General features: G+C 71.3%; 6 protein-coding genes, 4 non-coding genes and 1 pseudogene across 12 annotated transcripts; 7 read left to right on the top strand and 4 right to left on the bottom strand.

Annotated features, from left to right (window-relative positions):
* The first annotated feature begins 16,666 nt into the window (after positions 1 to 16,666).
* On the top strand, positions 16,667 to 18,679 carry LOC142825350 (ribonuclease pseudogene; annotated as a pseudogene). Its single transcript, XR_016348084.1, has 2 exons — positions 16,667 to 16,825; positions 17,711 to 18,679. The product of XR_016348084.1 is annotated as a ribonuclease pseudogene (transcript).
* A 1,509-nt stretch (positions 18,680 to 20,188) lies between these two features.
* Positions 20,189 to 20,260, top strand: TRNAP-UGG (transfer RNA proline (anticodon UGG)). The gene has a single exon. It is a non-coding gene; the product is annotated as a tRNA-Pro (tRNA).
* A 2,776-nt stretch (positions 20,261 to 23,036) lies between these two features.
* Positions 23,037 to 23,108, top strand: TRNAP-CGG (transfer RNA proline (anticodon CGG)). The gene has a single exon. It is a non-coding gene; the product is annotated as a tRNA-Pro (tRNA).
* Positions 23,109 to 26,231: 3,123 nt separating this feature from the next.
* TRNAP-CGG (transfer RNA proline (anticodon CGG)) lies at positions 26,232 to 26,303 on the top strand. Its single transcript has one exon. It is a non-coding gene; the product is annotated as a tRNA-Pro (tRNA).
* A 6,817-nt stretch (positions 26,304 to 33,120) lies between these two features.
* TRNAP-UGG (transfer RNA proline (anticodon UGG)) lies at positions 33,121 to 33,192 on the bottom strand. Its single transcript has one exon. It is a non-coding gene; the product is annotated as a tRNA-Pro (tRNA).
* A 2,479-nt stretch (positions 33,193 to 35,671) lies between these two features.
* Positions 35,672 to 47,382, bottom strand: PNP (purine nucleoside phosphorylase). The gene is made up of 6 exons (XM_075917315.2): positions 47,242 to 47,382; positions 42,227 to 42,399; positions 40,338 to 40,441; positions 39,833 to 40,008; positions 38,532 to 38,722; positions 35,672 to 35,992 (listed from the first exon to the last, which is right to left on the bottom strand). The coding sequence occupies exons 1-6, from the start codon at positions 47,367 to 47,369 to the stop codon at positions 35,778 to 35,780; spliced, it is 987 nt and encodes a 328-aa protein (XP_075773430.2). The 5' UTR covers positions 47,370 to 47,382; the 3' UTR covers positions 35,672 to 35,777.
* Positions 47,383 to 49,292: 1,910 nt separating this feature from the next.
* PIP4P1 (phosphatidylinositol-4,5-bisphosphate 4-phosphatase 1) lies at positions 49,293 to 55,311 on the top strand. 2 transcript variants are annotated; one of them, XM_075917317.2, is made up of 7 exons: positions 49,293 to 49,632; positions 51,405 to 51,595; positions 52,012 to 52,118; positions 52,836 to 52,941; positions 53,056 to 53,108; positions 53,597 to 53,687; positions 53,872 to 55,311. In XM_075917317.2, exons 1-7 carry the CDS (start codon positions 49,506 to 49,508, stop codon positions 54,013 to 54,015), a joined length of 819 nt encoding a protein of 272 aa, XP_075773432.2. In that variant the 5' UTR covers positions 49,293 to 49,505; the 3' UTR covers positions 54,016 to 55,311. The 2 variants fall into 2 exon arrangements, with proteins under 2 accessions (XP_075773432.2, XP_075773431.1); XM_075917316.2 differs by lacking the exon at positions 49,293 to 49,632 and adding an exon at positions 49,731 to 49,960.
* Positions 55,312 to 58,835: 3,524 nt separating this feature from the next.
* Positions 58,836 to 63,604, bottom strand: APEX1 (apurinic/apyrimidinic endodeoxyribonuclease 1). The gene is made up of 5 exons (XM_075917330.2): positions 63,448 to 63,604; positions 61,981 to 62,114; positions 60,750 to 60,937; positions 60,050 to 60,242; positions 58,836 to 59,408 (listed from the first exon to the last, which is right to left on the bottom strand). The coding sequence occupies exons 2-5, from the start codon at positions 62,039 to 62,041 to the stop codon at positions 58,894 to 58,896; spliced, it is 957 nt and encodes a 318-aa protein (XP_075773445.2). The 5' UTR covers positions 62,042 to 62,114; positions 63,448 to 63,604; the 3' UTR covers positions 58,836 to 58,893.
* Positions 63,605 to 63,658: 54 nt separating this feature from the next.
* OSGEP (O-sialoglycoprotein endopeptidase) lies at positions 63,659 to 70,346 on the top strand. Its single transcript, XM_089774465.1, has 11 exons — positions 63,659 to 63,828; positions 64,930 to 65,049; positions 65,138 to 65,313; positions 66,209 to 66,304; positions 67,858 to 67,907; positions 68,492 to 68,570; positions 68,656 to 68,721; positions 69,257 to 69,347; positions 69,885 to 69,960; positions 70,081 to 70,179; positions 70,251 to 70,346. The coding sequence occupies exons 1-11, from the start codon at positions 63,708 to 63,710 to the stop codon at positions 70,288 to 70,290; spliced, it is 1,014 nt and encodes a 337-aa protein (XP_089630591.1). The 5' UTR covers positions 63,659 to 63,707; the 3' UTR covers positions 70,291 to 70,346.
* Positions 70,347 to 76,598: 6,252 nt separating this feature from the next.
* LOC149521286 (solute carrier family 12 member 3-like) lies at positions 76,599 to 100,515 on the bottom strand. Its single transcript, XM_089774463.1, has 27 exons — positions 99,623 to 100,515; positions 98,361 to 98,626; positions 96,016 to 96,141; positions 95,856 to 95,931; positions 95,558 to 95,653; positions 95,152 to 95,291; positions 92,137 to 92,247; positions 91,665 to 91,776; positions 91,452 to 91,582; positions 91,289 to 91,373; positions 91,042 to 91,202; positions 90,599 to 90,706; positions 86,237 to 86,360; positions 86,038 to 86,139; positions 83,612 to 83,767; positions 83,395 to 83,494; positions 83,140 to 83,251; positions 82,926 to 83,054; positions 82,249 to 82,355; positions 82,022 to 82,104; positions 81,780 to 81,845; positions 80,717 to 80,821; positions 80,467 to 80,578; positions 77,845 to 77,931; positions 77,478 to 77,613; positions 77,305 to 77,372; positions 76,599 to 77,089 (listed from the first exon to the last, which is right to left on the bottom strand). The coding sequence occupies exons 2-27, from the start codon at positions 98,610 to 98,612 to the stop codon at positions 76,948 to 76,950; spliced, it is 3,027 nt and encodes a 1,008-aa protein (XP_089630589.1). The 5' UTR covers positions 98,613 to 98,626; positions 99,623 to 100,515; the 3' UTR covers positions 76,599 to 76,947.
* A 132-nt stretch (positions 100,516 to 100,647) lies between these two features.
* On the top strand, positions 100,648 to 107,294 carry KLHL33 (kelch like family member 33). Its single transcript, XM_089774464.1, is given in 6 exon segments — positions 100,648 to 100,990; positions 102,694 to 103,215; positions 103,300 to 104,227; positions 104,603 to 104,773; positions 106,618 to 106,961; positions 106,964 to 107,294. Coding segments are annotated over 5 exon segments (2,202 nt in total). The 5' UTR covers positions 100,648 to 100,990; positions 102,694 to 102,704; the 3' UTR covers positions 107,212 to 107,294.
* The last annotated feature ends 18,832 nt before the right edge of the window (positions 107,295 to 126,126 follow it).

Raw genomic sequence — 126,126 nt, forward strand, 5'->3', positions numbered from 1 at the left:
CAGGTACCTAGGGCAGCACCATTGGCTTGTGGAAGCCAGCTGAGCCCATTGGGGGAGTGAGAGCCCAGCTGGCAGGTACCTAGTGCAGCACCATTGGCTTGTGGAAGCCAGCTGAGCCCATGAGGGGAGTGAGAGCCCAGCTGGCAGGTACCTAGGGCAGCACCATTGGCTTGTGGAAGCCAGCTGAGCCCATTGGGGGAGTGAGAGCCCAGCTGGCAGGTACCTAGGGCAGCACCATTGGCTTGTGGAAGCCAGCTGAGCCCATTGGGGGAGTGAGAGCCCAGCTGGCAGGTACCTAGGGCAGCACCATTGGCTTGTGGAAGCCAGCTGAGCCCATGAGGGGAGTGAGAGCCCAGCTGGCAGGTACCTAGGGCAGCACCATTGGCTTGTGGAAGCCAGCTGAGCCCATTGGGGGAGTGAGAGCCCAGCTGGCAGGTACCTAGGGCAGCACCATTGGCTTGTGGAAGCCAGCTGAGCCCATGAGGGGAGTGAGAGCCCAGCTGGCAGGTACCTAGGGCAGCACCATTGGCTTGTGGAAGCCAGCTGAGCCCATTGGGGGAGTGAGAGCCCAGCTGGCAGGTACCTAGGGCAGCACCATTGGCTTGTGGAAGCCAGCTGAGCCCATGAGGGGAGTGAGAGCCCAGCTGGCAGGTACCTAGGGCAGCACCATTGGCTTGTGGAAGCCAGCTGAGCCCATTGGGGGAGTGAGAGTCCAGCTGGCAGGTACCTAGGGCAGCACCATTGGCTTGTGGAAGCCAGCTGAGCCCATTGGGGGAGTGAGAGCCCAGCTGGCAGGTACCTAGGGCAGCACCATTGGCTTGTGGAAGCCAGCTGAGCCCATTGGGGGAGTGAGAGCCCAGCTGGCAGGTACCTAGGGCAGCACCATTGGCTTGTGGAAGCCAGCTGAGCCCATTGGGGGAGTGAGAGCCCAGCTGGCAGGTACCTAGGGCAGCACCATTGGCTTGTGGAAGCCAGCTGAGCCCATTGGGGGAGTGAGAGCCCAGCTGGCAGGTACCTAGGGCAGCACCGTTGGCTTGTGGAAGCCAGCTGAGCCCATTGGGGGAGTGAGAGCCCAGCTGGCAGGTACCTAGGGCAGCACCGTTGGCTTGTGGAAGCCAGCTGAGCCCATTGGGGGAGTGAGAGCCCAGCTGGCAGGTACCTAGGGCAGCACCGTTGGCTTGTGGAAGCCAGCTGAGCCCATTGGGGGAGTGAGAGCCCAGCTGGCAGGTACCTAGGGCAGCACCGTTGGCTTGTGGAAGCCAGCTGAGCCCATTGGGGGAGTGAGAGCCCAGCTGGCAGGTACCTAGGGCAGCACCGTTGGCTTGTGGAAGCCAGCTGAGCCCATTGGGGGAGTGAGAGCCCAGCTGGCAGGTACCTAGGGCAGCACCATTGGCTTGTGGAAGCCAGCTGAGCCCATTGGGGGAGTGAGAGCCCAGCTGGCAGGTACCTAGGGCAGCACCATTGGCTTGTGGCAGCCAGCTGAGCCCATGAGGGGAGTGAGAGCCCAGCTGGCAGGTACCTAGGGCAGCACCGTTGGCTTGTGGAAGCCAGCTGAGCCCATGAGGGGAGTGAGAGCCCAGCTGGCAGGTACCTAGGGCAGCACCGTTGGCTTGTGGAAGCCAGCTGAGCCCATTGGGGGAGTGAGAGCCCAGCTGGCAGGTACTTAGGGCAGCACCATTGGCTTGTGGAAGCCAGCTGAGCCCATTGGGGGAGTGAGAGCCCAGCTGGCAGGTACTTAGGGCAGCACCATTGGCTTGTGGAAGCCAGCTGAGCCCATTGGGGGAGTGAGAGCCCAGCTGGCAGGTACCTAGGGCAGCACCATTGGCTTGTGGAAGCCAGCTGAGCCCATTGGGGGAGTGAGAGCCCAGCTGGCAGGTACCTAGGGCAGCACCGTTGGCTTGTGGAAGCCAGCTGAGCCCATTGGGGGAGTGAGAGCCCAGCTGGCAGGTACCTAGGGCAGCACCGTTGGCTTGTGGAAGCCAGCTGAGCCCATTGGGGGAGTGAGAGCCCAGCTGGCAGGTACCTAGGGCAGCACCGTTGGCTTGTGGAAGCCAGCTGAGCCCATTGGGGGAGTGAGAGCCCAGCTGGCAGGTACCTAGGGCAGCACCGTTGGCTTGTGGAAGCCAGCTGAGCCCATTGGGGGAGTGAGAGCCCAGCTGGCAGGTACCTAGGGCAGCACCATTGGCTTGTGGAAGCCAGCTGAGCCCATTGGGGGAGTGAGAGCCCAGCTGGCAGGTACCTAGGGCAGCACTATTGGCTTGTGGAAGCCAGCTGAGCCCATTGGGGGAGTGAGAGCCCAGCTGGCAGGTACCTAGGGCAGCACCGTTGGCTTGTGGAAGCCAGCTGAGCCCATTGGGGGAGTGAGAGCCCAGCTGGCAGGTACCTAGGGCAGCACCATTGGCTTGTGGAAGCCAGCTGAGCCCATTGGGGGAGTGAGAGCCCAGCTGGCAGGTACCTAGGGCAGCACCATTGGCTTGTGGAAGCCAGCTGAGCCCATTGGGGGAGTGAGAGCCCAGCTGGCAGGTACCTAGGGCAGCACCATTGGCTTGTGGAAGCCAGCTGAGCCCATTGGGGGAGTGAGAGCCCAGCTGGCAACCACCTAGGGCAGCACCGTTGGCTTGTGGAAGCCAGCTGAGCCCATTGGCGGAGTGAGAGCCCAGCTGGCAGGTACCTAGGGCAGCACCGTTGGCTTGTGGAAGCCAGCTGAGCCCATTGGGGGAGTGAGAGCCCAGCTGGCAGGTACCTAGGGCAGCACCGTTGGCTTGTGGAAGCCAGCTGAGCCCATTGGGGGAGTGAGAGCCCAGCTGGCAGGTACCTAGGGCAGCACCGTTGGCTTGTGGAAGCCAGCTGAGCCCATGAGGGGAGTGAGAGCCCAGCTGGCAGGTACCTAGGGCAGCACCGTTGGCTTGTGGAAGCCAGCTGAGCCCATTGGGGGAGTGAGAGCCCAGCTGGCAGGTACCTAGGGCAGCACCATTGGCTTGTGGAAGCCAGCTGAGCCCATTGGGGGAGTGAGAGCCCAGCTGGCAGGTACCTAGGGCAGCACCATTGGCTTGTGGCAGCCAGCTGAGCCCATGAGGGGAGTGAGAGCCCAGCTGGCAGGTACCTAGGGCAGCACCATTGGCTTGTGGAAGCCAGCTGAGCCCATTGGGGGAGTGAGAGCCCAGCTGGCAACCACCTAGGGCAGCACCATTGGCTTGTGGAAGCCAGCTGAGCCCATTGGGGGAGTGAGAGCCCAGCTGGCAACCACCTAGGGCAGCACCGTTGGCTTGTGGAAGCCAGCTGAGCCCATTGGGGGAGTGAGAGCCCAGCTGGCAGGTACCTAGGGCAGCACCATTGGCTTGTGGAAGCCAGCTGAGCCCATTGGGGGAGTGAGAGCCCAGCTGGCAGGTACCTAGGGCAGCACCGTTGGCTTGTGGAAGCCAGCTGAGCCCATTGGGGGAGTGAGAGCCCAGCTGGCAGGTACCTAGGGCAGCACCGTTGGCTTGTGGAAGCCAGCTGAGCCCATTGGGGGAGTGAGAGCCCAGCTGGCAGGTACCTAGGGCAGCACCGTTGGCTTGTGGAAGCCAGCTGAGCCCATTGGGGGAGTGAGAGCCCAGCTGGCAGGTACCTAGGGCAGCACCGTTGGCTTGTGGAAGCCAGCTGAGCCCATTGGGGGAGTGAGAGCCCAGCTGGCAGGTACCTAGGGCAGCACCATTGGCTTGTGGAAGCCAGCTGAGCCCATTGGGGGAGTGAGAGCCCAGCTGGCAGGTACCTAGGGCAGCACCATTGGCTTGTGGAAGCCAGCTGAGCCCATTGGGGGAGTGAGAGCCCAGCTGGCAGGTACCTAGGGCAGCCCCATTGGCTTGTGGAAGCCAGCTGAGCCCATTGGGGGAGTGAGAGCCCAGCTGGCAGGTACCTAGGGCAGCACCATTGGCTTGTGGAAGCCAGCTGAGCCCATTGGGGGAGTGAGAGCCCAGCTGGCAGGTACCTAGGGCAGCACCATTGGCTTGTGGAAGCCAGCTGAGCCCATTGGGGGAGTGAGAGCCCAGCTGGCAGGTACCTAGGGCAGCACCATTGGCTTGTGGAAGCCAGCTGAGCCCATTGGGGGAGTGAGAGCCCAGCTGGCAGGTACCTAGGGCAGCACCATTGGCTTGTGGAAGCCAGCTGAGCCCATGAGGGGAGTGAGAGCCCAGCTGGCAGGTACCTAGGGCAGCACCGTTGGCTTGTGGAAGCCAGCTGAGCCCATTGGGGGAGTGAGAGCCCAGCTGGCAACCACCTAGGGCAGCACCGTTGGCTTGTGGAAGCCAGCTGAGCCCATTGGGGGAGTGAGAGCCCAGCTGGCAGGTACCTAGGGCAGCACCGTTGGCTTGTGGAAGCCAGCTGAGCCCATTGGGGGAGTGAGAGCCCAGCTGGCAGGTACCTAGGGCAGCACCGTTGGCTTGTGGAAGCCAGCTGAGCCCATTGGGGGAGTGAGAGCCCAGCTGGCAGGTACCTAGGGCAGCACCATTGGCTTGTGGCAGCCAGCTGAGCCCATGAGGGGAGTGAGAGCCCAGCTGGCAGGTACCTAGGGCAGCACCGTTGGCTTGTGGAAGCCAGCTGAGCCCATTGGGGGAGTGAGAGCCCAGCTGGCAGGTACCTAGGGCAGCACCATTGGCTTGTGGAAGCCAGCTGAGCCCATGAGGGGAGTGAGAGCCCAGCTGGCAGGTACCTAGGGCAGCACCATTGGCTTGTGGAAGCCAGCTGAGCCAATTGGGGGAGTGAGAGCCCAGCTGGCAGGTACCTAGGGCAGCACCATTGGCTTGTGGCAGCCAGCTGAGCCCATGAGGGGAGTGAGAGCCCAGCTGGCAGGTACCTAGGGCAGCACCGTTGGCTTGTGGAAGCCAGCTGAGCCCATTGGGGGAGTGAGAGCCCAGCTGGCAACCACCTAGGGCAGCACCGTTGGCTTGTGGAAGCCAGCTGAGCCCATTGGGGGAGTGAGAGCCCAGCTGGCAGGTACCTAGGGCAGCACCGTTGGCTTGTGGAAGCCAGCTGAGCCCATTGGGGGAGTGAGAGCCCAGCTGGCAGGTACCTAGGGCAGCACCGTTGGCTTGTGGAAGCCAGCTGAGCCCATTGGGGGAGTGAGAGCCCAGCTGGCAGGTACCTAGGGCAGCACCGTTGGCTTGTGGAAGCCAGCTGAGCCCATTGGGGGAGTGAGAGCCCAGCTGGCAGGTACCTAGGGCAGCACCATTGGCTTGTGGAAGCCAGCTGAGCCCATTGGGGGAGTGAGAGCCCAGCTGGCAGGTACCTAGGGCAGCACCATTGGCTTGTGGAAGCCAGCTGAGCCCATTGGGGGAGTGAGAGCCCAGCTGGCAGGTACCTAGGGCAGCACCATTGGCTTGTGGCAGCCAGCTGAGCCCATGAGGGGAGTGAGAGCCCAGCTGGCAGGTACCTAGGGCAGCACCATTGGCTTGTGGCAGCCAGCTGAGCCCATGAGGGGAGTGAGAGCCCAGCTGGCAGGTACCTAGGGCAGCACCGTTGGCTTGTGGCAGCCAGCTGAGCCCATGAGGGGAGTGAGAGTCCAGCTGGCAGGTACCTAGGGCAGCACCATTGGCTTGTGGAAGCCAGCTGAGCCCATTGGGGGACGGAGAGCCCAGCTGGCAACCACCTAGGGCAGCACCATTGGCTTGTGGAAGCCAGCTGAGCCCATTGGGGGAGTGAGAGCCCAGCTGGCAACCACCTAGGGCAGCACCGTTGGCTTGTGGAAGCCAGCTGAGCCCATTGGGGGAGTGAGAGCCCAGCTGGCAGGTACCTAGGGCAGCACCATTGGCTTGTGGAAGCCAGCTGAGCCCATTGGGGGAGTGAGAGCCCAGCTGGCAGGTACCTAGGGCAGCACCGTTGGCTTGTGGAAGCCAGCTGAGCCCATTGGGGGAGTGAGAGCCCAGCTGGCAGGTACCTAGGGCAGCACCGTTGGCTTGTGGAAGCCAGCTGAGCCCATTGGGGGAGTGAGAGCCCAGCTGGCAGGTACCTAGGGCAGCACCGTTGGCTTGTGGAAGCCAGCTGAGCCCATTGGGGGAGTGAGAGCCCAGCTGGCAGGTACCTAGGGCAGCACTATTGGCTTGTGGAAGCCAGCTGAGCCCATTGGGGGAGTGAGAGCCCAGCTGGCAACCACCTAGGGCAGCACCATTGGCTTGTGGAAGCCAGCTGAGCCCATTGGGGGAGTGAGAGCCCAGCTGGCAGGTACCTAGGGCAGCACCATTGGCTTGTGGAAGCCAGCTGAGCCCATGAGGGGAGTGAGAGCCCAGCTGGCAGGTACCTAGGGCAGCACCGTTGGCTTGTGGAAGCCAGCTGAGCCCATTGGGGGAGTGAGAGCCCAGCTGGCAGGTACCTAGGGCAGCACCGTTGGCTTGTGGAAGCCAGCTGAGCCCATTGGGGGAGTGAGAGCCCAGCTGGCAGGTACCTAGGGCAGCACCATTGGCTTGTGGAAGCCAGCTGAGCCCATTGGGGGAGTGAGAGCCCAGCTGGCAGGTACCTAGGGCAGCACCGTTGGCTTGTGGAAGCCAGCTGAGCCCATTGGGGAAGTGAGAGCCCAGCTGGCAGGTACCTAGGGCAGCACCGTTGGCTTGTGGAAGCCAGCTGAGCCCATTGGGGGAGTGAGAGCCCAGCTGGCAGGTACCTAGGGCAGCACCGTTGGCTTGTGGAAGCCAGCTGAGCCCATTGGGGGAGTGAGAGCCCAGCTGGCAGGTACCTAGGGCAGCACCGTTGGCTTGTGGAAGCCAGCTGAGCCCATTGGGGGAGTGAGAGCCCAGCTGGCAGGTACCTAGGGCAGCACTATTGGCTTGTGGAAGCCAGCTGAGCCCATTGGGGGAGTGAGAGCCCAGCTGGCAACCACCTAGGGCAGCACCATTGGCTTGTGGAAGCCAGCTGAGCCCATTGGGGGAGTGAGAGCCCAGCTGGCAGGTACCTAGGGCAGCACCATTGGCTTGTGGAAGCCAGCTGAGCCCATGAGGGGAGTGAGAGCCCAGCTGGCAGGTACCTAGGGCAGCACCGTTGGCTTGTGGAAGCCAGCTGAGCCCATTGGGGGAGTGAGAGCCCAGCTGGCAGGTACCTAGGGCAGCACCGTTGGCTTGTGGAAGCCAGCTGAGCCCATTGGGGGAGTGAGAGCCCAGCTGGCAGGTACCTAGGGCAGCACCATTGGCTTGTGGAAGCCAGCTGAGCCCATTGGGGGAGTGAGAGCCCAGCTGGCAGGTACCTAGGGCAGCACCGTTGGCTTGTGGAAGCCAGCTGAGCCCATTGGGGGAGTGAGAGCCCAGCTGGCAGGTACCTAGGGCAGCACCGTTGGCTTGTGGAAGCCAGCTGAGCCCATTGGGGGAGTGAGAGCCCAGCTGGCAGGTACCTAGGGCAGCACCATTGGCTTGTGGAAGCCAGCTGAGCCCATTGGGGGAGTGAGAGCCCAGCTGGCAGGTACCTAGGGCAGCACCGTTGGCTTGTGGAAGCCAGCTGAGCCCATGAGGGGAGTGAGAGCCCAGCTGGCAGGTACCTAGGGCAGCACCATTGGCTTGTGGAAGCCAGCTGAGCCCATTGGGGGAGTGAGAGCCCAGCTGGCAGGTACCTAGGGCAGCACCATTGGCTTGTGGAAGCCAGCTGAGCCCATTGGGGGAGTGAGAGCCCAGCTGGCAGGTACCTAGGGCAGCACCGTTGGCTTGTGGATGCCAGCTGAGCCCATTGGGGGAGTGAGAGCCCAGCTGGCAGGTACCTAGGGCAGCACCATTGGCTTGTGGAAGCCAGCTGAGCCCATGAGGGGAGTGAGAGCCCAGCTGGCAGGTACCTAGGGCAGCACCGTTGGCTTGTGGAAGCCAGCTGAGCCCATTGGGGGAGTGAGAGCCCAGCTGGCAGGTACCTAGGGCAGCACCATTGGCTTGTGGAAGCCAGCTGAGCCCATGAGGGGAGTGAGAGCCCAGCTGGCAGGTACCTAGGGCAGCACCATTGGCTTGTGGAAGCCAGCTGAGCCCATGAGGGGAGTGAGAGCCCAGCTGGCAGGTACCTAGGGCAGCACCGTTGGCTTGTGGAAGCCAGCTGAGCCCATTGGGGGAGTGAGAGCCCAGCTGGCAGGTACCTAGGGCAGCACCATTGGCTTGTGGAAGCCAGCTGAGCCCATTGGGGGAGTGAGAGCCCAGCTGGCAGGTACCTAGGGCAGCACCGTTGGCTTGTGGAAGCCAGCTGAGCCCATTGGGGGAGTGAGAGCCCAGCTGGCAGGTACCTAGGGCAGCACCATTGGCTTGTGGAAGCCAGCTGAGCCCATTGGGGGAGTGAGAGCCCAGCTGGCAGGTACCTAGGGCAGCACCATTGGCTTGTGGAAGCCAGCTGAGCCCATTGGGGGAGTGAGAGCCCAGCTGGCAGGTACCTAGGGCAGCACCGTTGGCTTGTGGAAGCCAGCTGAGCCCATTGGGGGAGTGAGAGCCCAGCTGGCAGGTACCTAGGGCAGAACCATTGGCTTGTGGAAGCCAGCTGAGCCCATTGGGGGAGTGAGAGCCCAGCTGGCAGGTACCTAGGGCAGCACCGTTGGCTTGTGGAAGCCAGCTGAGCCCATTGGGGGAGTGAGAGCCCAGCTGGCAGGTACCTAGGGGAGCACCGTTGGCTTGTGGAAGCCAGCTGAGCCCATTGGGGGAGTGAGAGCCCAGCTGGCAGGTACCTAGGGCAGCACCATTGGCTTGTGGAAGCCAGCTGAGCCCATTGGCGGAGTGAGAGCCCAGCTGGCAGGTACCTAGGGCAGCACCATTGGCTTGTGGAAGCCAGCTGAGCCCATTGGGGAGTGAGAGCCCAGCTGGCAGGTACCTAGGGCAGCACCGTTGGCTTGTGGAAGCCAGCTGAGCCCATTGGGGGAGTGAGAGCTCAGCTGGCAGGTACCTAGGGCAGCACCATTGGCTTGTGGAAGCCAGCTGAGCCCATGAGGGGAGTGAGAGCCCAGCTGGCAGGTACCTAGGGCAGCACCGTTGGCTTGTGGAAGCCAGCTGAGCCCATGAGGGGAGTGAGAGCCCAGCTGGCAGGTACCTAGGGCAGCACCGTTGGCTTGTGGAAGCCAGCTGAGCCCATGAGGGGAGTGAGAGCCCAGCTGGCAGGTACCTAGGGCAGCACCGTTGGCTTGTGGAAGCCAGCTGAGCCCATGAGGGGAGTGAGAGCCCAGCTGGCAGGTACCTAGGGCAGCACCATTGGCTTGTGGAAGCCAGCTGAGCCCATGAGGGGAGTGAGAGCCCAGCTGGCAGGTACCTAGGGCAGCACCATTGGCTTGTGGAAGCCAGCTGAGCCCATTGGGGAGTGAGAGCCCAGCTGGCAGGTACCTAGGGCAGCACCGTTGGCTTGTGGAAGCCAGCTGAGCCCATTGGGGAGTGAGAGCCCAGCTGGCAGGTACCTAGGGCAGCACCATTGGCTTGTGGAAGCCAGCTGAGCCCATGAGGGGAGTGAGAGCCCAGCTGGCAGGTACCTAGGGCAGCACCATTGGCTTGTGGAAGCCAGCTGAGCCCATGAGGGGAGTGAGAGCCCAGCTGGCAGGTACCTAGGGCAGCACCGTTGGCTTGTGGAAGCCAGCTGAGCCCATGAGGGGAGTGAGAGCCCAGCTGGCAGGTACCTAGGGCAGCACCGTTGGCTTGTGGAAGCCAGCTGAGCCCATGAGGGGAGTGAGAGCCCAGCTGGCAGGTACCTAGGGCAGCACCGTTGGCTTGTGGAAGCCAGCTGAGCCCATGAGGGGAGTGAGAGCCCAGCTGGCAGGTACCTAGGGCAGCACCATTGGCTTGTGGAAGCCAGCTGAGCCCATTGGGGAGTGAGAGCCCAGCTGGCAGGTACCTAGGGCAGCACCGTTGGCTTGTGGAAGCCAGCTGAGCCCATTGGGGAGTGAGAGCCCAGCTGGCAGGTACCTAGGGCAGCACCGTTGGCTTGTGGAAGCCAGCTGAGCCCATTGGGGGAGTGAGAGCCCAGCTGGCAGGTACCTAGGGCAGCACCGTTGGCTTGTGGAAGCCAGCTGAGCCCATGAGGTGAGTGAGAGCCCAGCTGGCAGGTACCTAGGGCAGCACCGTTGGCTTGTGGAAGCCAGCTGAGCCCATTGGGGGAGTGAGAGCCCAGCTGGCAGGTACCTAGGGCAGCACCATTGGCTTGTGGAAGCCAGCTGAGCCCATTGGGGGAGTGAGAGCCCAGCTGGCAGGTACCTAGGGCAGCACCATTGGCTTGTGGAAGCCAGCTGAGCCCATTGGGGGAGTGAGAGCCCAGCTGGCAGGTACCTAGGGCAGCACCATTGGCTTGTGGAAGCCAGCTGAGCCCATTGGGGGAGTGAGAGCCCAGCTGGCAGGTACCTAGGGCAGCACCATTGGCTTGTGGAAGCCAGCTGAGCCCATTGGGGGAGTGAGAGCCCAGCTGGCAGGTGTATAGAGGAGCACAGGTTGCTTGGAGAGGAGGCCAGTGCAGGGCTGACTGCAGAGGAAGCAGGAGCGCCTTGCAGGGAAACAAGCTGGGGAGGGCCAGCCACGACGCCCGTGGCTAGGGGCTGGGGGACAAAGCCTCTGGTTTGAGGGCCTATCATGAAGCCGACTAGGTAAGCCGAGCCATTGGGACAAATGCCCGTGATGAGCAACCCAAACAGACTGTAACTGGCCCTGCGAGGGGCTGTATGAGGACAGTCAGGGCACTGAGGCACACTGGGGGTGTGCACCCCCTGACACCCGCCCTCCGGAGAGAGCTGGGACAGCTGGCTGGGCAGACCCGGTGCCAGAGGCAGGGGGGCCTGGAAGGGTGACATTTCTGAACAGAACAAAGGAAGCACACGGGGGCCTGGCTTGGTTGCCCCAGGGAATCGCCCCAGGGACTCAGCCGAGAGCGTCAGCGCGCAAGGGGGAGCCACACGGCTTGGCACATGTGACGGACCGGGCCGTATCTGGGCACCGCTGAGGGCGTCCGCTCAGGGTGAATTGCTCAAATCCGGGGCTCCTTACAGCCCCTGACTGGTGACCTCTCCACACAGGCCACAAACCAGTCCCACAGAGCGCTTCAGCTGCCTGCCTGAAGCCTCCCGAGCAAAACCCCTCCGACACCCCAGCAATATCCATGTCCCAGATGGCCCCGGGCCTCATACACCGGTGGGGGTCCTAGCACCCAATCCCACATACCCCGAACAAGTTCTGTCCGGTTCCAAGAAACCAGCCACAGATCCCTGGTCAATTTACCCTCTGGACCTTACCCACAAATCACGCTGGGCCAATCCTTTAGAATCTATATCTAAAGGTTTATTATCACAAGAAAGAAAAGCCTGAGAGTAAGGTTATTAAAGTACAGTACGTTACATGCACCGAATCTCCCAGTCCTCGATGCAGGCTCTAACAGAGATGTTACAGCTGCAGGTTTAAAAGTTCTTGTTGCACATCCTAGCATCAGGATGGGTTCACAGGTCTTCCGGGCTCTTCAATCCCTGCAGTGCTGCCTCTGGGATGAAGTGCTGAGCTGAGAACAAAATGGCATTGACCACATGGCCTCTTTATACTCCTTCCTGGCCTCTTCTAGTATGTAGCAGGTCACCTGGTCAGAGGCCAATCTCTATATCTCCTGCTGGCTGCTCTCAGGTGACAGCCCCCATTCTTTGGGTGTGTCCTTGGCCCATCAAGTGCCATTGTCCTACAGGGCCTGGCTACTCAGCCTGTCCATAGCCATGCTCAACCACATTCAGAGAAATATTCAGCTTCCACGCAGATTACAGATTCCTACCTACACACACAGACATTATACACTCACATAAACTGTGTACACAGGATCAGAAAACAACAAGCTCCCATTCAATACCCCACATGGCCCCCTTCTATACCATTTTTGGGGCCAACACCCCCACCTAGGGGTGCAGCAGCGATCTGGCTGCTCCCCTCAAGATCCAGCACTGTGACAGCACAGCAAAGCCCAGCAAACCCCCAGCCAGAGACAATAACCGGCCGGCGTCTGACCAGCCATTCCCTGCTCCACCCACGTCTCTGCAGGGCCCGGGCGTGTCCTTCCCCCGCCAGGGATGTGGCTGGATTCCCCAGGCCTGGCTCCCCCAGGGCTCTCCCTGGCCCCACGGGCTGCTCCTTCCAGTGCCAAAGCCCACCCTCCCTTCCCATTGGCTCTCCAGGCCTCCTGCCGGCTCACTCCCTGCGGCCCTGGCGTTCCCGGGGGCGCTCGAGGCCCCGCTGTCCGTGGCCTCCCCCAGCAGGCCGGCCAATGAGGGCGGGTCCCAGGAGCTGACCACCGAGAGGGGCGTGAGTGAACTGGGTGCCCCGAAACGGGCATTTCCCCCACGGGCCCGGCCCGGGAGTGTGAGAGACGCGGGCGAGCTGGACAGGAAAGGCACCCAAGGGCCCTGGGGCGTTTCGCGGCTGCGTTCGGCAGTCCCCAAAGCAGCGTCCGCGCCACAGCGTACGGCTCAGGCACGGCCTGGGCTCACGCCAGCCCGCCCCTGCGTTCACGCTGCTAAGCCAGGACTCACGCGCCGGACCCGCAAGGCTGCAGGGGGGACCCTGCCTGGCTCTGGTCCCGGGGCGGCCACAAGCATCCCGCAGTTCCATGGGACGACTTCCTTAGCCGCCCCCCAGCGGCTCTGCGGGAACCGGACCCCCCCTCCCTGTTTGCAAACAGCCCCCGCCCAGGGCCGGTACCAGAGCCACCTGGGCCGGCAGCCAACGGGCACCCAGCAAAGCTTGGGCCGAGCCGGCTGCTTCCAGAGCGGGCAGAAAGGTTCCCTACGCCGCGCCGTCGTCCTGGGGCTGGACAAAGCGTCCCGGGGGGCTGGACACGGCTGGGGTCCGTTGGGCAGGGGTCTGGGCTCCCCCGGGCCCCGATCTCGGCCGGGTCTGGGCTCCCCCGGGCCCCGATCTCGGCCGGGTCTGGGCTCCCCCGGGCCCCGATCTCGGCCGGGTCTGGGCTCCCCCGGGCCCCGATCTCGGCCGGGTCTGGGCTCCCCCGGGCCCCGATCTCGGCCGGGTCTGGGCTCCCCCGGGCCCGATCTTGGCCAGGTCTGGGCAGCTGTGACCCCACACGTCCCTACGTGCCACCTGGCCGAGCTCCCCCTGTCTCTAGCTCCTCTGCTGCCTGCCCCCGGCTGCCCTGGCCGCGCTGCGGCGGGTTTCTCTGCGCGGGGAGGCCTGACACGGGCATGCAGGGTGCGTGCCGGGGCAGGTGCCGCACAGACGGGCCCACGTGCAGGCCCAGGCGTGCGCTGCGGTTTGCCTGACGCAGGAATGCGGCTCCACCGCTCCACCCGGGCCAGAGGCCGGGGACACCGCCCGGGTCGGGTCTGTTCTGTGCTGCATCCCCGACTAGCCACCCCCCGGGTCTCCCTGCCGATGGGAGTCACGGCCAGCCAGGGGGGCAGAGCCTGGGGGACTCCCCGCCCCTCGGGGACACCCTCCCTTCACAGCCCGTCAGGCGCTCAGCCCCGCAACCTCAGTGCCCGCCGGGCGGACGGAGACGCGGGGCCGGGGCTGACGGAGCCCCAGGGCAGAGACCCCTGCGCCCCAGCAGAGAGGGGCCCCCGGGACTCCCAGCAAGAGGCGGGGCCACGCTCCGCCGTGTGAACCCGGGTTAGCCCGGCCCCCACTCCCTGGTGAACACGTGGCTCACATGCCTCGCTGGCTGCACTCGCCCCCTCGGGCCGCCCAACCCACGCTGCCTGGCACGGCTCCACGGCGGGCGGGTCGGCACGTGGGGAGCAGGGTGTGAATCTGGAGGAGCTGGGTCACGGGCCACGAGGGCCCTGAGTCACTAGGCACGTGGCCACGCTTGTGTTCTGCTTGTGCCCATCGTCTGTCACTGCTCCTGCGGCACGTGAGGCTCCGCCCCCTTGGCCTCGGCGGGCCTGGTTTGGCTACAAGGGCCTGGCCCGTAGGCTTGCGAGGTGCCCGGTACTGACCCGGACCAGCCGGTATTCTTGCCTCCGGTCACCTGAGATGTCTGGGACTTGCGGATTTTTTCCCTGCCAGGAGGTGAAAATACCAGACACCTGGCAACCCTACGACACACTCGGCAACCGGGCCCAGCCCCCCGGCCCCCCCGGACCCACAGGGGAGCTGGCTTGTGGCTGCGGCAGAAAAACAAGAAGCCACCCGCAAAAAGCCTCTTCTCAAAGGGGCCATGCTGGGTTTTGCTTTTCGTTATTTATTTAATAATAATAGTAAATGGAGATCTGCCCTCTCCGAGCGCTGGAAGGGACCACGGGAGCCCATTGAGTCCAGTGCCAAGTCCCCTCCCTGACAGACTGGCCCAGAGCCCTAAATCCCCCCCGGCAGGCTGAACTCCCAACCCCGGGTGTCGCAAGCCAATGTCAAAGCGCTGAGCGGCGCCTCCCCCGTTTCCTTTCGTTTCGTGCTTATCACGGCGAGCGGGACCCTTCTTTCCTCCACAACTTTGGTCTCCTCCTTTTTTTTTTTTCCAACAGAATTTTTTCCTGGTGTTTTGGGGGGGGAAGGGGGGAGGTTCAGTATTTTTGGTTAAACCATCTGGCAACCCTGCTCGCCCAGCGTGGTCCCGGGATCTCCCCTCAAGGCTGACAAAGGCGAGCCGGTGACATGCTGCTCGGGAGCGCCACAGAGAGCCATGGGCCTGGGGGGGAGCATACCCAGAATGCACCACACTCACAGGCTCACACAAGCCGGGGGGGGGGGTCATACCCAGGAATAAGCCACACACGGGCTCACACGGGGCTCAGGCACAGGGGTGTGTATCCAGGAATGCACCGCACACACGGGCTCACATGGGGCTCGGGCACAGGGGTGCGTACCCAGAATGCACCGCACACACGGGCTCACACGGGGCTCAGGCACAGGGGTGTGTACCCAGCAATGCCCCGCACACACGGGCTCACACGGGGCTCGGGCACAGGGGTGCGTACCCACAATGCACCGCACACACGGGCTCACACGGGGCTCAGGCACAGGGGTGCGTACCCAGAATGCACCGCACACACGGGCTCACACGGGGCTCGGGCACAGGGCGCGTACCCACAATGCACCGCACACACAGGCTCACATGGGGCTCAGGCACAGGGCTGTGTACCCAGGAATGCGCCGCACACACGGGCTCACACGGGGCTCAGGCACAGGGGTGCGTACCCAGGAATGCGCCGCACTCACGGGCTCACATGGGGCTCGGGCACAGGGGTGCGTACCCAGGAATGCGCCGCACTCACGGGCTCACACGGGGCTCAGGCACAGGGGTGCGTACCCAGGAATGCGCCGCACACATGGGCTCACATGGGGCTCGGGCACAGGGGTGCGTACCCAGAATGCGCCGCACACACGGGCTCACACGGGGCTCAGGCACAGGGGTGCGTACCCAGGAATGCGCCGCACACACGGGCTCACACGGGGCTTGGGCACAGGGCGTGTACCCACAATGCACCGCACTCACGGGCGCACACGGGCTTCGGGCACAGGGGTGCGTACCCACAATGCACCGCACACACGGGCTCACACGGGGCTCGGGCACAGGGCGCGTACCCACAATGCACCGCACACACGGGCTCACACGGGGCTCGGGCACAGGGTGCGTACCCAGAATGCACCGCACACACGGGCTCACACGGGGCTCAGGCACAGGGGTGCGTACCCAGGAATGCGCCGCACACACAGGTGCACATGGGGCTCAGGCACAGGGGTGCGTACCCAGGAATGCACCGCACACACGGGCTCACACGGGGCTCGGGCACAGGGGTGCGTACCCAGAATGCGCCGCACACACGGGCTCACATGGGGCTCGGGCACAGGGGTGCGTACCCAGAATGCACCGCACACACGGGCTCACACGGGGCTCAGGCACAGGGGTGCGTACCCAGGAATGCGCCGCACACATGGGCTCACACGGGGCTTGGGCACAGGGCGTGTACCCAGAATGCACCGCACACACGGGCTCACACGGGGCTCAGGCACAGGGGTGCGTACCCAGGAATGCGCCGCACACACGGGCTCACACGGGGCTTGGGCACAGGGCGTGTACCCACAATGCACCGCACACATGGGCTCACATGGGGCTCGGGCACAGGGGTGCGTACCCAGAATGCACCGCACACACGGGCGCACACGGGGCTCAGGCACAGGGGTGCGTACCCAGGAATGCGCCACACACATGGGCTCACACGGGGCTTGGGCACAGGGCGTGTACCCACAATGCACCGCACACACGGGCTCACACGGGGCTCGGGCACAGGGGTGCGTACCCAGGAATGCACCGCACACACGGGCGCACACGGGGTTTGGGCACAGGGCGTGTACCCACAATGCACCGCACACACGGGCTCACACGGGGCTCAGGCACAGGGGTGCGTACCCAGGAATGCGCCGCACACACGGGCTCACACGGGGCTCAGGCACAGGGGTGCGTACCCAGGAATGCGCCACACACACGGGCTCACACGGGGCTTGGGCACAGGGCGTGTACCCAAAATGCGCCGCACTCACGGGCGCACACGGGCTTCGGGCACAGGGGTGCGTACCCAGGAATGCGCCGCACACACGGGCGCACACGGGGCTCGGGCACAGACCCGACCGGCAGGTTCAGCCTCCCACAGGAATGCGGCGTCACTCCGCTGCCCCAGGCCGGAGCCCTGGGCGGTGACGGGCGTCTGAGTCAAGGTCACGGGCCAGCTGGGAGCTGGGTGAGCAAGCCGGGAATGCACTGGCTAATGGGCGGGCAGGCAGCGGGGTGGAGACTTACCTGCCGGTGCCAGCGCAGAGTCACTCGCACTCCTCGGGGAGAAGGGCAGGGATCCCTGTGTCCAGCGCATCAGCCGAAGGCAGCCGACCGCCTCCGCAGCCCTGCCCAGCCGGTGCCCAGCCCCGTGGGAGAGAGACGCTGAGACACGCTTGGGGTGAGACAAGGAGCTTCGCCTGGATTGCCCCAGCTGAGGGCAGCTCGTCCCTCGGGAGGGGGCGCCCGCCGGCTTCCTTTGGGCTGCTCTCTGCCTCCGCTCTGTCTGCCCCGGGGCACGGCGAGCTCTGAGCCACGCTCCGGAGCAGGCCCTGCCTGTTGGCAGTGAGCCTCGGTGCTGTGGTAGCGAGGGGGGGTGAACACCCAGCAGAGCCGGGCTCCTCGGCAACACCAGCCTGGGTGATTTCTCTGGCGTCTGTGGCAAGGAAATGCGTCTGGACAGTTGGGGGCTGGGGAGCCCCCGGGGGACCTGCGAGGTACGGCCGGGGTGGGCCCCCCCAACCAGTGTGTCGGGCTGACTGGCCGATGAGGGGGACAGGCAGCAAACAGACCGTTTAGCAAATGCAAATCTCTCTTTTTGCCAAGGCAGGCGGGTTGCAGCGGGGGGCTTGCAGCTCAGGACACCCCAAGACACAACAGAGCAGCACCTGGCCCGACGGGCCCCGATCTCAGCCAGGGTCTGGGCTCCCACGGGCCCCGATCTCAGCCGGGTCTGGGCTCCCCCGGCCCCACGGGCCCCGATCTCAGCCGGGGTCTGGGCTCCCCCGGCCCCACGGGCCCCGATCTCAGCCGGGGTCTGGGCTCACCCGGCCCCACGGGCCCCGATCTCGGCCGGGGTCTGGGCTCCCCCGGCCCCACGGTCCCCGATCTCGGCCGGGGTCTAGGCTCCCCCGGCCCCACGGGCCCCGATCTCGGCCGGGGTCTGGGCTCCCCCGGCCCCACGGGCCCCGATCTCGGCCGGGGTCTGGGCAGCGCCTAGTGGGCACCGTGGACCAGGCAGATCCGGCCCCTCTGTCTCCATCCATCCCCCCTCTCCCCACGGCAGGTGGATCCAGCGCTGGACCCCACATGGCCCCGGGGGGACCCCGCCCCGCACTCCTGCTGCCCCTGGCCCTGCTGGTGGCCGGCCTAGCCCTGGCCGCGGGGGAGTCGCGCTACGAGAAGTTCCTGCGGCAGCACGTGGACGCGGCCGAGCCCAGCCCCCCGGACGCCGGGCGCTACTGCAGCCGCATGATGCAGCGCCGGGCCATGGCCACCGCCGGGCACTGCAAACACCTCAACACCTTCGTCCACGCCCGCGCCGAGCAGATCCAGCCCGTGTGCGGGGACGGGGGGCGGCCGGCCGGCGGAGACCTGCGCCTGAGCACGGAGCCCTTCCCCCTCACCGTCTGCCAGCTCCAGGGGCGCGCCCGGCCCCCCGACTGCCACTACGCCGGAGCCAGCAGCACCAGCCGGGTCGTCATCGCCTGCGCCGATGGGCAGCCCGTCCACTTCCAGACCCAAGTCGACAGCCAGGCCGGGGAGGGGGACGAGCTCTGATCCCGCCACGGGACACGGAGCCCCCTCAGTCCGGCATTCAGCACGGGTCTAAGTGGGCTCACCCTTGAATCCGCCTCGGATCCAGCCCCGAATCCGCCTCGGATCCAGCCCCGAATCCGCCTCGGATCCAGCCCCGAATCCGCCTCGGATCCAGCCCCGAATCCGCCTCGGATCCATCCCCCGAATCCGCCTCGGATCCAGCCCCGAATCCGCCTCGGATCATCCCCCGAATCCGCCTCGGATCATCCCCCGAATCCGCCTCGGATCCAGCCCCAAATCCGCCTCGGATCCATCCCCCGAATCCGCCTCGGATCCAGCCCCGAATCCGCCTCGGATCCATCCCCCGAATCCGCCTCGGATCCAGCCCCGAATCCGCCTCGGATCATCCCCCGAATCCGCCTCGGATCCAGCCCCGAATCCGCCTCGGATCCATCCCCTGAATCCACCTCGGATCCATCCCCGAATCCGCCTCGGATCCAGCCCCGAATCCGCCTCGGATCATCCTCCGAATCTGCCTCGGATCCAGCCCCGAATCCGCCTCGGATCCATCCCCCGAATCCGCCTCGGATCCAGCCTCGAATCCGCCTCGGATCATCCCCCGAATCTGCCTCGGATCCAGCCCCGAATCCGCCTCGGATCCAGCCCCGAATCCGCCTCGGATCATCCCCCGAATCCGCCTCGGATCCATCCCCCGAATCCGCCTCGGATCCAGCCCCGAATCCGCCTCGGATCCATCCCCCGAATCCGCCTCGGATCCAGCCCCGAATCCGCCTCGGATCATCCTCCGAATCCGCCTCGGATCCAACCCTCCCCCCCCCCCCCCCCAGCTCCAGTTCCTGGTCCCATCTTTGTTTCCAGACGGTGCCGTTTACATGAATAAAGTCATTCCAGGCCTCCGCGGAGCTAGCGAGCCATCGTCCCGTGGTGCTCGGCTGGGAGGGAGACCTGGGCCCTCGGGGCTCTCGGGGCGGGTCCAGTTCAGAGCCCCCTCGCCCTCTGTTCCTCCTCCCCCACACGTCTACCCCACGGCGTTATTTCCACTAGCAAGGGGAGCGTGCACACACCAAGCCCCTTGGCTCACAATTACGTCAAAGCAACGGGCGTCTCGCTCCGAGGGCTGACCCCTCCTTTCAGGAGGAACGCGCCCGTGTACACGGGGCCGGACTCACTCCTGGCTCTGAGAGGTGAAGTTTGTGGCAGGAGGCCAGACACTCGCTGCCAGTCGGTGTCATTCGGCCACGCCTAGAGCAAAGCGGGGGCCTAACGACCCAAGAACGGCGCTCCCGCCAGCCCTCCGCCCTTCGGTGCATCTGCCCTGTGGGGCCTAAGGGTTGGGTTAGTCTGGCTTGCACCCCTGCAGGCCCAGGTCCCTGCAGCAGGGGGTGCTCACAGTCAAAGGACTGTAGCGTGGGGAAAGGGCCAGGTTTGACCTGGGCGAGCCGGGGCAGGGAGGCAGACGACGTGACAGCAGGCTCTGCGGAGGAGGAACAGGGCGCGCGCTGCCGCTCGAGGTCACGGAAGGGGGACGCAATCGGCTGATCGTGCCGAAATGAGCCATTCACGCGCCGTATCAGGCCTAGCCCGGTGCCAAAGGTTGGTGCGCGATCGAATTATTAACTAGGGCTGGAGAATCGGGTCCCGCAGCCGGGCCGGGCCGCAGGGGACGTTGTTCAAACCGTCGCCTAGGGAATAATCTCGCGCAGAAGATAGGCTGGCAGGGCGCCAGAGGCAGGCCTCCTCCCCTGCCGTAGCAGAGCGGCTGCACCCCCCGACCGCGCGGACAGGACACGGGGGGGCTAGATGGGCCTCTGACAGCCTGGGGCCCCGGTGTCCTCCGGAGCAGCATCCAGTGGCCGGGAGTTCCGCCGGCTGACACCCAGCCCAGAGTCCAGGCGTGAGGCCGAGTCTGCAGGGTGGAGGCCAAAAGGCCCAAGGGCTGAGCCAACCAGCCTTTCAATGGCGGCTGGGAGGTGCTGTCTCACCTGGCTCGTTGGTCTAGGGGTATGATTCTCGCTTTGGGTGCGAGAGGTCCCGGGTTCAAATCCCGGACGAGCCCAGGACTTGTGGTTTTGCAAACGGCCTGTAAAGAAGCAGCCTGAGGTGGGGCCGGCACAGTTGGGAAGTCTGGGGAAAGATCATGTGGTGACTGGACTGGGTGCCTAACCCCCTTAGGCTCTTTCAGAAACAGCAGTGGGCACCTAGGTGCCCTGAGACTCCGTGATCTCCCCTACATACACTGGGCCCCCTGCCTTGGGGTGTGACCACCCGCTGAGGTAGCCGGCTACCCCCATCCCCTGTACCTCCGACCTGTGCGTTCTCCTCTCGCCCTGACCCTGTGGCGAGGTCGCTGTGTCCCTGTTCCCGGGGGTGCGTGTTTGTACCAGGCTGAGTGCCCCCTGGACTCTGTGTGTGTGTGTGTGTTTTCCCTGCACTTAGCGTGTGTGTGTGTGTGTGTGTGTGTTGTGCCGTGCACTTAGCGTGTGGGTGTGTTGTGCTGTGCACTTCGCAGGTGTGTGTGTGTGTGTGTGTGTGTGTGTTGTGCCGTGCCCTTCGCAGGTGTGTGTGTGTGTGTGTTGTGCCGTGCACTTCGCAGGTGTGTGTGTGTGTGTGTGTGTGTTGTGCCGTGCACTTAGCGTGTGGGTGTGTGTGTGTTGTGCCGTGCACTTCGCAGGTGTGTGTGTGTGTGTGTTGTGCCGTGCACTTAGCGTGTGGGTGTGTGTGTGTGTGTTGTGCCGTGCACTTCGCAGGTGTGTGTGTGTGTGTGTGTGTGTTGTGCCGTGCACTTAGCGTGTGGGTGTGTGTGTGTTGTGCCGTGCACTTCGCAGGTGTGTGTGTGTGTGTGTGTGTGTTGTGCCGTGCACTTAGCGTGTGGGTGTGTGTGTGTCGTGCCCTGCACTTCGCAGGTGTGTGTGTTGTGCCGTGCACTGTGTGTGTGTGTGTGTGTTGTGCCGTGCACTTCGCAGGTGTGTGTGTGTGTCGTGCCCTGCACTTCGCAGGGGTGTGTGTGGCTGCCCTGATGGCCCCGCGAGAGCCAGGCTGTGCGAGCAGGGCCGGCCCCAGCTCACCGCTCAGCCGTGCCGTAGAGCTGCAACGTTCTTGCGGCCACGTCGGCCCGGCCCCGGGACTCGGCCCAGGCCCCGCACACGAGGGCTGGAGCGCCAGGTCCCGCTACGGCGCGAACCTCCCCCGCTCATCCAGGGCGCAGCCCGGGCCCCTGGCTCCCCGCCGAAGGGCTGCGCTGGGCACCCCTCTCCCCGTCGCGGGGCGGATCCGCCGGCAGCGGGCCCAGGCCGGGGGATTCCCCGGGACACGGGACGGGCAGCTCCCCAGAGCCTCGCTCCCGCCGGAGCTTGTGCTGCGAGTCCCACACGGCTCCAGGCGCGTCGGGGTCGGGGGCTGGTCCCAGGGTGGCCTGGCGCAGGGAGACATGGCCCTGCACCCCCTGGCTGGCTTGGCCCTGCCCGGGTGTGGGCCGCTCCCCGGCCGAAGTCTGTGGGCAGCTGATCTGGGGCTGGTTCCCCAGCTGACAGCGGGCGTTAGCCACAGCCGCCCCACGCGGCCTCCTCGCCCCCCGCCCCGACGGCGGCGCTAGGCACAACCGTGGGCTCAGCCCGGGCAACTCGCACGCCGCCTCGCACGGCCTCCTCGCCCCCTGCCCCGACGGCGGCGCTAGGCACAACCGTGGGCTCAGCCCGGGCAACTCGCACGCCACCTCGCACGGCCTCCTCGCCCCCCGCCCCGACGGCGGTGCTAGGCACAACCGTGGGCTCTGCCCGGGCAACTCGCACGCCACCTCGCACGGCCTCCTCGCCCCCCGCCCCGACGGCGGCGCTAGGCACAACCGTGGGCTCAGCCCGGGCAACTCGCACGCCACCTCGCACGGCCTCCTCGCCCCCCGCCCTGACGGCGGTGCTAGGCACAACCGTGGGCTCAGCCCGGGCAACTCGCACGCCGCCTCGCACGGCCTCCTCGCCCCCCGCCCCGACTGCGGTGCTAGGCACAACCGTGGGCTCAGCCCGGGCAACTCGCACGCCGCCTCACACGGCCTCCTCGCTCCCCGCCCTGATGGCGGTGCTAGGCACAACCGTGGGCTCAGCCCGGGCAACTCGCACGCCGCCTCGCACGGCCTCCTCGCCCCCCGCCCCGACAGCGGTGCTAGGCACAACCGTGGGCTCAGCCCGGGCAACTCGCACGCCGCCTCGCACGGCCTCCTCTCCCCCCGCCCCGACGGCGGCGCTAGGCTCAACCGTGGGCTCAGCCCGGGCAACTCGCACGCCGCCTCGCACGGCCTCCTCGCCCCCCGCCCCGACGGCGGCGCTAGGCACAACCGTGGGCTCAGCCCGGGCAACTCGCACGCCGCCTCACACGGCCTCCTCGCCCCCCGCCCCGACGGCGGCGCTAGGCACAACCGTGGGCTCAGCCCGGGCAACTCGCACGCCGCCTCACACGGCTGGTCCGGCCGCTACATCCCCGTGGGGCCTGCCATGGGGATCGGGGGGTCCTGGGCACCCCAAGGGCCGAGCGTGTGCCGGGGCCTGTCGGAGAAGGGGCAGCGCGAGGGACGGGGAGGCGACAGGCTGGGGAGTGAATACGCCCCGTGGATGGCTGATGGGTCTCTCCTAATGCACCCGCCTGCCGTAGCCAAGCAGGACCTTGTGGGAATGAGCCTCAGAGATCCAGTGGCAGGGAGTTCCAGGGGCCGCTGCCAGCACTGGAGGCGCCCGTGAGAGGTGGAACTGGAAGGGCCGGGCAGGGAGCGATGGAGCCACCGGGCCAGGCTGCGGCGGGAGGTGCCTGGCTCACAGCAGGCGCTGCTCCAGGCTTTCCTGTCTGGCTTGTTGGTCTAGGGGTATGATTCTCGCTTCGGGTGCGAGAGGTCCCGGGTTCAAATCCCGGACGAGCCCAGTCTGTGGCCTTTTGCAAATGGCCTTTGGGAAGCGGCAAGATGTGGGGCAGGGAGCAGCAGGGCTGGTGGGTGACCGAGCAGGAGGGGAGGCCTGCGGGGGACCTGGCGCCCCTGCAAACAGCTCTGAATGCCGCGCTCCTGCTGTACCCTGCAAGCAAGGGGCTAATGAACTTCAACAGGCCTTTACCGAAAGTGAAACCTCTTTCCAAAGCCACTGCCCCCTGTAGCTCTCGCTCAGCCTGGCCCATCTCCTCCCCCTGCTGCCTGTTTCCTGTGCGTCCGGACTCTCCCAGCCAGCTCTCCCTGCGCCAATCCGTACGAGCAGCGTCTCAGACGCCTCTCGGAAGAAGCTCTCTCGATTCTAAAATACACGTTGTTGCTCTAGCCACAGCAACAAATATGGAACAAGCCACTAGACTGCTGGCAGAAATACGGCACTGAACCCACTGTCCCTACTACGTGACAGTCTCTAGTCCACACAGGCGGCGTCTGGGGCTGACAGACCGTCTCTCCGGCCCCACTTCCAGGGCAACGTCTTGTAGTGTGGTGCTACGGTGAAGTCATACACCGCGGGCTGGGGCTTGGCATCATCTCCCCTGGGCGCATAGGCAGGTGCAGGATAAGAAGCACTCCATACCCGCCCATCCGAAAGTCGCTAGGTGTACGGTCCTTTCTTCTCTATGATTTTAAGAGATGTGAATTTATGGTCCCCTTTGCGTAAAATTCCAGGTTTTCTCACTCTACTGAAGGAACCACACTCAAACTTCGGTTCCTTAGCCCCCCGCCCTTTGTCTGTGAAAGACTTGGACTTTTCTTGGCTCTGTTCAACTGTTTTTCTCACAGCATCCTCGTTTGGTGCATCAGGTCTGGACTTTAACATTCCAGCAATGTTCAGTCTGTTTTCCATGCAGTAACTCTGCGGGTGAGCTTTGCGTTGTGGCACGTCATGGAGCCCTGTAAGCTTGCAAGAAATCAGTAGTGCAGGTTATCCACAAGCGCCCTTCCCGTTTAGCCCTTTGCAAACTCTCTTTCCAACTTCTGTTAACCCTTTCCATTTCCCCAGTGGCTTGAGGGCAATACAGGGACGATCTTCTATGTAAAATGTTTCTCTCTCTGCTAGAAAAGTTTCAAATCCCACAGAAGTAAATTGACGACCATTATCTGAAACCAGTTCTGTGGGGTTACCTTCCCTGCTAAAAACCGTAGAGAGGAACTTAATTACTGTAGCAGAAGAAACTTGCGATGTAAACGCTACCTCAGGCCATTTACTGAAATAGTCCATTAAAGTGATGGCATAGCGACAGTCAATTGGAGCAGTATCAAAGGGTCCTACGATGTCAATCGCAGCTTTATCCCATGCAGAATCCGGAAGAGGAACAGGCTGTAATGGTGGGGTACGTCACTGCTGTCTTATCATGCATTTGGCAAGTGACACAGGATTTTATGATTGCTTCAGTGTGGGAGTCCATCCCTGGCCACCAGTACAGATCCCGTAGTCGTTGTTTGCTTCTGACAATACCTTGGTGAGTATCGTGTGCCGGGTGAATGAGTTTGGGCTGTAATTCTTCTGGCACCAGTAACCGGTGTGTACCTCGTAGCACCCAGCCATCAAGCAAAGAGAGTTCATCCCGAATTCTAAAATAAGGCAGCAAAACTGGGTCAAGGTTTTTAGGGTTACTGGGCCGTCTCTGTCAGAAATTCCTGTAGCTTTTGTTGAATTGGACATGCTGAACAAGCAGCTTGGACTTGCTCTCTTGTAACCACAGGAAGAGCACTTGTAATAAGCACAACTACTTCATCCTCATCCTCTGGGGGACCATCTGGTGAAGACAAAGGCAGGTGAGAAAGGCAATCAGCTAGCAGCCCCACGCCCTGGAGGCAGGAGAGAGAAGCTAGAACAGGATCCCCCACCACGGCAAGGGAGAAGCACCGTACAGGTCTGGCTTCACTGACAGGTGACATTTAGCAGCCCAGGACCTGCGGCCGTTCAGCAGGGGATCTGCTCAGGCTCAGGCCAGTCACGGATTCAGGTCTGGCCGGCAGGGGGCTTCCGCCACGGGGAGAGGCCGGGATTCCGGAGTGGACAAGGAACCCAGGAGCCCTGCTAGGTGCCCCCTAACCACAAACCCCCAGACGCGTCGGTGGAGGCTGTGAGGGGAGGCACCCACAGCAGCTCGGACATTCCTCTCCCTTGGGCAGCCACTATCCTGCAGCTAGGGTTGCCAGATGGTTGAACCAAAAATACCAAACACCCCCCCCCCCCCCAAAAAAAAAACACCAGGGAAAAATGTTGTTGAAGAAAATAAAAGGGGGGAGAAACCAAAGTTGTTGAGCAAAAAAAAGGGGGGGGGGCTCCAAGACTCATTAAACAAAAAACAAACAAACAAAATTCAATAATAAACCAGCACGGCCCCTTTCAGTGTCAGAAGGGAGCGGTTGAGCACTAAGACCCAGGGGAGGCATTGCTTTCCCTTGGTCTTTTTGCAGGCAGCCATTTTGGGTTCAACATGGCTTCCCTGCAGAGCCAGGTAAGCATGGGGTCTGGGGGTGCTGGGGGGAGGCAGCCTGGCAGGGTGGGGATGCCGGGTGCGGGGGTGTTGGGGGACTGGGGGAGAGAGGCCAGGTGCGGCGCTGAGTTTTTGTAGGTTGCCAGGTGTCCGGTATTTTCGCCTCCTGGCTGGGAAGAAAAATCAGAAAATACTGCGGGGACACTTGAGGGGTCCGGTATTTTCTGAATTTTTTAACCAGACAGGAGGCAAAGGAGGTCAAAACCGGACACCTGGCAACCCTACCTGCAGCCGGATGGTGGGCCGCACTCGAGCCTTCGCCACGGAGTGGCAGCCGGACAGGCCAGAAGCAGCAGCCGGCCAAGGGCTGACGGATCCCGCAGCAAGGCTGTTCAGGAGGGACCCCGCCCCGCCAAGCGACAGTCCTTGCGTAGTCCTTTGGGCGGGACCAGCAGCAAGGGGGCTGAGTGCACTGTCTCTGTGCCCTATGCAAAGTGTCCCGCCCGTGAGAGGTGGAACTGGAAGGGCCGGGCAGGGAGCGATGGAGCCACCGTGCCAGGCTGCGGCGGGAGGTGCCTGGCTCACAGCAGGCGCTGCTCCAGTCTTTCCTGTCTGGCTCGTTGGTCTAGGGGTATGATTCTCGCTTCGGGTGCGAGAGGTCCCGGGTTCAAATCCCGGACGAGCCCAGGCCTTGTGCTTTTGGAAACCATTGGAGCAGCAGGGCTGGGGGAGCAGCATGAGGATGCTGGAGAGGGGCCCAGAACTGCAGGGTGCTGGCGAGGCCACAGGGGGTTCCATAGAGGAATCCGGCCTCCCTCCCCTACTGGAGTTCTCTGCAGGGGTGGACAAGGCGGATCCAGTGGATCTAGTGCACTTAGATTTCCAGAAAGCCTTGGACAAGGTCCCTCCCCAAAGGCTCTTAAGGAAAGTAAAAATCAGGACTCTGTAGCACTTTAAAGACTAACAAGATGGTTTATTAGATGATGAGCTTTCATGGGTCAGACCCACTTCCTCAGATCAAATAGTGGAAGAAAATAGTCACAACCATATATAGCAAAGGATACAATTAAAAAAAATGAACACATGTGAAAAGGACAAATCCAATTTCAGAACAGAGGGGGAATGTGGGGGGGGGGGAAGGTAAATGTCTGTGAGCTAATGATATTAGAGGTGACAATTGGGGAAGCTATCTTTGTAATGGGGAAGATAATTAGCGTCTTTGTTAAGACCCTGGCGTAAAGTGTCGAATTGAAGCATGAATGACAGTTCAGAGGTTTCTCTTCCAAGTCTGGTGTGAAAAGGCCTTTGAAGCAGGATGCAGGTAATCAAGTCCTTGAGACAGTGTCCTTTCTGGTTGAATTGGAAGAAACTGGTTTTTCTCTGTGATCCTGTCTGATCTCTGTTGTGTGGGCATTGATCCTTTGGCGAAGGGTCTGAGGCGTTTAAAGCCAGGAACCAAAGGGTAGGAATAAATGGTCAGTTTTCTGAGTGGGGTCCCCCAGGGGTCTGTCCTGGGACCCGTCCTATTCACCGTATTTATACATGATCTAGAGAAAGGGGTAAACAGGGAGGTGGAAACTGGCAGACGATACTAAACGGCCCAAGAGAGTTCAGGCCAAGCAGACTGGGAAGAGCTTCAAAAAGATCTCCCCAAACGGAGTGATTGGGCAACACAATGGCAAATGAAATGTAATGTGGATAAGTGTCAAGTAATGGCCGCTGGGAAAGAGAACCCCACTGTACGTTGTGACGTAGTGGGGGTACCTGGCTGGTTTCTATGCTGCTGGCTCTGGGGGAACCCCCACTGGCTGTCGTGGGGACCACGACCCAGCAAAACAGGATGAGTCACTATGCAAACCAGTGGCCAGACACCCCCCATGGAGAGGAACAAAGGAAGGTGGAATGCTGCCTTGGCTGGGGGGCAGGGCTGGAAGTTAGGGAGTTGGTTGCTGGCTGTCGGAGGGCATGGAGGAGAGCCTAGGAGAAGGGGCTGGAGTTTAGGGGCCCAGTCTCCCCCATCTCAAGGGGGCCTGAGGCATCCTAGCCCAGTTCCTGTGACCAGACTACATCTGTGCTGCGCTGTGCTGGAGGAGCAATAAACCACCCTCAATTCCACTGGCTGGTGCAGTCTGTTTGTGCCATTTCGGGGTGCAGGAGACGGGGAACCCCCAACGCGCCGTCACACTGGTGTCAGAAGTGGGATGCACTGCACCCCGTGGATGGAGCTTCCAGCGGCAAGCGACAAGGCGCAGTAGAAGCAAGAGCCCTGGAGCCAGGCGTGCTGGAGACAGAGCGAAGCGGTTCCTGGGAATCGTGGGGCGCTGCAGCACTAGACTGGTGAGTCTGCACCGAGGGGCCCAGCGGGCAGATGGCCTACGCCCGACTCTTGAAGGCAGAGCTGGTGGAGCTGTGCAGAGAGAGGGGCTTGCCTGTGCAGAAAGCAACCAAGGCCCAGCTGATTACCCAGCTGGAAGAGAATGACCAGCCACAGGGCCAGGATCTTGTCCCCAGGGGAAGCAGCCAGACCCCCCCTGAGAGTGTGTCAGGCTCAGAGAGGGGGAGGAGCGCTGGAACCCAACGGAGAGATGAGACAGCGTCTCCCGGGAGGCCTGCAAGTAGCCCATCTAGGGCAGGGGCCAGCCCAGCGGAGCTGCGGCGCCTGGAGATCCAGCTGCGGATCAGGGAATTGGAAGTAGAGGACCGAGAGAAGGACCGCCAGGACCGAGAGAGGGAGCGCCAAGATCGAGAGAGGCAGCGGCAGCATGAGCTGGCCATGGCAAAGCGGAGAACCGGCGGGGCACCGGCTGCGCCAAGTGCGGATGGGCCCCAGGGTCCCAGGACTGCCAGGCGCTTGGAGAGGCTCGTGGTGGCCCAATTGAAGGACATGGGTGACATAGACGGGTTCCTCAGTGCCTTTGAGAGGGCCTGTGGACTGCAACGGGTTCCCCCAGCTGACTGGCTGCAGGAGCTCATCCCCGCACTGAGCCAGGAGGCGGCCGGAGTGCTCAGTCAGCTGGAGGACCTACAGCCAGGGGATTACAACCGAGTCAAGGAGGCCCTGCTGCACAAGTTCGGGCTGACCCCCGAGATGTACAGGAAGAAGTTCCGGGGGGTACAGAAAGGGCCACGGGAGACCTATGTGGACCTGGCCTCCCGCCTGGCGCAATACGGCCGCAAGTGGGTGTCTGGAGTCAGAGCCCAGACCGCAGAGGAGCTGCTCAAGCTGGTCATGATGGAGCAGTTCTATGAAGCGTGCCCACCCAAACTGAGGCTCTGGCTCAAGGACCGGAGACCAGAGAACCCCCAGGAGGCCGGGAGACTGGCGGATGAGTTCACGGAGAGCCGGTCCGGGTGTGAACGGGAGTCCCGGAGAGAAAGGGAACCGCGCAGAGATCGGATCTCGGCTGAGCGACGGAGGGAGTCAACTACGGGGCGAGACCAAGGAACAGGTCGTCTGCGCCCCAGAGAACCAGCCAGGGCCTGGACAGAGACAGCCCAAAGCCTAACTTGCCATCGCTGTGGGCAAAAAGGCCACAAGAGGGCTCAGTGCACCAGGTCCCAGGACCGGGGACTTTCCAGGGTTAACTGGCTGGGGCGGGAGGAAGGGCAGGCTGCCCCAGAGGCAGGGGCTGGCAGGCAAACCTCAGCTCAGAGAGAGGGGAAGGATGCTCAGTGCACCTCCCCTGGGAGGTCTGATTCTCAGGAGGCGGATTTCTCCGTGTACCGGGTGGGGGCAGGACGGCCCCTGCGGAGCGAGTGCCTCATACCCCTGGAGGTGGATGGTAGGAAGGTGACGGGCTTCTGGGACACGGGGGCGGAGGTGACTCTGGCCCGATCCGACATAGTGGCCCCGGAGCGGATACTACCCCACGCGCAGCTGACCCTGAAGGGCATAGACGGGTCCCCGTTTAAGGTGCCTGTAGCCAGGGTGCATCTGAAATGGGGGGCGAAGGAAGGCCTCAAGGAAGTGGGGGTGCACCCGCACTTGCCCACCGAGGTGCTGATGGGGCATGACCTAGAGGAGTGGCCCCATGAATCCCAGCGGGCTCTAGTCACTACCCGGAGCCAGAGCCAGCGGGGGGCTGACAACGTGGGTCCAGGGAAGGACTCCTGGCAGCGTCCTCAGGGTCCCATCCCAGTGGACACGGGGTCCAGCCAGGCTGGGACTCCGGACCTAGGCAGAGGTGGGGGACAGGTCCCGATCCCTGCCTCAGCAGCTGAATTCCAGGCTGAGGTGCAGGCAGACCCCTCCTTGCAGAGGCTGAGGGACCAGGCTGGCCTCCATGCAGCTCAGCCCCGGGGGAGAGGTGGCCAGGAGAGATTCCTGCGGGAGCGTGGGCTCCTGTTCCGTGAGTGGCTCCCCCCCAGGAAGGCGAGGGCATGGGGTGTCCAGCGGCAGCTGGTCGTCCCCCGAAAGTATCGCCTCAAGCTGCTGTATTTGGCCCACGACGTCCCCGTTGGGGGCCACCGGGGGATCCGGAGCACCCGGCTGAGGCTGCTCCAGCACTTCTATTGGCCGGGAATCTTTACAGCCGTGCAGCGGTACTGCCGGTCCTGTGACTCCTGCCAGAGGGGCGGGAAGGCCCAAGACAGGAGGAAAGCGGCTTGGGGGTCTCTACCCCAGATAGACCCTCTGGGCTGGCTGAGAGAGTTATGGGAGGGGAAGTCCTCCCTGGATGGAGCATCGGGGGTGGAAGCCGCCCTGGCTGTCCAGAGAAGGCTCACTGGGCTCATGGCCCCGGCCCGAGAGACCCTGGCCAGAGATCAAGGCCAGCGGAAGGGGGGGTGTGACCCCCGAGGACAGGCCTGCGCCAGTCGCCCTGGAGCGGGGCGGCGAGTGGACAGAGGGAAGCCAGCTCATGTGGGGCCTCGCCACGGCCGGCCTGAGTCAAGGGGAGCACCCATGTCCCCGGGGCGGGTTCCCACGCAGAGGACCCGAACTTCCCTAGGTCACGAGCGGAGTGACCCTGCTCAGTTCGCTCTCGGAGGGGGGAGAACTGTGACGTAATGGGGGTACCTGGCTGGTTTCTATGCTGCTGGCTCTGGGGGAACCCCCACTGGCTGCCGTGGGTACCACGACCCAGCAAAACAGGATGAGTCACTATGCAAACCAGTGGCCAGACACCCCCCATGGAGAGGAACAAAGGAAGGTGGAATGCTGCCTTGGCTGGGGGGCAGGGCTGGAAGTTAGGGAGTTGGTTGCTGGCTGTCGGAGGGCATGGAGGAGAGCCTAGGAGAAGGGGCTGGAGTTTAGGGGCCCAGTCTCCCCCATCTCAAGGGGGCCTGAGGCATCCTAGCCCAGTTCCTGTGACCAGACTACATCTGTGCTGCGCTGTGCTGGAGGAGCAATAAACCACCCTCAATTCCACTGGCTGGTGCAGTCTGTTTGTGCCATTTCGGGGTGCAGGAGACGGGGAACCCCCAACGCGCCGTCACTACGTACAATATGGTGGGGACTCATTTGGCTACAACTACCAAGGGAGAGACCTTGGAGTCGCTGTGGCTAGTTCTCTGAACACATCCATTCAGCGCAGTGGCCGTCAGAACAGCGAACAGCACGTTGGGGATCGTTAAAAAGGGGCTAGAGAATAGGAAGAGACCCCAGGGCGCTGGCACCCAAAGCGAGACCCCTGCCCCGAGACCGACAAAAGGCAGCCTGGAAACACTGTCGCGTCTCCCTCTCTGAGCCAGGACACCTCCCTCTGCCCCCTTCGCATCAGTAGCTGCCTCCCGCCTGCAGGCTCCGCCTCTTGTGGGCGTGTCCCGGTTCGGCATGAGCCGGTGGAACTCCCAGCCACTGGATGTTGGTCTGGCTGGCCTCAGGCTGTCCAAGGCGCGTTCTTAGTGCTAATTACGCTCGGCTGCGGCGGGATGGGGCATGACAGCCACTCCCTGCAGTGCGGGGTTCTCGGGGACCCTGGACTTGGGGGAGCGGGTGTGAGGGACACGCGGGGCCGCAGGCAGGGATTAGCTGGGAGGAGTATCCAGGCGCTCGGGGCTGGGAGAGGAGAATGTGCTGGGAGGGTGCAGAGCCATAAGGGCCCGACCAGCACAAGCTACGGCGGCTGCGAGGCTCTGGGGGAGCGGCCGGTCCTGTGTCCTGGAGAATCCCCCGGGGCCTCGGCCAGTCCTGCCGGTCCCGTGTCCCGGAGAATCCCCCGGGGCCTCGGCCAGTCCTGCCGGTCCCGTGTCCCGGAGAATCCCCCGGGGCCTTGGCCAGTCCTGCCGGTCCCGTGTCCCAGAGAATCCCCCGGGGCCTCAGCCGGTCCCGTGTCCCGGAGAATCCCCCGGGGCCTCGGCCGGTCCCATGTCCCGGAGAATCCCCCGGGGCCTCGGCTGGTCCCGTGTCCCGGAGAATCCCCCGGGGCCTCGGCTGGTCCCGTGTCCCGGAGAATCCCCCGGGGCCTCGGCTGGTCCCATGTCCCGGAGAATCCCCCGGGGCCTCGGCTGGTCCCGTGTCCCAGGGAATCCCCTGGGGCCTTGGCCAGTCCTGCCCGTCCCGTGCGATTCCGCTCAGCGCCCAAACCCTGCCCTGTTCCTCTTTGCTGTGCCAAGACCCCGCCTGCCGGGAGAACATCTCCCCGGCCTCAGAGCCCTCCCCTGCAACCGCGGGCAGCCGGCTGGTGCCGGATTCACCACATCCTCTGCAGCGCGCCCGCCCGGCCTGGCTCGGGGGCCCAGCAGCCTCTGCAGGGGGCCGTGGCTCAGGCTGCTGGAACAGAGCTCCCCAGAGCCCGCGAGGGATCTCCCAGACCCGTCGTGCAGGGGACGGATTTCCACGCAGAGTCCTAAGGGAGTTAGCCCCCCCCCGGGCTCCCAAACCCACCTTGGCCTCAGCACCCCTGTCAGCCACCTTCACAACGGCGCCCACCCAGATCTACTGTTTCTAAAAGGCGAAGGCCTGGGCTAGAACCCAGGCCCTTGCCTATCCCAAGCCAGCATCACACCCTGCGATCAGTGAGCCAGACCAGCAAAAGCTGCCTGGTGCCTTCTCCGGGCCGGGCGATTCACACTGCTCTCTGCCCACTTCCCTCCTTTAACAGCTGCCGCCTCCCTGCAGGCCCCGCCTCTTGTGGGCGTGGCCAGCTTCGGCAGCAGCCGGTGGAACTCCCTGCTGCTGGATGTGCTGATCCCTTGGCCTCGGGCTGTCAAAGGCTCATTCCCAGCTCCACGGACCAGTGTCCTGCTGCGTTTTCCTGCCTCCATCCAGAGCTGGCGTCTCCTCCCTTCTCCGTCCCAGCGGGAACGTTCCACAGCCAGCGGCGGGGTCTGTGCTCCGTTAACCCTGCTCTCACCCTGAGCGCCGGCTGCTGGCACGGTGCCGTGTGTGTGACCAGCAGCTCAGGAAGTCCCCGGCCAGCCGGGCGCTCGCTCTGCAGCCCTCCCAGCACCCGGCCCCATCCTGTCCTGAGCTTTCGGCACCCTCCCACCAGCCCTTCCCTTCCCTTCCCCCGAGGCTTGGCACAGGCTAGCACCACGGCCCTTTCCAAAAGCAGCAAGAGAGGGCTCGTCCGGGATTTGAACCCGGGACCTCTCGCACCCAAAGCGAGAATCATACCCCTAGACCAACGAGCCAGGCAGGGAAGTACTGCCCAGGAGCTGCCTCTGGCCTGCAGGCCCCACCACCCTGTGGAACTCCCCACTGCTGGACAAGCTGAGTCACAGCCCCAAGGCTCACACACGTAAACACCAGCATCTGGAGTCGATCACATCTGGATTCTCAGCCTCCATGCGGCTTCGCCAGCAGCCTGTCCCCTAAGCCCAGCCAGCTGTGCGGGGGAGGCAGGGCCTGCCCTGGGTCACACTCACGAGGGGACGGGAGCAGGCGCCACCAACAGACACGATTTCAGCTTCCTCCCCCCACGGCCCTGCTGCTCCGGGGGGAAGAGGCAGGAATGCGCGGCCGGCTGCTCCTTGTTCTCCGGATACCCCGCCCCCCCCGCAGCCAGAGGGGTCCCAGCCAGCAGGGGGCGGAGGCAACAGGGACCCAGCGGGGCAATACATCCCAGGGAGAGGGGTCCCAGAGCCAGAGCCCTGCCCCCCAAGCAGCCAGGCCCGCCGCCAGCCAGCTTCCCGGGCACGAGGTGTCGCCTGGGTCCTTTCCCAGGGCACGAGGGGTGGCGGGCGGGAGTCTGGGGGTGGGGGCAGGGCGGCTGGGCGGGGCTCTGCGCCAGGCTTGGGGTGGGGACGGGGCGGCTGGGCGGGGCTCTGCGCCAGGCTGGGGGTGGGGGCGGGGCGGCTGGGCGGGGCTCTGCGCCAGGCTGGGGGTGGGGGCGGGGCGGCTGGGCGGGGCTCTGCGCCAGGCTGGGGGTGGGGGCGGGGTGGCTGGGCGGGGCTCTGCGCCAGGCTGGGGGTGGGGGCGGGGTGGCTGGGCGGGGCTCTGCGCCAGGCTGGGGGTGGGGGCGGGGCGGCTGGGTGGGGTAGCTGGGCGGGGCTCTGCGCCAGGCTGGGGGGCGGGGACGGGGCGGCTGGGCGGGGCTCTGTGCCAGGCTGGGGGCGGGGACGGGGCGGCTGGGCGGGGCTCTGCGCCAGGCTGGGGGCGGGGACGGGGCGGCTGGGCGGGGCTCTGTGCCAGGCTGGGGGCGGGGACGGGGCGGCTGGGCGGGGCTCTGCGCCAGGCTGGGGGCGGGGGCGGGGTGGCTGGGCGGGGCTCTGCGCCAGGCTGGGGGTGGGGGCGGGGCGGCTGGGCGGGGCTCTGCGCCAGGCTGGGGGTGGGGGCGGGGTGGCTGGGCGGGGCTCTGCGCCAGGCTGGGGGTGGGGGCGGGGCGGCTGGGCGGGGCTCTGCGCCAGGCTGGGGGCGGGGGCGGGGTGGCTGGGCGGGGCTCTGCGCCAGGCTGGGGGCGGGGACGGGGCGGCTGGGCGGGGCTCTGTGCCAGGCTGGGGGTGGGGGCGGGGCGGCTGGGCGGGGCTCTGCGCCAGGCTGGGGGTGGGGGCGGGGTGGCTGGGCGGGGCTCTGCGCCAGGCTGGGGGTGGGGCGGGGTGGCTGGGCGGGGCTCTGCGCCAGGCTGGGGGGGGATGTCGGGGGCGCGGGAGCTGCTCTCGGGCGCTGGGCTCTCCCCACACGAAGGGCCGTCCCGGGACACGAGGGGCTCTGGCGTGGCCAGTGGAATCGGGTTAGAGACCCGCCCCCTCCCTGCACCGTCTCTGCCCAGGCTGGGCCCATGGTTAGCTGCCAGGCTGGGCGACGGGTGGAGCAGCCGGACAGGCACCAGGCTCCCGGCCTCTCCGTGCGCTGGAGAACGGGGCTGGATTTCTGCCCCCGGGGCCGGCTGCCTGTGGGACCCCTCAGGGCTGGGAACAGCCAGGGAGGAGCCGGAGCCCTCGTGGGGGGCAGCTTGTCCCATGTCTGCCCGGCTGGGCGCTGGCGCCAGCCCCTTTCCGACAGGGACCCGGGGCCCGATGGGTTCAAGGCCGGGGCAGGCCCGCCCTGGGCACAGGCCACTGAAGGCCACGCCCTGGGCACAGGCCACTGAAGGCCACGCCGTGGGCACAGGCCACTGAAGGCCACACCGTGGGCACAGGCCACTGAAGGCCACGCCCTGGGCACAGGCCATTGAAGGCCACGCCGTGGGCACAGGCCACTGAAGGCCACGCCCTGGGCACAGGCCACTGAAGGCCACACCGTGGGCACAGGCCACTGAAGGCCACGCCCTGGGCACAGGCCATTGAAGGCCACGCCGTGGGCACAGGCCACTGAAGGCCACGCCCTGGGCACAGGCCACTGAAGGCCACGCCGTGGGTGCCACCGCGCTGGAGAGAACTGGGCCCATATACCAAGAGGGGGACACGAGGGGCGGGGGGGGCCACAGCCATCAGGCTGGGAGGACGTCAACCCTCTACATGACTCTTCCCCCCCCCCGCACCCCCCAGCTGGGACCCCGCTACTTCCGCCCTGCCTCCCCCAGCCCTGCGCCGTCCCCCACCCCAAGCGACTCGACCAAGCACCCAACCCCTGCCCCCCACACACAAAGGGGGGAGGGGCAGAGAACTAGACCTCCCCCCCAGCAACCCACGCCCCCCCCCCAACGCCGCGGAAGCAAGGGAGCCGTGAGACGCTTGTTCTGCCCTCGTTGTATTGTTAGCCAGGCCGCGAGGGGCCGCCTGGGGGGGCCGCGTGAAGCACAGAGCCCCGGGGGGGCCGAGCCGGGGCGGGGGGCCGGCTACACCAGGCCCTTGCCCTTCATGCGCTCCACCAGCGCGGACACCAGGCGCTCCAGCTTGCGGGCGGCGTGGCGCCCGGCCTCCAGCACCTCGGCGTGGTTCGCCCGCTCCCGCGCGCCGTACTCCAGCACCGACTTGTTGGTGACCAGCGAGAAGCCGAAGACGCGCAGGCCGCAGTGCCGGGCCACGATCACCTCCGGCACCGTGCTCATCCCTGGGGGGGGGGGGGCGTCAGAGAGCCGGGACCCGTGCCCCCTCCCGCCTCCCCACGGCCACACCTCCCGCCTGCCCCACGGCCACCCCTCCTCCCCGTGCCCCTCCCACCTCCCCACGGCCACACCTCCCGCCTGCCCCACGGCCGCCCCTCCTCCCCGTGCCCCTCCCGCCTCCCCACGGCCACACCTCCCGCCTGCCCCACGGCCGCCCCTCCTCCCCGTGCCCCTCCCGCCTCCCCACGGCCACACCTCCCGCCTGCCCCACGGCCGCCCCTCCTCCCCGTGCCCCTCCCGCCTCCCCACGGCCACACCTCCCGCCTGCCCCACGGCCGCCCCTCCTCCCCGTGCCCCTCCCGCCTCCCCACAGCCACACCTCCCGCCTGCCCCACGGCCGCCCCTCCTCCCCGTGCCCCTCCCGCCTCCCCACGGCCACACCTCCTCCCCGTGCCCCTCCCGCCTGCCCCACGGCAACACCTCCTCCCCGAGCCCCTCCCGCCTGTCCCACGGCCGCCCCTCCTCCCCGAGCCCCTCCCGCCTGCCCCACGGCCGCACCTCCTCCCCGAGCCCCTCCCGCCTGCCCCACGGCCGCCCCTCCTCCCCGAGCCCCTCCCGCCTGCCCCACGGCCGCCCCTCCTCCCCAAGCCCCTCCCGCCTGCCCCACGGCCGCCCCTCCTCCCCGTGCCCCTCCCGCCTCCCCACGGCCACACCTCCTTCCCGTGCCCCTCCCGCCTGCCCCACGGCAACACCTCCTCCCCGAGCCCCTCCCGCCTGTCCCACGGCCGCCCCTCCTCCCCGAGCCCCTCCCGCCTGCCCCACGGCCGCACCTCCTCCCCGAGCCCCTCCCGCCTGCCCCACGGCCGCCCCTCCTCCCCGAGCCCCTCCCGCCTGCCCCACGGCCGCCCCTCCTCCCCAAGCCCCTCCCGCCTGCCCCACGGCCGCACCTCCCGCCTGCCCCACGGCCGCACCTCCTCCCCGAGCCCCTCCCGCCTGCCCCACGGCCGCACCTCCTCCCCGAGCCCCTCCCGCCTGTCCCACGGCCGCACCTCCTCCCCGTGCCCCTCCCGCCTGCCCCACGGCCGCCCCTCCTCCCCGAGCCCCTCCCGCCTGCCCCACGGCCGCCCCTCCTCCCCGAGCCCCTCCCGCCTGCCCCACGGCCGCCCCTCCTCCCCGAGCCCCTCCCGCCTGCCCCACGGCCGCACCTCCCGCCTGCCCCACGGCCGCACCTCCTCCCCGAGCCCCTCCCGCCTGCCCCACGGCCGCACCTCCTCCCCGAGCCCCTCCCGCCTGTCCCATGGCCGCACCTCCTCCCCGTGCCCCTCCCGCCTGTCCCACGGCCGCACCTCCTCCCTGTGCCCCTCCCGCCTGCCCCACGGCCGCCCCTCCTCCCCGAGCCCCTCCCGCCTGTCCCACGGCCGCCCCTCCCGCCTGCCCCGCGGCCGTCCCTCCCGCCTGCCCCACGGCCGTACCTCCTCCCCGTGCCCCTCCCGCCTGTCCCACGGCCGCACCTCCTCCCCGAGCCCCTCCCGCCTGCCCCACGGCCGCACCTCCTCCCCGTGCCCCTCCCGCCTGTCCCACGGCCGCACCTCCTCCCCGTGCCCCTCCCGCCTGCCCCACGGCCGCCCCTCCTCCCCGTGCCCCTCCCGCCTGCCCCACGGCCGCCCCTCCTCCCCGTGCCCCTCCCGCCTGTCCCACGGCCGCACCTCCTCCCCGTGCCCCTCCCGCCTCCCCACGGCCGCACCTCCTCCCCGAGCCCCTCCCACCTGTCCCACGGCCGCACCTCCTCCCCGAGCCCCTCCCGCCTGTCCCACGGCCGCCCCTCCTCCCCAAGCCCCTCCCGCCTGCCCCACGGCCGCCCCTCCCGCCTGCCCCGCGGCCGCCCCTCCCGCCTGCCCCACGGCCGCCCCTCCCGCCTGCCCCGCGGCCGCACCTCCTCCCCAAACTCCTCCCGCCTGCCCCATAGCCGCCCCTCCCGCCTGCCCCGCGGCCGCACCTCCTCCCCGAGCCCCTCCCGCCTGCCCCACGGCCGCCCCTCCCGCCTGCCCCGCAGCCGCCCCTCCTCCCCGAGCCCCTCCCGCCTGCCCCACGGCCGCCCCTCCTCCCCGAGCCCCTCCCACCTGCCCCACGGCCGCCACTCCCGCCTGCCCCGTGGCTGCCCCTCCTCCCCGAGTCCCTCCCGCCTGCCCCACGGCCGCCCCTCCTCCCCGAGCCCCTCCCGCCTGCCCCAAGGCCGCCCCTCCTCCCCGAGCCCCTCCCACCTGCCCCACGGCCGCCACTCCCGCCTGCCCCGCAGCCGCCCCTCCTCCCCGAGCCCCTCCCACCTGCCCCACGGCCGCCACTCCCGCCTGCCCCGTGGCTGCCCCTCCTCCCCGAGTCCCTCCCGCCTGCCCCACGGCCGCCCCTCCTCCCCGAGCCCCTCCCGCCTGCCCCAAGGCCGCCCCTCCTCCCCGAGCCCCTCCCGCCTGCCCCACGGCTGCCACTCCCGCCTGCCCCGTGGCTGCCCCTCCTCCCCGAGCCCCTCCCGCCTGCCCCCCGGCTCACCCACGGTGTCGGCCCCCAGCTTGTGCAGGAAGCGGCACTCGGCGACGGTCTCATAGTTGGGGCCCCCCAAGGTGCAGTAGGTGCCCTCGTGCAGGCTGGCGCCGAAGCCGAGCTCCTTGCCCACCGCCAGCGCCAGGCTGCGCAGCTCCTCGTCATAGGCGTCCGACATGGCGGGGAAGCGGGGCCCGAACCTGCCGGGGGGGCAGAGAAGGGAGAACCCCCGTGCTGAGCGGGGCCCGAACCTGCCAGGGGGCAGAGAAGGGAGAACCCCCCGTGCTGAGCGGGGCCCGAACCTGCCGGGGGGCAGAGAAGGGAGAACCCCCGTGCTGAGCGGGGCCCGAACCTGCCGGGGGCAGAGAAGGGAGAACCCCCGTGCTGAGCGGGGCCCGAACCTGCCGGGGGGCAGAGAAGGGAGAACCCCCCGTGCTGAGCGGGGCCCGAACCTGCCAGGGGGGCAGAGAAGGGAGAACCCCCCGTGCTGAGCGGGGCCCGAACCTGCCGGGGGGCAGAGAAGGGAGAACCCCCCGTGCTGAGCGGGGCCCGAACCTGCCGGGGGGGCAGAGAAGGGAGAACCCCCCGTGCTGAGCGGGACCCGAACCTGCCGGGGGCGGAGAAGGGAGAACCCCCCGTGCTGAGCGGGGCCCGAACCTGCCGGGGGGCAGAGAAGGGAGAACCCCCCGTGCTGAGCGGGGCCCGAACCTGCCGGGGGCGGAGAAGGGAGAACCCCCCGTGCTGAGCGGGGCCCGAACCTGCCGGGGGCAGAGAAGGGAGAACCCCCCGTGCTGAGCAGGGCCCGAACCTGCCGGGGGGCAGAGAAGGGAGAACCCCCCGTGCTGAGCAGGGCCCGAACCTGCCGGGGGGCAGAGAAGGGAGAACCCCCCGTGCTGAGCGGGGCCCGAACCTGCCGGGGGGCAGAGAAGGGAGAACCCCCCGTGCTGAGCGGGGCCCGAACCTGCCAGGGGGAGCAGAGAAGGGAGAACCCCCCGTGCTGAGCGGGGCCCGAACCTGCCGGGGGGCAGAGAAGGGAGAACCCCCCGTGCTGAGCAGGGCCCGAACCTGCCGGGGGGCAGAGAAGGGAGAACCCCCTGTGCTGAGCGGGGCCCCTGTCTCAGGGCCTGACGCCCAGGGAACGGGCACCGCGGCAGGCACCCAGCACTCCCGTCCCCGCGCAGTCACCCCTCCCCTGTCTGCCGGGGGGGGCGGGGAAGGCCACGGGGCAGACGTGCCCCCCCCCGGCAGCGCCACCGGGCAGACCCGCCCCCCCCGGGCAGACCCGCCCCCCCCCGGGCCCCCGCTCGTACCGCTCGTCGTTGGGGCCGGTCAGCGGGTTGACGCCCGCCATGCCGGGCAGGTTGATGTGGTCCCGGATCACCATGATGTCGCCCACCTGGTAGCCGGGGTTCAGCCCCCCGGCCGCGTTGGTCACGATGAGGCTCTTGGCGCCCAGCAGGCAGAAGATCCGCACCGGGAACGTCACCTGGGGGGGGCAGGCAGGGCTGGGGGGGGCTGCCACCCCACGATGGCGGGGGGGCTTGGGGGAGACCCCTGCCAGACACTCCCCAGCCTGGGTACCCCAACACAGCCCTGCCGGTGCCCCTCACCCCCAGACCCTGCACCCCAGCCCTGCCGGTGCCCCTCACCCCCGACCCCCAGCCCCTGCCCCCAGCCCTGCCGGTGCCCCTCGCTCCCACCCTGCAGCCCCTGCCCCCCACCCTGCCAGTGCCCCTCACCCCCGACCCCCAGCCCCTGCCCCCCAGCCCTCCCAGTGCCCCTCGCTCCCGCCCTGCAGCCCTGGTAGCCACTCACCTTCCACAGCGGGTAACCCTCGTACATGTGGAACCGACCGTTCATCACCAGGCAGGTCACTCCCGCCAGCGTCCCGAACACCAGCTGCCCCGCATGGCCGGCCACTGCCAGCGACAGGACAGGTGAGCCCCACGCCCCTCGCACCCGGCTGGGACCCCAACCTGCACCCGTCCGCAGCCAGACGGCCCCACGCCCCTCGCACCCGGCTGGGACCCCAACCTGCACCCGTCCGCAGCCAGACGGCCCCACGCCCCTCGCACCCGGCTGGGACCCCAGACGGGCCCCACGGCCAGTCGAACGGGGGTCACTGCTGCTCCACGTGGGCATCGGAGTGAGGGGCCGGCAGCCCCAGATCTCTTGGGGGGCTCCACAGGCCCCCGACCCCCCCGCACTCAGCTCCCTCCCTTCTCTTCTGTCTACCAGCCCAGACCGCCCCTTCCCGAACCCCCGACCCCCCAGGCAGCCCCCGTGTTCAAACCCCTTCCCTGGCCAGGGGAGACGCCGCCGGCCATGGGCGAGCGCTGGTGCTCAGGGGCACCCCCCCAGCAGCGCTACAGACACGGCCAGTAGGGGGCGCCCCCCCCGCCGGGCAGCGCTACAGACACGGCCAGTAGGGGGTGCCCCCCCCGCCGGGCAGCGCTACAGACACGGCCAGTAGGGGGCGCCCCCCCCCCGCCGGGCAGCACTACAGACACGGCCAGTAGGGGGCGCCCCCCCCCGCCGGGCAGCGCTACAGACACGGCCAGTAGGGGGCGCCCCCCCCGCCGGGCAGCGCTACAGACACGGCCAGTAGGGGGCACCCCCCCCCCGCCGGGCAGCGCTACAGACACGGCCAGTAGGGGGCGGCCCCCCCTGCCGGGCAGCACTACAGACACGGCCAGTAGGGGGCGCCCCCCCCCCGCCGGGCAGCACTACAGACACGGCCAGTAGGGGGCGCCCCCCCCCGCCGGGCAGCGCTACAGACACGGCCAGTAGGGGGCGCCCCCCCCCCCGCCGGGCAGCACTACAGACACGGCCAGTAGGGGGCGGCCCCCCCTGCCGGGCAGCGCTACAGACACGGCCAGTAGGGGGCGCCCGCCCCTGCCGGGCAGCACTACAGACACGGCCAGTAGGGGGCGGCCCCCCCTGCCGGGCAGCACTACAGACACGGCCAGTAGGGGGCGCCCCCCCCTGCCGGGCAGCGCTACAGACACGGCCAGTAGGGGGCGCCCCCCCCCCCCGCCGGGCAGCGCTACAGACACGGCCAGTAGGGGGCGGCCCCCCCTGCCGGGCAGCACTACAGACACGGCCAGTAGGGGGCGCCCGCCCCTGCCGGGCAGCACTACAGACACGGCCAGTAGGGGGCGCCCGCCCCTGCCGGGCAGCACTACAGACACGGCCAGTAGGGGGCGGCCCCCCCTGCCGGGCAGCACTACAGACACGGCCAGTAGGGGGCGCCCCCCCCCCGCCGGGCAGCGCTACAGACACGGCCAGTAGGGGGCGCCCCCCCCCCCCCCGCCGGGCAGCACTACAGACACGGCCAGTAGGGGGCGGCCCCCCCTGCCGGGCAGCACTACAGACACGGCCAGTAGGGGGCGCCCGCCCCTGCCGGGCAGCACTACAGACACGGCCAGTAGGGGGCGCCCCCCCCTGCCGGGCAGCGCTACAGACACGGCCAGTAGGGGGCAGCCCCTCCCAGCGTGCAGCCCCCCCGCCTCCGGTTCCCCTCCCAGTGTGCAGCCCCCCCGCCTCCGGTTCCCCTCCCAGTGTGCAGTTGCCCCGCCTCTGGTTCCCCTCCCAGTGTGCAGCCCCCCCCCCCCCCCCGCCCCTGGGGCCCGGCACCCCTCCCAGCGTGCAGCCCCCCCTCCCCTCTCCTCCCCTCCCCTATGGCCCCCCCGCCTGGCCGGTACCGGTGCTCTGGGGGAAGTTGGGGATGTCCTTGTAGTTAAACGTCACCGGGTCCTTCAGCAGGTCGGCCAGGCCCCCCAGGCCGGAGCCGCAGATGATGGCCAGGCTGGGCCGGTGGTGGGTGTGGGCCAGCAGCCAGTCGGCCGTCTCCTTGTACTGCTCGTAGGTGTAGCCGCTGGGGGAGAGAGCCGGCACTCAGCCCCAGCACGGCCCGGCCCCACTCCCCTCCCCTCCCGCAGGGGCACAGTACACACACACACACACACACACACACACAGCAGGGCCTGGCCCCACTCCCCTCCCCTCCCGCAGGGGCACAGGTACACACACACACACACACACACACACAGCAGGGCCCGGCCCCACTCCCCTCCCCTCCCGCAGGGGCACAGGTACACACACACACACACACACACACACACAGCAGGGCCCGGCCCCACTCCCCTCCCCTCCCGCAGGGGCACAGGTACACACACACACACACACACACACACAGCAGGGCCCGGCCCCACTCCCCTCCCCTCCCGCAGGGGCACAGGTACACACACACACGCACACACACAGCAGGGCCCGGCCCCACTCCCCTCCCCTCCCGCAGGGGCACAGGTACACACACACACACACACACACACACACAGCAGGGCCTGGCCCCACTCCCCTCCCCTCCCGCAGGGGCACAGTACACACACACACACACACACACACACACAGCAGGGCCCGGCCCCACTCCCCTCCCCTCCCGCAGGGGCACAGTACACACACACACACACACACACACACAGCAGGGCCCGGCCCCACTCCCCTCCCCTCCCGCAGGGGCACAGGTACACACACACACACACACACACACACAGCAGGGCCTGGCCCCACTCCCCTCCCCTCCCGCAGGGGCACAGTACACACACACACACACACACACACACAGCAGGGCCCGGCCCCACTCCCCTCCCCTCCCGCAGGGGCACAGGTACACACACACACACACACACACACACACACACACAGCAGGGCCTGGCCCCACTCCCCTCCCCTCCCGCAGGGGCACAGGTACACACACACACACACACACACACACACAGCAGGGCCCGGCCCCACTCCCCTCCCCTCCCGCAGGGGCACAGGTACACACACACACACACACACACACACAGCAGGGCCCGGCCCCACTCCCCTCCCCTCCCGCAGGGGCACAGGTACACACACACACACACACACACACAGCAGGGCCCGGCCCCACTCCCCTCCCCTCCCGCAGGGGCACAGGTACACACACACACACACACACACACACAGCAGGGCCCGGCCCCACTCCCCTCCCCTCCCGCAGGGGCACAGGTACACACACACACACACACACGCACACACACAGCAGGGCCCGGCCCCACTCCTCTCCCGCAGGGGCACAGGTACACACACACACACACACACACACACAGCAGGGCCCGGCCCCACTCCCCTCCCCTCCCGCAGGGGCACAGGTACACACACACACACACACACACACACACACAGCAGGGCCCGGCCCCACTCCTCTCCCGCAGGGGCACAGGTACACACACACACACACACACACACACAGCAGGGCCCGGCCCCACTCCTCTCCCGCAGGGGCACAGGTACACACACACACACACACACGCACACACACAGCAGGGCCCGGCCCCACTCCTCTCCCGCAGGGGCACAGGTACACACACACACACACACACACACACAGCAGGGCCCGGCCCCACTCCCCTCCCCTCCCGCAGGGGCACAGGTACACACACACACGCACACACACAGCAGGGCCCGGCCCCACTCCACTCCCGCAGGGGCACAGGTACACACACACACACACACACACGCACACGCACGCGCACGCACACGCACGCACACGCACACACACACGCACACGCGCACACGCACACGCACACGCACACGCATGGCAGGACACAATTGCAGACCCAGGCAGGGTCGGGGCCAGGCTGGGGGAGGTGCCAGGCTCCTGGGGTGCCCCCCAGCCTGGCAAGATGTGGCACTTTGCCAGCACCATGCGCCCCGCCTGGGTTAGCAGACAGGCCCCCGCCCTGCCAGTGCCCCGTGCGATCTGCATGGCCGGGGAGGGGCGCTGGCAGGTGGCCTGGCCCAACGATGGATAACTAAGGGGTGTGCCGAGGGGGGCGGGGGCAGCCTGTTCCCAGCCAGCCCTTACTCCGCAGGGCCCGCGCTGGCAGGCTCCCGTGGGCGGGGGGCTGCCCCGATGCCTGGCCCACCCCCAGCCGTTACTCCTGCCAGGCTCCCGTGGGCGGGGGGCTGCCCCGATGCCTGGCCCACCCCCAGCCGTTACTCCTGCCAGGCTCCCGTGGGCGGGGGGCTGCCCCGATGCCTGGCCCACCCCCAGCCGTTACTCCCGCCAGGCTCCCGTGGGCAGGGGGCTGCCCCGATGCCTGGCCCACCCCCAGCCGTTACTCCTGGCAGGCTCCCGTGGGGGGGGCTGCCCCGATGCCTGGCCCACCCCCAGCCGTTACTCCTGGCAGGCTCCATTGGGCGGGGGGCTGCCCCGATGCCTGGCCCACCCCCAGCCGTTACTCCTGGCAGGCTCCATTGGGCGGGGGGCTGCCCCGATTCCTGGCCCACCCCCAGCCGTTACTCCTGGCAGGCTCCATTGGGCGGGGGCTGCCCCGATGCCTGGCCCACCCCCAGCCGTTACTCCTGGCAGGCTCCATTGGGCGGGGGGCTGCCCCGATGCCTGGCCCACCCCCAGCCGTTACTCCTGGCAGGCTCCCGTGGGCGGGGGGCTGCCCCGATTCCTGGCCCACCCCCAGCCGTTACTCCTGGCAGGCTCCATTGGGCGGGGGCTGCCCCGATGCCTGGCCCACCCCCAGCCGTTACTCCTGGCAGGCTCCATTGGGCGGGGGGCTGCCCCGATGCCTGGCCCACCCCCAGCCGTTACTCCTGCCAGGCTCCCGTGGGGGGGGCTGCCCCGATGCCTGGCCCACCCCCAGCCGTTACTCCTGGCAGGCTCCATTGGGCGGGGGGCTGCCCCGATTCCTGGCCCACCCCCAGCCGTTACTCCTGGCAGGCTCCATTGGGCGGGGGGCTGCCCCGATGCCTGGCCCACCCCCAGCCGTTACTCCTGGCAGGCTCCCGTGGGGGGGGCTGCCCCGATGCCTGGCCCACCCCCAGCCGTTACTCCTGGCAGGCTCCCGTGGGGGGGGCTGCCCCGATGCCTGGCCCACCCCCAGCCGTTACTCCTGGCAGGCTCCCGTGGGCGGGGGGCTGCCCCGATGCCTGGCCCACCCCCAGCCGTTACTCCTGGCAGGCTCCATTGGGCGGGGGGCTGCCCCGATGCCTGGCCCACCCCCAGCCGTTACTCCTGCCAGGCTCCCGTGGGCGGGGGGCTGCCCCGATGCCTGGCCCACCCCCAGCCGTTACTCCTGGCAGGCTCCCGTGGGCGGGGGCTGCCCCGATGCCTGGCCCACCCCCAGCCGTTACTCCTGGCAGGCTCCATTGGGCGGGGGCTGCCCCGATGCCTGGCCCACCCCCAGCCGTTACTCCTGGCAGGCTCCCGTGGGCGGGGGGCTGCCCCGATGCCTGGCCCACCCCCAGCCGTTACTCCTGGCAGGCTCCCGTGGGCGGGGGCTGCCCCGATGCCTGGCCCACCCCCAGCCGTTACTCCTGCCAGGCTCCCGTGGGCGGGGGCTGCCCCGATGCCTGGCCCACCCCCAGCCGTTACTCCTGGCAGGCTCCATTGGGCGGGGGGCTGCCCCGATGCCTGGCCCACCCCCAGCCGTTACTCCTGCCAGGCTCCCGTGGGCGGGGGGCTGCCCCGATGCCTGGCCCACCCCCAGCCGTTACTCCTGCCAGGCTCCATTGGGCGGGGGCTGCCCCGATGCCTGGCCCACCCCCAGCCGTTACTCCTGGCAGGCTCCATTGGGCGGGGGCTGCCCCGATGCCTGGCCCACCCCCAGCCGTTACTCCTGGCAGGCTCCATTGGGCGGGGGCTGCCCCGATGCCTGGCCCACCCCCAGCCGTTACTCCTGCCAGGCTCCATTGGGCGGGGGGCTGCCCCGATGCCTGGCCCACCCCCAGCCGTTACTCCGCAGGGCCCGCGCTGGCAGGCTGCCCTTGGGCGGGGGCTTCCTGGAACAGAGATGGCTCTGTCCCACTTCCCTGCTCCCCAGGACCGAGTCACATGCTGGGCTGGGAGGGGAAAGGGTGGCTTGCTGGGGAAAGGGGAAAGGGGAAAGGGCGCTGGCTGTGCTGTCATGCAGGCCGGGGAGCTGGCTGCCAGGGGGCTGGGCTGGGCGGGGCGGAGCCAGGGGTCTGGGCTCGGTGGGGGGGACGGACACAGCCAGGGGTCTGGGCTCTGTGGGGGGGGGGGGGATGGGGAGAGCACAGCCAGGGGTCTGGGCTCGGTGGGGGGGGGGGGATGGGGAGAGCACAGCCAGGGGTCTGGGCTCGGTGGGGGGGGGGGGGACACAGCCAGGGGTCTGGGCTCGGTGGGGGGGGAGGGGGCACAGCTGGGCAGTGCCATGGCTAATTAACCATCCCCTGCCCCACACTGCCTGGGACACAGCCACCTGCACACACCCCTCCCCCGCCGCAGTAACCAATAGCTCCCACTGCCCCCCAGCACTGGTTCCTGGCTCTGTCCCATCCCCGCTGTAACCACTATGCCCTACTGCCCCCCCGTGCTGTTCCCCCCCGTAACCACTACGCCCCACTGCCCCCCCGTGCTGTTCCCCCCCCGTAACCACTACGCCCCACTGCCCCCCCGTGCTGTTCCCCCCCCGTAACCACTACGCCCCACTGCCCCCCCCGTGCTGTTTCCCCCCCGTAACCACTACGCCCCACTGCCCCCCCCGTGCTGTTCCCGGGCTCCGTTCCCCCCCCCCCCCCCCGGAAGAACCTGCTGTAACTGTCACATCCCACCCGCCAGCGCTGGGGCATCCCGGGGGGGGCCCGGGGGGGCGTCCCACCCCGCTCTCTTACCCAGACTGACACCCCCCAGCCCCCAGCGCCCCCCCCGCACCTGCCCCGCGCCGCAGCTGCCGGCTCCATGGCGGGTCCGAGCGATGCTGCGCCGGGCGCGGCCGGGCAGAGACTCCAGCCCGCTTCGCCCCGCCCCCTGCCCCCCGCCCGGCCCCGCCCGCGTGGCATCCCCCCACCCGCAGCGCCAGGTGACCCCCCGGGCCCCCAGCGTCACGTGAGCCCCCCCCCGGCCCCCAGCGCCAGGAGAGCCCCCCCCCCCCGAGCCCCAGCGCCAGGTGAGCCCCCCCCCGGGCCCCCAGCGTCAGGTGAGCCCCCCCCCGGGCCCCCAGCGCCAGGAGAGCCCCCCCCCGAGCCCCAGCGTCAGGTGAGCCCCCCCCCGGCCCCCAGCGCCAGGAGAGCCCCCCCGGGCCCCAGCGCCAGGAGAGCCCCCCCCGGGCCCCAGCGCCAGGAGAGCCCCCCCCCGAGCCCCAGCGCCAGGAGAGCCCCCCCGGACCCCCAGCGCCAGGTGAGCCCCCCCCGGGCCCCAGCGCCAGGTGAGCCCCCCCCGGGCCCCCAGCGCCAGGAGAGCCCCCCCCGGGCCCCAGCGCCAGGTGAGCCCCCCCCCGGGCCCCAGCGCCAGGTGAGCCCCCCGGCCCCCAGCGCCAGGTGAGCCCCCCCCGGGCCCCAGCGCCAGGTGAGCCCCCCCCCCGGGCCCCCAGCGCCACGTGAGCCCCCCCCCCGGGCCCCCAGCGCCAGGTGAGCCCCCCCCGGGTCCCCAGCGTCAGGTGAGCCCCCCCGGGCCCCCAGCGCCAGGTGACCCCCCCGGGGCCCCAGCGCCACGTGACCCCCCCCCCGGCTCCAGCGCCACGTGAGCCCCCCCCCGGGCCCCAGCGCCAGGAGAGCCCCCCCCGGGCCCCCAGCGCCAGGTGAGCCCCCCCCCGGGCCCCAGCGCCAGGTGACCCCCCCGGCCCCCAGCGCCAGGTGAGCCCCCCCCCCGGGGCCCCAGCGCCACGTGACCCCCCCCCCCGGCTCCAGCGCCACGTGAGCCCCCCCCCCGGGCCCCAGCGCCAGGAGAGCCCCCCCCCCCGGCTCCAGCGCCACGTGAGCCCCCCCCCGGGCCCCAGCGCCAGGAGAGCCCCCCCCGGGCCCCCAGCGCCAGGAGAGCCCCCTCCCGGGCCCCAGCGCCAGGAGAGCCCCCCCCCGGGCCCCCAGCGCCAGGAGAGCCCCCCCCGGGCCCCAGCGCCAGGAGAGCCCCCCCCGGGCCCCAGCGCCAGGAGAGCCCCCCCCCGGGCCCCCGCGCCAGGAGAGCCCCCCCCCCGGGCCCCCAGCGCCAGGAGAGCCCCCCCGGGCCCCCAGCGCCAGGTGAGCCCCCCCCCGGGCCCCCAGCGCCAGGAGAGCCCCCCCGGGCCCCAGCGCCAGGTGAGCCCCCCCCGGGCCCCCAGCGCCAGGTGAGCCCCCCCCCCGGGCCCCCAGCGCCAGGTGAGCCCCCCCCCCCGGGCCCCCAGCGCCAGGTGAGCCCCCCCCCGGGCCCCAGCGCCAGGTGAGCCCCCCCCCCGGGCCCCCAGCGCCAGGTGAGCCCCCCCCCCGGGCCCCCAGCGCCAGGTGAGCCCCCCCCCCGGGCCCCAGCGCCAGGTGAGCCCCCCCCCCGGGCCCCCAGCGCCAGGTGAGCCCCCCCCCCGGGCCCCCAGCGCCAGGTGAGCCCCCCCCGGGCCCCAGCGCCAGGAGAGCCCCCCCCCGGGCCCCCAGCGCCAGGAGAGCCCCCTCCCGGGCCCCAGCGCCAGGAGAGCCCCCCCCCCCGGGCCCCAGCGCCAGGAGAGCCCCCTCCCGGGCCCCAGCGCCAGGAGAGCCCCCCCCGGGCCCCCAGCGCCAGGAGAGCCCCCCCCGGGCCCCAGCGCCACGTGACACCCCCCCCCCCGGGCCCCAGCGCCACGTGACCCCCCCCTTCCCGCACGGCCCCCCGCGGAGGGAAGGAAAGGGGCGGGGCCATAACAGGGGGCGGGGATTGACGGGGGCTGGATGGGGGCGGGGCCGGCTCTGGCCCCGCCCCCGCCAGACTGAGCCCGGGCCGCCGCGACGAGAAGGACTATAACGTAGGACGCGGCGGGGCGGGGCCAAAAGGGGGCGGGGCCAGGGGTGCTGACACTCGTAGCAGCCAATGAGGCGCGGACCAGCTGTGGAAGGCGGGCCGGCGGGGTAGCGCGAGAGACTGTCGCTGCGCCCAGCCAATCAGGAGGCGAGAGAGCGCTGACGAGACGACGGGCTGAGGGTTTGTCCAGTCAGAGAAGCCCGTCACAGCACGTGGGGCAGGTTGCCGGGCTCCATCCAATGAGAGAAGCAACGTCGCGTCATGCGGGGCGGGCGCCTCGCTCCAGCCAATCAGAGAGCACCCTGAGGAAGGCGGCTGAGGGCTGTCCCCACGGCGGGGATTGCGTTCCCGAAAATCAGCCAATGGGTGGGCAACGCGCCGGTCACGTGCCCGGCACTTCCCTCCCCAGCCAATGGCAAGCGGGCTGCGCCTCACGTGACGCAGGCCTCACGTGACGGGTGCCCGGCCTGCTCTTAGCCAATGGGCGGCCGGGCTCCGCTCACGTGACGCGGGGCGTCGCTGCGGGCAGCCGGGCAGGGAGGCTACGGCGGCCGGGAAGCGGCGATGTCGGGGGACGGCGAACGCTCCCCGCTGCTGCCGGCCGAGCCCGGCGAGCCCGGGCCCCCCGCGGCCCTGCCCTCCGCGCCGCTGCCGCCCTACGCGGGCCCCGCCGCCCGGCCGGCCCCGCCCCACGGTGCGCGCCAGGGGGCTGCGGGAGGGGGCGGGGCTGCGCGGGTGGGGGGGCTGCGGGAGGGGGCGGGGCTGCGCGGGTGGGGGGCTGCGGGGGCTGCGGGGACGGGGCTAAGGCGGCACGGGCGGGGCTGCAGGTGCGGGTGGGCGGGGCTGCGGGGGCGGGGCCACAGGAGTGGGCGGGGCTGCGGGGGCGGGGCGGCACGGGAGGGTGGTTACAGGAGTGGGCGGGGCTAAGGCTGCACAGGTGGGGCAATAGGAGTGGGCGGGGCTGCAGGGGCGTGTGGGCGGGGTTACAGGAGAGGGCGGCGCTAAGGCTGCCCGCGCGGGGGCTGCAGGAGCGGGCGGGGCTGCGGGAGGGGGGCTGCAGGTGCGGGTGGGCGGGGCTGCGGGGGCGGGGCTAAGGCGGCACGGGTGGGGGGCTACAGGAGTGGGCGGGGCTGCAGGGGCGGGAGGGTTATAGGAGGGGCGGGGCTGCAGGTGCGTGTGGGCGGGGCTACAGCAGTGGGCTGCGGGGGCGGGGCTAAGGCTGCACGGGTGGGGGCTACAGGAGTGGGCGGGGCTGCAGGGGCACGTGGGCGGGGTTACAGGAGAGGGCGGTGCTAAGGCTGCACAGGTGGGGCTACAGGAGAGGGCGGGGCTGCAGGGGCACGTGGGCGGGGTTACAGGAGAGGGCGGTGCTAAGGCTGCACAGGTGGGGCTACAGGAGAGGGCGGGGCTGCAGGGGCACGTGGGCGGGGTTACAGGAGAGGGCGGGGCTAAGGCTGCACAGGTGGGGCTACAGGAGTGGGTGGGGCTGCAGGGGCGTGTGGGCGGGGTTACAGGAGAGGGCGGTGCTAAGGCTGCACAGGTGGGGCTACAGGAGAGGGCGGGGCTGCAGGGGCACGTGGGCGGGGTTACAGGAGAGGGCGGCGCTAAGGCTGCACGGGTGGGGCTACAGGAGTGGGCGGGGCTGCAGGGGCGTGTGGGCGGGTTTACAGGAGAGGGCGGTGCTAAGGCTGCACAGGTGGGGCTACAGGAGTGGGCGGGGCTGCAGGGGCGTGTGGGCGGGGTTACAGGAGAGGGCGGCGCTAAGGCTGCACGGGTGGGGGGCTATAGGAGTGGGTGGGGGTAGCCATGGGGTTGGGGTAAAAATTGGGTGGGTTTGGGGCAGCAGGTGCTGGGGAGGGTCTTGTGGGTGGGGCTAGGATGGGCAGGGCAGGGTTGCAGGCGGGGTGAGGGGATGGGACATGGGGGGCTGCAGCTGTGGGTGGATAGGGCTCGGTGGGTGGGGCTGAGGGAAGTAGGCGGAGCTTTGGGATTTGCCGGCTGGCGCTCATGCCGAGGAGGGCGGGGCTACAGGGACTGGGAGGCGCTGGGTGGCATACAGGATGGCACTAATGTCGGAGGCTTGGGGACCTGGGGTGGGCGGGGCCGCCAATAGTTGCAGCCTCTGGTTCCCTCGCCAGGCTTCCCACCCTTCCCGGATGGGCACCCGGCCGTGCTGCCCAGCGAGGACCCGCCGCCCTACTCGCCCATGGCCAGCCCCGACAGCGGCAGCGCCCCCATGATCACCTGCCGCGTCTGCCAGAGCCTCATCAACGTGGAGGGCAAGATGCACCAGCACGTGGTGAAGTGCAGCGTCTGCAACGAGGCCACGGTGAGTCGGGGGCCAGGGCGGGCGAGGGTGTCTCTAGGGGCTGGGTCCCCCATTCTCCTGCCTGTGAGGTCCCCTTCGCTCTCCCCCACCCTGTGTCTGCCTAGCAGGCCTGGCTGGGGCCCTGACAAGCCCCCGGGAGGGATTTGGGGGTCTCCTGCCAGGCCCTGGCGGGAGGCGTCTAAGAAAGGTCCCTCCCCTGGGCTGGAATGGCAGCTGCCACCACTGATCCCCTCCCTTCGGGACTGGGGTGGAGCTGGGAGACCATGGGGCTGGCACCTGGGAAGTGGAGCAAAACGGGCAGAACCAGGAGTCCCGGTTCCTAGCACATGGTGGTGCACATGCCTCTGTGCCTGTAACAAAAAGCATTCCGCACATGGTTGAATGGCCCCTCTCAGGCCCCTCTGTCTCTGCTGCAGCCAATCAAGAACGCCCCTCCGGGGAAGAAATATGTGAGGTGTCCCTGCAACTGCCTGCTGATCTGCAAGGTGACCTCCCAGCGCATCGCCTGCCCTCGGCCCTACTGGTGAGACTGGGCTGGAGGGGGGCAGGAGCAGCGGCACACCGGGCCTGGGTCATGTGTGGAGGAAGCCTCATCTGTGCCTGCCGGGGTCAGCTCCCCTTCTCTGCTGGCCAGGGCGACGCAGGCACAGCCTGACGCCTGGGCCCTCGGAGCGTGTCCCTGCCGTGTCGCACGGGTGGTGGGCACAGCCCCACGGCTGTCACAGACCCAGGGGGCCCGGCGGCAGCTCTCCCGGGGCTCGGGGCTCAGTGCCCTTGCACCAGGAACACAGGCCCTCGCCGCACGCACGTCGTGCTGTGATTCTGGCGCGCGGCGGGCGTGGCGAATGGCTGGGCGGAGCGAGTAGCGGGGTGCCGCTGAGAGGCTCAGAGCCAGGGTCCCCCCGTGAGGTGCCAATGGCCACACTGAGCGCCTGTTTGCCAAGGGACCAGCCAGCGTCCCAGGCCAGCGTGTACCTCCGAGCTCACCCCGAAGCGCTGGCTAGGCCCGTCCGTTAGCCCCAAGCATCAGCAGCCCCCCCGGCCCGCTCTGTACAGGGCTTCGTGCAGCGATAGAGCAGTGGTTGCAACAGTGTTTCGCGTGCTCCTCTCCAAGTCTGCAGGTTGACAGGCAGCCGTTCGGGTGACCCGGTGGGCACTGCCCGTCCCTCCTGCCAGCTGCCACCAGCTGTCCCTGGGGGGCAGGGCTCTCACCTGTGTGGCTTTCTCTCCCCTGCTGCAGCAAACGAATCATTAACCTGGGCCCCGTGCACCCGGGTCCCCTGAGCCCCGAGCCCCAGCCCGTGGGAGTGCGGGTCATCTGCGGGCATTGCAAGAACACGTTCCTGGTAAGTGGGGAGCCCGGGGCTGGCTGCGTCCCTGGGGCTGGGGGTGGAGGCCAGTGGGCAGAGCAGGGGCTGGGTGTCCCAGGCGTGTCTTTCACTTGCTTCTTGTTCACCCAGTGGACGGAGTTCACAGACCGCACCTTAGCCCGCTGCCCGCACTGCCACAAAGTGTAAGTTGCTTGCCCTGCCCGGGGGGAGATCCACTGCCCTGGGCCTAGGGGCGGGGTTGGGAGTCCGAGGAGAGGAGGGGAAGGTGCTGTCATAGCCTGGGGAGTGGGGGCTGGGAGCTGGACTCCTGGGCGCTGGAGCCGGGGGAGATGTGGGGGAGGGTGAGGGGCTGGGGCCAGGACTCCTGGGCGCTGGAGCCGGGGGAGATGTGGGGCTGGGGCCAGGACTCCTGGGTGCTGGAGCCGGGGGAGATGAGGGGCTGGGGCCAGGACTCCTGGGTGCTGGAGCCGGGGGAGATGTGGGGCAGGGTGAGGGGCTGGGGCCAGGACTCCTGGGCGCTGGAGCCGGGGGAGATGTGGGGCAGGGTGAGGGGCTGGGGCCAGCACTCCTGGGCGCTGGAGCCGGGGGAAATGTGGGGCAGGGTGAGGGGCTGGGGCCAGGACTCCTGGGGCTCCGTGTCTGACTCCGCCTCTTCCCCCCATCCCCCCAGCTCCTCCATCGGGCGCAGGTACCCCCGGAAGAGATGCATCTGCTGCCTCCTGCTGGGTGTGCTCCTGGCGGTCGCCGCCACGGGCCTAGCGGTGAGTGAGGGCGGAGCAGGGGCCGCGCTGATCCGCCCTGGGGCAGGCGTCTCCCTGCCGCCCTGGGACGAAGGGGCCCTTGGACGTAGAACGACTGAGACGAGGGCTCCCCCCCGGCTCTAACCACTAGTCCCCCGTCCCCACATGGAGCCGGGAGCCCTGAGTGTCTGTCTCCCTCCCGCAGTTCGGCACGTGGAAGCACGCCCGGCGCTACGGCGGGATCTACGGCTCCTGGGCGCTGCTCATCCTGCTGGCCGTGCTGTGCCTGGGCCGGGCCATGTACTGGGCCTGCATGCGGGTCAGCCACCCCGTCCAGAGCTTCTCCTGAGCCCCCGCCCGCCCTGCCCGCTGCCGCCCAAGTCTGTGGCTCGAGGAGCAAGGGACCTGCCAGCCCAAGCGGGCAGCTGGACGGAGACCCCCACCCCCACCCCGAGGCAAGGGACGCTGGGCGCCGGAGCTGGGGTCTACCTCCTGCGAAACTGCACCGGTCCAAGGGGCGCTGGGCGACGGAGCGGGGCCCCGCCTCCCAGGAGCCCCCACGCACTCGGGCGACGGAGCGGGGCCCCGCCTCCCAGGAGCCCCCACGCACTCGGGCGACGGAGCGGGGCCCCGCCTCCCAGGGCGCTGGGCGACGGAGCGGGGTCTCACCCACCGAAGGAGACTGGACGACGGAGCAGGGACCCTGCGCAGGTGGCCTGCAGAAGCAGGGACTCCCTCCTGCCCCCCGCTCTCTCCTGGTGGTTCTGGGCACGGCGGTGCCCCCATCCCCACCCCTCTGATCCTCGGGGCAGCCCTCCGCTGCAGGGGGCAGCGAGGGGGCCCCTGGGGAGGGCTGGGTCCTGCTGGGTGGGGGGCTGCGAAGAATTCCGCTCACAGTAGCATCTTCCTAGGGCCACCGTCCACCCCCTCTGAGCTGCCCCTGCTGCGGGGAGCCTGCCCCACAGAGGGGAGGGGGCGTGTGGCCCGTTTCCTGCCCTCCTGAGCCAGCCTGTCCCCTGCCACAGGGAGCCAGCCCCCTGGAGGGGACAGGCCCCGTGCCCCACGCCGTGCGCTGAGCCAGCCGGTTCTCCGGGGGGCTGGACCCAAGAGGGAGCTTTCCCTGCTGTTTCAGGGACCAAAGCTAACCGTGTTGGGGGCAGGGGAGGGAGCCGGGGGCCAGCTGCTGCCCCGATCTCCCCCCTCGCCGGTGGGGCTGGCGGGGGTGAGTTTGGGGTCCCCTCTCTCCCTGCTGCTCTGGTTCTTTGCACATTCCTGCACGGGCGGGGGCGGGGAGCGGTGAGCACTGCCTGCCTCCCATGGGGCCGCTGGGCGCCCCAGCCTCGTCCTGCCCTGGGCTCAGCACTGCCCCCTTGCGGGGGGGCACCCTAACGGTCCCCTGCCCCTGGAGTGGGGGGGAGGGGCTGGGGGGGGTTTCTGTGCCGACGGGTGGGGGCTGCTGAAGGGAGGGCCTGGCTCTGCAGGGATCTGGGGCCCCGGGCCCCTGCTGCTCTGGCTTGTACATACTGACACCTCCCCGTACACAGCTATTTAAGTCCTGCCCCGTGCTGCTTCCGCCGGCCTGTCCCGCCCCCCACGGGCACGGCCGGCCCCCCCCCCCACGTGTAAATAAAGAGATTCCCTCTGGTGCCTGGCTCCCTGCTGTGCCCCCCGGCGCCCCCCGGGCTGAGCCCCACGGCGACCCGGCGACCCCCCGGGCTGAGCCCCACGGCGACCCAGTGCCCCCCCAGGGCTGAGCCCCACGGCGACCCGGCGCCCCCCTGGGCTGAGCCCCACGGCGACCCGGCGACCCCCCGGGCTGAGCCCCACGGCGACCCGGCGCCCTCCTGGGCTGAGCCCCACGGCGACCCGGCGCCCTCCTGGGCTGAGCCCCCTGGGCTGAGCCCCACAGTGCCCCCCGGCGCCCCCTGGGCTGAGCCCCACGGCTCCCTGCACCACACGGGAGCCTCGCACTCCTGGCTCAGCCAGGCCCCATGGGGGGTAGGGGTTAGCACAGGGGGCTCTCCCAGCTCTGTGCCCCACCATGTCTTGGGGGACCACTGATGTGCAGGGGGAGGCTCCCATGACCCCCCTCCCCCACCTCCCCGCTACCGGGTGCAGGTTCGGGGCAGCCCCAGGCAGTGTTGCCCGTTTTCCCTACCCCCCCCCCCCCCCCCACGGGCACACGCTCTGGGCAGCTCCCCTCCCTGCTGGTATTTGGACCCTGCAGCTCTGCATGCTCTGCCCCAGCCTGCGGGGGGATTCCCGGCTCTGCCCCGGCCTGCGGGGGGATTCCCGGTTCCCTGCCCCGGTCTGCGGGGGGATTCCCGGTTCCCTGCCCCGGTCTGCGGGGGGATACCCGGCTCTGCCCCAGGCTGTGGGGGGATTCCCGGTTCCCTGCCCCGGCCTGTGGGGGGATTCCCAGTTCCCTGCCCCGGCCTGCGGGGGGATACCCGGCTCTGCCCCGGCCTGCGGGGGGATTCCCGGTTCCCTGCCCCGGCCTGCGGGGGGATACCCGGCTCTGCCCCGGGCTGCGGGGGATTCCCGGCTCTGCCCCGGCCTGCGGGGGATTCCCGGCTCTGCCCCGGTCTGCGGGGGGATTCCCGGCTCTGCCCCGGCCTGCGGGGGGATACCCGGTTCCCTGCCCCGGCCTGCGGGGGGATACCCGGTTCCCTGCCCCGGCCTGCGGGGGGATACCCGGCTCTGCCCCGGCCTGCGGGGGGATTCCCGGCTCTGCCCCGGCCTGCGGGGGGATTCCCGGTTCCCTGCCCTGGTCTGCGGGGGGATTCCCGGTTCCCTGCCCCGGGCTGCGGGGGATTCCCGGCTCTGCCCCGGCCTGCGGGGGGATTCCCGGCTCTGCCCCGGCCTGCGGGGGGATTCCCGGTTCCCTGCCCCGGGCTGCGGGGGATTCCCGGCTCTGCCCCGGCCTGCGGGGGGATTCCCGGCTCTGCCCCGGGCTGCGGGGGATTCCCGGCTCTGCCCCGGCCTGCGGGGGATTCCCGGCTCTGCCCCGGGCTGCGGGGGGATTCCCGGCTCTGCCCCGGCCTGCGGGGGGATTCCCGGTTCCCTGCCCTGGTCTGCGGGGGGATTCCCGGTTCCCTGCCCCGGGCTGCGGGGGATTCCCGGCTCTGCCCCGGCCTGCGGGGGGATTCCCGGCTCTGCCCCGGCCTGCGGGGGGATACCCGGTTCCCTGCCCTGGTCTGCGGGGGGATTCCCGGCTCTGCCCCGGCCTGCGGGGGATTCCCGGCTCTGCCCCGGCCTGCGGGGGGATACCCGGTTCCCTGCCCTGGTCTGCGGGGGGATTCCCGGCTCTGCCCCGGGCTGCGGGGGGATTCCCGGCTCCCTGCCCCGGCCTGCGGGGGGATTCCCGGCTCTGCCCCGGCCTGCGGGGGGATTCCCGGTTCCCTGCCCTGGTCTGCGGGGGGATTCCCGGCTCTGCCCTGGCCTGCGGGGGGATTCCCGGTTCCCTGCCCCGGCCTGCGGGGGATTCCCGGCTCTGCCCTGGCCTGCGGGGGGATTCCCGGTTCCCTGCCCTGGTCTGCGGGGGGATTCCCGGCTCTGCCCCGGCCTGCGGGGGGATTCCCGGCTCTGCCCCGGCCTGCGGGGGGATTCCCGGTTCCCTGCCCTGGTCTGCGGGGGGATTCCCGGCTCTGCCCCGGCCTGCAGGGGGATTCCCGGCTCTGCCCCGGCCTGCGGGGGGATTCCCGGATGGACCACAGCACGATGAACCACAGCGGCTCCTTGCAAAGCGTTTAATCAAAGCCCCTCGCGGCGACGCAGCCACCCAGCCGGGTCCCCCAACTGGCGGCTTCAGCGCGAGGCGGCAGCTTAATTCTACACATAAAAAATAGCTGGGGGGGGGGGGGTCGCTTGGATGGCCCGGGGGGGGGGTACATGTGGAGGCAAGCGGGACGGGGGGATGCTGGGGCTCAGGGCTGAATTGTGGGGGGCCCATGGTCTTTGGGGTGCAGAGGGACAGGAGAGCCCCACTGATCTGGGCTTTAGGCTGCCAGGGCTCTCGAGTTGGGGGTCCCTTTCCCTGCCCCCTCAGCGCTCTCTAGGGGCAAGTGGGCCCAGCCCCTCCTACTCAAGCCAGGGAGGGTGTACGGCCACCAGGCTCCGGACTGCAGGGAGGGTGCTGGGGGGCAGAGCGGCTCCCGCTGCTGGCAGGGCCCTAGAGGTGTATGGCCCAGGCCCTGCTCACCGGGCTACACGAGGGTGGTGGGGCCATAACGGGCTGTATGGCCTGTGCTGCTCACAGGGCTACCAGGCTGTACGTCCCCCCCCAGGCCGTAGGGCCATCCGCCCCCTTGCCCTCCTCGCAGGACCCTACAGGGCACTGGGCCACACCAGGGTGGCAGGGCACAGCCATGGCAGAGTGGCTGCTGCCGACTGCGTCCCCCGTCCTGCTTGCAGGGCCGTACATGGGTATCCAGGCCCTAGCGGGCTGTATGGCCGCCCTTCCCCCTGCTCCCAAGGCCCCGCAGGGTATGGGGGCCATTATCAGGCTGTTTGCCTCCTCAGCACCAGGGCCCTATCGGGATGTATGGCCCCCTGCCCTGCCCGGCTGCCTGACCCCTGCGAGGCTGTGTGGCCCCGCCCCCCGGTACCCGCTCAGGCTGTATGGCCCCGCCCCCCGGTACCCGCTCAGGCTGTATGGCCCCGCCCCCCGGTACCCGCTCAGGCTGTGTGGCCCCGCCCCCCGGTACCCGCTCAGGCTGTATGGCCCCGCCCCCCGGTACCCGCTCAGGCTGTATGGCCCCGCCCCCCGGTACCCGCTCAGGCTGTATGGCCCCGCCCCCCGGTACCCGCTCAGGCTGTGTGGCCCCGCCCCCCGGTACCCGCTCAGGCTGTATGGCCCCGCCCCCCGGTACCCGCTCAGGCTGTATGGTCCCGCCCCCCGGTACCCGCTCAGGCTGTGTGGCCCCGCCCCCCGGTACCCGCTCAGGCTGTATGGCCCCGCCCCCCGGTACCCGATCAGGCTGTGTGCCCCCCACCCCCCGGTACCCGCTCAGGCTGTGTGGCCCCGCCCCCCGGTACCCGATCAGGCTGTATGGCCCCGCCCCCCGGTACCTGATCAGGCTGTATGGCCCCGCCCCCCAGTACCCGCTCAGGCTGTCCCCCTGCCCCCCGCCCCCCGCTCAGGCTGTGCCCCCGCCCCCCAGTACCCGCTCAGGCTGTGCCCCCGCCCCCCAGTACCCGCTCAGGCTGCCCCCCGCCCCCCGTGGGCTCACAGGGCCAGGAGCAGGGTGACGGGGCAGTGGTCGCTGCCCGTGGCCTGGGAGCGGATCTTGCTGTCGCACAGCGCCCCCAGCAGGCGGGTGGAGACCAGGAAGTAGTCGAGGCGCCAGCCCACGTTCTTGGCGCGGGCGTTCATCATGTAGGTCCAGAAGGTGTAGGCGTGGGCCGCGGCGGGGTACAGGTGGCGGAAGGTGTCGGCGAAGCCGGCCGCCAGCAGCTCCCCGAAGCCCTGGCGCTCCTGGGGCGTGAAGCCGGCCGACTTCTTGTTGCCCTTGGGGTTCTTGAGGTCGATCTCGGCGTGGGCCACGTTGAGGTCTCCGCACAGCACCAGCGGCTTGCGGGCGTCCAGCCCCCGCAGGTAGGCGCGGAAGGCGGCGTCCCAGCGCTGGCGGTACTCCAGCCGCACCAGCCCCCGGCCCGCGTTGGGCACGTAGGCCGTCACCAGGAAGTGCGAGGGGAACTCGGCCGTGATCACCCGGCCCTCCTGGTCGTGCTCCTCCTCGCCTGCGGGGAGACGGGCCGGTCAGGGGCCCGGGGCTGTGGGGCAAAGGGCCAGAAGAACTGGCGGGGGGCCCGGAGGGCTCACGGGGCAGAGGTCCAGAGGGGCGCAGGGGGCAGAGGCCCAGAGGAGCTCAGGGGTCAGAGGTCTGCCAGGCAGAGGGGGCAGAGGCCCAGTGGGATGCAGGGGGCAGAGGTCTGCCAGGCAGAGGGCTCAGGGGTGAGAGGCCCAGAGGGGCGCAGGGGGCAGAGGGCTGCCAGGCAGAGGGGGCGGAGGCCAGGGTGAGGCGGGGCGGAGGCCACGGTGGGGCGGGGCAGAGGCCCAGTGGGGCGCAGGGGGCAGAGGTCTGCCAGGCAGAGGGCTCAGGGGTGAGAGGCCCAGAGGGGCGCAGGGGGCAGAGGGCTGTCAGGCAGAGGGGGCGGAGGCCAGGGGTGGGGCGGGGCAGAGGCCCAGTGGGGCGCAGGGGGCAGAGGTCTGCCAGGCAGAGGGCTCAGGGGTGAGAGGCCCAGAGGGGCGCAGGGGGCAGAGGGCTGCCAGGCAGAGGGGGCGGAGGCCAGGGTGGGGCAGGGCAGAGGCCAGGGTGGGGCGGGGCAGAGGCCGGGGCGGGGCGGGGCAGAGGCCGGGGTGGGGCGGGGCAGGGCCCTACCGATGCCGTAGGCCACGCTGAGCGGCTCCGTCTTGCACAGCAGGGCCACCCCGCTGTAGCCCTCCTTGGCACCGGCGCAGGCCCAGTACTTGTGGGGGTACTCGGGCATCTCCCGGATCTCGGGGGGCAGCAGCTTCTCGGCGCACTTGGTCTCCTGCAGGCAGAGCACGTCGGGGTCCTCCTCACGCACCCACTGCGGGAGAGAGCGGGGTCAGCGGGGCGGGAGCCCAGGCGCCTGGCCCCCCCAGCTCTGGGAGGGGAGTGGGGGCTAGTGGTTAGAGCCGGCACAGCTGCCCCACTGCTCTCTGACTCTGCTGGAGCCCCTGGGCCCCTTGGCCTGGCCACCTCAGAGGAGGCAGCGACCCCAGACATCCTGCCCCCCAGCCCTGCTGTGCCCCACGGGACAGAGCTGGCAGGTGCCAGATGCTCTGGACTGGCAGGAGAAAACCCCAAGTTGTGCAGCTGAGCAGCCAAACTCCAGCTGGGAAATTCCCCCGGGGACGTTCCCCGGGAAGCGACACCCCCCCCAAACCCGGCAGGGACAAACTCCCAGCCCCCAACTCAGAGCTTCCCAGGCAGCGCAGGGTCCTTATCCCCACTGCACGGGTGTGGGGGAACTGAGGCACAGAGAGATGAAGGGACGTGCCTGAGGCCACCCAGAAAGCAGTGGCAGAGCCGAGGAAAGGACCCAGCCCCGTACCTCCAGCCCTTTCTTCTTGACCCAGGCCCGGAGCCCGTCCACGTTCCAGGAGGTGACCTTCAGGGAGAACTTCTGCCCGCTGGGGGAGGTGAGCTTGTCGGGGGGGTCCTGGTACAGGATGGGCCCCTCCCCCGCGGCCTTCTCCTTGGCGCCCTTGGCTCCCCCCTTGCGCTTCTTGGCTTCCGGCTCTGGGGGGGGCAGAGCAGGAAAGTGGGGACGTGGCACTGAGCGGCAGGGTCGGGGGTCGCCCTGCCAGGGGGAGCAGGCTGGGAACACGGGGGGGGGGAGTGTCACCATGCCGGGGCGAGTGAGCCGGGGGGATCAGGGTGGGAACGGGGGGGCAGTGAGCCGGGGGGATCAGGGTGGGAACGGGGGGGGTCACCGTGCCGGGGCAGTGAGCCGGGGGGATCAGGGTGAGAACGGGGGGAGTCACCGTGCTGGGGCAGTGAGCCGGGGGGATCAGGGTGGGAACGGGGGGGGGGGGAGTGAGCCAGGGGGATCAGGGTGGGAACGGGGGGGGTCACCGTGCCGGGGCAGTGAGCCGGGGGGATCAGGGTGGGAACGGGGGGGGGGGTCACCGTGCCGGGGCAGTGAGCCGGGGGGATCAGGGTGGGAACGGGGGGGGGGGGGGCAGTGAGCCGGGGGGATCAGGGTGGGAACGGGGGGGGTCACCGTGCCGGGGCAGTGAGCCGGGGGGATCAGGGTGGGAACGGGGGGGGGTCACCGTGCCGGGGCAGTGAGCCGGGGGGATCAGGGTGGGAACGGGGGGGGTCACCGTGCCGGGGCAGTGAGCCGGGGGGATCAGGGTGGGAACGGGGGGGGGGGGGGGGCAGTGAGCCGGGGGGATCAGGGTGGGAACGGGGGGGGTCACCGTGCCGGGGCAGTGAGCCGGGGGGATCAGGGTGGGAACGGGGGGGGGTCACCGTGCCGGGGCAGTGAGCCGGGGGGATCAGGGTGGGAACGGGGGGGGGGGGTCACCGTGCCGGGGCAGTGAGCCGGGGGGATCAGGGTGGGAATGGGGGGGGGGGTGGTCACCGTGCCGGGGCAGTGAGCCGGGGGGATCAGGGTGGGAACGGGGGGGGGGTCACCGTGCCGGGGCAGTGAGCCGGGGGGATCAGGGTGGGAACGGGGGGGGGTCACCGTGCCGGGGCAGTGAGCCGGGGGGCTGTGCGGGGGGGTGCATGGGGGGTGCTCGGTGGGGCTGTGCCCCAGGGGGCGGGGCTGCAGGTACCTGTGGCCTCGGGCTCATCCGCGCTGTCCCCATCCTCTGCCTTCTTCCCCCGCTTGGGCATCTCCCGCCGCCAGCCGGGCCCGGAGCAGAGGAGCCGCTGGTGCCGAGTCGCGAGCCGCAGGATCCGGAGCAGCCTGGGGCAGGAGCAGGGCGATCAGTCCGGCAGGTACCCAGGCTCCCAGCCCCGCTCACCAGCCAATCACAGCGCTCCTGCTGCCCCAGCCCCCCGCTCACCAGCCAATCGCAGCCCTCCTGCTGCCCCAGCCCCCGCTCACCAGCCAATCGCAGCCCTCCTGCTGCCCCAGCCCCCCGCTCACCAGCCAATCGCAGCCCTCCTGCTGCCCCCCCACTAGCCAATCGCAGCCCTCCTGCTGCCCCAGCCCCCCCACTAGCCAATCGCAGCCCTCCTACTGTCCCAGACTCCCCCCCCCGCTCACCAGCCAATCGCAGCCCTCCTGCTGTCCCAGCCCCGCCCCCCCGCTCACCAGCCAATCGCAGCCCTCCTGCTGTCCCAGCCCCGCCCCCCCGCTCACCAGCCAATCGCAGCCCTCCTGCTGTCCCAGCCCCGCCCCCCCGCTCACCAGCCAATTGCAGCCCTCCTCCTGTTCCAGCCTCCCCATGCTGCAAACAATCACAGTCCTTCTCCTCTTCCAACTGTTCTACTGCCCGGCCAATCAGAATCCACCCGCTGCCCGGCCAGTTAGAACCTACCCGCTGCCCAGCAATCAGAACGGAGCCGCTGCGCAGCTAATCAACACCCACCCACAACCCTCCCGCTCAATGGCCAATCAGAACCCGCTGGCCCTCCCGGCCAATCACAACCTGCCCGCTCCCTGGCCAATCACAACCCGCCCCACTTCCCGGCCAATCACAACCCGCCTGCTCCCTGGCCAATCACAACCCGCCCACTTCCCGGCCAATCACAACCTGCCCGCTCCCTGGCCAATCACAACCCGCCCCACTTCCCGGCCAATCACAACCCGCCTGCTCCCTGGCCAATCACAACCCGCCCCACTTCCCGGCCAATCACAACCCGCCTGCTCCCTGGCCAATCACAGCCCGCCCACTTCCCAGCCAATCACAACCTGCCCGCTCCCTGGCCAATCACAACCCGCCCCACTTCCCGGCCAATCACAACCCGCCCACTTCCCGGCCAATCACAACCTGCCCGCTCCCTGGCCAATCACAACCCGCCCGCTCCCAGGCCAATCAGAACCCGCCTGCTCCCTGGCCAATCACAACCCGCCCCACTTCCCAGCCAATCACAACCTGCCCGCTCCCAGGCCAATCAGAACCCGCCTGCTCCCTGGCCAATCACAGCCCGCCCACTTCCCGGCCAATCAGAACCCCCTGCTCCCCCCCCTCAGGGAAATCACAACACCCCCGTCTCCACACCCCCACCCCCTGGCCAATCAGAACCGGCCCGCTCCCCGGCCAATCAGAACCCGCCCTGCCCGCGCGCCGCACCTGATCTGGACAAAGCGCAGCAGGCTCTGGCCGCGACACGTGCGAGCTGGTCACGTGTGCCGGGAGGGGCGGGGCCGGGCGCTGGACAGTGACGCGAGGGGCGGGGTCGGGCGCGGGCTGTGACGTTCCAGGGCCGTTCCCATCCGGCGAGGTGCGCATGGGCGGGGCCGCGGGACGTGCGGTGACGCAGGAGGGGCGGGGCCGGGCGCCGCGTGGTGACGTAGGAGGGGCGGGGCCGAGCGGTGACGCGGGCGGCAGCCATGCGCGAGGGGACCGTGCTGGGGCTCGAGGGCAGCGCCAACAAGGTGGGGGCGGGGCTGGTGCGCGCCGGGCGCGTGCTCAGTAACCCCCGCCGGACCTTCGTGCCGCCGCCGGGCCAGGGTGAGAGGCCCCGCCCCCCTCCCCTGCGGCCCCGCCCCTCCTCCTCCCGGCCCCGCCCCCTCCGGCCCCGCCCCATTCCCCTCCTCCTCCCCGCCCCGCCCTCCTCCCGGCCCCGCCCCATTCCCCGCCCCCGCCCCTCCTCCTCCCGGCCCTGCCCCCTCCAGCCCCGCCCCTCCCCTCCTCCTCCCGGCCCCGCCCTCCTCCCCCTCCTCCCGCCCCATTCCCCGCCCCCGCCCCTCCTCCTCTCGGCCCCGCCCCCTCCAGCCCCGCCCTCCCCTCCTCCCGGCCCCGCCCCCTGCGGCCCCGCCCCATTCCCCGCCCCCGCCCCTCCTCCTCCCGGCCCTGCCCCCTCCAGCCCCGCCCTCCCCCTCCTCCTCCCGGCCCCGCCCTCCTCCCCTCCTCCCGCCCCGCCCCATTCCCCGCCCCCGCCCCTCCTCCTCCCGGCCCCTCCTCCTCCAGCCCCGCCCCTCCCCTCCTCCTCCCGGCCCCGCCCCTCCCCTCCTCCTCCCGGCCCCGCCCCTCCTCCCCTCCTCCCGGCCCCGCCCCATTCCCCGCCCCCGCCCCTCCTCCTCCCGGCCCCGCCCCCTCCAGCCCCGCCCTCCCCTCCTCCCGGCCCCGCCCCCTGCGGCCCCGCCCCATTCCCCTCCTCCCGGCCCCTCCCCCTCCGGCCCCGCCCTCCTCCCCTCCCTCTTCCCAGCCCTCCTCTCGCCCCACCCCCACCCGTCCCCCTCCCACCCTGCGCTGGGCAGGACAATTGTCAGTGTCAAACCCAACCTGTGGAACTCCCTGCTGCAGGGCTCAGGGTTCAGACCCGGTCCATGCATGGGGGTTGGGCAGGGCGGGGCCTCCGGCTTCTGTGTCTGGGAATGGAGCGGGGTGGGGGGGTTGGTGCCCCCCTAGGTGCCGAAAGCCTCTCTCCTCAGTCTGCCTGCCCCCCGCCCTCACGGCATGCACAGCTCAGCCCCCCGCCCCAAAATCCAAAATGTCACCTCTGCAGATCACACCCCCCAGGCAGGCCCCGTGCCCTGTCCCTTGCTGTCTTTTGGGGGGGCATGTCCCCCCCCCCCCGTGCCCGGGCTGAGCCCTGTCTCTCTCGGGCAGGCTTCCTGCCCGGCCAGACGGCGCGGCACCACCGGGGCTGTGTGCTGGCCGTGCTCCGCCAGGCGCTGCAGGAGGCCGGGCTGCAGCCCCACGATGTGGACTGCGTGGCCTACACCAAGGGTGAGTGCGGTGTGGGGGGGCCTAGGGAGAGCGGGGGAGGGGTCTGGCCCCCCAAGGGCCCCATGCTGACACGGTGCTCTGCCCGCAGGCCCCGGCATGGGCGCCCCGCTGGTGACGGTGGCCGTGGTGGCCCGGACGCTGGCCCAGCTGTGGAACAAGCCCCTGGTGGGCGTCAACCACTGCGTGGGCCACATCGAGATGGGCCGGCTGGTCACGGGCGCCCACAACCCCACCGTGCTCTACGTCAGCGGGGGCAACACCCAGGTAGGGCCTGGCCCCTGCCTGCCCCCTGCCCGGCCCCTGCCAGGCATCCGCCCCCTGCCCGGCTGGTCACGGGCGCCCACAACCCCACCGTGCTCTACGTCAGCGGGGGCAACACCCAGGTAGGGCCTGCCCCCTGCCTGCCCCCTGCCCGGCCCCTGCCAGGCATCCGCCCCCTGCCCGGCTGGTCACGGGCGCCCACAACCCCACCGTGCTCTACGTCAGCGGGGGCAACACCCAGGTAGGGCCTGCCCCCTGCCTGCCCCCTGCCCGGCCCCTGCCAGGCATCCGCCCCCTGCCCGGCTGGTCACGGGCGCCCACAACCCCACCGTGCTCTACGTCAGCGGGGGCAACACCCAGGTAGGGCCTGCCCCCTGCCTGCCCCCTGCCCGGCGTCCCCCCTGCCTGCCCCCTGCCTGCCCCCTGCCCGGCCCCTGCCAGGCATCCGCCCCCTGCCCGGCTGGTCACGGGCGCCCACAACCCCACCGTGCTCTACGTCAGCGGGGGCAACACCCAGGTAGGGCCTGCCCCCTGCCTGCCCCCTGCCCGGCCCCTGCCCGGCGTCCCCCCCTGCCCGGCTCCCGTCCCCTGCCCGCCCCCTGCCCGGCCCCTGCCCGCTCCCTGCGTGGCGTCCCCCTTCTGCCTGGTCCCCTGCCCAGCTCCCCTGCCCGGCGTCCCCCCCTGCCCAGCTCCCGTCCCCTGCCCGCCCCCTGCCTGGCGTCCCCCTTCTGCCTGGTCCCCTGCCCTCTGCCTGGTGTCCGCCCCCTGCCTGGCTCCCATCCCCTGCCTGGCCCCTGCCCCCACCTGGCCCCCTGCCCAGCTCCCCTGCCCCCTGCCCATCCCGGCAGCTCCCAGCGCTGCTGCAGATCCCCACCCCACATCTGCTCCTGTCCCCCAGGTCATCGCGTACTCCAAGCACCGGTACCGCATCTTTGGGGAGACCATCGACATCGCCGTAGGCAACTGCCTGGACCGCTTCGCCCGCGTGCTGAAGGTCAGGGGCCAGGCGCCAGGACGGCTGGGGGCTGTCCCGGTCTGGGGATGGTGCGCCAGGGGGCTGGGGGCTGTCCCAGCTCTGGGGGCGGGGGCGGGGCGCCAGGACGGCTGGGGGCTGTCCTGCTCTGGGGGCGAGGCGCCAGGGGGCTGGGGGCTGTCCCAGCTCTGGGGGCGGGGGCGGGGCGCCAGGGGGCTGGGTCTGTCCTGCTCTGGGGGCGAGGCGCCAGGGGGCTGGGGGCTGTCCCAGCTCTGGGGGCGGGGGCGGGGCGCCAGGGGGCTGGGGTCTGTCCCGGTCTGGGGGTGACCTTTGGGAACCCGAACTCCGGGGCCTGTTCCCGTTTAACGAGTCGCCCGGCGTTTCCCCGGTTCCCAGGCAGGTCGGTTGCTCTTTGGTTTCCTTGCTCTTTGCCAGCCCTGCGGGAAATCGTCCCCCTTCCCTCCGCCTGCTCCCCCGGCAACATGCAGCGCCCCCTGGAGCCGGCGCCCCGGCGTGTAGCGGCGCCGGCGGGCGAGGGGCAGTTGTTCCCTCGCACACACTGGGACCTCCTGGGCCTATTTGGAAAACCACGGGAGGGGGGTGGGTGAAGCCCGGGTGGGCGGGCGGGTGAAGCCCGGGTGGGTGAGTGAAGCCCGGGGGGGTGGGCAAAGCCCGGGTGGGCGAGTGAAGCCCGGGTGGGTGGGTGAAGCCCGGGTGGGTGAGTGAAGCCTGGGTGGGCGGGTGAAGCCCGGGTGGGCGAGTGAAGCCCGGGGGGGTGGGCAAAGCCCGGGTGGGCGAGTGAAGCCCGGGTGGGTGGGTGAAGCCCGGGTGGGCGAGTGAAGCCCGGGTGGGCGAGTGAAGCCCGGGGGGGGTGGGCAAAGCCCGGGTGGGAGGGTGAAGCCCGGGTGGGTGGGTGAAGCCCGGGGCGGGCGAGTGAAGCCCGGGGGGGGTGGGCAAAGCCCGGGTGGGCGGGTGAAGCCCGGGTGGGTGGGTGAAGCCCGCCCACCTTCAAACCCCTCCCCAGCCTTATGGGAGGGACGCTGGACCCGTGTCCAATTAATTCCGGGGGACAGATAATGCCGAAAGGACCAGGGAGTGCAGGCTAAAGGTTAGAACCAGGGAGCCGGACGGGGACAGCGAGCGGAGAGCCCCGGCCAGCGCCCACCGCTCCTCAGAGCTGCCGATGGAGCCAGTGACGCTGCCCGGATCCGTGAGACCAGGGAGGAGCGGAAATAGCCCCCCAGTCGCAGAGCCCCCCGCCCAGCGCCCTGCTCCTGGTATCGTAGATGCTGGGCTTTGCCAGGGCCAGGCGCAGGCTGACGAGGTCTCGCGACTTCGTGGGGCCCCGGATGGGGTGCGCGTCTAGGGAACTCCTGGGGCGAGGGCCAGCGGGACCCGGTTCCCCGGCTGGGCTCTCAGGAAAGCAGCCGGCCCAGCTGGGATCGGTGGGGGACCCCGTGCCGTGCGCCCCCGCGTCCCCTGCGCGGCCTGGCTTCCCCCTGGGGCAGGAGCAACGCAGGGGGGGTGACTGGGGAACTGGGGGGCGTCACCCCTTTGGCGTCTCCTCCTCCCAGATCTCCAACGACCCCAGCCCCGGCTACAACATCGAGCAGATGGCGAAGAAGTGAGTGCTGCGGGCTGCCGGAGGGGGCTGGGCTCCGGATACAGTGGGGGAGGGTTCTCGCCCCGCTCTGGGAAGGGAGTAGGGGGCAGGGGGGGCAGTGGGGGGGCTGGGAGCGGGGGGGCAGTGGTGGGGGGCTGGGAGCCGGGAGAGTGGGGTGCAGTGGGGGTGCTGGGAGCCAGGGGAGTGGGGAGGAGTGGGGGGCAGTGGGGGGGGGGCTGGGAGCAGGGGGCAGTGGGAGGGGAGCAGGGGGCAGTGGTGGGGGGCTGGGAGCCGGGGGAATGAGGGGCAGTGGGGGGGGCTGGGAGCAGGGGGCAGTGAGGGGGCTGGGAGCAGGGGGCAGTGGTGGGGGGCTGGGAACCAGGAGACTGGGGGGGAATTGGGAGGAGCCTGGAGAATGGGGGCAGTGGGGGGGCTGGGAGCCGGGGGAGTGAGGGGCAGTGGTTAGAGGGGGAGAGGCTGAAAGCCCGAGGGCAGTGGGGGGGGGGGGCTGGGAGCCCGGGGGCAGTGGGGAGGAGTGGGGGGGGCTGGGAGCCCGGGGGCAGTGGGGGGGAGGTGGGGGCTGTGACCAGTCTCCTTGCCCCCAGGGGGCGGACGCTGGTGGAGCTGCCCTACACGGTGAAGGGGATGGACGTGTCCTTCTCGGGGATCCTGTCCCACATAGAGGTGAGGACGCGGGAGGCGGCTCCCAGCCCCTCTCTCCCCACTGGCCCCCCTGCCCTCCCGGCCCTGACCCCGCTCTGCCCCCCAGGAGGTGGCTCACAAGATGCTGGCGTCAGGCGAGTGCACCCCTGAGGATCTCTGCTTCTCTCTGCAGGTGCGGGCAGGGAGAGCTCGGCTGTGGGTGGGAGGGGGGAGCCCTGGGAGGGGTTGGGGGGAAGGGAAGAGCCCTGGGGAGGGTGTGGGGGGCCGGGGGAGGGAGGGAGGAGCCGCGGGGGGCAGGGAGGGGCCGGGGGGGCAGGGGAGGGGCTGCGGGGGGCCGGGGGAGGGACGGAGGGGCAGGGAGGGGCCGGGGGGCAGGGAGGGGCCGGGGGGGCCGGGGGAGGGACGGAGGAGCCGCGGGGGGCAGGGAGGGGCCGGGGGGGCCGGGGGAGGGAGGGAGGAGCCGCAGGGGGCAGGGAGGGGTCGGGGGCAGGGAGGGGCCGGGGGAGGGACGGAGGAGCCGCGGGGGGCAGGGAGGGGTCGTGGGGGGCAGGGGAGGGGCCGGGGGAGGGACGGAGGAGCCGCGGGGGGCAGGGAGGGGCCGGGGGGGCAGGGAGGAGCCGTGGGGGGCCGGGGGAGGGAGGGAGGAGCCGCGGGGGGGCCGGGGGGGCCAGGGGGAGCGGGGCGGTCCCAGCTGCGCTGCCCCCCAGGAGACGCTGTTCGCGATGCTGGTGGAGATCACGGAGCGGGCCATGGCGCACTGCGGCTCGCGGGAGGCCCTCGTCGTGGGCGGCGTCGGCTGTACGTACCGGGCCGGGGGTCCCTGTGTGGGGCTCCCCCGCTCCCCCCACCTCAGTCCAGTCCGGGGCTTTGCTGAGGCCGTCACGGCTCGTCTCACTTGTGGTCCGAGCCCAGGGTCTCAGTGTGGGGCTGCCCCTCCCCCCGCCAGGCCCCGCCCCCCACCAGGCCTTGCCCTGCTCTGCCCCTCCCCCGCCACGCCCCGTTCTGCCCCACCCCCCACTAGGCCCCGCCCTGCTCTGACCCCCCCCCCCCCGCCAGGCCCCACTCTGCTCTGACCCCCCCCTTCCAGGCCCCACCCCACTCTGCCCCCCTCCACCAGGCCCCGCCCTGCTCTGACTCTGCCCCTCCCCTGCCACGCCCCGTTCTGCCCCGCCCCCCACTAGGCCCCGCCCTGCTCTGCCCCTCCCCCGCCAGACCCCCACCCCGCTCTGACCCCCCCTCCCTGCCAGGCCCCACCCCACTCTGCCCCCCTCCACCAGGCCCCACCCCACTCTGCCCCCCCCCACCAGGCCCCGCTCTGACTCTGCCCCTCCCCAGGTAACTTGCGGCTGCAGGAGATGATGGGGATCATGTGCGCGGAGCGGGGGGCCCAGCTGTTCGCTACAGATGAGAGGTACTGACCCCCCCCCGGGGCGCAGGGGCCGAGGGGGGCCCTGGTGGGAGGGTTGGGGCCCGGGCCGGCGCGCTGGGATGCCCGGGGCTCTGAGCACTAGGCCGCGCTGCCCCCCGCCAGGTTCTGCATTGACAACGGCGCCATGATCGCGCAGGCCGGCTGGGAGATGCTCCGCACCGGGCAGGTGACGCGGCTGGAGGATTCCTGGATCACCCAGAGGTAGCAGCCGGGGGCTCCGGGGGGGTCGGGGGGCGGCAGCCCCCAGCCCCTGACTCTCGCTTCTCCCCCAGGTTCCGGACGGACGAGGTGGAGGTGACCTGGCGCGATTAACCCCCCCCCCCGCGGAACCGGGGGTCCCCTCACCCAATAAACGCCTGGGTTGTGCAGCTGGGGCCTTTCCTGAGCTCGGCGGGGCGGCCCCTGGTCACTGACCGGGAGTGGGGGCGCCGGCGGGGGGGCAGGGGCTGTGGGTCCAGGTGACAGGCCCTGGGGGGCAGGTAGTGAGGGGCAGGGGCTGTGGGTCCAGGTGACAGGCCCTGGGGGGCAGGTAGCGAGGGGCACTGGCAGGGCGGGGCAGGGGCTGTGGGTCCAGGTGACAGGCCCTGGGGGGCAGGTAGCGAGGGGCAGGGCTGGGGGCTGGAGTGAGGGGCGCCGGCGGGTGGGGCAGGGGCTGTGGGTCCAGGTGACAGGCCCTGGGGGGCAGGGCTGGGGGTTGGAGCGAGGGGCGCCGGTGGGGCAGGGGCTGTGGGTCCAGGTGACAGGCCCTGGGGGGCAGGGAGCGAGGGGCGCCGACGGGGCAGGGGCTGTGGGTCCAGGTGACAGGCCCTGGGGGGCAGGGAGCGAGGGGCGCCGGCGGGGCAGGGGCTGTGGGTCCAGGTGACAGGCCCTGGGGGGCAGGGCTGGGGGTTGGAGCGAGGGGCGCCGGCGGGGCAGGGGCTGTGGGTCCAGGTGACAGGCCCTGGGGGGCAGGGAGCGAGGGGCGCCGGCGGGGCAGGGGCTGTGGGTCCAGGTGACAGGCCCTGGGGGGCAGGGCTGGAGCGAGGGGCGCGGGCAGGACTGGGGGGGCGGCGAGGGACAGGCGTCAGGCACTGTGTACGTAACAAGGACTATTTACGGGGTGGGGCCCGCACCGGGCGAGGGTCGAGTGGGGCAGGACTGCGCATGGGACCCAGGTGTCCTGTCCCCACGGCTGGCTGAGCAGAGACACAGCAGCACCAGGACCCCATCCCTGGGGCCCCCTGCCCGCGAGGTCCAGGGGCCACGGTCCATACGGCAGGGCTGCTGCCCGTGAGGTCCAGGGGCCACGGTCCATACGGCAGGGCTGCTGCCCGCGAGGTCCAGGGGCCACGGTCCATACGGCAGGGCTGCTGCCCGCCAGGTCCAGGGGCCACGGTCCATACGGCAGGGCTGCTGCCCGCCAGGTCCAGGGGCCACGGTCCATACGGCAGGGCTGCTGCCCGCGAGGTCCAGGGGCCACGGTCCATACAGCAGGGCCCCACTGCCCGCGAGGTCCAGGGGCCACGGTCCATACGGCAGGGCCCCACTGCCCGCCAGGTCCAGGGGCCACGGTCCATACGGCAGGGCTGCTGCCCGCCAGGTCCAGGGGCCACGGTCCATACGGCAGGGCCCCACTGCCCGCGAGGTCCAGGGGCCACGGTCCATACGGCAGGGCTGCTGCCCGCGAGGTCCAGGGGCCACGGTCCATACAGCAGGGCCCCACTGCCCGCCAGGTCCAGGGGCCACGGTCCATACGGCAGGGCCCCACTGCCCGCGAGGTCCAGGGGCCACGGTCCATACGGCAGGGCTGCTGCCCGCGAGGTCCAGGGGCCACGGTCCATACGGCAGGGCCCCACTGCCCGCGAGGTCCAGGGGCCACGGTCCATACGGCAGGGCTGCTGCCCGCGAGGTCCAGGGGCCACGGTCCATACGGCAGGGCTGCTGCCCGCCAGGTCCAGGGGCCACGGTCCATACAGCAGGGCCCCACTGCCCGCGAGGTCCAGGGGCCACGGTCCATACGGCAGGGCCCCACTGCCCGCGAGGTCCAGGGGCCACGGTCCATACGGCAGGGCCCCACTGCCCGCCAGGTCCAGGGGCCACGGTCCATACGGCAGGGCTGCTGCCCGCCAGGTCCAGGGGCCACGGTCCATACGGCAGGGCTGCTGCCCGCGAGGTCCAGGGGCCACGGTCCATACAGCAGGGCCCCACTGCCCGCGAGGTCCAGGGGCCACGGTCCATACGGCAGGGCTGCTGCCCGCCAGGTCCAGGGGCCACGGTCCATACGGCAGGGCTGCTGCCCGCCAGGTCCAGGGGCCACGGTCCATACGGCAGGGCTGCTGCCCGCGAGGTCCAGGGGCCACGGTCCATACAGCAGGGCCCCACTGCCCGCGAGGTCCAGGGGCCACGGTCCATACGGCAGGGCCCCACTGCCCGCGAGGTCCAGGGGCCACGGTCCATACGGCAGGGCTGCTGCCCGCGAGGTCCAGGGGCCACGGTCCATACGGCAGGGCCCCACTGCCCGCGAGGTCCAGGGGCCACGGTCCATACGGCAGGGCTGCTGCCCGCGAGGTCCAGGGGCCACGGTCCATACGGCAGGGCTGCTGCCCGCCAGGTCCAGGGGCCACGGTCCATACAGCAGGGCCCCACTGCCCGCGAGGTCCAGGGGCCACGGTCCATACGGCAGGGCCCCACTGCCCGCGAGGTCCAGGGGCCACGGTCCATACGGCAGGGCCCCACTGCCCGCCAGGTCCAGGGGCCACGGTCCATACGGCAGGGCCCCACTGCCCGCCAGGTCCAGGGGCCACGGTCCATACGGCAGGGCTGCTGCCCGCCAGGTCCAGGGGCCACGGTCCATACGGCAGGGCTGCTGCCCGCGAGGTCCAGGGGCCACGGTCCATACAGCAGGGCCCCACTGCCCGCGAGGTCCAGGGGCCACGGTCCATACGGCAGGGCCCCGCTGCCCGCGAGGTCCAGGGGCCACGGTCCATACGGCAGGGCTGCTGCCCGCCAGGTCCAGGGGCCACGGTCCATACGGCAGGGCCCCACTGCCCGCCAGGTCCAGGGGCCACGGTCCATACGGCAGGGCTGCTGCCCGCCAGGTCCAGGGGCCACGGTCCATACGGCAGGGCCCCGCTGCCCGCGAGGTCCAGGGGCCACGGTCCATACGGCAGGGCCCCACTGCCCGCGAGGTCCAGGGGCCACGGTCCATACGGCAGGGCCCCACTGCCCGCCAGGTCCAGGGCCCACGGTCCATACGGCAGGGCCCCACTGCCCGCGAGGTCCAGGGGCCACGGTCCATACGGCAGGGCCCCACTGCCCGCCAGGTCCAGGGGCCACGGTCCATACGGCAGGGCCCCACTGCCCGCGAGGTCCAGGGGCCACGGTCCATACAGCAGGGCCCCACTGCCCGCGAGGTCCAGGGGCCACGGTCCATACGGCAGGGCCCCACTGCCCGCCAGGTCCAGGGGCCACGGTCCATACGGCAGGGCTGCTGCCCGCCAGGTCCAGGGCCCACGGTCCATACGGCAGGGCTGCTGCCCGCGAGGTCCAGGGGCCACGGTCCATACGGCAGGGCCCCACTGCCCGCGAGGTCCAGGGGCCACGGTCCATACGGCAGGGCCCCGCTGCCCGCCAGGTCCAGGGGCCACGGTCCATACGGCAGGGCCCCACTGCCCGCCAGGTCCAGGGCCCACGGTCCATACGGCAGGGCCCCACTGCCCGCGAGGTCCAGGGGCCACGGTCCATACGGCAGGGCTGCTGCCCGCCAGGTCCAGGGGCCACGGTCCATACGGCAGGGCTGCTGCCCGCCAGGTCCAGGGGCCACGGTCCATACAGCAGGGCCCCACTGCCCGCGAGGTCCAGGGGCCACGGTCCATACAGCAGGGCCCCACTGCCCGCCAGGTCCAGGGGCCACGGTCCATACGGCAGGGCCCCACTGCCCGCGAGGTCCAGGGGCCACGGTCCATACGGCAGGGCCCCACTGCCCGCGAGGTCCAGGGGCCACGGTCCATACGGCAGGGCTGCTGCCCGCCAGGTCCAGGGGCCACGGTCCATACGGCAGGGCCCCACTGCCCGCCAGGTCCAGGGGCCACGGTCCATACGGCAGGGCTGCTGCCCGCCAGGTCCAGGGGCCACGGTCCATACGGCAGGGCCCCGCTGCCCGCGAGGTCCAGGGGCCACGGTCCATACGGCAGGGCCCCACTGCCCGCGAGGTCCAGGGGCCACGGTCCATACGGCAGGGCCCCACTGCCCGCCAGGTCCAGGGCCCACGGTCCATACGGCAGGGCCCCACTGCCCGCGAGGTCCAGGGGCCACGGTCCATACGGCAGGGCCCCACTGCCCGCCAGGTCCAGGGGCCACGGTCCATACGGCAGGGCCCCACTGCCCGCCAGGTCCAGGGGCCACGGTCCATACGGCAGGGCCCCACTGCCCGCCAGGTCCAGGGGCCACGGTCCATACGGCAGGGCCCCACTGCCCGCGAGGTCCAGGGGCCACGGTCCATACGGCAGGGCCCCACTGCCCGCGAGGTCCAGGGGCCACGGTCCATACGGCAGGGCCCCACTGCCCGCCAGGTCCAGGGGCCACGGTCCATACGGCAGGGCCCCGCTGCCCGCCAGGTCCAGGGGCCACGGTCCATACGGCAGGGCTGCTGCCCGCCAGGTCCAGGGGCCACGGTCCATACGGCAGGGCCCCACTGCCCGCCAGGTCCAGGGGCCACGGTCCATACGGCAGGGCCCCACTGCCCGCCAGGTCCAGGGGCCACGGTCCATACGGCAGGGCCCCACTGCCCGCCAGGTCCAGGGGCCACGGTCCATACGGCAGGGCTGCGGCCCGCGAGGTCCAGGGGCCACGGTCCATACGGCAGGGCTGCTGCCCGCCAGGTCCAGGGGCCACGGTCCATACGGCAGGGCTGCGGCCCGCGAGGTCCAGGGGCCACGGTCCATACGGCAGGGCCCCACTGCCCGCCAGGTCCAGGGGCCACGGTCCATACGGCAGGGCCCCACTGCCCGCCAGGTCCAGGGGCCACGGTCCATACGGCAGGGCTGCTGCCCGCGAGGTCCAGGGCCCACGGTCCATACGGCAGGGCCCCGCTGCCCGCCAGGTCCAGGGGCCACGGTCCATACAGCAGGGCCCCACTGCCCGCCAGGTCCAGGGGCCACGGTCCATACGGCAGGGCCCCACTGCCCGCCAGGTCCAGGGGCCACGGTCCATACGGCAGGGCTGCTGCCCGCGAGGTCCAGGGGCCACGGTCCATACGGCAGGGCCCCACTGCCCGCGAGGTCCAGGGCCCACGGTCCATACAGCAGGGCCCCACTGCCCGCGAGGTCCAGGGGCCACGGTCCATACGGCAGGGCTGCTGCCCGCCAGGTCCAGGGGCCACGGTCCATACAGCAGGGCCCCACTGCCCGCGAGGTCCAGGGGCCACGGTCCATACAGCAGGGCCCCACTGCCCGCCAGGTCCAGGGGCCACGGTCCATACGGCAGGGCTGCTGCCCGCCAGGTCCAGGGGCCACGGTCCATACGGCAGGGCTGCTGCCCGCCAGGTCCAGGGGCCACGGTCCATACGGCAGGGCTGCTGCCCGCCAGGTCCAGGGGCCACGGTCCATACGGCAGGGCCCCACTGCCCGCGAGGTCCAGGGGCCACGGTCCATACGGCAGGGCCCCGCTGCCCGCCAGGTCCAGGGGCCACGGTCCATACGGCAGGGCCCCGCTGCCCGCCAGGTCCAGGGCCCACGGTCCATACGGCAGGGCCCCACTGCCCGCGAGGTCCAGGGGCCACGGTCCATACGGCAGGGCCCCGCTGCCCGCCAGGTCCAGGGGCCACGGTCCATACGGCAGGGCTGCTGCCCGCCAGGTCCAGGGGCCACGGTCCATACGGCAGGGCCCCACTGCCCGCCAGGTCCAGGGGCCACGGTCCATACGGCAGGGCCCCACTGCCCGCCAGGTCCAGGGGCCACGGTCCATACGGCAGGGCCCCACTGCCCGCCAGGTCCAGGGGCCACGGTCCATACGGCAGGGCTGCTGCCCGCCAGGTCCAGGGGCCACGGTCCATACGGCAGGGCTGCGGCCCGCGAGGTCCAGGGGCCACGGTCCATACGGCAGGGCTGCTGCCCGCCAGGTCCAGGGGCCACGGTCCATACGGCAGGGCCCCACTGCCCGCGAGGTCCAGGGGCCACGGTCCATACGGCAGGGCTGCTGCCCGCCAGGTCCAGGGCCCACGGTCCATACGGCAGGGCCCCACTGCCCGCCAGGTCCAGGGGCCACGGTCCATACGGCAGGGCCCCACTGCCCGCCAGGTCCAGGGCCACGGTCCATACGGCAGGGCCCCACTGCCCGCCAGGTCCAGGGGCCACGGTCCATACGGCAGGGCCCCACTGCCCGCCAGGTCCAGGGGCCACGGTCCATACGGCAGGGCCCCGCTGTCCGCCAGGTCCAGGGGCCACGGTCCATACGGCAGGGCCCCACTGCCCGCGAGGTCCAGGGGCCACGGTCCATACGGCAGGGCTGCTGTCCGCCAGGTCCAGGGCCCACGGTCCATACGGCAGGGCCCCACTGCCCGCCAGGTCCAGGGGCCACGGTCCATACGGCAGGGCCCCACTGCCCGCGAGGTCCAGGGGCCACGGTCCATACGGCAGGGCTGCTGCCCGCCAGGTCCAGGGGCCACGGTCCATACGGCAGGGCCCCACTGCCCGCCAGGTCCAGGGGCCACGGTCCATACGGCAGGGCTGCTGCCCGCCAGGTCCAGGGGCCACGGTCCATACGGCAGGGCTGCTGCCCGCGAGGTCCAGGGGCCACGGTCCATACGGCAGGGCTGCTGCCCGTGAGGTCCAGGGGCCACGGTCCATACGGCAGGGCTGCTGCCCGCGAGGTCCAGGGGCCACGGTCCATACGGCAGGGCTGCTGCCCGCCAGGTCCAGGGGCCACGGTCCATACGGCAGGGCTGCTGCCCGCGATGTCCAGGGGCCACGGTCTGTAGGGCCGCGTCGCCCCCTACTGGCAGTACAGGGTCAGGGCGTCCTGCTGGTTGCCCCGGATGAAGGCGACGGGCGGGCGCAGGTCCCTGGACAGGGTCTCCAGCCAGGCCATGTAGAGGGCGCTGGGACAGGCCCCCTTGGGCACCACAGGCAGGCTCCTGCAGGGAGAGCAGGGTCAGCGAGGGCCACCCCCCCCCCCCCCCGGGGCCCTCATCCCTCACTGCAGAGCCAGGGGGACACTGCCGGAGCCTCCGTCCCCCCCCCCCCGCCCCCAGGGCAGGGCCCTCCCCGTCCCCCTCCGGTCTGTCCAGGCGCATGGAGCCAGGGGGCCAGGCCGGGTCCCCCCCCCAATTCCCCCGGGGCCGGGACTCACACGACCACCAGGGCTGCGTTCCGGGAGTTCTCCTGCAGGATTTCGTGGAGCCGGACCTGCTGCAGCGACTGGGGGGAGAGAGGGGGGTGTTTCATGCCCACTCTCCCCCCCCCCCGAGCCAGGCCGGAGCCAGGCCCCCCCCAGCCAGGCCGGGTCCCGCGCGCCGGTCCCACCTTTCTCCTGTAGACCCGCAGGTCCTCGTCCGACACCTTCCAGGGCGTCTCCCTGCGCAGGGCGTCCGGGGCCCCGGGGCCACGCTGCCCCTCGTTGAGCCGGAACGGGGCCACCAGGTCCTCAAACTCCTTCAGGCTGGGGGCAGAGCGCAGGGCTGGGGCTGGTCTCCCGCGGGGGCGGGGCCTAGTGGTTAGGGCCACCAGGGGGGCCAGGGAAGCAGGCTCCCTTTCAGGGGCCCTCTGACGCCCTGGGCCTGCCTTGCAGTGGGGAGGGGAGCCGAGTCGGGGCCCCCGGTACGGTGGGGAGGGAGGGGAGCCAGGACAGAGGCGCCCAGTGTGGTGGGGGGGAGCCCTGGGGGGTACTCACCTGCTCTCTGCCGGCTGCCAGGCGCCGTGGGGCAGCACCAGCACCTCGCTGAAGCCCAGACGGAACTTGCTGAGCAGGAGCTGGATCCTGTGGGGCAGAGAGAGCCGTGGGGGGGTATTGGGGGGCCAGGCCGGAGGAGGGAGGGACATGGGGCCAGCTGGCAGGGGAAGGATTTGGGGAGCAGCGGCAGAAGGAGCCGTGGGGGGGATTGGGGGGCCAGGCCGGAGGAGGGAGGGACATGGGGCCAGCTGGCAGGGGGAGGATTTGGGGAGCAGCGGCAGAAGGAGCCGTGGGGGGGGATTGGGGGGCCAGGCCGGAGGAGGGAGGGACATGGGGCCAGCTGGCAGGGGGAGGATTTGGGGAGCAGCGGCAGAAGGAGCCGTGGGGAGGTATTGGGGGGCCAGGCCGGAGGAGGGAGGGACATGGGGCCAGCTGGCAGGGGGAGGATTTGGGGAGCAGCGGCAGAAGGAGCCGTGGGGGGGATTGGGGGGCCAGGCCGGAGGAGGGAGGGACATGGGGCCAGCTGGCAGGGGGAGGATTTGGGGAGCAGCGGCAGAAGGAGCCGTGGGGAGGTATTGGGGGGCCAGGCCGGAGGAGGGAGGGACATGGGGCCAGCTGGCAGGGGAAGGATTTGGGGAGCAGCGGCAGAGGGAGCCGTGGGGGGGGATTGGGGGGCCAGGCCGGAGGAGGGAGGGACATGGGGACAGCTGGCAGGAGAAGGATTTGGGGAGCAGTGGCAGAGGGAGCCGTGGGGGGGTATTGGGGGGCCAGGCCAGAGGAGGGAGGGACATGGGGCCAGCTGGCAGGGGAAGGATTTGGGGAGCAGCGGCAGAGGGAGCCGTGGGCGGGGATTGGGGGGCCAGGCCGGAGGAGGGAGGGACATGGGGCCAGCTGGCAGGGGAAAGATTGGGGAGCAGCGGCAGAAGGAGCCGTGGGGGGGATTGGGGGGCCAGGCCGGAGGAGGGAGGGACATGGGGCCAGCTGGCAGGGGAAGGATTTGGGGAGCAGCGGCAGAAGGAGCCGTGGGGGGGATTGGGGGGCCAGGCCGGAGGAGGGAGGGACATGGGGCCAGCTGGCAGGGGGAGGATTTGGGGAGCAGCGGCAGAGGGAGCCGTGGGGAGGTATTGGGGGGCCAGGCCGGAGGAGGGAGGGACATGGGGCCAGCTGGCAGGGGAAGGATTTGGGGAGCAGCGGCAGAGGGAGCCGTGGGGGGGTATTGGGGGGCCAGGCCGGAGGAGGGAGGGACATGGGGCCAGCTGGCAGGGGAAGGATTTGGGGAGCAGTGGCAGAGGGAGCCGTGGGGGGGTATTGGGGGGCCAGGCCGGAGGAGGGAGGGACATGGGGCCAGCTGGCAGGGGAAGGATTTGGGGAGCAGCGGCAGAGGGAGCCGTGGGGGGGTATTGGGGGGCCAGGCCGGAGGAGGGAGGGACATGGGGCCAGCTGGCAGGGGAAGGATTTGGGGAGCAGCGGCAGAGGGAGCCGTGGGGAGGTATTGGGGGGCCAGGCCGGAGGAGGGAGGGACATGGGGCCAGCTGGCAGGGGAAGGATTTGGGGAGCAGCGGCAGAGGGAGCCGTGGGGGGGTATTGGGGGGCCAGGCCGGAGGAGGGAGGGACATGGGGCCAGCTGGCAGGGGAAGGATTTGGGGAGCAGCGGCAGAGGGAGCCGTGGGGGGGGATTGGGGGGCCAGGCTGGAGGAGGGAGGGACATGGGGACAGCTGGCAGGAGAAGGATTTGGGGAGCAGTGGCAGAGGGAGCCGTGGGGGGGTATTGGGGGGCCAGGCCGGAGGAGGGAGGGACATGGGGCCAGCTGGCAGGGGAAGGATTTGGGGAGCAGCGGCAGAGGGAGCCGTGGGGGGGATTGGGGGGCCAGGCTGGAGGAGGGAGGGACATGGGGACAGCTGGCAGGGGAAGGATTTGGGGAGCAGCGGCAGAGGGAGCCGTGGGGGGAGATTGGGGGGCCAGGCTGGAGGAGGGAGGGACATGGGGCCAGCTGGCAGGGGAGGATTTGGGGAGCAGCGGCAGAGGGAGCCGTGGGGGGGATTGGGGGGCCAGGCTGGAGGAGGGAGGGACATGGGGACAGCTGGCAGGGGAAGGATTTGGGGAGCAGCGGCAGAGGGAGCCGTGGGGGGGGATTGGGGGGCCAGGCCGGAGGAGGGAGGGACATGGGGCCAGCTGGCAGGGGAAGGATTTGGGGAGCAGCGGCAGAAGGAGCCGTGGGGGGTATTGGGGGGCCAGGCCGGAGGAGGGAGGGACATGGGGCCAGCTGGCAGGGGAAGGATTTGGGGAGCAGCGGCAGAAGGAGCCGTGGGGGGGTATTGGGGGGCCAGGCCGGAGGAGGGAGGGACATGGGGCCAGCTGGCAGGGGGAGGATTTGGGGAGCAGCGGCAGAAGGAGCCGTGGGGGGGTATTGGGGGGCCAGGCCGGAGGAGGGAGGGACATGGGGCCATCTGGCAGGGGGAGGATTTGGGGAGCAGCGGCAGAAGGAGCCGTGGGGGGGTTTTGGGGGGCCAGGCCGGAGGAGGGAGGGACATGGGGCCAGCTGGCAGGGGAGGATTTGGGGAGCAGCGGCAGAAGGAGCCGTGGGGGGCAGGTCCCCCCCCCAGGTTCCCCGGCCCCCTTACTCCTGGCGTTGCTGCTCGGCGCTGCCCGGGCGGCCGCTGACGAAGACGCGGACGCGGCAGCGGCTCCAGTGGGGCCGGCGGCGCAGCAGGTAGGGGAGCAGCAGGGTCAGACCTGTGGGGAGAGAGCCACAGGGCCGGAGGCCGTGGTGAGGGGCTGGCTGGGGCGGGGGAGCTGCTGGGGGGCTGAGGGGTGGGGGAAAGTGGCTGGGAGCTTGGGGGGCAGTGGCGGTGGGGGGGCAGGGTGACGCACCCCCGTCGTCGAAGAGCCAGTACACGTCCACACAGCGCTGCTCCTGTGGGGCCTGGAAGTGGGTCTCCGGCTGCTCGGCCACCCCCGGTGCCTGCTCGCTGCCACCTGTGGGCACAGGGCACGGGTGGGGCAGAGACCCCCACAGCCCTCCCCGCCTCCCCCTTCCCCCAAAGCCCTCCCCGGCTCCCCCTGCCCCCCACAGCCCTCCCCGCCTCCCCCTGCCCCCCCACAGCCCTGCCCGACTCGCCCTGCCCCCCACAGCCCTCCCCTTGCCCCCCACAGCCCTCCCCGCCTCCCCCTGCCCCCCACAGCCCTCCCCCTGCCCCCCCACAGCCCTGCCCACCCCCCCTGCCCCCCACAGCCCTCCCCGCCTCCGCCTGCCCCCCACAGCCCTGCCCGACTCCCCTTGCCCCCCACAGCCCTCCCCGCCTCCCCCTGCCCCCCACAGCCCCTCCCCCTGCCCCCCCCACAGCCCTGCCCGACTCGCCCTGCCCGACTCCCCCCGGCCCTGCCCCCCACAGCCCTCCCCGCCTCCCCCTGCCTCCCCACAGCCCTCCCCCTGCCCCCCCCACAGCCCTGCCTGACTCCCCCTGCCCCCCCAGCCCTGCCCAACTCCCCCCAGTCCTGCCCCCCCACAACCCTCCTCAACTCCCCCTGCCCCCCACAGCCCCTCCCCGATTCCCCTGGCCCTGCCCCCCACAGCCCTGCCCAACTCCCCCTGCCCCCCACAGCCCTGCCCGACTCCCCCCGGCCCTGCCCCCCACAGCCCTGCCCGACTCCCCCTGCCCCCCACAGCCCTGCCCAACTCCCCCTGCCCCCCACAGCCCTGCCCGACTCCCCCCGGCCCTGCCCCCCACAGCCCCCCCGACTACCCCTGCCCCCCACAGCCCTGCCCAACTCCCCTCAGTCCTGCCGTCCACAGCCCCCTCAACCCCCTCCGGCCCTGCCCCCCACAGCCCTGCCTGACCCCCCCCACAGCCCCCCTGACCCCCTCCAGCCCTGCCCCCCACAGTCCTGCCTTCTCTCCATCTGCCTGGCCCCCATTGCCCTGCGGCTCCCTCACCTGCACCGTCCTGTCCCGGCTTCTCCCCCTGCAGCCCCACCTCATGGTCCTCGAACGCGGGGTTCACTGGGGAGAAGGGGGTTAGAGATCTGGGGAGCTGCAGAGCCCCCCCCTTTTGCTGAACAGCCTCCCCCTGGCCACACGGTGCCCTCCCCTGCTACACAACCCCCCAGGGCTTGGGGCAGGGCGAGCGCGCTGGGGGATCCGTGGGTCTGTGTCCGTCTGTCCCCTTGGGCACTTACCGTGGGCCCACGCTGTCCGTGACACGTCCAGTCCGTCCTTCATCCGCAGCACACACACCCCGGCCCGGCCGTCGAATGCGTCACTGGGGGCACAGAGCGGGGTCAGAGGCCCCCAAGGGCCGTCAGCCTGGGCTCCAGAAATGGGCGCTGCCCCCAAGGAGTCCCTCCAGCCAATCCCTGGCCCCACTGCTCCCCTCCACTCCAGCGCGTCCTCCCCGGCCCCTTACTGTATGGTGGCCACGTAGTTCTCCAGGCTGTGGGGCGAGTCCGTCTGCCAGCTCTGCTTGTAGCCCAGCACCACCGTGTTGGGTCTGAGACGCCCCAGCCCGCACACCTGGGAGAATCGCCAATCAGACTGCGGCAATGCAGGGGGAATGACACGCAGGATGGGCTGAGGCAGCGCAGTGCGTGCACTGTCAGCGCTCAGCTGCTCCAGCGGGGGTGACACAGCACAGTCCATCCCACCAGCAGGGGGCACTGGGACACACACACACAGAGCAGGGCCCATTCCCACCAGCAGGGGGTGCTGGGACACACACAGGGCAGGGCCCGTCCCCGCCAACAGGGGGCACTGGGGGACACACACACAGCAGGGCCCGTCCCCACCAGCAGGGGGCACTGGGGGACACACACACAGGGCAGGGCCTGTCCCCGCCAGCAGGGGGCACTGGGGGACACACACACAGGGCAGGGCCCGTCCCCACCAGCAGGGGGCACTGGGACACACACACACAGCAGGGCCCGTCCCCGCCAGCAGGGGACACTGGGGGACACACACACAGGGCAGGGCCTGTCCCCGCCAGCAGGGGGCGCTGGGACACACACACACACACAGCAGGGCCCATTCCCACCAGCAGGGGGCGCTGGGACACAGCAGGGTCCCCACCCCGCCCCGCCCGCACACCTGCAGGAGGCTGCGGGCTCCGATGCGCAGGTCCGGGGTGGTGATGCGGGCGTAGAAGGCTCGCACCTTGCGTCTCTTGAGCCACTCGATGTGCTGCTCGGAGTCGCTGTCCCCTGGGGTGTCCTGTGGCTAGGGGGGGCGAGGGAGGGTTGGGAGCAGGATCCCAGGCCCGGCCCCCGACACCCCGCCCAGCCCCCCCAGCGCCCGCACTCACCCCCGCCACGTGCCCACAGATCATGAGGCTGATCCCCTTGGTGAAGCCGCTGACGAAATCGACCAGCGCTGGCCGGCAGCTGGGGGGGCCCGTCAGCACCAGGCACTGGGGGCTGGAAGAGAGGGAGGGTGGGTACAGGCTGGTGGGGGCTCTCCCCTCAGAGTCCAGCCCCCCCCCCGCTTTAACCACTCAACCCCGCTCTCCACTCAGAGCCAGGCATGCGACCCAGGAGTCCTGGCTCCCGGCCGGCCCTACCGGAAGTTCTTGACGTGCTCCTCCACGTGGGCGAGCCGGACGGAGTAGGCCAGGGCCAGGCTGTAGGTCCCGGCCTGCACGGAGGAGCCCCAGTTGACTTCTGTGGGAGGAGGACGAGGATGCAGGCAGGCCCAGGAAGGCTCGTTGGGCCTAGGTGCCCCCCCGACCTCCCCGCTCCCTCTCATCCCCCCTCCGCCCCACCCTGTGCCTGCCTTACCCGGCTTCTTGTAGCTGACGTAGGCCAGGCTGAGCAGGATGAGGCCCACCACGAGCAGGGCCGCCCACCAGGTCAGCAGGAACATGATGACCACAGAGACCACGGCCCCAAGGAGGGCGCTCCACTTGCTGAAGTAGCGGAAGGAGGGGCGCCAGCCTGGGGGGAGAGAGGGAAAGGCTGGGCCTGGCCCCATAATTTGGACCAACCTAACTCCTCCCTGCCTGGCTCCTCCAACCCAACCTGACTCTCTCCCCCTGGCTCCGCTGACCTGACCATCCACCCACAGCTCCTCCAGTTCAACCCTCCTCCTGCAGCTCCTCCAGTTCAACCCTCCTCCTGCAGCTCCTCCAGCTCAACCCTCCACCCGCAGCTCCTCCAGTTCAACCCTCTGCCTGCAGCTCCTCCAGTTCAACCCTCAAACCGCAGCTCCTCCAGTTCAACCCTTCATCTGCAGCTCCTCCAGTTCAACCCTGCACCTGCAGCTCCTCCAGTTCAACCCTCCTCCTGCAGCTCCTCCAGTTCAACCCTCTGCCCGCAGCTCCTCCAGTTCAACCCTCTGCCTCTTGGCTCCTCCAGTTCAACCCTCCATCTGCAGCTCCTTCAGTTCAACCCTCCACCTGCAGCTCCTCCAGCTCAACCCTCCATCTGCAGCTCCTCCAGTTCAACCCTCTGCCCGCAGCTCCTCCAGTTCAACCCTCCGCCTGCAGCTCCTCCAGTTCAACCCTCTGCCCGCAGCTCCTCCAGTTCAACCCTCCTCCTGCAGCTCCTCCAGTTCAACCCTTCATCTGCAGCTCCTCCAGTTCAACCCTCCTCCTGCAGCTCCTCCAGTTCAACCCTCCTCCTGCAGCTCCTCCAGTTCAACCCTTCATCTGCAGCTCCTCCAGTTCAACCCTGCACCTGCAGCTCCTCCAGTTCAACCCTCCTCCTGCAGCTCCTCCAGTTCAACCCTCTGCCCGCAGCTCCTCCAGTTCAACCCTCTGCCTCTTGGCTCCTCCAGTTCAACCCTCTGCCTCTTGGCTCCTCCAGTTCAACCCTCCGCCTGCAGCTCCTCCAGTTCAACCCTCCGCCTGCAGCTCCTCCAGTTCAACCCTCCGCCCGCAGCTCCTCCAGTTCAACCCTCTGCCCGCAGCTCCTCCAGTTCAACCCTCTGCCCGCAGCTCCTCCAGTTCAACCCTCCTCCTGCAGCTTCTCCAGTTCAACCCTCCACCTGCAGCTCCTCCAGTTCAACCCTCCACCTGCAGCTCCTCCAGTTCAACCCTTCATCTGCAGCTCCTCCAGTTCAACCCTCCTCCTGCAGCTCCTCCAGTTCAACCCTCCTCCTGCAGCTCCTCCAGTTCAACCCTCTGCCTCTTGGCTCCTCCAGTTCAACCCTCTGCCTCTTGGCTCCTCCAGTTCAACCCTCTGCCTCTTGGCTCCTCCAGTTCAACCCTCTGCCTGCAGCTCCTCCAGTTCAACCCTCTGCCCGCAGCTCCTCCAGTTCAACCCTCCACCTGCAGCACCTCCAGTTCAACCCTTCATCTGCAGCTCCTCCAGTTCAACCCTTCATCTGCAGCTCCTCCAGTTCAACCCTCTGCCTCTTGGCTTCTCCAGTTCAACCCTCCGCCTGCAGCTCCTCCAGTTCAACCCTCCACCTGCAGCTCCTCCAGTTCAACCCTCCACCTGCAGCTCCTCCAGTTCAACCCTATGCCCGCAGCTCCTCCAGTTCAACCCTTCATCTGCAGCTCCTCCAGTTCAACCCTCTGCCTCTTGGCTCCTCCAGTTCAACCCTCTGCCCGCAGCTCCTCCAGTACAACCCTCCACCCGCAGCTCCTCCAGTTCAACCCTCTGCCTCTTTGCTTCTCCAGTTCAACCCTCCACCTGCAGCTCCTCCAGTTCAAACCTCTGCCTCTTGGCTCCTCCAGTTCAACCCTCCGCCTGCAGCTCCTCCAGTTCAACCCTCTGCCTCTTGGCTCCTCCAGTTCAACCCTCCGCCTGCAGCTCCTCCAGTACAACCCTCCACCCGCAGCTCCTCCACTTCAATCCTCTGCCTCTTGGCTCCTCCAGTTCAACCCTCCACCTGCAGCTCCTCGAGTTCAACCCTCCATCTGCAGCTCCTCCAGTTTAATCCTCCGCCTGCAGCTCCTCCAGTTTAATCCTCCGCCTGCAGCTCCTCCAGTTCAATCCTCTGCCTCTTGGCTCCTCCAGCTCAACTCTCTGCCTGCAGCTCCTCCAATTCAATCCTCTGCCTCCTGGCTCCTCCAGTTCAACTCCACAGAACCCTCCCAACCCTGTTTCTCTCTATCCACCCTCCCAGTTCACTACAACCCACCAACCTGATCCATCTCACCCTCCTCAGCCTGCTCCACTTAGGAGCCTCCCTCCAACCCCCCAGTCTGGTGCCAGACATCAGCTGAGCACCTGCGCCAGGCCCCAGCATCCGTCCGCACCTGGGGAGTTGGTGATGGCGGCGTGGAAGCAGCTGAAGTTGATGAGGGCGTAGGAGCACAGGAAGAAGTTGGAGATGATGGGCGCGATGGTGTTGAGCTCGGCTGCGGGAGCAATGGGCAGACCGGTCAATGGGGGGCAGTGTCGCATCCTGCAGCAGCGAGGGGATGCCCCCCAGTGGCTCGGGGTGGCCCCACTCACCCAGGAGGATGAAGGCGACGGCCAGGAGGAAGGTGAGCAGGTAGCCCCGCAGTGGCTCCTGGTTCTTCCCGTAGCCCTTAGCGAAGAAGCCGATGCCGGGGTAAAGCTGGTCTTGGCACAGGCACTGCGGTGGGGGGGCACACAGTGGGATCAGGGCTACAGGAGACCCAACAACCCGGGGCCAGGACAAGAGGGGGAAGCTGGGCTGGGGTGGGGGGCTGGGCTCAGGAGGCACTTTGGGGCTACGGTGTCCCCCCAGCCTCTGTGTGTTGGGGGCTGGGAGTGGGCGACGGGAGGGATCACGTGAGGATTCTGTTCCCTCCCTCTAGGGCACCTGGCACTGGCCACTGTTGGCAGCCAGGACCCTGAGCTGGACGGGCCTTTGGTCTGACTCAGTCTGGCCGTTCTCATGGGATATTGTGAGGATGGGGGTCTCCGGCTGCTCTGGGGTGCGTTGGTGCTATTGGGGCGCTGGGCATTTGGATGCCGGGGTTCTGGGGCGTACAGCCGCTATTGGGGCGCTGGGCGTTTGGATGTTGGGGTTCTGGGGTGTACAGCCGCTATTGGGGCGCTGGGCGTTTGGATGTTGGGGTTCTGGGGTGTACAGCCACTATTGGGGTGCTGGGCGTTTGGATGCCGGGGTTCTGGGGTACACAGCCACTATTGGGGCGCTGGGCGTTTGGATGCCAGGGTTCTGGGGTGTACAGCCACTATTGGGGCGCTGGGCATTTGGATGCCGGGGTTCTGGGGTACACAGCCACTATTGGGGCACTGGGCGTTTGGATGCCGGGGTTCTGGGGTGTACAGCCACTATTGGGGCGCTGGGCATTTGGATGTTGGGGTTCTGGGGTGTACAGCCGCTATTGGGGCGCTGGGCATTTGGATGTTGGGGTTCTGGGGTGTACAGCCACTATTGGGGCGCTGGGCGTTTGGATGTTGGGGTTCTGGGGTGTACAGCCACTATTGGGGCGCTGGGCATTTGGATGTTGGGGTTCTGGGTTGCACCGCCGCTATTGGGGCACTGGGCGTTTGGTTGCCGGGGTTCTGGGGTGTGTTGGCGCTATTGGGGTGCTGGGCATTTGGATGCCGGGGTTCTGGGGTACACAGCCACTATTGGGGCTCTGGGTGTTTGGTTGCCGGGGTTCTGGGGTGTGTTGGCGCTATTGGGGCGCTGGGCATTTGGATGTTGGGGTTCTGGGTTGCACCGCCGCTATTGGGGCACTGGGCGTTTGGTTGCCGGGGTTCTGGAGTGCGTTGGTGCTATTGGGGCACTGGGCATTTGGATGTTGGGGTTCTGGGTTGCACTGCCGCTATTGGGGCGCTGGGCATTTGGATGCCGGGGTTCTGGGGTGCGTTGGTGCTATTGGGGCACTGGGCATTTGGATGTTGGGGTTCTGGGGTGCGTTGGTGCTATTGGGGCGCTGGGCATTTGGATGCCGGGGTTCTGGAGTGCGTTGGTGCTATTGGGGCACTGGGCATTTGGATGTTGGGGTTCTGGGTTGCACCGCCGCTATTGGGGCACTGGGCATTTGGATGCCGGGGTTCTGGGGTGCGTTGGTGCTATTGGGGCGCTGGGTATTTGGATGCTGGGGTTCTGGGGTGCCTTGGTGCTATTGGGGTGCTGGGCATTTGGATGCTGGGGTTCTGGGGTGCCTTGGTGCTATTGGGGCGCTGGGTATTTGGATGCTGGGGTTCTGGGGTGCCTTGGTGCTATTGGGGTGCTGGGCATTTGGATGCTGGGGTTCTGGGGTGCCTTGGCGCTATTGGGGCGCTGGGCATTTGGATGCTGGGGTTCTGGGGTGCCTTGGTGCTATTGGGGCGCTGGGTATTTGGATGCTGGGGTTCTGGGGTGCCTTGGTGCTATTGGGGCGCTGGGTATTTGGATGCCGGGGTTCTGGGGTGCCTTGGTGCTATTGGGGTGCTGGGCATTTGGATGCTGGGGTTCTGGGGTGCGTTGGTGCTATTGGGGCACTGGGTGTTTGGATGCCGGGGTTCTGGGGTGCCTTGGTGCTATTGGGGCGCTGGGTATTTGGATGCCGGGGTTCTGGGGTGCCTTGGTGCTATTGGGGCGCTGGGTATTTGGATGCTGGGGTTCTGGGGTGCCTTGGTGCTATTGGGGCACTGGGCGTTTGGATGTTGGGGTTCTGGGGTGCGTTGGTGCTATTGGGGCGCTGGGTGTTTGGATGCTGGGGTTCTGGGTTGCACCGCCGCTATTGGGGCACTGGGCGTTTGGATGCCGGGGTTCTGGGGTGCGTTGGTGCTATTGGGGCACTGGGTGTTTGGATGCTGGGGTTCTGGGTTGCACCGCCGCTATTGGGGCACTGGGCGTTTGGATGCTGGGGTTCTGGGGTGCGTTGGTGCTATTGGGGTGCTGGGCATTTGGATGCTGGGGTTCTGGGGTGCGTTGGTGCTATTGGGGTGCTGGGCGTTTGGATGCCGGGGTTCTGGGGTGCGTTGGTGCTATTGGGGCGCTGGGCATTTGGATGTTGGGGTTCTGGGGTGCCTTGGTGCTATTGGGGCGCTGGGTATTTGGATGCTGGGGTTCTGAGGTGCCTTGGTGCTATTGGGGCGCTGGGTATTTGGATGCTGGGGTTCTGGGGTGCCTTGGTGCTATTGGGGTGCTGGGTATTTGGATGCTGGGGTTCTGGGGTGCCTTGGTGCTATTGGGGCGCTGGGTATTTGGATGCTGGGGTTCTGGGGTGCCTTGGTGCTATTGGGGTGCTGGGCATTTGGATGCTGGGGTTCTGGGGTGCGTTGGTGCTATTGGGGCACTGGGTGTTTGGATGCCGGGGTTCTGGGGTGCGTTGGTGCTATTGGGGCGCTGGGCATTTGGATGCCGGGGTTCTGGGGTGCCTTGGTGCTATTGGGGCGCTGGGCATTTGGATGCCGGGGTTCTGGGGTGCCTTGGTGCTATTGGGGTGCTGGGCATTTGGATGCTGGGGTTCTGGGGTGCGTTGGTGCTATTGGGGCACTGGGTGTTTGGATGCCGGGGGTCTGGGGTGCGTTGGTGCTATTGGGGCGCTGGGCATTTGGATGCCGGGGTTCTGGGGTGCCTTGGTGCTATTGGGGCACTGGGCATTTGGATGCCGGGGTTCTGGGGTGCATTGGTGCTATTGGGGCACTGGGTATTTGGATGCTGGGGTTCTGGGGTGCCTTGGTGCTATTGGGGTGCTGGGCATTTGGATGCTGGGGTTCTGGGGTGCATTGGTGCTATTGGGGCACTGGGTGTTTGGATGCCGGGGTTCTGGGGTGCGTTGGTGCTATTGGGGCGCTGGGCATTTGGATGCCGGGGTTCTGGGGTGCCTTGGTGCTATTGGGGCACTGGGCATTTGGATGCCGGGGTTCTGGGGTGCATTGGTGCTATTGGGGCGCTGGGCATTTGGATGCCGGGGTTCTGGGGTGCATTGGTGCTATTGGGGCACTGGGCATTTGGATGCCGGGGTTCTGGGGTGCATTGGTGCTATTGGGGCGCTGGGTATTTGGATGCTGGGGTTCTGGGGTGCCTTGGTGCTATTGGGGTGCTGGGCATTTGGATGCTGGGGTTCTGGGGTGCATTGGTGCTATTGGGGCGCTGGGTATTTGGATGCTGGGGTTCTGGGGTGCCTTGGTGCTATTGGGGCGCTGGGCATTTGGATGCTGGGGTTCTGGGGTGCATTGGTGCTATTGGGGCGCTGGGCATTTGGATGCCGGGGTTCTGGGGTGCGTTGGTGCTATTGGGGCACTGGGTGTTTGGATGCCGGGGTTCTGGGGTGCGTTGGTGCTAGTGGGGCGCTGGGCATTTGGATGCCGGGGTTCTGGGGTGCATTGGTGCTATTGGGGCGCTGGGCATTTGGATGTTGGGGTTCTGGGGTGCGTTGGTGCTCTTGGGGCGCTGGGCATTTGGATGCTGGGGTTCTGGGGTGCATTGGTGCTATTGGGCTGCTGGGCATTTCGATGCCGGGGTTCTGGGGTGCATTGGTGCTATTGGGGTGCTGGGCATTTGGATGCCGGGGTTCTGGGGTGCATTGGTGCTATTGGGGTGCTGGGCATTTGGATGCTGGGGTTCTGGGGTGCATTGGTGCTATTGGGGCGCTGGGCATTTGGCTGTTGGGGTTCTGGGGTGCGTTGGTGCTATTGGGGCGCTGGGTGTTTGGATGCCGGGGTTCTGGGGTGCATTGGTGCTAGTGGGGCGCTGGGCATTTGGCTGTTGGGGTTCTGGGGTGCGTTGGTGCTAGTGGGGCACTGGGTGTTTAGATGCCGGGGTTCTGGGGTGCACAGCCGCTATTGGGATGTGGGGCATTTGGAGGTCGGGGTGCCGTAGCTCCTGAGGCTGTAGGGGGGAGCTCTGTTGTGGCCCCCCACCCACCCGACACCCCGACGCACCTGGAAGACCTTGGGGGCAGAGACCAGGCAGGCCAGGGCAGAGGAGAGGGTGGCGGCGAAGATCCCAGCTGTGACGAGGGGGCTGAAGCCGGACACCAGGCTCATGGTCTGAGAGGGAGGCAGAACCCAGGTGGCAGGGATCAGAGAGACCCCGGCCTGCTCCACATCATCCGCAGCTCCCATCCCGTGTCCCAAACGCTGCCTGGCTCCACCCCCTCAATGCAGGCTCCTCCCCCAGTGCATCATCAGTACTGGCTCCTCCCACTCACGTATGGCTCCTCCTCAGCCCTGCCCTCTCAGTACTTGCTCCTCCCCCTCTGTGCTGGCTCCTCCCCCCAGCCCCAGCCCTCAGTGTTGGCTCCTCCCCCAGTCCTTCACCACCAGTAATGGCCCCACCACTTTGCTTCTGGCTCCGCCCCCTGAGTGCAGGCTCCTCCCCCTACCTGGTAGTTGTTGGCTAGCCCGAACTGGCAGGTGCCGGCCTGGGCGCAGGCGGTGAAGTTCCAGCCGTAGCGGCAGGCCAGGCCGAGGCAGCCGTCCGTGGCGTTGGGGGAGCCCAGCGTGTTGTTCAGGTGCCCCGAGGCGTCCCGCACCACACAGGACCCTGTGGGGAGGGGCGAATGAGCGGCATCCCCCCCCGAGACCCAGCGCCAGGCGGGCACCCCGAGAACGCTGCCCCCTCCCCGGTACCTATGGTAGCTGAGACGGCCAGGTAGGAGAGGGTGGTCCAGAAGATGGCCAGCAGGGTGCCCTTGGGGATAGCCACCGCCGGGTCCTGTGCAGGGGAAAGGGGCCGTTACCGCGGGGGGCCCGCCCTGGCAGGGCCGTGGGGCGCAAGAGGCCAGGGGCCCACCTTGAGGTCGCCGGAGATGTTGGCGCCGGCCAGGATGCCGGTGGCGGAGGGGAAGAAGATGGAGAACATGCCGAAGAAGCTGCCGGCCTCGCCCCGCCAGGCCGGCCCCAGGTTCTCCAGGAAGATGTCCCCTGCGGGAAGGGAGAGGGCAGGCTGGGAAGGGCCGCACGGCCCCACCTGGCCTCCGGTGGCGGGGAGTTCCGCCGGCCCTACCTCGGTAGCCGAAGAAGCCTTTGGCCATCTTCTCCTCCGTGGCCGGCAGCAGGGTCCCCACCAGGTAGCTGCCGAAGGAGACCAGGATCACCGAGAAAAAGACAATTTGGGCCTGCCGGGGGAGAGAGGGGCTGAGACCCCAGGCGTCCCAGCCAGCCCCTCCCCCGCTCAAACCCACAGACCCCTCTGCCCCCCCCGGAGCAGGGGTGGGAACCTAGGCGTCCCAGCCGGCCCCTCCCCTGCTCAAACCCACAGACCCCTCTGCCCCCCCTGGAGCAGGGGTGGGACCCCAGGCGTCCCGGCCGGCCCCTCCCCCGCTCAAACCCACAGACCCCTCTGCCTCCCCCGGAGCAGGGGTGGGAACCCAGACGTCCCGGCCGGCCCCTCCCCCGCTCAAACCCACAGACCCCTGTGCCCCCCCCCGGAGCAGGGGTGGGAACCCAGACGTCCCGACAGGCCCCTCCCCCGGTACCTTGGCTTCCCACTCCATGCCGGCCAGCGCGATGCCCAGCAGGGCTGTGGCCGTGACGACTCCCACGATGCGAATGTCGTTCACGGGGTCGGTCATCACGGCGTCCAGTTCCTGGGGGCAGGGAGGTGGGTGTGGGGGGGGCAGGCGTCCCACCGAGTGGGACCCTCAGGGCGGGGGGGGGCTGGGGTTCCCGGAGTGGGCGGGGCAGGTCCTAGGGGAGGCCCAGGGAAGGGACCCACACGGGCGCAGGGTGGGGGGCTCAGGGACACAGGCAGGGGCTGGAGACAGGGTCCTGCTTCAAGCAGGGGCAGAGGTGAGGGTGGGGCTTGGGGGGGACACAGACCTAGGTCCAGGGCAGTGAGGAGGAGGGTTCGGTCCAGCTCGGGGGGCTGGGTGTGGTTAGTGCTCAGGGCGGGGCGAGGTGGGGAGGGCTGGGGTGAGCCCTTGGGGTAAGGGCTCAGGATCGGGGGAGAGGTCTGGGGGAGGGGGTTACGGTTAATGGGGGACGCAGGGTGGGGGGCGCGGTTCGGGGGTTACGGTTAGCGGGACGGTGTCGGGTCACGGGTCAGGGGAGGTTTCGCGTGTGGGTTTGGCGCCGGGTTCGGGACGGTGCCGGGTCACGGTTCGGGGGAGGTTTCCCATGTGCGTTCGGCGCCGGGTTCGGGGCGGTGCCGGGTCACTTTTCGGGGGAGGTTTCACGTGTGCGTTCGGCGTCGGGTTCGGGACGGTGTCGGGTCACGGTTCGGGGGAGGTTTCGCATGTGCGTTCGGCGCCGGATTCGGGGCGGTGCCGGGTCACGGTTCGGGGGAGGTTTCGTGTGTGGGTTCGGCACCGGGTTCGGGACGGTGCCGGGTCACGGGTCAGGGGAGGTTTCGCGTGTGGGTTCGGCGCCGGGTTCGGGACAGTGCCGGGTCACGGTTCGGGGGAGGTTTCCCATGTGGGTTCGGCGCCGGGTTCGGGACGGTGCCGGGTCACTTTTCGGGGGAGGTTTCGCGTGTGGGTTCGGCGCCGGGTTCAGGGCGGTGCCGGGTCACGGGTCAGGGGAGGTTTCGCGTGTGGGTTCGGCGCCGGGTTCGGGACGGTGTCGGGTCACGGTTCGGGGGAGGTTTCGCTTGTGGGTTCGGCGCCGGGTTCGGGACGGTGCCAGGACACTTTTCGGGGGAGGTTTCGCGTGTGGGTTCGGCGCCGGGTTCGGGGCGGTGCCGGGTCACGGTTCGGGGGAGGTTTCGCCGGTGGGTTCGGCGCCAGGTTCGGGACAGTGCCGGGTCACGGTTCGGGGGAGGTTTCGCGTGTGGGTTCGGCACCGGGTTCGGGACGGTATCGGGTCACGGTTCGGGGGAGGTTTCGCGTGTGGGTTCGGCGCCGGGTTCGGAACGGTGCCGGGTCACAGTTCGGGGGAGGTTTCGCGTGTGGGTTCGGCGCCGGGTTCGGAACGGTGCCGGGTCACAGTTCGGGGGAGGTTTCGCGTGTGGGTTCGGCACCGGGTTCGGGACGGTGTCGGGTCACGGTTCGGAGGAGGTTTCGCGTGTGGGTTCGGCGCCGGGTTCGGGACGGTGTCGGGTCACGGTTCGGGGGAGGTTTCGCGTGTGGGTTCGGCGCCGGGTTTGGGACGGTGTCGGATCACGGTTCGGGGGAGGTTTCGTGTGTGGGTTCAGCGCCGGGTTTGGGACGGTGCCGGGTCACGGTTCGGGGGAGGTTTCCCGTGTGGGTTCGGCGCCAGTGGGTTCGGGACGGTGCCGGGTCACAGTTCGGGGGAGGTTTCGTGTGTGGGTTCGGCGCCGGGTTCGGGACGGTGCCGGGTCACGGTTCGGGGGAGGTTTCGCGTGTGGGTTCGGCGCCGGGTTCGGGACGGTGTCGGGTCACGGTTCGGGGGAGGTTTCCCGTGTGGGTTCGGCGCCGGGTTCAGGACGGTGTCGGGTCACGGTTCGGGGGAGGTTTCGCGTGTGGGTTCGGCGCCGGGTTTGGGACGGTGTCGGATCACGGTTCGGGGGAGGTTTCGTGTGTGGGTTCGGCGCCGGGTTTGGGACGGTTCGGGGTCACGGTTCGGGGGAGGTTTCCTGTGTGGGTTCGGCGCCAGTGGGTTCGGGACGGTGCCGGGTCACAGTTCGGGGGAGGTTTCGCGTGTGGGTTCGGCGCCGGGTTCGGGACGGTGCCGGGTCACAGTTCGGGGGAGGTTTCGCGTGTGGGTTCGGCGCCGGGTTCGGGACGGTGCCGGGTCACGGTTCGGGGGAGGTTTCGCGAGTGGGTTCGGCGCCGGATTTGGGACGGTGTCGGATCACGGTTCGGGGGAGGTTTCGTGTGTGGGTTCGGCGCCGGGTTTGGGACGGTGCCGGGTCACGGTTCGGGGGAGGTTTCCCGTGTGGGTTCGGCGCCAGTGGGTTCGGGACGGTGCCGGGTCACAGTTCGGGGGAGGTTTCGCGTGTGGGTTCGGCGCCAGTGGGTTCGGGACGGTTTCGGGTCACGGTTCAGAGGAGGTTTCCCGTGTGGGTTTGGCGCCGGGTTCGGGACGGTGCCGGGTCACGGTTCGGGGGAGGTTTCCCATGTGGGTTTGGCGCCGGGTTCGGGACGGTGTCGGATCACGGTTCGGGGGAGGTTTCCCGTGTGGGTTTGGCGCCGGGTTCGGGATGGTGCCGGGTCACGGTTCGGGGGAGGTTTCCCGTGTGGGTTTGGCGCCGGGTTAGGGACGGTGTCGGGTCACGGTTCGGGGGAGGTTTCCCGTGTGGGTTTGGCGCCGGGTTCGGGACGGTGCCGGGTCACGGTTCGGGGGAGGTTTCGCGTGTGGGTTCGGCGCCGGTGGGTTCGGGACGGTGTCGGGTCACGGTTCAGAGGAGGTTTCCCGTGTGGGTTCGGCGCCGGGTTCGGGACGGTGCCGGGTCACGGTTCGGGGGAGGTTTCCCGTGTGGGTTCGGCGCCGGGTTCGGGACGGTGTCGGATCACGGTTCGGGGGAGATTTCACGTGTGGGTTCGGCGCCGGGTTGGGGGCAGGGTCAGGGGGAAGGGTCAGGCCCCACCTACCAGGAGCAGGTCGCGCACTGTCTCGGCGAAGCCCACGACGTGCATGGCCACAGCCACGGCGTTGGCGAAGGAGAAGAGGAGCCCGATGGAGCCCCCCAGCTCGGGGCCCAGGCTGCGCGAGATCAGGAAGTAGGTGCCCCCTGGGCCGGACGGACGGACGGACAGATGGACGGAAGGGGTCAGCGGGGCAGGGGATAACAGCCCACCTACTGCTGCCAACGCGGAGTCCTTCAGACCCAACTGTGCCATGTAGCCCCCCACGGCGTTCCGACCCCATGGGACCCCCAGCCCCAGAGCACTCAAGGCCCCATGGCCCCCCAGCCCCACGGCCCCCCGGTTCCCCAGCCCCACGGCACCCCAGCCCCCCAGCCCCACGGCCCCCCAGCCCCACGGCGCCCCGGCTCACCTGCCTTCACCTTGCCGTTGGTGGAGATGGCCGAGATGGACAAGCCGGTGACCATGGTCACGGCGGCCGACATGAGGATAATGAGCCACGTCAGCCCTGCAGGGGGCAGATGGTGAGTGGGGCTGGGGGGGCCCAGGCCCCCTTGCCCCCTGTTACCCTGCCCAATGCTGGGCCCCCTGCTGTGCCGTCGGGGGACCCCGAGAACCCAGCCCACGCTCCCGGCCGGCGTCTCGCCCTCGCCAGCAGCTGCGGGCAGGGCTGGGGAGCCAGCCATGGGGCGCCCCCCATCCCCCGTTACCTATCCCAGCCTGGGCCGTGACCCAGGGCAGCCGCAGGTACAGGATCACGCCCCAGATGTTCAGCATGCACCGCACCTGGGGAGGGAACCGGGCAGCGGGTGAGACCAGGGACCCAGGAGCCCGGGCTCCCCCCACGAGGCCCCGCTGCCCTGCCCTTACCATCACGCCGGTCACCCAGCCGAACCGGACCGGCTCCGCCTCTGGGGGGGCTGCCTCGGGGTCCTCCTGGTCCCCCGGCATGGCCCTGGGGGCGCCGGGGTCAGGGGCCCGGCCCGGCCCGTCCTCCTGCGGGGGTGGGGAACTGGCATTAGATCGACTCCGGCCCCCACTCCCTGCAGCCTGGTCCCCCCTCCCCAGTGCCCTCACCCACCCCCACTCCATCCACCCAGCCCCCCCCACTCCGTACAGCCTGGTCCCCCCTCCCCAGTGCCCTCACCCACCCCCACTCCCTCCACCCAGCCCCCCCACTCCGTACAGCCTGGTCCCCCCTCCCCAGTGCCCTCACCCACCCCCGCTCCCTCCACCCAGCCCCCCCACCCGTACAGCCTGGTCCCCCCTCCCCAGTGCCCTCACCCACCCCCGCTCCCTCCACCCAGCCCCCCCACCCGTACAGCCTGGTCCCCCCTCCCCAGTGCCCTCACCCACCCCCACTCCCTCCACCCAGCCCCCCCACTCCGTACAGCCTGGTCCCCCCTCCCCAGTGCCCTCACCCACCCCCGCTCCCTCCACCCAGCCCCCCCACCCGTACAGCCTGGTCCCCCCTCCCCAGTGCCCTCACCCACCCCCGCTCCCTCCACCCAGCCCCCCCACCCGTACAGCCTGGTCCCCCCTCCCCAGTGCCCTCACCCACCCCCACTCCCTCCACCCAGCCCCCCTCTCTGTACAGCCTGGTCCCCCCTCCCCAGTGCCCTCACCCACCCCCACTCCCTCCACCCAGCCCCCCCACCCGTACAGCCTGGTCCCCCCTCCCCAGTACCCTCACCCACCCCCGCTCCCTCCACCCAGCCCCCCCACTCCGTACAGCCTGGTCCCCCCTCCCCAGTGCCCTCACCCACCCCCGCTCCCTCCACCCAGCCCCCCCACCCGTACAGCCTGGTCCCCCCTCCCCAGTGCCCTCACCCACCCCCACTCCCTCCACCCAGCCCCCCCACTCCGTACAGCCTGGTCCCCCCTCCCCAGTGCCCTCACCCAGCCCCACTCCCTCCACCCAGCCCCCCCACCCGTACAGCCTGGTCCCCCCTCCCCAGTGCCCTCACCCACCCCCGCTCCCTCCACCCAGCCCCCCCACCCGTACAGCCTGGTCCCCCCTCCCCAGTGCCCTCACCCACCCCCACTCCCTCCACCCAGCCCCCCCACCCGTACAGCCTGGTCCCCCCTCCCCAGTGCCCTCACCCACCCCCACTCCCTCCACCCAGCCCCCCCACCCGTACAGCCTGGTCCCCCCTCCCCAGTACCCTCACCCACCCCCGCTCCCTCCACCCAGCCCCCCCACTCCGTACAGCCTGGTCCCCCCTCCCCAGTGCCCTCACCCACCCCCACTCCCTCCACCCAGCCCCCCACCCGTACAGCCTGGTCCCCCCTCCCCAGTGCCCTCACCCACCCCCGCTCCCTCCACCCAGCCCCCCCACCCGTACAGCCTGGTCCCCCCTCCCCAGTGCCCTCACCCACCCCCGCTCCCTCCACCCAGCCCCCCCACCCGTACAGCCTGGTCCCCCCTCCCCAGTGCCCTCACCCACCCCCACTCCCTCCACCCAGCCCCCCCACTCCGTACAGCCTGGTCCCCCCTCCCCAGTGCCCTCACCCACCCCCACTCCCTCCACCCAGCCCCCCCACTCCGTACAGCCTGGTCCCCCCTCCCCAGTGCCCTCACCCACCCCCGCTCCCTCCACCCAGCCCCCCCACCCGTACAGCCTGGTCCCCCCTCCCCAGTGCCCTCACCCACCCCCACTCCCTCCACCCAGCCCCCCACTCACTGCAGCCTGGTCCCCCCTCCCCAGTGCCCTCACCCACCCCCACTCCCTCCACCCAGCCCCCCCACCCGTACAGCCTGGTCCCCCCTCACCAGTGCCCTCACCCACCCCCACTCCCTCCACCCAGCCCCCCCACCCGTACAGCCTGGTCCCCCCTCCCCAGTGCCCTCACCCACCCCCGCTCCCTCCACCCAGCCCCCCCACCCGTACAGCCTGGTCCCCCCTCCCCAGTGCCCTCACCCACCCCCACTCCCTCCACCCAGCCCCCCCACCCGTACAGCCTGGTCCCCCCTCCCCAGTGCCCTCACCCACCCCCGCTCCCTCCACCCAGCCCCCCCACTCCGTACAGCCTGGTCCCCCCTCCCCAGTGCCCTCACCCACCCCCACTCCCTCCACCCAGCCCCCCCACCCGTACAGCCTGGTCCCCCCTCCCCAGTGCCCTCACCCACCCCCACTCCCTCCACCCAGCCCCCCACCCGTACAGCCTGGTCCCCCCTCCCCAGTGCCCTCACCCAGCCCCCCCCCCCGGCTCACCGTGCTGCGCAGCACCTCCAGCGAGGGGCGGCTCTTGCGGGCCCGGCCGGGGGGGGCCGACTGGGCGTAGAAGGCGTAGCAGGGGCTGGCGTCCATGGTGCTGGCATAGTCGGGGGGGGCAGAGAGGGAGCCCCCCTCCTCCGTGGGCGGGGCCGGAGGGCAGGGCAGGGGGTCCAGGGCGGGGCCCGTCCGTCGCTTCCCCGCCATGAGCCGGCCCAAGGCCAGGACCGTCCTGTAGGCCGGGGAGCCCATGGGCCGGGGTGCCCCTGGGGAGCCAGCACAGGGTCAAACTCGCCCCGCCGCAGGGCTCGTCCCTTCCAGCAGGGGGCGCAAGAGCACGCACAGCTGTTCCCGGCATGCCCCCAGCCCCCCCCCCCGCTGTAACCACTAGCCCCCACTCCCCTTCCAGAGCTGCGCAGAGACCCCAGGCCTCCTGGCTCCCAACCCCTCCCCCCGCTGTAACCACTAGCCCCCACTCCCCTTCCAGAGCTGCGCAGAGACCCCAGGCCTCCTGGCTCCCAACCCCTCCCCCCGCTCTAACCACTAGCCCCCACTCCCCTTCCAGAGCTGCAGAGACCCCAGGCACCCTGACTCCCAGCCCCTCCCCCCAGCTCTAACCACTAGCCCCCACTCTCCTTCCAGAGCTGCCCAGAGACCCCAGGCCTCCTGGCTCCCAACCCCTCCCCCCAGCTCTAACCACTATCCCCCACTCTCCTTCCAGAGCTGCCCAGAGACCCCAGGCCTCCTGGCTCCCAACCCCTCCCCCTGCTCTAACCACTAGCCCCCACTGCCCTTCCAGAGCTGCACAGAGACCCCAGGCCTCCTGGCTCCCAGCCCCTCCCTCCACGCTCTAACCACTAGCCCCCACTCCCCTTCCAGAGCTGCGCAGAGACCCCAGGCCTCCTGGCTCCCAACCCCTCCCCCTGCTCTAACCACTAGCCCCCACTCCCCTTCCAGAGCTGCACAGAGACCCCAGGCCTCCTGGCTCCCAACCCCTCCCCCCTGCTCTAACCACTAGCTCCCACTGCCCTTCCAGAGCTGCACAGAGACCCCAGGCCTCCTGGCTCCCAACCCCTCCCCCCTGCTCTAACCACTAGCTCCCACTGCCCTTCCAGAGCTGCACAGAGACCCCAGGCCTCCTGGCTCCCAGACCTCTGCCCTCCAGAGCTGGGGGGAGGTGGGGCTGGGAGCCAGGACTCTTGGGTTCCCTTCCCTCAGGGTGGGGGAAGAGGCAGATGGACAGACCCCCCCCCCCCCGGTACCTGCTGTGTGTCCGGCGCCCTGAGCTCAGTGCTGGTGCCCTCTGCCCAGCCCCTCCCTGCTTTATAAAGGGCCCTGGGGAGGGGAGAGGCCGGGCCGGGCCCTCCAGAACCGGCCCCGGCAGCCCCCGGCCGGCCCCGGCCCCCTCCCGGCCTCTCCAAACACGCAGACTTTCCAGCCCCCCTGTTTGCTCTGCTTATCAGCCGCGTTCTTTCCACTGGGGCCCACCCCGCCCAGCTCTGTGGGGCAGGACAGGGCGCAGGCCAGGGCTGAGCTGGGGGCCCCGGGGAATCGCCACCCGGAGGGGGCTGTGTGGGGGATAGGAGCCATGGCAGGCCGGCAGGGGGTGCTGTGTGGGACAGCACCCCCCGTCCCCCTCCAGCAGGGGCTGCAGACGCGTGTGCGTGCACCCCTCCCGGAGGGGCCGGGCCCCGTGTGTGTGTCCTGGCCCCGTACTGCCGAGGGGCTCTGGGGCAGGCCTGGGTCACCCCCTGGGCAGGGCCTGCCAGGACACTGGCCAGGGAGGGAGGGTTTGTGCCCCCCCTTATTCCTCCCCCCTTGAAATGGCTCTGGGGGTGGACCCAGCAGAGACGTCAGGTGGGGCAGGGAATTAGGGGCAGCCCCACTCAGCCATCCTGGCCCCCATCCCCCACCCACGCTGTACCCCCCATCCCAGTTTGCACTCTCCCCCCACCCCGTCCTTCTCCATCCCTGCCCATCCCCCACATTGCTGGGAATTCCCCCCCCCCCCACTCACCTTCCCCTCCCATGGAAAATCTCACCTGAAACTTTCCAACCCCCCATCGCCCTTAACCCCCCGGGGCTGCCCAGCCCCCACAGACGGGGTCAGCCTCTCCCAGGGGTCCCCTATGTGCACCCCCTTCCACCAGGCCCCCTCCCTACTCAGAGCCCTGGCCCCTAGCCCCTCTCCCCTGCTCTAACCACTAGCCCCCACTCCCCTCCCGGAGCCAGTCACAGAACACAAGCCGTATGACCTCCCCCCCCCCCCCGCTGCGACACCAGCCCCCAGGACGTCCCACTCCTCCACCAGCGCCTCCCCGCCCGCCAATCCCCACCAGGCTGGCGGTAGAGGGGCTAGGACATCCCGCCCCACGGCCAGGAATCCTGCCTGTGCTCCACAGCGAGGGGCCTCCAGGCTCCGGGCTCCGGGCCAGCAGCTCCCAGCCGCCTGGCCGCAGGCCCGGGAGGGCAGTACGGGGGCCAGGACACGCGGGGGCTGGCGGGGAGCCGGGTGTGCCCAGCCCGGCTATAATTAACCCTTGGGCCTGGGGCCAACGTTCCCGCAGCCTCGTCCGCAGGCCCCAGGACGGGCCGCCCCACAGCCCCCGCCCCACAGCGGCACCCAGCAGGTAGGGGCAGGGCAAAGGGGGGGGCGGGGGGGCAGGAATTCTGGGCCTGGATGGTGTGGAGAGGGGGGTGTCAGGTCTGCACCCCCGGCAAGCGCAGATAGCAGCTACCCGCGCACAGCAACTGCACCCCGACAACAACACAACTTGCAACCCCCGACAGCTACACAGACGGTAACGGCACCCCGACAACGACACACAACCCCCCAATAGCTACACACACGCGACACAGACGGTAACGGCACCCCGACAACGACACACAACCCCCCAATAGCTACACACACGCAACACAGACAGTAACGGCACCCCAACGACACACAACCCCCCAATAGCTACACACACGCGACACAGACGGTAACGGCACCCCGACAACGACACACAACCCCCCAATAGCTACACACACGCGACACAGACGGTAACGGCACCCCAACGACACACAACCCCCCAATAGCTACACACACGCAACACAGACGGTAACGGCACCCCGACAACGACACACAACCCCCCAATAGCTACACACACGCAACACAGACGGTAACGGCACCCCAACGACACACAACCCCCCAATAGCTACACACACGCGACACAGACGGTAACGGCACCCCGACAACGACACACAACCCCCCAATAGCTACACACACGCGACACAGACGGTAACGGCACCCCGACAACGACACACAACCCCCCAATAGCTACACACACGCGACACAGACGGTAACGGCACCCCAACGACACACAACCCCCCAATAGCTACACACACGCAACACAGACGGTAACGGCACCCCGACAACAACACACAACCCCCCAATAGCTACACACACGCGACACAGACGGTAACGGCACCCCGACAATTACACACAACCCCCCAATAGCTACACACACACAACACAGACAGTAACGGCACCCCGACAATTACACACAACCCCCCAATAGCTACACACACACAACACAGACAGTAACGGCACCCCGACAACGACACACAACCCCCCAATAGCTACACACACGCAATACAGATGGTAACGGCACCCCGACGACACACAACCCCCCAATAGCTACACACACGCAATACAGACAGTAACGGCACCCCAACGACACACAACCCCCCAATAGCTACACACACACACAACACAGATGGTAACAGCATGACACAACTACACCCCTACAACAACTACACACCCTGCAAACACTCCAGCAACTACACACACACATAACACAGGCATCCCCCACAACGCCTGCACACACACTCAGCCACCAGCCTACAGCAGCTACACACGCAACGTGGATAGGAGCTACACACACACATACCTCAAAAACATTTCCCCACAGCAACTACATCTACACACACATACAACAGCAACCGTCCCCAACTACGTACCCTGTAACTACCGCACAGCCACGATCCCCCCACCCACCACCAAACACACCCTCGCACACACTGTGCACCCCGGCAGGCTACTGACACACACATGCTCCCATAACACAACTACACAAACACACCCACCCGCCGCACAGCACTGCTGGGCACACCCGCCTCCCCCGGCTCCACAGCGCGCACAACCCTGTAGTCAACAGCTCTACCCCCAGAAATAGACCCCAAAGACACCGAGCCCCCCAACCCTGGCGGGGGGGGCTCTCCCTAGCCCTCTAGAAGGCACTGGGGGGCGTTTGGCTCCAGGCTGGGTCCCATTGGCGCCCTTTCCTGGCAGGTGCTGGAGCCATGTGGCCGGGCGAGGAGCCGGAGCCGGAGCCGGAGCCGCGCTGGGAGCTGCGCAGCGAGGGCCATGCCGGGCGGTTCTTCGAGGCGGCGTGGGAGCTGCGGGGGCAGGGCCGGCTGGTGGACGTGGTGGTGACGGCCGGCGCCCGGCGGTTCCCGGCCCACGGCCTGGTGCTGGCCGCCCTCAGCGCCTTCTTCCGCCAGCGCCTGGCGCGCGGGGCCGGCGGGGAGGTGGACGGGAGCCGGCTGGCCACGCCGCGCGCCTGGGAGGCCCTGCTGGACTTCGCCTACACGGGGGCCGTGGCGGCCGCGCCGGGCGCTGCTGGGGAGCTGGCGGCCGCAGGCCAGGCCCTGGGGGCCCCGCGAGTGGCGGAGCTCGGCCAGCGGGCGGGGGGGCTGCCGGGCCGGAGCCCCCAGGAGGAGCAGTGGGAGACGCTGCGGGGCATCCAGGAGCTGTACGCAGCCGGGGTGGGGTGCGACCTGACGCTGAGCTCCCAAGGCGAGACCTTCCCAGGTGCACGGGAGTGGGGGGCGCCGGCAGGGCTGGGGGCGGGGGGACACCCGGGGGTTCGGGGCCTGACCCCCTCTCTCCCCACAGCGCACCGGCTGGCGCTGAGCTGCGGCTGCGAGTACTTCCGGGCCATGCTGTGCGGCGGGATGCGGGAGGCGCTCCAGGGGGCCGCCCCCCTGCCCACGCTGCTGGCCCCGGCCGAGCTGCGCCTGCTGCTGCCCTTCGCCTACTCGGGCGCGGTGGCGGGCGGCTGGGCGGAGCTGCTGGCCGCGGCCGAGACCGCCCTGCAGTACCAGGCCTCGGAGCTGCTGGCGCTGTGCCTGGGGGCGCTGCGGCGGGGGCTGAGCCCGGCCCGCAGCCTGGACCTGCTGGCCTTCGCCCGCGCCTACGACCTGCGCCCGCTGGCCGCCGCCGCCCAGGCCTACGTGCTGGCCAACTTCGCCCAGGTGGCGCGGAGCCCCGGCTTCCCGGCTCTGCCGCTGCCCGAGCTGCTGGCCCTGCTGGGCGCCGACGAGCTGCAGCTGGCCGGCGAGCTGGAGGCGTTCGACGCCGCCCTGCGCTGGCTGGAGGCCGACCGCGCCCAGCGCCTGCCCCACGCCGAGACCGTCCTGGCCCGCGTCCGTTTCGGCCGCATGAGCACGCGGGAGCTGCGCCAGGCCCGGGCGGCCGAGCTGCTGGCACCGCCGGGCCGGCTCTACCAGCTGATGGTGGCAGCGGTGGGATGCGAGGGGCCTTCGCCCTGCCGGGTCCGCACGCCGCCCGAGGCCCTGGTGGTGTGTGGGGGTGAAGGGCTGGCCCCCAACCTGGCCACCCGCCGCCCCGTCCGGGAGCTCTGGTTCGCCCACCGCTTCCGCAGCGGCGTGGGGCTGGTCAAGGAGGTGGAGTGGCGGCGGCTGGGCCAGTTCCCGGACGGGCCGCGCTTCCGCCACGCCGTGGCTGTGCTGGGCAACGCGCTCTACGTGCTGGGCGGGAAGCGCGACCACGGCCTCCGCGACGCACTGGCCACGGCCTTCCGGTGAGTGGGGGGGCTTCTCCTCGGGGGGGCTGTCGGTCTGCGGGGCCTGGAGTGGCCAGACTGGGGGGGCGGGGAATGGGACCTGGGAGTGCAGGGTGTATGGGAAGGACTGGCCTGGAGGGGGGCAGGGAATGAGACCTGGGGGCAGGGAGAGGCAGGCTGGCCCAGGGGTCAGGGAATGGGACCTGGGGGGCAGGGAGAGGCAGGCTGGCCCAGGGGTCAGGGAATGGGACCTGGGGGGCAGGGAGAGGCTGGCTGGCCCAGGGGGCAGGGAATGGGACCTGGGGGGCAGGCAGGGGCTGTCTGGCCCGGGGGCAGGGCCCTGGGAAAAGCGGGGGGCTGTGGGGTCCCTTGCCCACCCTTGCCCTGTTGCAGGTACGACCCGGTGCAGGACTCCTGGCAGCGCCTGGCCGACATGCCCGGCGCCCGCAGCGCCTTCCCGGCCGTGGGGCTGGCGGGGCAGCTCTACGTCCTGGGGGGCAGCTCCAAGGAGGCCTACTGCACGGCCGGGGTGCACTGCTACGACCCTCCCACTGACACCTGGAGGTGAGGGGGGCAGGGGGCTGCCAGACGGTGTCACCAACAGTCCCGGACACTCTGGGCGCTACGGCGCGATCGACAGCCCCTCGGACCTGGACGATACCCGACGGTTCCATTGTCGCCTTTCCATTGTCGCCGTTCTATTGTCACCGTTCCATTGTCGCCGTTCCATTGTCGCCGTTCTATTGTCACCGTTCCATTGTCGCCGTTCCATTGTCACCGTTCTATTGTCGCCGTTCTATTGTCACCGTTCCATTGTCGCCGTTCCATTGTCGCCGTTCTATTTCACCGTTCCATTGTCGCCGTTCCATTGTCGCCGTTCTATTGTCACCGTTCCATTGTCGCCGTTCTATTGTCACCGTTCTATTGTCGCCGTTCCATTGTCGCCGTTCCATTGTCACCGTTCTATTGTCGCCGTTCCATTGTCTCGGTTCCATTGTCACCGTTCTATTGTCACCGTTCCATTGTCTCGGTTCCATTGTCACCGTTCCATTGTCACCGTTCCATTGTCTCGGTTCCATTGTCACCGTTCCATTGTCACCGTTCTATTGTCGCCGTTCCATTGTCTCGGTTCCATTGTCACCGTTCTATTGTCACCGTTCCATTGTCTCGGTTCCATTGTCACCGTTCCATTGTCACCGTTCCATTGTCTCGGTTCCATTGTCACCGTTCCATTGTCTCCGTTTGGTTCCCGCACAGAAAGCTCAAATACTGGACTGTCCAGTTCAGAACTGGACACCTGGCAACCCTGCTTGGTCGCCTGGGTCCTCTTGCCCCCCGCCTAGGCATCTGGGACCCCGGAGGGGACAGCCAGGAGGAGGTTATGGGGGAGGGGGCAGCTGTGGGAGGTCCGGGGGGGATTGTGGGGGAGGGGGCAGCTGTGGGAGGTCTGGGGGGATTGTGGGGGAGGGGGCAGCTGTGGGAGGTCTGGGGGGATTGTGGGGGAGGGGGCAGCTGTGGGAGGTCTGAGGGGGATTGTGGGGGAGGGGGCAGCTATGGGAGGTCCGGGGGGGATTGTGGGGGAGGTCTGGGGGGGATTGTGGGGGAGGAAGCAGCTGTGGGACGTCCGGGGGGGGATTGTGGGGGAGGGGGCAGCTATGGGAGGTCCGGGGGGGGGATTGTGGGGGAGGGGGCAGCTGTGGGAGGTCCGGGGGGGATTGTGGGGGAGGGGGCAGCTGTGGGAGGTCCGGGGGGGGATTGTGGGGGAGGGGGCAGCTATGGGAGGTCCGGGGGGATTGTGGGGGAGGAAGCAGCTGTGGGAGGTCCGGGGGGGGATTGTGGGGGAGGGGGCAGCTATGGGAGGTCCAGGGGGGATTGTGGGGGAGGTCTGGGGGGGATTGTGGGGGAGGAAGCAGCTGTGGGAGGTCCGGGGGGGGATTGTGGGGGAGGGGGCAGCTGTGGGAGGTCCGGGGGGGGATTGTGGGGGAGGGGGCAGCTATGGGAGTTCCGGGGGGATTGTGGGGGAGGGGGCAGCTGTGGGAGGTCCGGGGGGATTGTGGGGGAGGGGGCAGCTGTGGGAGGTCCGGGGGAAGATTGTGGGGGAGGGGGCAGCTATGGGAGGTCCGGGGGGGATTGTGGGGGAGGTCTGGGGGGGATTGTGGGGGAGGAAGCAGCTGTGGGAGGTCCGGGGGGGGATTGTGGGGGAGGGGGCAGCTATGGGAGGTCCGGGGGGGATTGTGGGGGAGGTCTGGGGGGGATTGTGGGGGAGGAAGCAGCTGTGGGAGGTCCGGGGGGATTGTGGGGGAGGGGACACCTGTAGGAGATCCAGGGGGTGCCGTGGGGGGGTCTGCTTGTTTCTGCCGTTGTCTCCATTTTGATTGGCTGACTCTTCTCTCCTCCCCCCCTTGCAGGCCGTGCCCCCCCCTGCCAGCACCGCTCTGCGGCCACGCGGCCTGCGCCCTGGACGGGTCCCTCTACGTCTCGGGGGGCAGCGACGGCTCCGACCACTGCCGGGCCTGGCTGCTGCGGCTGCGTCCAGGGGGGCCCCCGGCTCAGCTGGCCCCCATGGGGGAGGAGCGGGCCGGCCACGCCATGGAGGCCCTGGGGGGGCGGCTCTACGTGGCGGGGGGCCTGCGCTGGCGGGACGGGGCCTACGCCGACCAGCTGGCCTGCGAGGTCTACAGCCCCGGCCCGGACACCTGGGCCCGCCTGGCCCCCCTGCCCCGGGCCCACGTGGGGGCCGGCGCCGCCGTGCTGCAGGGGAGCTGCTGGTGCTGGGGGGCTACAGCCAGGAGACCGGCTGGGACACCCACCTGGTGCACGGCTACTGGCCGGAGCGGGGGTCCTGGCTGGCCCTGGGCGCCCTGCCCCAGCCCTGGGCCGACCTGCGGGCCGGCGTCCTGCGCCTGCCCCCCGCCCTGCGGGACGGCCTGGGCCCTGGGCAGCCACCGGGCCCCACAGCCCCTGGCGGCCCCCCGCGGGCCGGCGACCTGGCCCCCCTCTGAGCCCCCGCGGGCCTGAGACCTGGCCCCCCTCTGACCCCCCGCGGGCCGGCGACCTGGCCCCCCTCTGAGCCCCCGCGGGCCTGAGACCTGGCCCCCCTCTGAGCCCCCCCGGGCCTGAGACCTGGCCCCCCTCTGAGCCCCCGCGGGCCGGCGACCTGGCCCCCCTCTGAGCCCCCGCGGGCCTGAGACCTGGCCCCCCTCTGAGCCCCCCGCGGGCCGGCGACCTGGCCCCCCTCTGAGCCCCCGCGGGCCTGAGACCTGGCCCCCCTCTGAGCCCCCCGCGGGCCTGAGACCTGGCCCCCCTCTGACCCCCCCGCGGGCCTGAGACCTGGCCCCCCTCTGAGCCCCCCGCGGGCCGGCGACCTGGCCCCCCTCTGAGCCCCCCGCGGGCCGGCGACCTGGCCCCCCTCTGAGCCCCCGCGGGCCTGAGACCTGGCCCCCCTCTGAGCCCCCGCGGGCCGGCGACCTGGCCCCCCTCTGAGCCCCCCGCGGGCCGGCGACCTGGCCCCCCTCTGAGCCCCCCGCGGGCCGGCGACCTGGCCCCCCTCTGAGCCCCCCGCGGGCCGGCGACCTGGCCCCCCTCTGAGCCCCCGCGGGCCGGCGACCTGGCCCCCCTCTGAGCCCCCCGCGGGCCGGCGACCTGGCCCCCCTCTGAGCCCCCCACAGCCCCTGGCGACCTGGCCCCCCTCTGAGCCCCCCGCGGGCCGGCGACCTGGCCCCCCTCTGACCCCCTGCGGGCCGGCGACCTGGCCCCCCTCTGAGCCCCCGCGGGCCTGAGACCTGACCCCCCTCTGAGCCCCCCGCGGGCCGGCGACCTGGCCCCCCTCTGACCCCCCTGCGGGCCGGCGACCTGGCCCCCCTCTGAGCCCCCGCGGGCCTGAGACCTGGCCCCCCTCTGACCCCCCGCGGGCCTGAGACCTGACCCCCTCTGAGCCCCCGCGGGCCGGCGACCTGGCCCCCCTCTGAGCCCCCCCGGGCCTGAGACCTGGCCCCCCTCTGAGCCCCCCACAGCCCCTGGCGACCTGGCCCTCCTCTGACCCCCCGCGGGCCGGCGACCTGGCCCCCCCTCTGAGCCCCCCCGGGCCTGAGACCTGGCCCCCCTCTGAGCCCCCCACAGCCCCTGGCGACCTGGCCCTCCTCTGACCCCCCGCGGGCCTGAGACCTGGCCCCCCTCTGAGCCCCCCGCGGGCCGGCGACCTGGCCCCCCTCTGACCCCCTGCGGGCCGGCGACCTGGCCCCCCTCTGAGCCCCCCGCGGGCCTGAGACCTGGCCCCCCTCTGAGCCCCCGCGGGCCGGCGACCTGGCCCCCCTCTGAGCCCCCGCGGGCCGGCGACCTGGCCCCCCTCTGAGCCCCCGCGGGCCGGCGACCTGGCCCCCCTCTGAGCCCCCCACCGCCCGGCGACCTGGCCCCCCTCTGAGCCCCCGCGGGCCTGAGACCTGGCCCCCCTCTGAGCCCCCGCGGGCCGGCGACCTGGCCCCCCTCTGACCCCCCGCGGGCCTGAGACCTGGCCCCCCTCTGAGCCCCCGCGGGCCTGAGACCTGGCCCCCCTCTGAGCCCCCCGCGGGCCTGAGACCTGGCCCCCCTCTGAGCCCCCCGCGGGCCTGAGACCTGGCCCCCCTCTGAGCCCCCCGCGGGCCTGAGACCTGGCCCCCCTCTGAGCCCCCGCGGGCCTGAGACCTGGCCCCCCTCTGAGCCCCCCGCGGGCCTGAGACCTGGCCCCCCTCTGACCCCCCGCGGGCCGGCGACCTGGCCCCCCTCTGAGCCCCCGCGGGCCTGAGACCTGGCCCCCCTCTGAGCCCCCGCGGGCCGGCGACCTGGCCCCCCTCTGACCCCCCGCGGGCCTGAGACCTGGCCCCCCTCTGAGCCCCCCGCGGGCCTGAGACCTGGCCCCCCTCTGAGCCCCCCGCCGCCCGGCGACCTGGCCCCCCTCTGAGCCCCCCGCGGGCCGGCGACCTGGCCCCCCTCTGAGCCCCCGCGGGCCTGAGACCTGGCCCCCCTCTGAGCCCCCGCGGGCCGGCGACCTGGCCCCCCTCTGACCCCCCGCGGGCCTGAGACCTGGCCCCCCTCTGACCCCCCGCGGGCCTGAGACCTGGCCCCCCTCTGAGCCCCCGCGGGCCTGAGACCTGGCCCCCCTCTGAGCCCCTGCGGGCCTGAGACCTGGCCCCCCTCTGACCCCCCGCGGGCCTGAGACCTGGCCCCCCTCTGAGCCCCCGCGGGCCTGAGACCTGGCCCCCCTCTGAGCCCCCCACAGCCCCTGGCGACCTGGCCCCCCTCTGACCCCCGCGGGCCGGCGACCTGGCCCCCCTCTGAGCCCCCGCGGGCCGGCGACCTGGCCCCCCTCTGAACCCCCCCGGGCCTGAGACCTGGCCCCCCTCTGAACCCCCCCGGGCCTGAGACCTGGCCCCCCTCTGACCCCCCGCGGGCCTGAGACCTGGCCCCCCTCTGACCCCCCGCGGGCCGGCGACCTGGCCCCCCTCTGAGCCCCCGCGGGCCGGCGACCTGGCCCCCCTCTGAGCCCCCCCGGGCCTGAGACCTGGCCCCCCTCTGACCCCCCGCGGGCCTGAGACCTGGCCCCCCTCTGAGCCCCCGCGGGCCTGAGACCTGGCCCCCCCTCTGAGCCCCCGCGGGCCGGCGACCTGGCCCCCCTCTGAGCCCCCGCGGGCCGGCGACCTGGCCCCCCTCTGAGCCCCCCGCGGGCCAGCGACCTGGCCCCCCTCTGAGCCCCCCACAGCCCCTGGCGACCTGGCCCCCCTCTGAGCCCCCCGCGGGCCGGCGACCTGGCCCCCCTCTGACCCCCCGCGGGCCGGCGACCTGGCCCCCCTCTGAGCCCCCGCGGGCCGGCGACCTGGCCCCCCTCTGAGCCCCCGCGGGCCGGCGACCTGGCCCCCCTCTGAGCCCCCCCGGGCCTGAGACCTGGCCCCCCTCTGAGCCCCCCACAGCCCCTGGCGACCTGGCCCTCCTCTGACCCCCCGCGGGCCGGCGACCTGGCCCCCCTCTGACCCCCCGCGGGCCGGCGACCTGGCCCCCCTCTGAGCCCCCCCGGGCCTGAGACCTGGCCCCCCTCTGAGCCCCCCACAGCCCCTGGCGACCTGGCCCTCCTCTGACCCCCCGCGGGCCTGAGACCTGGCCCCCCTCTGAGCCCCCCGCGGGCCGCGACCTGGCCCCCCTCTGACCCCCTGCGGGCCGGCGACCTGGCCCCCCTCTGAGCCCCCCGCGGGCCTGAGACCTGGCCCCCCTCTGAGCCCCCGCGGGCCGGCGACCTGGCCCCCCTCTGAGCCCCCGCGGGCCGGCGACCTGGCCCCCCTCTGAGCCCCCGCGGGCCGGCGACCTGGCCCCCCTCTGAGCCCCCCACAGCCCCTGGCGACCTGGCCCCCCTCTGAGCCCCCGCGGGCCTGAGACCTGGCCCCCCTCTGAGCCCCCGCGGGCCGGCGACCTGGCCCCCCTCTGACCCCCCGCGGGCCTGAGACCTGGCCCCCCTCTGAGCCCCCCGCGGGCCTGAGACCTGGCCCCCCTCTGAGCCCCCGCGGGCCGGCGACCTGGCCCCCCTCTGAGCCCCCGCGGGCCGGCGACCTGGCCCCCCTCTGAGCCCCCACCGCCCGGCGACCTGGCCCCCCTCTGACCCCCCGCGGGCCGGCGACCTGGCCCCCCTCTGAGCCCCCCGCGGGCCGGCGACCTGGCCCCCCTCTGAGCCCCCGCGGGCCGGCGACCTGGCCCCCCTCTGAGCCCCCGCGGGCCAGAGACCTGGCCCCCCTCTGAGCCCCCCGCGGGCCTGAGACCTGGCCCCCCTCTGAGCCCCCGCGGGCCTGAGACCTGGCCCCCCTCTGACCCCCCGCGGGCCTGAGACCTGGCCCCCCTCTGAGCCCCCGCGGGCCTGAGACCTGGCCCCCCTCTGAGCCCCCGCGGGCCTGAGACCTGGCCCCCCTCTGACCCCCCGCGGGCCTGAGACCTGGCCCCCCTCTGACCCCCCGCGGGCCTGAGACCTGGCCCCCCTCTGAGCCCCCGCGGGCCGGCGACCTGGCCCCCCTCTGAGCCCCCCGCGGGCCGGCGACCTGGCCCCCCTCTGACCCCCCGCGGGCCGGCGACCTGGCCCCCTCTGACCCCCGCGGGCCTGAGACCTGGCCCCCCTCTGAGCCCCCGCGGGCCGGCGACCTGGCCCCCCTCTGAGCCCCCCCAGGCCTGAGACCTGGCCCCCCCTCTGAGCCCCCCGCGGGCCGGCGACCTGGCCCCCCTCTGAGCCCCCCGTGGGCCGGCGACCTGGCCCCCCTCTGAGCCCCCCGCGGGCCGGCGACCTGGCCCCCCTCTGAGCCCCCGCGGGCCTGAGACCTGGCCCCCCTCTGAGCCCCCCGCGGGCCAGAGACCTGGCCCCCCTCTGAGCCCCCCGCGGGCCAGAGACCTGGCCCCCCTCTGAGCCCCCGCGGGCCAGAGACCTGGCCCCCCTCTGAGCCCCCCGCGGGCCAGAGACCTGGCCCCCCTCTGAGCCCCCGCGGGCCTGAGACCTGGCCCCCCTCTGAGCCCCCCGCGGGCCTGAGACCTGGCCCCCCTCTGAGCCCCCCCCGGGCCTGAGACCTGGCCCCCCTCTGAGCCCCCGCGGGCCGGCGACCTGGCCCCCCTCTGACCCCCGCGGGCCTGAGACCTGGCCCCCCTCTGAGCCCCCCGCGGGCCAGAGACCTGGCCCCCCTCTGAGCCCCCGCGGGCCGGCGACCTGGCCCCCCTCTGAGCCCCCCGCGGGCCTGAGACCTGGCCCCCCTCTGAGCCCCCCGTGGGCCGGCGACCTGGCCCCCCTCTGAGCCCCCCGCGGGCCTGAGACCTGGCCCCCCTCTGACCCCCCGCGGGCCGGCGACCTGGCCCCCTCTGAGCCCCCCGCGGGCCTGAGACCTGGCCCCCCTCTGAGCCCCCGCGGGCCTGAGACCTGGCCCCCCTCTGAGCCCCCGCGGGCCGGGCCCGGCGACCTGGCCCCCACTCTGAGCCCCCGCGGGCTGAGACCTGGCCCCCTCTGAGCCCCCCGCGGGCCTGGGGCCTGGCCCCCCTCTGAGCCCCGCGGGCCTGAGACCTGGCCCCCTCTGAGCCCCCGCGGGGCTGAGACCCTCGGCCCCCCTCTGGGCCCCCGCGGGCCTGAGACCTGGCCCCCCTCTGAGCCCCCGCGGGCTGAGACCTGGCCCCCCTCTGACCCCCCGCGGGCCGGCGACCTGGCCCCCTCTGAGCCCCAGCAGGGCCGGCGACCTGGCCCCCTCTGAGCCCCCACCGCGGGCCAGAGACCTGGCCCCCCTCTGGCCCCCGCGGGCCGGCGACCTGGCCCCCCTCTGACCCCCGCGGGCCGGCCTGGCCCCTCTGAGCCCCCGCGGTCCGGGGGCCTGGCCCCCTCGGCCCCCGCGGGCCGGCGACCTGGCCCCCTCTGAGCCCCCGCGGGCCGGCGACCCTGGCCCCCCTCTGAGCCCCCGCGGGCCGGCGACCTGGCCCCCCTCTCTGAGCCCCCGCGGGCCTGAGACCTGGCCCCCTCTGAGCCCCCGCGGGCCCGGCGACCTGGCCCCCTCTGAGCCCCCGCGGGCCTGAGACCTGGCCCCCCTCTGAGCCCCCCGCGGGCCTGAGACCTGGCCCCCCTCTGAGCCCCCGCGGGCCCGGCGACCCTGGCCCCCTCTGAGCCCCCGCGGGCCCCTGAGACCTGGCCCCCCTCTGAGCCCCCGCGGGCCCTGAGACCTGGCCCCCCTCTGAGCCCCCCCGCGGGCCTGAGACCTGGCCCCCCTCTGAGCCCCCGCGGGCCGGCGACCTGACCCCCTCTGAGCCCCCGCGGGCGGCGACCTGGCCCCCCTGGCCCCCCTCTGAGCCCCCGCGGGCCCGGCGACCTGGCCCCCCTCTGAGCCCCGCGGGCCTGAGTGGCCCCTGAGCCCCCGCGGGCTGAGACCTGGCCCCCCTCTGAGCCCCCGCGGGCGGCGACCTGGCCCCCCTCTGAGCCCCCGCGGGCCTGAGACCTGGCCCCCCTCTGAGCCCCCGCGGGCCTGAGACCTGGCCCCCCTCTGACCCCCGCGGGCCTGAGACCTGGCCCCCCTCTGAGCCCCCGCGGGCCGGCGACCTGGCCCCCCTCTGAGCCCCCGCGGGCCTGAGACCTGGCCCCCCCTCTGAGCCCCCCGCGGGCCGGCGACCTGGCCCCCCTCTGAGCCCCCCGCGGGCCTGAGACCTGGCCCCCCTCTGAGCCCCCCGCGGGCCTGAGACCTGGCCCCCCTCTGAGCCCCCGCGGGCCTGAGACCTGGCCCCCCTCTGAGCCCCCGCGGGCCTGAGACCTGGCCCCCCTCTGAGCCCCCCGGGCCTGAGACCTGGCCCCCTCTGAGCCCCCGCGGGCCGGCGACCTGGCCCCCCTCTGACCCCCCGCGGGCCGGTGACCTGGCCCCTCTCTGACCCCCCGCGGGCCTGAGACCTGGCCCCCTCTGAGCCCCCGCGGGCCGGCGACCTGGCCCCCTCTGACCCCCCGCGGGCCGGCGACCTGGCCCCCCTCTGACCCCCCGCGGGCCGGCGACCTGGCCCCCCTCTGAGCCCCCGCGGGCCTGAGACCTGGCCCCCCTCTGAGCCCCGCGGGCCTGAGACCTGGCCCCCCTCTGAGCCCCCCCCGGGCCTGAGACCTGGCCCCCCTCTGAGCCCCCCGCGGGCCGGCGACCTGGCCCCCCCTCTGACCCCCCGCGGGCCGGCGACCTGGCCCCCCTCTGAGCCCCCGCGGGCCGGCGACCTGGCCCCCCTCTGAGCCCCCCCGGGCCTGAGACCTGGCCCCCCCTCTGAGCCCCCGCGGGCCGGTGACCTGGCCCCTCTCTGACCCCCCGCGGGCCTGAGACCTGGCCCCCCTCTGAGCCCCCCGCGGGCCGGCGACCTGGCCCCCCTCTGAGCCCCCCGCGGGCCAGAGACCTGGCCCCCCTCTGACCCCCCGCGGGCCGGCGACCTGGCCCCCCTCTGACCCCCCGCGGGCCGGAGACCTGGCCCCCCTCTGAGCCCCCCACAGCCCCTGGCGACCTGGCCCCCCTCTGAGCCCCCGCGGGCCTGAGACCTGGCCCCCCTCTGAGCCCCCGCGGGCCGGCGACCTGGCCCCCCTCTGAGCCCCCGCGGGCCTGAGACCTGGCCCCCCTCTGAGCCCCCGCGGGCCGGCGACCTGGCCCCCCTCTGAGCCCCCGCGGGCCTGAGACCTGGCCCCCCTCTGAGCCCCCGCGGGCCTGAGACCTGGCCCCCCTCTGAGCCCCCGCGGGCCGGCGACCTGGCCCCCCTCTGAGCCCCCGCGGGCCAGCGACCTGGCCCCCCTCTGACCCCCCGCGGGCCGGCGACCTGGCCCCCCTCTGAGCCCCCGCGGGCCTGAGACCTGGCCCCCCTCTGAGCCCCCGCGGGCCGGCGACCTGGCCCCCCTCTGACCCCCCGCGGGCCGGCGACCTGGCCCCCCTCTGAGCCCCCCCGGGCCTGAGACCTGGCCCCCCTCTGAGCCCCCCGCGGGCCTGAGACCTGGCCCCCCTCTGAGCCCCCCGCGGGCCTGAGACCTGGCCCCCCTCTGAGCCCCCGCGGGCCGGCGACCTGGCCCCCCTCTGACCCCCGCGGGCCGGCGACCTGGCCCCCCTCTGAGCCCCCCGCGGGCCTGAGACCTGGCCCCCCTCTGACCCCCCGCGGGCCGGCGACCTGGCCCCCCTCTGACCCCCCGCGGGCCGGCGACCTGGCCCCCCTCTGAGCCCCCGCGGGCCTGAGACCTGGCCCCCCTCTGACCCCCCCGCGGGCCGGAGACCTGGCCCCCCTCTGAGCCCCCGCGGGCCGGCGACCTGGTCCCCCTCTGAGCCCCCGCGGGCCTGAGACCTGGCCCCCCTCTGAGCCCCCGCGGGCCGGCGACCTGGCCCCCCTCTGAGCCCCCGTGGGCCGGAGACCTGGCCCCCCTCTGAGCCCCCCGCGGGCCTGAGACCTGGCCCCCCTCTGAGCCCCCGCGGGCCGGCGACCTGGCCCCCCTCTGAGCCCCCGCGGGCCGGCGACCTGGCCCCCCTCTGAGCCCCCGTGGGCCGGAGACCTGGCCCCCCTCTGACCCCCGCGGTCCTGAGACCTGGCCCCCCTCTGAGCCCCCGCGGGCCGGCGACCTGGCCCCCCTCTGACCCCCCGCGGGCCAGAGACCTGGCCCCCCTCTGAACCCCCGCGGGCCTGAGACCTGGCCCCCCTCTGAGCCCCCGCGGGCCTGAGACCTGGCCCCCCTCTGAGCCCCCGCGGGCCTGAGACCTGGCCCCCCTCTGAGCCCCCGCGGGCCGGCGACCTGGCCCCCCTCTGACCCCCCGCGGGCCAGAGACCTGGCCCCCCTCTGAACCCCCGCGGGCCTGAGACCTGGCCCCCCTCTGACCCCCCGCGGTCCTGAGACCTGGCCCCCCTCTGAGCCCCCGCGGGCCGGCGACCTGGCCCCCCTCTGACCCCCCGCGGGCCAGAGACCTGGCCCCCCTCTGACCCCCCGCGGGCCAGAGACCTGGCCCCCCTCTGACCCCCCGCGGTCCTGAGACCTGGCCCCCCTCTGAGCCCCCGCGGGCCGGCGACCTGGCCCCCCTCTGACCCCCCGCGGGCCAGAGACCTGGCCCCCCTCTGAACCCCCGCGGGCCTGAGACCTGGCCCCCCTCTGACCCCCCCGCGGGCCTGAGACCTGGCCCCCCTCTGAGCCCCCGCGGGCCTGAGACCTGGCCCCCCTCTGAGCCCCCCGCGGGCCTGAGACCTGGCCCCCCTCTGACCCCCCGCGGGCCGGCGACCTGGTCCCCCTCTAACCCCCCGCGGGCCTGAGACCTGGCCCCCCTCTGACCCCCCGCGGGCCAGAGACCTGGTCCCCCTCTGAACCCCCCGCGGGCCAGAGACCTGGCCCCCCTCTGAGCCCCCGCGGGCCGGCGACCTGGCCCCCCTCTGACCCACCGCGGGCCAGAGACCTGGTCCCCCTCTGAGCCCCCGCGGGCCTGAGACCTGGCCCCCCTCTGAGCCCCCGCGGGCCTGAGACCTGGCCCCCCTCTGACCCCCCGCGGGCCGGCGACCTGGCCCCCCTCTGAGCCCCCCGCGGGCCTGAGACCTGGCCCCCCTCTGAGCCCCCCACAGCCCCTGGCGACCTGGCCCCCCTCTGAGCCCCCCGCGGGCCTGAGACCTGGCCCCCCTCTGACCCCCCGCGGGCCTGAGACCTGGCCCCCCTCTGAGCCCCCCGCGGGCCTGAGACCTGGCCCCCCTCTGAGCCCCCGCGGGCCGGCGACCTGGCCCCCTCTGAGCCCCCGCGGGCCTGAGACCTGGCCCCCCTCTGAGCCCCCGCGGGCCTGAGACCTGGCCCCCCTCTGAGCCCCCCGCGGGCCTGAGACCTGGCCCCCCTCTGAGCCCCCCGCGGGCCTGAGACCTGGCCCCCCTCTGACCCCCCGCGGGCCTGAGACCTGGCCCCCCTCTGAGCCCCCCGCGGGCCTGAGACCTGGCCCCCCTCTGAGCCCCCCGCGGGCCGGCGACCTGGCCCCCCTCTGACCCCCCCGCGGGCCTGAGACCTGGCCCCCTCTGAGCCCCCCGCGGGCCGGCGACCTGGCCCCCCTCTGAGCCCCCGCGGGCCGGCGACCTGGCCCCCCTCTGAGCCCCCGCGGGCCGGCGACCTGGCCCCCCTCTGAGCCCCCCGCGGGCCGGCGACCTGGCCCCCCTCTGACCCCCGCGGGCCTGAGACCTGGCCCCCTCTGAGCCCCCGCGGGCCGGCGACCTGGCCCCCCTCTGAGCCCCCCGCGGGCCAGAGACCTGGCCCCCCTCTGACCCCCGCGGGCCTGAGACCTGGCCCCCTCTGAGCCCCCGCGGGCCGGAGACCTGGCCCCCCTCTGAGCCCCCCGCGGGCCGGCGACCTGGCCCCCCTCTGAGCCCCCGCGGGCCAGAGACCTGGCCCCCCTCTGACCCCCCGCGGGCCGGAGACCTGGCCCCCTCTGAGCCCCCCGCGGGCCTGAGACCTGGCCCCCCTCTGAGCCCCCGCGGGCCGGAGACCTGGCCCCCCTCTGAGCCCCCCGCGGGCCTGAGACCTGGCCCCCCTCTGAGCCCCCGCGGGCCGGCGACCTGGCCCCCCTCTGAGCCCCCCGCGGGCCAGAGACCTGGCCCCCCTCTGAGCCCCCGCGGGCCGGCGACCTGGCCCCCCTCTGAGCCCCCCGCGGGCCTGAGACCTGGCCCCCCTCTGACCCCCGCGCGGGCCTGAGACCTGGCCCCCCTCTGAGCCCCCCGCGGGCCTGAGACCTGGCCCCCCTCTGAGCCCCCCGCGGGCCGGCGACCTGGCCCCCCTCTGACCCCCCGCGGGCCTGAGACCTGGCCCCCCTCTGAGCCCCCCGCGGGCCGGCGACCTGGCCCCCCTCTGAGCCCCCGCGGGCCGGCGACCTGGCCCCCCTCTGAGCCCCCGCGGGCCGGCGACCTGGCCCCCCTCTGAGCCCCCCGCGGGCCTGAGACCTGGCCCCCCTCTGAGCCCCCCGCGGGCCTGAGACCTGGCCCCCCTCTGAGCCCCCGCGGGCCTGAGACCTGGCCCCCCTCTGAGCCCCCGCGGGCCTGAGACCTGGCCCCCCTCTGAGCCCCCGCGGGCCGGCGACCTGGCCCCCCTCTGAGCCCCCGCGGGCCTGAGACCTGGCCCCCCTCTGAGCCCCCCGCGGGCCTGAGACCTGGCCCCCCTCTGAGCCCCCCGCGGGCCGGCGACCTGGCCCCCCTCTGAGCCCCCGCGGGCCTGAGACCTGGCCCCCCTCTGAGCCCCCGCGGGCCTGAGACCTGGCCCCCCTCTGAGCCCCCGCGGGCCGGCGACCTGGCCCCCCTCTGACCCCCCGCGGGCCGGCGACCTGGCCCCCCTCTGAGCCCCCCCGGGCCGGAGACCTGGCCCCCCTCTGAGCCCCCCGCGGGCCTGAGACCTGGCCCCCCTCTGAGCCCCCCGCGGGCCGGCGACCTGGCCCCCCTCTGAGCCCCCCGCGGGCCGGCGACCTGGCCCCCCTCTGAGCCCCCGCGGGCCTGAGACCTGGCCCCCCTCTGAGCCCCCGCGGGCCGGCGACCTGGCCCCTCTCTGACCCCCCGCGGGCCTGAGACCTGGCCCCCCTCTGAGCCCCCCCGGGCCTGAGACCTGGCCCCCCTCTGAGCCCCCCGCGGGCCGGCGACCTGGCCCCCCTCTGACCCCCCGCGGGCCGGTGACCTGGCCCCCCTCTGAGCCCCCCGCGGGCCGGCGACCTGGCCCCCCTCTGAGCCCCCGCGGGCCGGAGACCTGGCCCCCCTCTGAGCCCCCGCGGGCCGGCGACCTGGTCCCCCTCTGACCCCCCGCGGGCCTGAGACCTGGCCCCCCTCTGACCCCCCGCGGGCCTGAGACCTGGCCCCCCTCTGAGCCCCCCGCGGGCCGGCGACCTGGTCCCCCTCTGACCCCCCGCGGGCCTGAGACCTGGCCCCCCTCTGACCCCCCGCGGGCCTGAGACCTGGCCCCCCTCTGAGCCCCCCGCGGGCCGGCGACCTGGCCCCCCTCTGAGCCCCCCACAGCCCCTGGCGACCTGGCCCCCCTCTGAGCCCCCCGCGGGCCGGCGACCTGGCCCCCCTCTGAGCCCCCCGCGGGCCTGAGACCTGGCCCCCCTCTGAGCCCCCGCGGGCCTGAGACCTGGCCCCCCTCTGAGCCCCCGCGGGCCGGAGACCTGGCCCCCCTCTGAGCCCCCCACAGCCCCTGGCGACCTGGCCCCCCTCTGAGCCCCCGCGGGCCGGCGACCTGGCCCCCCTCTGAGCCCCCCGTGGGCCTGAGACCTGGCCCCCCTCTGAGCCCCCGCGGGCCTGAGACCTGGCCCCCCTCTGAGCCCCCGCGGGCCGGCGACCTGGCCCCCCTCTGAGCCCCCGCGGGCCGGCGACCTGGCCCCCCTCTGAGCCCCCGCGGGCCGGCGACCTGGCCCCCCTCTGAGCCCCCCGTGGGCCTGAGACCTGGCCCCCCTCTGAGCCCCCGCGGGCCTGAGACCTGGCCCCCCTCTGAGCCCCCCCGGGCCTGAGACCTGGCCCCCCTCTGAGCCCCCGCGGGCCGGCGACCTGGTCCCCCTCTGAGCCCCCGCGGGCCGGCGACCTGGCCCCCCTCTGAGCCCCCGCGGGCCGGCGACCTGGCCCCCCTCTGAGCCCCCGCGGGCCTGAGACCTGGTCCCCCTCTGAGCCCCCGCGGGCCTGAGACCTGGCCCCCCTCTGAGCCCCCGCGGGCCGGCGACCTGGCCCCCCTCTGAGCCCCCGCGGGCCGGCGACCTGGCCCCCCTCTGAGCCCCCGCGGGCCTGAGACCTGGCCCCCCTCTGAGCCCCCGCGGGCCTGAGACCTGGCCCCCCTCTGACCCCCCGCGGGCCTGAGACCTGGCCCCCCTCTGAGCCCCCGCGGGCCGGCGACCTGGCCCCCCTCTGAGCCCCCGCGGGCCTGAGACCTGGCCCCCCTCTGAGCCCCCCGCGGGCCTGAGACCTGGTCCCCCTCTGAGCCCCCGCGGGCCGGCGACCTGGCCCCCCTCTGAGCCCCCGCGGGCCTGAGACCTGGCCCCCCTCTGAGCCCCCGCGGGCCTGAGACCTGGCCCCCCTCTGAGCCCCCGCGGGCCTGAGACCTGGCCCCCCTCTGACCCCCGCGGTCCTGAGACCTGGCCCCCCTCTGAGCCCCCGCGGGCCTGAGACCTGGCCCCCCTCTGATCCCCCGCGGGCCTGAGACCTGGCCCCCCTCTGAGCCCCCCGCGGGCCTGAGACCTGGCCCCCCTCTGAGCCCCCCGCGGGCCTGAGACCTGGCCCCCCTCTGATCCCCCGCGGGCCTGAGACCTGGCCCCCCTCTGAGCCCCCCGCGGGCCTGAGACCTGGCCCCCCTCTGACCCCCCGCGGGCCGGCGACCTGGCCCCCCTCTGAGCCCCCCCGGGCCTGAGACCTGGCCCCCCTCTGAGCCCCCCGCGGGCCTGAGACCTGGCCCCCCTCTGAGCCCCCGCGGGCCTGAGACCTGGCCCCCCTCTGATCCCCCGCGGGCCTGAGACCTGGCCCCCCTCTGAGCCCCCGCGGGCCTGAGACCTGGCCCCCCTCTGAGCCCCCGCGGGCCGGCGACCTGGCCCCCCTCTGAGCCCCCGCGGGCCTGAGACCTGGCCCCCCTCTGACCCCGCGGGCCGGCGACCTGGCCCCCCTCTGAACCCCCGCGGGCCTGAGACCTGGCCCCCCTCTGAGCCCCCGCGGGCCGGCGACCTGGCCCCCCTCTGACCCACCGCAGGCCAGAGACCTGGTCCCCCTCTGACCCACCGCGGGCCAGAGACCTGGCCCCCCTCTGAGCCCCCGCGGGCCTGAGACCTGGCCCCCCTCTGAGCCCCCGCGGGCCGGCGACCTGGCCCCCCTCTGAGCCCCCGCGGGCCTGAGACCTGGCCCCCCTCTGAGCCCCCCGCGGGCCGGCGACCTGGCCCCCCTCTGAGCCCCCGCGGGCCGGCGACCTGGCCCCCCTCTGAGCCCCCGCGGGCCGGCGACCTGGCCCCCCTCTGAGCCCCCGCGGGCCGGCGACCTGGCCCCCCTCTGAGCCCCCGCGGGCCGGCGACCTGGCCCCCCTCTGAGCCCCCGCGGGCCGGCGACCTGGCCCCCCTCTGAGCCCCCGCGGGCCTGAGACCTGGCCCCCCTCTGAGCCCCCGCGGGCCGGCGACCTGGCCCCCCTCTGAGCCCCCCGCGGGCCGGCGACCTGGCCCCCCTCTGAGCCCCCGCGGGCCGGCGACCTGGCCCCCCTCTGACCCCCCGCGGGCCGGCGACCTGGCCCCCCTCTGAGCCCCCGCGGGCGGCGACCTGGCCCCCCTCTGAGCCCCCGCGGGCCGGCGACCTGGCCCCCCTCTGAGCCCCCCGCGGGCCGGCGACCTGGCCCCCCTCTGAGCCCCCGCGGGCCGGCGACCTGGCCCCCCTCTGACCCCCCGCGGGCCGGCGACCTGGCCCCCCTCTGAGCCCCCGCGGGCCGGCGACCTGGCCCCCCTCTGAGCCCCCGCGGGCCTGAGACCTGGCCCCCCTCTGAGCCCCCGCGGGCCGGAGACCTGGCCCCCCTCTGAGCCCCCCGCGGGCCTGAGACCTGGCCCCCCTCTGAGCCCCCCGCGGGCCTGAGACCTGGCCCCCCTCTGAGCCCCCCACAGCCCCTGGCGACCTGGCCCCCCTCTGAGCCCCCCGCGGGCCTGAGACCTGGCCCCCCTCTGACCCCCCGCGGGCCTGAGACCTGGCCCCCCTCTGAGCCCCGCGGGCCGGCGACCTGGCCCCCCTCTGAGCCCCCGCGGGCCGGCGACCTGGCCCCCCTCTGAGCCCCCGCGGGCCTGAGACCTGGCCCCCCTCTGAGCCCCCGCGGGCCTGAGACCTGGCCCCCCTCTGAGCCCCCCGCGGGCCTGAGACCTGGCCCCCCTCTGAGCCCCCGCGGGCCTGAGACCTGGCCCCCCTCTGAGCCCCCCGCGGGCCTGAGACCTGGCCCCCCTCTGAGCCCCCCGCGGGCCGGCGACCTGGCCCCCCTCTGACCCCCCGCGGGCCTGAGACCTGGCCCCCCTCTGAGCCCCCCCGGGCCTGAGACCTGGCCCCCCTCTGAGCCCCCGCGGGCCGGCGACCTGGCCCCCCTCTGAGCCCCCCGCGGGCCGGCGACCTGGCCCCCCTCTGACCCCCGCGGGCCTGAGACCTGGCCCCCTCTGAGCCCCCGCGGGCCGGCGACCTGGCCCCCCTCTGAGCCCCCGCGGGCCAGAGACCTGGCCCCCCTCTGACCCCCCGCGGGCCGGAGACCTGGCCCCCCTCTGAGCCCCCGCGGGCCGGAGACCTGGCCCCCCTCTGAGCCCCCGCGGGCCAGAGACCTGGCCCCCCTCTGAGCCCCCGCGGGCCTGAGACCTGGCCCCCCTCTGAGCCCCCGTGGGCCGGCGACCTGGCCCCCCTCTGAGCCCCCGTGGGCCGGCGACCTGGCCCCCCTCTGAGCCCCCCGCGGGCCAGAGACCTGGCCCCCCTCTGAGCCCCCGCGGGCCGGCAACCTGGCCCCCCTCTGAGCCCCCCGCGGGCCAGAGACCTGGCCCCCCTCTGAGCCCCCGCGGGCCGGCGACCTGGCCCCCCTCTGAACCCCCCGCGGGCCGGCGACCTGGCCCCCCTCTGAGCCCCCGCGGGCCGGCGACCTGGCCCCCCTCTGAGCCCCCGCGGGCCTGAGACCTGGCCCCCCTCTGAGCCCCCGCGGGCCTGAGACCTGGCCCCCCTCTGAGCCCCCCGCGGGCCGGCGACCTGGCCCCCCTCTGAGCCCCCCGCGGGCCGGCGACCTGGCCCCCCTCTGAGCCCCCGCGGGCCTGAGACCTGGCCCCCCTCTGAGCCCCCGCGGGCCGGAGACCTGGCCCCCCTCTGAGCCCCCCGCGGGCCTGAGACCTGGCCCCCCTCTGACCCCCCGCGGGCCGGCGACCTGGCCCCCCTCTGACCCCCCGCGGGCCGGCGACCTGGCCCCCCTCTGAGCCCCCGCGGGCCTGAGACCTGGTCCCCCTCTGAGCCCCCGCGGGCCTGAGACCTGGCCCCCCTCTGAGCCCCCCGCGGGCCGGCGACCTGGCCCCCCTCTGAGCCCCCCGCGGGCCGGCGACCTGGCCCCCCTCTGAGCCCCCGCGGGCCTGAGACCTGGCCCCCCTCTGAGCCCCCCGCGGGCCTGAGACCTGGCCCCCCTCTGACCCCCCGCGGGCCTGAGACCTGGCCCCCCTCTGAGCCCCCGCGGGCCGGCGACCTGGCCCCCCTCTGAGCCCCCGCGGGCCTGAGACCTGGCCCCCCTCTGAGCCCCCCGCGGGCCTGAGACCTGGTCCCCCTCTGAGCCCCCGCGGGCCGGCGACCTGGCCCCCCTCTGAGCCCCCGCGGGCCTGAGACCTGGCCCCCCTCTGAGCCCCCCGCGGGCCTGAGACCTGGCCCCCCTCTGAGCCCCCGCGGGCCTGAGACCTGGCCCCCCTCTGACCCCCGCGGTCCTGAGACCTGGCCCCCCTCTGAGCCCCCGCGGGCCTGAGACCTGGCCCCCCTCTGATCCCCCGCGGGCCTGAGACCTGGCCCCCCTCTGAGCCCCCCGCGGGCCTGAGACCTGGCCCCCCTCTGAGCCCCCCGCGGGCCTGAGACCTGGCCCCCCTCTGAGCCCCCGCGGGCCTGAGACCTGGCCCCCCTCTGATCCCCCGCGGGCCTGAGACCTGGCCCCCCTCTGAGCCCCCGCGGGCCTGAGACCTGGCCCCCCTCTGAGCCCCCCGCGGGCCTGAGACCTGGCCCCCCTCTGACCCCCCGCGGGCCGGCGACCTGGCCCCCCTCTGAGCCCCCCCGGGCCTGAGACCTGGCCCCCCTCTGAGCCCCCCGCGGGCCTGAGACCTGGCCCCCCTCTGAGCCCCCGCGGGCCTGAGACCTGGCCCCCCTCTGATCCCCCGCGGGCCTGAGACCTGGCCCCCCTCTGAGCCCCCGCGGGCCTGAGACCTGGCCCCCCTCTGAGCCCCCGCGGGCCGGCGACCTGGCCCCCCTCTGAGCCCCCGCGGGCCGGCGACCTGGCCCCCCTCTGAACCCCCGCGGGCCTGAGACCTGGCCCCCCTCTGAGCCCCCGCGGGCCGGCGACCTGGCCCCCTCTGACCCACCGCAGGCCAGAGACCTGGTCCCCCTCTGACCCACCGCGGGCCAGAGACCTGGCCCCCCTCTGAGCCCCCGCGGGCCGGCGACCTGGCCCCCCTCTGAGCCCCCGCGGGCCGGCGACCTGGCCCCCCTCTGAGCCCCCGCGGGCCGGCGACCTGGCCCCCCTCTGAGCCCCCGCGGGCCTGAGACCTGGCCCCCCTCTGAGCCCCCCGCGGGCCGGCGACCTGGCCCCCCTCTGAGCCCCCCGCGGGCCGGCGACCTGGCCCCCCTCTGAGCCCCCGCGGGCCGGCGACCTGGCCCCCCTCTGACCCCCCGCGGGCCGGCGACCTGGCCCCCCTCTGAGCCCCCGCGGGCGGCGACCTGGCCCCCCTCTGAGCCCCCCGCGGGCCGGCGACCTGGCCCCCCTCTGAGCCCCCCGCGGGCCGGCGACCTGGCCCCCCTCTGAGCCCCCGCGGGCCGGCGACCTGGCCCCCCTCTGACCCCCCGCGGGCCGGCGACCTGGCCCCCCTCTGAGCCCCGCGGGCGGCGACCTGGCCCCCCTCTGAGCCCCCGCGGGCCTGAGACCTGGCCCCCCTCTGAGCCCCCGCGGGCCGGAGACCTGGCCCCCCTCTGAGCCCCCCGCGGGCCTGAGACCTGGCCCCCCTCTGAGCCCCCCGCGGGCCTGAGACCTGGCCCCCCTCTGAGCCCCCCACAGCCCCTGGCGACCTGGCCCCCCTCTGAGCCCCCCGCGGGCCTGAGACCTGGCCCCCCTCTGAGCCCCCCGCGGGCCTGAGACCTGGCCCCCCTCTGAGCCCCCGCGGGCCGGCGACCTGGCCCCCCTCTGAGCCCCCGCGGGCCGGCGACCTGGCCCCCCTCTGAGCCCCCGCGGGCCTGAGACCTGGCCCCCCTCTGAGCCCCCGCGGGCCTGAGACCTGGCCCCCCTCTGAGCCCCCCGCGGGCCTGAGACCTGGCCCCCCTCTGAGCCCCCCGCGGGCCTGAGACCTGGCCCCCCTCTGAGCCCCCCGCGGGCCTGAGACCTGGCCCCCCTCTGAGCCCCCCGCGGGCCGGCGACCTGGCCCCCCTCTGACCCCCCGCGGGCCTGAGACCTGGCCCCCCTCTGAGCCCCCCCGGGCCTGAGACCTGGCCCCCCTCTGAGCCCCCGCGGGCCGGCGACCTGGCCCCCCTCTGAGCCCCCCGCGGGCCGGCGACCTGGCCCCCCTCTGACCCCCGCGGGCCTGAGACCTGGCCCCCTCTGAGCCCCCGCGGGCCGGCGACCTGGCCCCCCTCTGAGCCCCCCGCGGGCCAGAGACCTGGCCCCCCTCTGACCCCCCGCGGGCCGGAGACCTGGCCCCCCTCTGAGCCCCCGCGGGCCGGCGACCTGGCCCCCCTCTGAACCCCCCGCGGGCCGGCGACCTGGCCCCCCTCTGAGCCCCCGCGGGCCGGCGACCTGGCCCCCCTCTGAGCCCCCGCGGGCCTGAGACCTGGCCCCCCTCTGAGCCCCCCGCGGGCCTGAGACCTGGCCCCCCTCTGAGCCCCCCGCGGGCCGGCGACCTGGCCCCCCTCTGAGCCCCCCGCGGGCCGGCGACCTGGCCCCCCTCTGAGCCCCCGCGGGCCTGAGACCTGGCCCCCCTCTGAGCCCCCCGCGGGCCGGCGACCTGGCCCCCCTCTGAGCCCCCCCCGGGCCGGCGACCTGGCCCCCCTCTGAGCCCCCCGCGGGCCTGAGACCTGGCCCCCCTCTGAGCCCCCCGCGGGCCTGAGACCTGGCCCCCTCTGAGCCCCCCCGGGCCTGAGACCTGGCCCCCCTCTGAGCCCCCCGCGGGCCTGAGACCTGGCCCCCCTCTGAGCCCCCCGCGGGCCTGAGACCTGGCCCCCCTCTGACCCCCCGCGGGCCTGAGACCTGGCCCCCCTCTGACCCCCCGCGGGCCTGAGACCTGGCCCCCCTCTGAGCCCCCCCGGGCCTGAGACCTGGCCCCCCTCTGAGCCCCCGTGGGCCGGCGACCTGACCCCCCCTCTGAGCCCCCCGTGGGATGGTGAACCTGGCCCCCCTCTGAGCCCCCCACAGCCCCTGGCGGCCCCCCACGAGCTGGCAACCTGGCTCCCCTCTGAGCCCCCCACAGCCCCTGGCGGCCCCCCGTGGGCCGGCGACCTGACCCCCTCTGAGCCCCCGTGGGATGGTGACCTGGCCCCCCCTCTGAGCCCCCGTGGGACAGCGACCTGGCCCCCCTCTGAGCCCCCTGCCCTCCACCATGGGATAATGACCTGGCCCCCCCAGAACAGCCCCCCGAGACCTCTGCCGGACCCGGCAGCCCCCCTTGGGACAGGACCCTGCCCCCCCAGAACGACGGACCCTCTGAACCCCCCCTCAGAGGACCCGGCAGCTCTGGGTGGCTGGGGACCATTTCTGGCCC

Source organism: Pelodiscus sinensis, chromosome 30, assembly GCF_052426305.1.
Source record: "Pelodiscus sinensis isolate ZL-2025 chromosome 30, ASM5242630v1, whole genome shotgun sequence".
Lineage (NCBI taxonomy): Eukaryota > Metazoa > Chordata > Testudines > Trionychidae > Pelodiscus > Pelodiscus sinensis.

Excerpts from the sequence above, each read along its gene's own strand:
- PNP (XM_075917315.2), bottom strand. The coding sequence starts at position 47,369 with ATGCCACGCGGGCGGGGCCGGGCGGGGGGCAGGGGGCGGGGCGAAGCG. Across the intron at positions 42,400-47,241 it reads GCAGCTGCGGCGCGGGGCAG|CGGCTACACCTACGAGCAGT; the intron begins GTGCGGGGGGGG and ends TCTCTCCCCCAG. Across the intron at positions 40,009-40,337 it reads AGGGTTACCCGCTGTGGAAG|GTGACGTTCCCGGTGCGGAT; the intron begins GTGAGTGGCTAC and ends TGCCCCCCCCAG.
- PIP4P1 (XM_075917316.2), top strand. The coding sequence starts at position 49,831 with ATGTCGGGGGACGGCGAACGCTCCCCGCTGCTGCCGGCCGAGCCCGGC. Across the intron at positions 51,596-52,011 it reads GCGTCTGCAACGAGGCCACG|CCAATCAAGAACGCCCCTCC; the intron begins GTGAGTCGGGGG and ends TCTCTGCTGCAG. Across the intron at positions 53,109-53,596 it reads TGCCCGCACTGCCACAAAGT|CTCCTCCATCGGGCGCAGGT; the intron begins GTAAGTTGCTTG and ends CCATCCCCCCAG.
- APEX1 (XM_075917330.2), bottom strand. The coding sequence starts at position 62,041 with ATGCCCAAGCGGGGGAAGAAGGCAGAGGATGGGGACAGCGCGGATGAG. Across the intron at positions 60,938-61,980 it reads GGATGAGCCCGAGGCCACAG|AGCCGGAAGCCAAGAAGCGC; the intron begins GTACCTGCAGCC and ends TGCCCCCCCCAG. Across the intron at positions 59,409-60,049 it reads CAGCGTGGCCTACGGCATCG|GCGAGGAGGAGCACGACCAG; the intron begins GTAGGGCCCTGC and ends GTCTCCCCGCAG.
- OSGEP (XM_089774465.1), top strand. The coding sequence starts at position 63,708 with ATGCGCGAGGGGACCGTGCTGGGGCTCGAGGGCAGCGCCAACAAGGTG. Across the intron at positions 69,348-69,884 it reads CGTCGTGGGCGGCGTCGGCT|GTAACTTGCGGCTGCAGGAG; the intron begins GTACGTACCGGG and ends GCCCCTCCCCAG. Across the intron at positions 69,961-70,080 it reads CTGTTCGCTACAGATGAGAG|GTTCTGCATTGACAACGGCG; the intron begins GTACTGACCCCC and ends GCCCCCCGCCAG.
- LOC149521286 (XM_089774463.1), bottom strand. The coding sequence starts at position 98,612 with ATGGGCTCCCCGGCCTACAGGACGGTCCTGGCCTTGGGCCGGCTCATG. Across the intron at positions 95,654-95,855 it reads CACGGCCCAGGCTGGGATAG|GGCTGACGTGGCTCATTATC; the intron begins GTAACGGGGGAT and ends TGCCCCCTGCAG. Across the intron at positions 77,932-80,466 it reads GCCGAGCAGCAACGCCAGGA|GATCCAGCTCCTGCTCAGCA; the intron begins GTAAGGGGGCCG and ends TCTGCCCCACAG.